Source organism: Homarus americanus, unplaced genomic scaffold (assembly GCF_018991925.1).
Source record: "Homarus americanus isolate GMGI-L3 unplaced genomic scaffold, GMGI_Hamer_2.0 scaffold46197, whole genome shotgun sequence".
Classification (NCBI taxonomy): domain Eukaryota; kingdom Metazoa; phylum Arthropoda; class Malacostraca; order Decapoda; family Nephropidae; genus Homarus; species Homarus americanus.
Window position 1 is genome coordinate 3063283 of NW_024723050.1, and position 126767 is coordinate 3190049.

General features: G+C 37.6%; 1 protein-coding gene across 2 annotated transcripts; it reads left to right on the top strand.

Moving 5' to 3' along the window:
* The first annotated feature begins 3571 nt into the window (after nucleotides 1-3571).
* LOC121863272 (histone deacetylase 6-like) lies at nucleotides 3572-121646 on the top strand. Of its 2 annotated transcripts, none has more exons than XM_042361845.1 (31): nucleotides 3572-3680; nucleotides 20268-20383; nucleotides 24321-24463; nucleotides 24727-24857; nucleotides 26544-26727; nucleotides 32462-32559; nucleotides 32866-33039; nucleotides 34205-34397; nucleotides 44260-44319; nucleotides 49885-49974; nucleotides 50753-50862; nucleotides 62526-62773; nucleotides 66383-66464; nucleotides 67542-67629; nucleotides 67973-68155; nucleotides 68510-68667; nucleotides 69171-69366; nucleotides 76208-76337; nucleotides 76742-77001; nucleotides 80834-82487; nucleotides 84356-84525; nucleotides 85271-85453; nucleotides 90717-90874; nucleotides 91100-91295; nucleotides 92873-93002; nucleotides 101390-101649; nucleotides 101785-101908; nucleotides 102289-102497; nucleotides 108077-108217; nucleotides 115448-115576; nucleotides 117682-121646. In XM_042361845.1, exons 2-31 carry the CDS (start codon nucleotides 20272-20274, stop codon nucleotides 117748-117750), a joined length of 6063 nt encoding a protein of 2020 aa, XP_042217779.1. In that variant the 5' UTR covers nucleotides 3572-3680; nucleotides 20268-20271; the 3' UTR covers nucleotides 117751-121646. The 2 variants fall into 2 exon arrangements, with proteins under 2 accessions (XP_042217779.1, XP_042217780.1); XM_042361846.1 differs by having other exon boundaries at nucleotides 3579-3799.
* Nucleotides 121647-126767: the final 5121 nt, after the last annotated feature.

The window sequence follows — 126767 nt, forward strand, 5'->3', positions numbered from 1 at the left end:
GTCTGCATCCCTGGAGCGTGAAATTGTTACTCCAAAGGGGGGGTTTCGCCAGTAGAGAGAGGTCGGGGTAAGTGGGAGTCAAAAAACAAGCAGGTCCTGGGAAGTAAAATTGGTTACTCAGGACAAGGGGTAAAACAGGACCAGGGAAGGGTAGGTTTAAATGTATACTATACAAACAGTAGGAGCGTTTGAAATAAAATAGACTTGCTGAGAGCGGTTCTATGTACCGAGAATGTAGACGTCATAGCAATCACCGAAACTTGGATGAATCTGGCGAGCAAAAATTTTTTATCACAGTACCACATAGAAGGGTACAACCTTTTTCACAAGGACAGGGAAGGTAGGAAGGGGTGAGGGGTCGCACTCTTCGTCAAGGATACATTAAAATGTTCTATTAATAATTCAATAAAGGGTGAAATAGGAACCGAGTCTGTATGGGTAGAAATCACGGAAGGAAGAGAAAAACTAATTATAGGAGTGATTTACAGGCCCCCAAGTCTTGGGAAGGAAGCAGCTCAGCCCATACGGCAGGAAATGAGTAGGGCAGCAAAATATAACAACCTGTGCATTATGGGGGATTTCAATTTCAGAAATATTCACTGGGACAACATTGTAGGTGACTATGAATCAGAAGACTTCCTAGATGCAGTACAGGACAATTTTTTGAAACAACTAATTACAGAACCTACTAGAGGTGACAATATATTAGACCTAGTATTAGCAAATAAAGAAAATATTATCAGAGATATCACAGTAGGGGAAGAACTAGGTAACAGTGATCACAGAGAAATCAGGTTCACCCTAAATTGGGAAACGAAAAACAATGACAATATGGTCAGAGTCCCAAACTTTCGGTTGGCGGATTATCAGGGGTTAAGAAGGTACCTAGGTGAACCAGTTTCTTCGTATCTCCCTCCTAAACCTAAACTTATGCAACTTGAATCCTTTGCTCCGAGTCCTATCCTGCTCGGATCTTATAAGAACTTTATCTATATCCCCTTTATTGATTCCTTTCACCCACTTAAATACTTCTATCATATCTCCCCGCACTCTTCGTCTTTCTAGGGAATGCAAGTTAAGTTTCCTTAACCTATCCTGATATGGAAGGTTTCTAAGTCCCGGAATCATTTTGTCATTCTTCGCTGCACCGACTCTAGTGAATTTATATCCATTCTATAATAGGGGCACCAGAACTGAACCGCATAATCGAGGTGCGGCCTGACTAGCGCAAGATATAGTTGCAATAAGACCTCTGCACTCTTGTTACTTACACTTCTAGATATAAAACCCAATACTCTGTTTGCCTTATTTCGAACATTAACGCACTGTTTTCTAGGCCGTAGGTCCGGGCTTACAAGTACCCCAAGGTCTCTTTCACAAGTCGACTTCTCTAGGTTGATGTTGTTAAGGCTGTATACATTATAAGTATTTGTTCTTCCAATATTAAGTTCGCTGCACTTGCCTGTGTTGAATTTCATTTGCCATTTTTCAGACCACCCCTGCAGTTTATTTAGATCCTCTTGTAATGCATTTGCATCCTGCCCTGAATTAATTTGCCGCCCTATTTTGGTGTCATCCGCAAACTTGCTTATGTCACTGCTGATCCCAGTATCTAGATCGTTTATGTAGATTATGAACAAGAGTGGGCCTAGTACTGACCCCTGGGGAACCCCACTGGTTACACGGCCCCACTCAGATTTAACATCATCTACGCTGACCCTCTGCGTTCCATCGGTGAGCCATGATTTTATCCAATTTAAAACTTTCCCCTCGATACCATGAGCCTTAATTTTTCTCAGAAGCCTCTGATGCTGTACTCTGTCAAATGCTTTGCTAAAGTCTAAGTAAATAACACCGTAATTTTCGTCATTATCTACTACCTCGAAGACTTTCCTAAAAAACGTTAGCAGATTTGTTAGACAAGATTTTCCCTTTGTAAACCCATGTTGAGAGTAGTAGATTAATTTGCTTTTCTGTAGATGCGATCGGATGCTATCTGCTATGCTCGGATGCTATCTGCTATGCTCGGATGCTATCTGCTAACTCTCGACAGGAGCTGCCATGCACAGGCCAACCGGCCTACTGCAGACTCCTTATTTTCTTATGTTCTTATGTTCTTATGACAGTGGTAGAAAATATAACAAACCAGGGGACGATGACGAACTAGATGTTTTTGCTTAAGCCAACTAGTATTATCAAGTTCTCCACCATTATCATGCTCCACCACCATTTCAGATTAAGGTAAATCTTCACTGTAGATTATAGATATTATGTTAATGTAATTATTGGTCTCTCAATTCTAAGTGAAAATTTGGTTTCATTACGACATTTTAAGTGGATATTGTAGGGGATACTTTTATTTTGTGTGGAATGCAAAAATAGCCTTGTGCTTCCCATCCAAAAAGTTTTGGCCGTAAGATGGGGTGATATTGGCCGTGAGATGGGGTGAAATTGGCCGTGAGATGGGGTGATATTGGCCGTGAAGCTTGTCGTACATCTGGCAACCCTGGTGTAAGCGTATAATGATGACTCGGTGTTAGACTCAGAGTTGCCAACTTAGCGACTTTGTAGCTAGATCTAGAGCTTTTTGTTTTTTTCTAGCGACATTTTAGAGCGATTTGCGACTTGTCGCAAATCTAGAGATATCCACAGAAACCTAGCGACTTTCTGGATACTTTTGGACTGTCCATGAAAACTCGGTTTTCCTAATTTCGAGCCATAATATATAGCAACGAGGTTACAGGGACAATGCATTTGAACGGGTTGAACTCATAAAACAACTTGGTCAACGCTTACCTGACAACATTCGTGTGCTGCAGTCTATTTCTTTTCTGAGTGCCGATGAATGCTTGAAGCCTATTAAATCAGATATACTTGGTTTGGCACACTTATTTACAGAAGATTCCAGCACCCTTACCAAGATTGATTTCCAGTGGAAAAAACTGCATCACACAATCTGGACAGAAACATCTAACACCCTAAAATTGTGGTCAGAAGTGGCAAATTACAGAGATGCGACAGGTGAAAACCCATACCATGATCTGGCTGAAATTGCACTCGCTGCCTTATCTCTTCCGCACTCAAACGCAGATGTAGAGCGCACATTTAGTAATATGAACTTTGTGAAATCAAAATTGCGCAACAAAATGAAACTATCGACATTAAAAGCAATTCTTACAATAAAGTATGGGTTAAAAAGACAGAACACCTGTTGTGCAAGTTACAAGAGAACCTGAACCAAGCACTTCACATGCTTCCAGCTCTACAGTTGTTCACACTGCCGACGACTACGAAGAGGACTGGGATGCAATTACTATTGAATAATAGGTAAGTGTGCACATTAAACTTTAAAAAAAATAATATTTTTATTTTTTCATAATGCATTTTATTTATACTCCGTCCATTATAGTCGGCATTATGAAAATATAATTTGCATCAAATTACTGAAGGGGGGGAATAATAGCTAGCGACTTTCCATGGAAGATTTAGCGACATTTAGCTACTTTTAGGTACCAGCCTAGCGACATTTGAAAATCCGAGTTGGCAACCCTGGTTAGACTCAGTTTAGGCCGCGGGTCTCTGAGTCAAAACAAACCCTGGTGTGTTGGGGGCCACGACCAGCAGCTGTGGTGTTATTACCTCTGTGTCGGCTATGTTCACCTGACTACCACACCCTGAAGGTACGGTCTTCATAATTAAGCTGAGAGAACACGTGTTAGTGAGAATAACTGCCCTGGCTCAAGCTGTGTGGCGTGTAGTGAGGCTTAAATGTAGCCCTCACACCAGGGGCCAATAGTCGGTAAGGTTAACGGCTTTTCGATTTGTTGAAAGTGAATGAAACTAGAGTTTTTCTGTATAGCTGTTGACTGGTTGTTGTTTGTAAATAATGTAATATAATAATTACATTACCACACCCTTTATATGGTCTGGATATAGTGTAAGTAATAAGAGTGTAGCGGTCTGACTAATTACCCAAATGTAGCTGCAATGAAGTCAAATAATGGTCCTACATGAATAAATCGAACTGCCAATCACTTCTCGACTGGTATTTGGTGTCACGAAGTCACAAAAAATTGGTAAACTTAATTTAATCTGAGAATAGATCAAGTGCATGTACCTAACCTAACCTAACACAACACAACTCATTAAATTAAGTTTACTAATTTTTTGTGACTTTATGACACCAAATAATAATCGAGAAGTGATTCATAGCCCGATTTACGCTTGTACGACCATCATTCGACTTCATTGCGGCTACATTTGGGTAATTAGTTGGACCATCCTACAAGCGTAAATCGGGCTGTGAATCACTTCTCGATTATTATTTGGTGTCATAAAGTCACAAAAAATTGGTAAACTAATTTAATCCGAGTTGTGTTAGGTTAGGTTAGGTACATGCACTCGATCTATTAACTCAGATTAAATTAAGTTTACCAATTTTTTGTGACTTCGTGACACCAAATACTAGTCGAGGTTAGGTTAGGTTAGGTACATGCACTCGATCTATTAACTCAGATTAAATTAAGTTTACCAATTTTTTGTGACTTCATGACACCAAATACCAGTCGAGAAGTGATTGGCAGTTCGATTTATTCATGTAGGACCATCATTTGACTTCATTGTGGCTACATTTGGGTAATTACTCGCTCCCTCGGTACATGCACGCGATCTATTAACTCAGATTAAATTACGTTTTCCAATATTTTTCTTACTTTGTGACACCAAATACTAGTCGAGAAGTGATTGGCAGTTCGATTTATTCATGTAGGACCATTATTTGACTTCATTGTGGCTACATTTGGGTAATTAGTGGCTACATTTGGGTAATTAGTCGGACCCGAGTGCAGAGGTCTTATTGCAACTATATCTTGCACTAGTCAGACCGCACCTCGATTATGCTGTTCAGTTCTGGTGCCCTTATTATAGAATGGATATCAATTCACTGGAGTCGGTGAAGCGAAGAATGACGAAAATGATTCCGGGATTTAGAAACCTTTCATATCAAGATAGGTTAAAGAAACTAAACTTGCATTCCCTAGAAAGACGAAGAGTGCGGGGAGATATGATAGAAGTATTTAAGTGGGTGAAAGGAATCAATAAAGGAGATATAGATAAAGTTCCTATATCGGTACAATGAATTACCCAAAAGTACCCAAATGTACCCAAAAGTACTCAAAAGTATATTAAATCAGGGTAAAATCTTGACGAATACATGTTTTACATCAATAAAACCTGATTATTAATGTTTTCATTGAAATGTAGTCAAAATAATTAAATAATAAACAGCAAAAACGCTAAATTCCAAAGAATCACCTATCTGAAATGGAGATATAATTACCTATGTTTCTGTTACTTTGGGGTATTTAACATAGCCGTAGGATTTACTTTTCGTTAGGTTAGGTTAGCGAAGTGCATCACGATGGATCTGAGTTATCTCTCTTGTTAACGAACTCTTTGGAAGTTAGCGTTCGCCAATACTGAAAGTTTTTCGCTGTTTATTATTTCATCTTACAAATTATTTTTACAAAATTACACTAAAAATATTATTAAACATGTTTTGTGTACGTATAACAGATATTCGTTAAGATTTTAGCCTTATTTGCTATACTTTTGGGTAATTTGGGGTAATCCGTGGCTCCCTTCTTATATTATCCGAGCAGGATAGGACTCGTAACAACGGATTTTTATTGGATAAGTTTAGGTTTAGGAGGGAGATAGGAAGGAACTGGTTCACAAATAGGGTATTGGACGAGTGGAACAAGCTTAGCAACTTTGTAGTAAGTGCTGGAACGCTGGAAAGTTTTAAAAGGAGGCTAGATAGATTCATGGATGATAGAGTGGTAGTAACTCTTGACAGGAGCTGCCATGCACAGGCCAACCGGCCTATTGCAGACTCCTTATTTTCTTTTGTTCGTATAAAAAGGTTAAACATCCCTTTTGAGTTTATGGGTCAACCTCCTCCTCTGAACACGGAAAGCAAGAAGAGGTAATCATAGTAGCCTTCACAGTACCGTAGGCACTTGTGGACTGAGGCTTCTCGGAGCAGCGGGTGTCTGAGGCGGGAAAGGGTGGTGTCTGTTTGCCGCACCGCAGAGGGGAATATCGAAAATGGCGCAAAAATTAAATTTTTGCTTTTAAAGGAAATATATATATACACACACACACACACACACACTGGTGCTCCCCGACTTACGACAGGGTTAGGGACCCAAATCCAGGTCGTAAGTCCGACATGGTCGTAAATCTGACATAGATAAAAAAAAAATTCAAAACTTAAAAAAATAAATAAAAAATTCAAAATCAACAATGAAATACGGTAAAGTAAACGTATAAATAATGAGGAATAGATACAGTACAGTAAAAGTAATAAGTAATGAGGAATGGATACAGTGTGACTGAGCACTTACCTTAAATGTAGTCAGCTGAATGCACACAGGGCCCCCATAATTTTCTATTTACAGGATACATGGAGACTATATTAATTGGAAGAAGCGGAAGAGGAGACAGGGTTGGGTGGGTCGTCAATGTCGCTTTCTACAGACAGGTTTATGTGCTCTGGAAACTTGCTGGTTGAAGGTATTGGATCATCTTGAGGGAGTGAAGAGGCAGCACTGGTGGGGCGTGAGGAGACAGCACTGGGGGACTTCTTGAAATAGATGTCCAATTTAGACTGCACAGTTTGCTTTTCTTTTCATTATAAATTTCTGTAGCAAGCAAGTGCATCTTGGATCATTCTGTCAACTTTGGCATAACGCTCATAATTTTGATCCATGCCATCAAACATTTTTATTGCTTTATTAATTGTAGCAAATGCCTCTGCCATATGTTTCACTGAAAACTTTTTGGGGGGTGCAGGTTCTTCTACATTTTGTCTCTCTTCTTCCTCTGCAATTTTCTGTGCATCTAGTTCAATAAGATCCTCGTTACTGAGCTCTTCTGCTACACTTTCAACCAACTGTCCAACATCTTCATTATCAATTTCTAACTCCAGCTGTTTACCTAACTCCACTATCTTGTTACTAATATCTGAAATAACTTCTTTTTCATTAAATCCTTTGAAACTGTTCACATATCTTTTCAGGATTTTCTTCCATATTCCATTCATGCAATGTTTTGTAACCTGATCCCATGCTGCACTAATGTTCTTTATACATGACAAAATGTTGTACTCCTTCCAAAACTCTCTGAGCATTTTCTCACCTTCAGTAGCAGCAATAGCCTGAGCGAAGGTCGTGCGTAAATAATACGCTTTAAAGGCAGCAATAGCACCTTGATCCATGGGTTGGATGATAGAGGTAGTGTTAGGTGGAATGTACACTACCTTAACATCAGGGTGCATGTCGTCCAGGTGTGGTGGGTGACCAAGAGCATTATCCAAAATCAGTAAAATCTTGAATGGAATCTGTTGTTGCAGACAATACTCTTTGGCTCGTGGAATGTAACAAGTCATGACCCAATCCTCAAACAGTACTAGGGTCATCCAGGCTCTCTTATTACTGCGATAAATCACTGGCAGTGTGTGCTTGCTGACATGTTTAAAAGCCCTGGGGTTCTCTGAATGATAGATCATGAAGGGCTTTATTTCAACATTCCCCCCCAACAGAAGTGTAATTCTGTCCTTGAATCCTGGCATTGTTTTCGCCTCTTTGTGGATATATGTCCGCTCAGACATGCGCTTCCACAATAATCCAGTCTCATCCACATTGAATATTTGCTCAGGCAAATAATTCCCTTCCACAATCACATCATCTAACTCCTCCTTAAAAGCTTCGGCAGCACCAACATCGGCACTAGCTGCCTCTCCACTCACCTTAACATTGTGTAGACTGTAGCATTTTTTAAATCTATCAAACCACCCATGACTTCCTGTAAAGGTTTGATCACATTCATCTCCTGCCTGCTCCTTCAGGCTTTGGAACAGACTTCTTGCTTTAGCCTGTGTGGTTAGAAGGCTTAAGGGTACACGCTTCTGTATCTGGTCTTCTCATATACCAATAATTTTTCCATATCGTGAATAGGACCTTGTCTTCTCTTTGATATTATAGTTCCCTTTATAGGTGTTGTTCCTTTCACTACTTCACGAATACATTCCTTGTCCTTCAGAATAGTGGATATAGTCGAGTGTGAGAAACCTAGGTCGAGTGAGATTGTTGGTACTGTTTTTCCATTCTCATGCTGTGTTATTATCTTCATTTTCATCTCAAAAGTAATTGCCTGTCTCCTTTTCTTTGGAACACCACCAGCACTCTCACTTTTACGCTTTCCAGTCATTATAAAGTCAATTAAATACAATAATAACGAAAGTTCACAGCGGGATCAGTATAGGATACGATAGCCAAACACCAACTAAACGCTCCACTGAGTGAGTGTACCCACGAGGCAACCCGAGACGCGCCACCCTCTCTCCCGGGACGGAAACGTTTCGGTATAGAAAATGCGCGCGTCATTTGAAAATATTTTGAATTCACGATAGTTCACGACTGCGCGGTCGTATGTCCGGTCTGGTCACATTCAGGTGTGTGTGTACCCCTTACGCGGAGAGCGGCTGGCGAGCAGCGCCATTTTTGATCCAACCTCCGCCATCCGCCATGTTGTGTAAGTGGTGAGAGGAGGTGCCTCCGGTCACCCAGTCTAAACATTACTGAGTTCTTCACCGCCACCCACACAGCGGCCCAAGTCAGTGATAGTGATAATTATAGTGAGGATATGGACTTTGAGGTTTGACGAGGCCCTGCAAGCCTCTGTGGTGGATAGTGATACAATTGATACAAGTGATACAGGTGAGCCAATAATCTGCCTTCTGCCTCAGAACCAACCCCCATCCGTGTGCCCATCTTTTCTACTAATGTAAGTGTTAAAAAACTAATATTATTGATATTTCTCTTAATTATTAATTGTGTGTGCATACCATCATAAAGTTAAGATAATATTTTTACTACAACATAGTTGGTGTCTTAAGTCAAAGTGGAGTTTTGGGGGTCTGCCGGTCTCTATTTCAATTAATCCCATATGTTATGTTCTTCACTTTCGCGGTACCCTGTGGGTTGAATTACTGCGTAAAGTGAGGTTGACTTCTATATATATATATATATATATATATATATATACATACATTATACATACATACATACATACATACATATATATACAGTGACCCTCCGTTAACGAACTCAATCCGTTCCAGAAGATTCGTTAGTTGCTTGAAACCATTGTTTCAATGGGTTTTTGGATTAGTGGTTCCAGCTCACGAAATTTCTAAATTCAACAAAAATGGTAGAAAAGTTCACTTACTTTGGGGTGTGTATGTAGAAGGCTCCTGGATGATGATGATGATGGGGTTAGAATGGGGTGGAGAGAAGGAAGAAGAAGAAGGCATTGGGGTGGAAGAGAAGTCACCCATGGCGCCATTTCACCCATAAAATTTTAGCTCTGGTGTAATTCAATATTATTTTCTTAAATCAACACTGCACTGCATTATATATTGTCAATATGTAAAATATATTTCAAAATGACCAATAATTTGCTTGGAAACACAGAAAAAAAGGTTAAGTTGAAGAGTCTCAAGCAAGATGTTACCTCCAGTGAAACAGAGACTGGCCTGTTTGCTGTGCTAAGAGGTTGGATGTCGCGCATTAAACTAGTCACTTTACCTTCAATTATGTTCAATAATTGTTAAAATGACTAAAAAATTGAATTTTAAACTTTTGAAAATTATTGAATAGTATAAACTTCTTGATATTTACTAAAATAGTAAGAATTTAAGCCCTAGAACCTATTAATGTATTGGCGGACTGATACTAAAGCTGGTTGCCCGGTCAGTGCAAGCGAAAATATGTTGAGGTCGGTTCGTAAGAACCGTTAACCAATTGAAGATCCTTATGGAAGCAGTTCGTTTCGAAATTACGTTAACGAGGTGTTAGTTTATATATACACACAGCTAGACCCCGACTTCTGACGCCATGATTTTTATTTTTTTATTTATTTATTTATTTATTTTTTTTTTTTATTTTTTTCAAATGCTTATTTTGAAACGTTTCCAGTTAATGTAGTCTCCATGTATAATTAGAAAATTATGGGGCCCCATGCATTCAGCTGACTACATTAAAGTTAAGTGCTCAGTCACACTGTATCCATTCCTCGTTATTTATTACTTTCACTGTACTGTATCCATTCCTCATTATTCATTACTTTTACTGTACTGTATTTCATTGTAGTTATTAAATTTTTTTTTTTATCTATATCGGACTTACAACCATGTCGGACTTCGACCTGGATTTGGGTCCCTAACCCCGCGTCGTAAGTCGGGTCTACTTCTTATATTATACATATATATATATATATATATATATATATATATATATATATATATATATATATATATATATATATATATATATATATATAGATAGATAGTATAGTCTGGGTTTATGTGGATATTTTATACGCATTTGGCCATTTACGCGGTACCTGTCCAGACGCGCCAATTATTAGTTATGCAGTACATTCCTTAATTTACGCGGCGGGCAAGTTGCTGGTCGCTGACTCGTGCCGATGACGTCGCTGACTGTGATTGGGCCATGTATCCATACCACCCACGCTCCCCCTCTGCTGCGAGCTGTGATTGGTCTATTTAACTTTGCTTGCCCTTCCACCAGGGGCGATGAGTCGATGACCTTGACTGCTTCAGTCCCATTGTCTCCCGTCTTCGCGTATACAGTAAAACCTCGATTAACCGACCCTCGATTAACCAACTTTCGGATTAACCATCAATCCCAAACTCCTAAAAAAAAATTTCGGGGATTAGCCCACCCGGGCACAGGTCACTGACCCACATCGGGGCCTGGGGGGCGATAATGTAATAATATTAATAATGATAATGATAATAATAATAAAGAACCATAAAGAAATGCAAAAATGAAAAAAAAAATCAAGAGTGAGAAGCAATATATGAATGTTGTGTTGTCAATAATAAGGTAGTAGGCAGCTACCAAACAGGGAGGTACTACCGCCTGGGAAGATATTGGAAGCATAATGTATTGTCTAATGGTAGACCCTACTGCCATATGGCATCACGAAAATTGTGACTAAGTTCCAGGTTGCTGATCTGTCTTTCTGCCTCATTTACACTCAATTGTCTCTTACTATTGACAACACCACAAATATAACCGTACTCATTCTTGATCCGTTTTATTCATTCTATTTTATTCTCCTATGTCAGTTGATATTAACACTGCAGCGGGGCTTTCTCGGATGTGTCCCACTGGTCGGGAAGGTTGTGGACCCTGGGCCGACCTGATCATCATCAAGCTACTGGGGCCTCAACTGACGCCACCGCGGTTGCTGGAGGATCGGCTTTTTTCACACTTCATTTTTCCAACATTTGCGGACTGAGATCCAATTTTTCTTCTGTGGAGCACCATCTATCAACCTCTTTCCCCGACCTCTTACTACTATCTGAACTTCAACTGACCAAAGCAGCTTCACCCAAACCTTTTCAAGTCTCTAACTACAACCTTTATACCTACTTCCGTTCTAAGGGAGGTGTATGCGCCTACTGCAATACACGTACACCTATAGCTAGACTCACGGATCTTGAATCTCCCCTTTATGATGTCATCTGGCTCAAAATATCTCTACCTACTGTGACTATATTTCTTTGTTTCCTATACTGTTCTCCCAACTCTACCAACTGTTTCGAACTCTTTGACTATCTCACTTCTTGCCATGAGTCGTTGCTATCCACACACCCCAACACCAAGATCCTCTACCTAGGGGATTTTAATGTACATCACAGAGAGTGGCTTGGCTTTGCAAGGCATGACCCAGGTGGAGCTGAGGCACTCTCTTTTTCCTTACTTAATGATTTGGAACAAATAAACAAACACCCTACACGCGTTCCTCATCGACACGATCAACTTGCTACCATTCTTGATCTTTGTTTTACCTCTAACCCCTCACACTATTCATACTCAATTTTTGCCCCCTTAGGGTCTTTTGATCACAACCTTATTTCTATTAAATCAAACTGGGCACAACCACCTCCCCACCCCCCTCTAAACGTCAACTATGGCACTATCGGAGGGCAAGCTGGCAATCCTTGCGAGAATTCTTCACCGACTTTCCTTGGGATGAATGTTGCTTTTCCACTCGGGATGCCTCAGTATGTGCTGACAGCATTGCTTGGGTTATACAGAGTGGTATGAGTGCATTTATCCTATCTTCTACCAAAACTTTCACATTGCAATCATGGTTTGATCGCTCCTGCTCTCTTGCTTGCAGGGTGAGAGATAGGGCATATCGAGCTATGAAACTATCTCCTTCTCCTATTACCCACACCTCTCATTACTTCTAGGAATCGTTGTAAGGCTATTCTTTGTAGGGCCAAGTGGAATTTTATTAAAAGAAGGACCGCTGTCCTGACTAATTCTTCCTCTAGTAAATCCTTCTGGTCCTTAACTGAAAACATCTGTAACAACTTCTGCACGCCTTCTTTTCCTCCCCTCTTCCGTCCCAATAACTCTATAGCCAACTCTCCCCCTGACAAAGCCAACCTCTTTGGCACCTTATTCTCCTCTAATTCCACCTTAGACGATTCCCACTCTATCCCTCCTGCCCCTGCACCTCCTACTGAACCTATGCACTTTCCTATAATCTCCACTCGCAGGGTTGCTGGTGTGTTATCCAGGTTGGATGTAAGTAAGGCGCATGGACCGGACGGAATACCCCCTCGTGTTCTGAGGGAGTGTGCTGAAGCCCTGGCCCCTGTGCTTGCTCGCCTCTTTCGCCTTTGCCTCAAAACCAAAACTTTTCCGTCTTCTTGGAAGCATGCCTTGGTTCAGCCCATCCTGAAGAAGGGTGACCATTCTAACCCCTCTAACTATCGCCCCATTGCCCTAACTTCATCCCTCTCTAAGATTTTTGAAACTATCTTGAACTCCCATTTTCTCCGTCGCCTTGAACGCTTTTCTCTTTTGTCGGATCACCAGTATGGCTTTCGCCTTGCGAGATCTACTGGTGATCTGCTCTCCTATTGCACCCATCTTTGGTCATCCTCTCTTAGGGACTATGGGGAAACTTTTGTCGTGGCCCTCGACATCTCCAAAGCATTTGACAGAGTATGGCACAAGTCTTTGCTATCTAAACTTCCCTCTTTTGGTTTCTCTCCCCCACTTTGTTCTCTCATCTCTAGCTTCCTTGAGAACCGATCCATGGCAGTTGTTGTCGATGGATCGATTTCTCGCTCTTTCTCTACCAATAGTGGCGTCCCACAGGGTTCTCTTCTTTCACCAACTCTCTTCCTTCTTTTAATCAATGATTTACTTCACACTACAACTAATTCTATCCATTCTTACGCCGATGATTCCACTCTTCCTCACATTTTCTCCTTCCTCCTAACTCTCAAACTAGATCTGTTTCTAGAACTGATATCATTACTTCTATCAATGCAGATCTGTGCAGCATCTCTGAATGGGGAGATACAAACTTGGTCAAGTTCAATAGTAACAAAACTCAATATTTACCAATTACACTTTGTAAATTAGACGATCTCCCACCAATTACATTTCAGGACGCTATCATCCTCCCAAAGTCTGAAATAAATATATTAGGCCTCACCATTTCCTCCAATATGTCCTGGAAATCACACATCCTTAGTATAACTAAAGCTGCCTCCCGAAAGTTGGGAATGCCGTACAGATGCCGCAGCTACTTCACTCCTGAGCAGTTGCTCCAAGTATATTAGGGATTCATTCGTCCTAACTTGGAGTACTGCTCTCATATCTGGGGTGGTTCTTCTTCTTTCTGTCCAACTATTAGATAGGGTGGAATCAAAGGCATTTCGTCTTATTAACTCTCCTCCTTTAGTCGATAATCTCTCTTCCCTTTCTCTTCGCCGCAATGTTGCTTCACTCTCTCTCTTTTACAGGTACTTTAACGGGCAATGTTCAGTGGATTTGGCATCCTGTGTACCACCGGCAAGGCCGCGAGTTCGTAACACACGTCTTGCCCGCGGTGCCCACCGTTTCTCCGTGGATGTCGGTCACACGAGAATAACCCGTTATAGTACCCCCTTCTTTCCTCACACAGCCAAACTGTGGAATGCTCTGCCTTCTTCTGTGTTTCCATGCTCTTACAATCTGTCTCACTTTAAAAAGCTGGTTTTCCGGCATCTTCGTGGTGTAGATTAATACAGTATAACCTTTTTTTCTATATTTACAATTTCTTTTCGTTCTTTTTTTTTCTCGCCCCCCAGGCTCCGTTGTGGGTCATTTGACCTGTGCCCGGGTGGGCTAATTCCCGTAAAAAAAAAAGAGAAGCAATTGAGACCCTGCAATTGTGTGTAAATGAGGTAGAAAGTCAGATCAGCAACCTGGGACTTGGTCACAATTTTTGTGGTGACATTTTCTTTGACTTTTCCATTTTTTATTCACGGTTTCTGTGCTGGTTCATATTTATTTACTAAAGTGGTTAATGTTTTAAAGCAAATTCTATGGAAATATGAATGGCAAATGAACAAAAATGAATAGAGGGAATTAAATGAGGCAGGTTAGGGAAAGGTTCTTTGAAAATGTATGGCGCCGTGAACCTCATTGGGAACTGCCCGTGCCTCGTATGAGGTCGTTGATTATATGTTCAAAGTCCGCGTGTTATATGGACTAAAAATGAAGTATATATATGGTACCTCATGTTACATACCAGCTGGATTCGGTAAAATGCTACTGACACCACATACGAGGCACAGGCAGTTCCCACTGAGGTTCACGGCGCCATCAGCTTGATGAACAGGCTTTGTGTGAAATATAACAGAGTCTAGGACTGCTTTTAGTGTCCTTGTGGGTTGGTCGGTAGCGTTCCCTAGTCCCACCCAGTAGGTCGAGGGTTCGAATCCTGGCTGGTGAGGTCACTGATTATATATATATATATATATATATATATATATATATATATATATATATATATATATATAAAGTTCCTTGCAAGGAATGTAATATGTTTCACTTAGGCCAGACAGGTAAAGATCTTGTAACTAGACTTAAACAACATAAATATAGTGTTAGGACAGGCCAGGAATCCAATGCTCTGTTTGTTCATTTGAAGGATAACAAGCATTGCATTGACTGGGATAATGCCTCCTCAATATTACCTTGTAATTCAATTGACAGTAGGAACATCATAGAATCTAGTCTCATTAAACATACCGAAGCATTCAACATGAATTTGAGTAATGGCATGTATAAACTGGACAGTTTTGTAATTAAGAAGATTTGTAACCAGCTGAGAAGGTTGGGCCACCTTACCCTCTGACCTGACTACCGACCGTTTCGGTGCTATTTAAAGATTAGTAGGGTCATTACCTAATACCTGACCATTGTGAACCTGATCTCATCCTCCTCTGTATGTATACACCTTGTTATGTACTTCTTAGTCTGTACTCACCCCTGAAGATGTGAATTACACGAAAGCGCTTGGGAACTTCGTGTTTTCTTCTTTCCTTGTGGTTATTAGCGGTTTCACTTAGCGCGATTTCGCATATACGAGATCCCTCGCCAGAACTGAACTTTCACTTAACGCGGTTCATCTACTCATATACGCGGGAAGCGGCGCGGGCACGATGCGCACAAGGTCGCCCAGTCATCAAAGCATTACCAGTTCTTCACCCGCCACCCACCACAGCCGGCCCAAGTCAGTGATAGTGATAATTATAGTGAGGATATGGACTTTGAGGGGTTTGACAAAGAGGCCCTTCAAGCCTCTGTGGTGGATAGTGATACAATTGATACAGGTGAGAGCCAATAATCTGCCCTCTGCCTCGGAACCAACCGCCCATCCCAGTGTGCCCAGCCATCTTTTCTACTAATGTAAGTGTTAAAAAACCTAATATTATTGATATTTCTCTGAATTATTAATTGTGTGTGCATACCATCATAAAGTTAAGATAATATTTTTACTACAACATAGTTGTGTGTCGTCAAAAAGTGGAGTTTGGGGGTCGGGCCAGTCTCTATTGGAATTAACCCCATATGATCTGTTGTTCACTTAACGCGGTTTTCACTTAACGCGGTTCCCTGTGGGTTCAATTGACCGCGTTAAGCGGGGTACAACTGTATATATATATGGCATGGGCAATCCCCAATGGGAGGTTCACGGCGCCATCAGCTCGATGAACAGGCTTTGTATGAAATATAACATAGTCTAGGATTGCTTTTAGTGTCCTTGTGGCATGATCGCTAGCGTTCCCTGGTCGCACGCATAAGGTCTAAGGTTCGAGTCCTGGCTGGTGAAGTCATTGATTATATGTTCAAATCCGTGTGTTATATGTACTAAAATTTTTGGCTAAGTTAGGTCAGGTTCTGTGCATTTTCGTATCAATTTTATTACTTACTATAATCCAAACAACATCTCTGGAAATTTTGGTCCAATTCCTTAAGCTTCTCCTGGTGTTGGCTATCTATACTCCACCTTTACTGGTGCTTCTTGTATAATTGTTGGTGATTTAAATAACCTAACCTTCATTTTTGGTAAAAATTAATAGTTATGGAGATATGACCTATCCCCACCACCTACAAGTGTTGTATCCAGAGTCACTAACGGGTTATCAGGCTTACCCATTTATTAAATTAACTTCTTACACTGACCCAAAAACATTAGTTCGTTTACAACATTAACACTCATATATCATCTGTAAGGCTACACCCTGAATATCTGTCATCATCAAGCATCATGTAGGTAGTGGATATTTGTCTGGATCCTTACTTACTTCCACTATTTGTTCAGCTTTAGTTTTGATTGGTGGAGGCTGATAATGGCATCCATCTGGGATATTTTAAGGTCTTAGAATGTAATGCTTAAGTCGTGGTTGAAAAAAAATTATGGTGATTCATTATTAACCAAATACTGTACAGTCCTTTAATACATCAATCTGTACAGTATCATGATTTTTAGTATACAGTCTCTCCTCGACTTAAGACATACAGTGGTCCCTCGGTTAACGAGCACAATCCGTTCCAGCAGGTTGCTCGTTAACCGAAACCATTGTTTCAATGGGTTTTTGGGTAATTGGTTCCAGCTCACCGAAAATTGCCTAAATTCAACAACAATTTTAGAAATTGACATTTATCTTGAGGTGTGTATGTAGAAGGCTCCTGGATGATGATGATGATGTGAATTTGAAGTGGGAGGTGCAGGAGGAGAAGCATTTTACTGCTTCTTGGAAGGTGGGTCACCTTCCATGAAAATGTCAGGAACCTCTGGACTGACATTTTCTCCATGAACATCCTCTCTCCTTCTTGAAGTGGAAGGCTGAGGGATAGCATCTTGTTCCCTCTGCCTTTTACTGAAGAAAGTGTCAATTGTGGTCTGTGGGGCATCTCTCCTCCTCGCCATTAACTTATGTTTAAAGAAGGAGACCATTGAGTCCTCAACATGACACAAAGTTAGTTCAGTTTTTTCCACATCTGGGTGCTTTGAAGCCAGTTCCCTGAACTTCTCCCAGTGGTAAATCACATCTTTCAACTCTTTATTTGACATATGGTCATCACTTTCAATTTCCTCCTCACCACTGTCAGCCTCTAACATCTCATCCAGTTGCTTCAAGTCAACAGGAGTAAGTTCCTCCTCATGAGACATCACAATCTCTTCGACATCATCCTCTTCCACTTCAAGGCCCAATGACTGACCAATGGACACAATCTCCTGGTCCAACGCTGTTTCTTCCTCAAATCCCTCAAAATCATGGACTACTGATGGCCACAATGCTTTCCATGAAGAATTGAGGGATCTAGTGGAGACTTCTTGCCATGATGACACAATCAATTTTACAGCCTCCAGGATGTTGAATTGTGTCTTTTAGAACTGTTTCAGTGTTAGTTCAGGATCATTGGGAGTTGTCTGATGACACCTCCTAAACATTTTCTTCATGTACAACTTCTTGAAGTTGCTGATTACATTCTGGTCCATTGGCTGTATGATTGATGTCGTGTTTGGAGGCAAAAACAACACTTTCACAAAGTCAAATTGATACTCCAAATTTCTGGCAAGGTCAGGGTCATGACCAGGAGCATTATCCATGAGGAGAAGAGCCTTTAAAGGGAGTTTATTGGTGGTTAGGTAGCTCTTGACAGAGGGGCAAAACACATCAACAGCCCATTCATTAAAGAACTGTCTTGTCACCCATGCCTTACGGTTGGACTTCCAATAAACTCCAAGCTTTGTTCTTACCACTTTCTGTTGCTTGAACACCTTGGGGTTTTCAGAGTGGTAGACAAGCATAGGCTTCAGTCGGAAATCCCCTGAAGCATTGGCACCAAGCAATAGAGTGAGACGGTCTTTCATGGGTTTATGCCCAGGTAAAGAGGCTTCATCTCTGGTGATGAATGTTCTTTTGGGCATCTTTTTCCAGAACAGCTCAGTTTCGTTCACATTGAACACTTGCTGTGGAAGATAATTTTTTTCTTCCATCAGTTATGTAAATTCCACTAAAAACTTTGCTGCCCCTTCTTTATCAGCACTAGCAGCTTCACCATGCCTAACAACACTGAAAATGTCACTTCTTTTCTTAAATTTTTTGAACCAGCCTTTGCTGGCCCGAAAATCTTGAAATTCTGTGCCTGAAGAACCAGGTTGATCTGTCTTTAAATGTTCGTAAATCTCCCTGGCTCTTCACAAATGAATTCAGTAGAAACTGAATCACCTTTCATCTGTTTTTCCCTAATCTAGATGAGAAGTAACCTCTCAGTTTCTACGATTAGGAATCTACTTTTATACACTGGTAGATTTGTCTCTCACTTTCACTTCTTTAAATTTGTCTTTCTGTGCAAGAATTGTCGACACAGTTGATGTTGACATGCCATATTCTTTGCATAGCGCATTTATTCATGTTTTTTTTTTTAATTTCCTGCTTGGTTTGGATTGAAATCGCTTTTCTTGATCTCTTAGGCCCCATGCTGGATTCAAACAATGTCAACACGTGATTTTTTAAGTTTAAACTAGCTGTAAATAAAGAATATTTTCTTTAAAATAACACTGCACTGCGCTATATATTGTCAATATGTAAAATAAATTTCAAAATGACCAATAATTTGCTTGGAAACACAGAAAAAAAAGCATTTACTTGAAGAGAGTCTGAAGCAAGATGTTACCTCCACAGAAAACAGAGAGACTAACGCCTGTCTGGTGTGTTAAGAGGCTGGATGGCGTGCATAAAACTGGTGACTTTACCTTCAATTGTGTTCCATAATTATTAAAATGACTAAAGAAATTATTAAACTTTTAAAATTATTAAATAGTATAAACTTATTGATATTTACTAAAATAGTAAGGAATTTAAGCCCTAGAACCGATTACTGTATTGGCGGACTAATACTACAGCTGGTTGACTGCCAAGTGCAAGCGAAAACATGTTGAGGTCAGCTCGTAAGAAACTCGTTAACCGAAGTTAAGAATCTTATGGGAGGTAACTCGTTAATCGAGGGATCACTGTATTCAACTTACGACAACCCGGACATACGACGGCCATGGTCGTATAAAATATTTTTCACGTTACGTATATTTGAGTCTCGATGTTAGCGATCGCGCTGTGTACTGACAAAGTTTTCGTTTGTAATTCCCTTTAAAATATCTGGCAAGCTGAGAAGAGACTGTACTTTTTTTTGCTAACTGGTCCTTATACTTTTTACATTGGTTAATGCTAAAGACGTAATCCCCCTAAAGTTATTTTCATTTTATTTTTTATTTTTTTTTTTTTACAGGATTAGCCTACCAGAGCACAGGTCAATGACCCACATCAGGGCCTGGGGGTGAAAATATAATACCTGTACTGTAATAATAATAATAATAATAATAATAATAATATTAAATAAAAATATAATATTATGATATAATAATAATAAAGGACCATAAGTAAATACAAAAAAATATCAATAGTGAGAAAACGATGTATGTATGTTGTGTTGTCAAAGTAAGAGAAACAATTGAGACCCTGCAATTGTGTGTAAATGAGGCAGAAAGACAGATCAGCAACCTGGGACTTGGTCACAATTTTTGTGATGCCAAGTGGCAGCAGAGTCTACCTCAGTTTGTGCTCTAGTTTTAAAGGTTCTGAAGCCCATATTGAACCCATTATAACTTTGACAGATAGACTGAATGACAATATATGAGGGTCAGTCTCTGCTACCTCCCTACACCAAAGCAACAAAGGGCTGCAGTAGTAAGAATGGGGAGAATTACATAATGCAGTGTTGTATTATTATATATTTTTGGGGTACTTTCAGAATTATGGAGGACAAGAAGGTTCTCCCGCCTCCAAGGAAGAACTCAGGGAAGAGCCAGAAGGCACAAGAGCAGGGTGCTGGAGGAGGCGGAGGGAGCAACGGGGAGAATGAAGGAGGTAAGGCAGCAGGACTTGTTAACTGGTGAGGAATGGGATGAAAGCTGTGGAACAAGATAAGAGGATAACTAACATACCCCGGTATTTGCAACTTTCTTGACTCTGGTTTAAATAAAGACCAAAGCATTGTTACACATATGGCGATCTGGCTCTGAAGAAGCTGATGACTTTGTGGAAATTAGTTTCTGCTTGAAAATTAAGATAATTTAATACTGTATACAATATCATTACTGTACATGGTAATATCAGTACACACAGTTTTACTGACTTTTTCAGTTTCAGTGTACAGTATAGATAAAACAATTGTGATAAGTGTCTGTTATTAGTATTTCTCCCTCTTGTGTGAGGTGGATCAAGTGTACATCAACTTAACAGAGGAGGAGGAGTAAAAGGGAGGAAGTGTGTAAAGCAACAGAAAAGGATTAATATATCACCATCATGAGACAACCAGGAGAAATATCTTCAATACTTCTACTGTATCCTCAACTATCATACGTACGGCACAAAGTCAATCTTGGCTACTAAATTAGTTCACCGTGGTGGGTTAATATTGGGTTCCATGGGAAGTTTGCTGATGCAACTACTGTACTAGATTCCATTTACTTTTAAGTGTTCCTTTTGTGTAAGGCAAGTGTCCAGGCTGGCAAAATGGCATTACAGTACAGTACACTATTTTGTATTTATTTGATATAATTCTACAAGTACAGTACCTGTACTGTATTTAAAGGCCACACTACAGTATTGTATATTACAATTTAACTCTTTAAACTGCTAGGGGAACATATGGGCACGGGGGTGGAGGAGACTGCCGTGGGAGCGGGTAAACAAAGTGAAAGATTACAGGGAAATAGTGTTAGGAATGATGACAAAACTAAATTAGACAGAGAGTTTAAATCTAAACGCGGTAAGGGGAGGACTCAGAACACGACTAACTTAAATGTCTACTACGCGAATAGTAGAAGTATGAAAAACAAAATGGATGATATTAGGGCCTTGGTATGTACCGAAAAAATCGACATAATAGCATTCGCTGAAACATGGGTCAACCTAGACTCACGTGAGTTACCGGTCGAATACCAAATTGCGGGTTACAAATTGTTCCATACTGATAGGCAGACCAGGAAAGGAGGCGGAGTAGCAATCTATGTCAGGGATAATCTGAAGTGTGAAATAAATAAGGAAATAAAAACTGAGCGGAATACACAAACAGTTTGGATAGAATTAATCGATGATAGGGAAAAATTAATCACAGGAGTAATATATAGACCTCCCAATCTTGATAGAGTTAATGAGCGACTTATCTGGGATGAAATGCGCAGGGCTTCCATACACAACAAAGTCTGTATAGTAGGCGACTTTAACCTTGGCCAAATAGATTGGACTGACCTTACGGGTAACTCAGAATCAGAGGATTTTCTCGAAACGATCCAGGACTGTTTCCTAAGTCAACATATAACCGAACCCACACGGGGTAATAATATACTCGATTTAGTTCTGTCTTCGAACAGAGAAAACCTCATTAGCAATGTCGAGGTAGGGAACGAACTTGCAAACAGCGATCACAAAGAAATTAGATTCCAGTTAGATTTTCAGGGCAGACATACGGAAAATTCCACTAAAGTACCAGATTTCAGAAGGGCAAACTTTGACAGTTTAAAGAGGCAGCTGAGAGAAGGGATGTCGCGCTTGGGCGTGAACCTGACAGATGACACCGACCTGATAACAAGATCTGAGATTGCCGAGTTCCACGACAATTTAAATAATGAGTTACTTAATGCACAAAGGCAGAACATACCATATAAAAAAATCAGATCAGACAACGATTTTGGTTAAATAATTATTTGAAGAACATCATTGGCCAATGGAAGGCTATTGGTAGAAGGATAAATTGTGGCGAAATTTACCTCCAGAATTATTATAAGGTATTGGCGAGTAGGGTTAAAACGGAGATAGGGAAAGCCAAGAGGAATAATGAGGTAAGGATAGCAAGGGAGGCGAAGACAAACCCCAAAGGATTCTACCAAATGTATCAAACTAAAACACGAGAAAAGATTGGACCAATGCGGTCAGATACCGGCGAGCTCACTGACAACGACGGAGAAATGAGCAATAATTTGAATAAATATTTTTCAACAGTTTTCACCACCAAAAATTTAAACATGATACCCGAGGCACCGACTCTATTCAGAGATAGTGAAGAAAACAAATTAAGCGAGATAGTAGTGACTAGTAACGATGTTAGTAAGCAAATAGACAAACTAAAGCCTAATAAGTCACTTGGTCCCGATGAGATATTTGCCAGAGTATTAAATGAATGTAAGGAAGAGCTTAGTATGCCCTTAGCAAAGTTGTTTAACATGTCCTTAAAAACAGGTGTAGTACCAGAATCCTGGAGGATAGCGAATGTAATACCGATTTTCAAGAAGGGGTATAGATCACTATCCTCTAACTACCGCCCAATCAGTCTAACATCAATAGTAGTCAAATTAGTAGAATCAATCATTTCAAACTCTATTCGAAACCACCTGGAGAAGCACAAGTTGATCAATGATTCCCAACATGGCTTCACAACCGGGCGTTCATGTCTAACTAATCTATTAACATTCTTTTCATCAGTTTTCGAATCGGTGGACGAGGGGAACAGTTATGATGTGGTATATCTCGACTTTAGCAAAGCCTTCGACAGAGTCCCCTCACGAAAGACTAATTAGAAAGGTAGAAGCACATGGCATCAAAGGTAATATCCTTAAATGGATTAGGGCATGGTTACAGGACAGGAAACAGCGAGTGAGCATTAACGGCACTAAGTCCCATTGGAGCATCGTCACTAGTGGAGTTCCCCAAGGCTCAGTACTTGGACCATTATTATTTATTATATACATAAACAACATAGATATCGGCATAGACAGCAACATAAGTAAATTTGCTGATGACACTAAAATAGGACGTGTTATTAAATCTGACCAGGACTCCGCAAAACTACAGAAAGATCTAAACAAATTTTTCGAATGGTCTGACAAATGGCAGATGAAATTCAACGTGGACAAATGTAAAGTACTCAGTATAGGAGATGTAAACAGGGAAACCAGATACCAGATGAACAACGATGCCATAGAGAAATCCGACTGCAAGAGAGATTTAGGAGTAATGATAAGTAGGAACCTTAAGCCAAGTAAACAATGTGTTTTTGCTCGTAACAAGGCTAATAAAGTACTTGGGTTCATACAAAGGAGTGTTAGTTACAAGACTAGCGAGGTCATCCTAAAACTGTATCTTGCGCTTGTGAGACCACACCTGGATTACGCAGTTCAGTTCTGATCACTGTATTACAGAATGGATATAGAATCCTTGGAAAGAATTCAGAGGAGAATGACAAGACTAATCCTGGGCATTAGGAACCTTGAGTATAGAAACAGGTTAAAGCATCTTAACTTGCACTCCCTTGAGAGACGTAGAGCGAGGGGCGACCTGATAGAGGTGTATAAGTGGAAGGCAGGGCTAAACAAAAGGGACATTACAAAGGTACTCAAACTATCCAACCAGGAGCGAACTCGTAACAATGGTTTTAAATTAGATAAATTTAGGTTTAGGCTCGAAATAGGTAAACACTGGTTTGGAAACAGAGTAGTGGATGAATGGAACAAGTTACCAAATATCATCATTAACTCGAATACGCTGAATAGCTTCAAACATAGGTTGGATGCTTATATGAGCAATAGGGGTTGGGTGTAAACGGGACTGCCCAGTACGAGCCAATAGGCCCGCTGCAGTTTCCTCCATTCTCATGTTCTTATGTTCTTATTTATTTTGTTTCAGTGCAGTGTTTAACTTTGTATTGAAAGACCTGTTTAATGTTACAGAGTATAATAGATATCTTTTATTTATTGACATATGATGAATTATGTATCCTTCCTAGTAGAAAATGACCCTATTTTAGGTGAGGCTGCGCCAACTTCCAAGAGTCGTAAATTAGCAGGTATTCGACCCCGTATTTCCATCGAAGAACTCAGGAATGTCTTCAAACGACAAGCTTCTGTTGCTCAGGAGGAAGGAGATCCAATTTTTGATCCCATGGCCAAGGTTTATATCACTTTTTTTCCAATATGAGGAGTAGATGTTTTTTAAATCCTTAAACATTTTTCCAGCAGGTATGTTCTATACACTGTACTGCTTCATAGCATTCATTATATTTGTATCAACATATTTGAAGCTTAACGTCGCCTGATGAAAACATATTCATTTATGTGGCTATGTCAGTTATTGCCTCTCATATAAATTATGTGGAAATATAGGGGATAAGGATAAAGGAAGAGAAATTAATGTTACATTTTTTATTATTCCAGGCTCAAGGTAGTATGAAGATTGTGCGTGGCAAGACAGGTGTAGTATATGATGAACGCATGGCTCAGCATCGCTGCCTCTGGGACCAGAACTACCCCGAGTGTCCCGAGAGGTTATTACACACTTTGGAGAGGTACATTGTGGAGCTTATGTTTTGTGAGGCAGGTTGAAAAGTGAGGAAATATTATCTTCCAGATAAATCTTGAGCCTGTGAAAGCTACTTTAGTGGTCTGGTAAGGTAAAGTAATATATGTAAACTAATTTCCCACAGAAAGTAGGAACTGGCCTTGAAGTTTGACATGATAGATTCTTGATATTTCATTTCAATATCCATTGCCTGTGTTTACGCCCTTAAAGGGATGCGATGGTCGAGTAGTTATAGTGATACTTCAGGTCTTTGGGTCCCCTCTAATCAACCCACCTCTGAATGGGTAAATCACTTTAAAGTTGAGGATATTAACCCTTAAGCCCCAGGTTAGGGTGCCACTGGCAGTACCCCCCACCCAGGGGTAAATCGAGAAAAATCTAAACTTTTCCAAAAATAATTTTTAACCTTTTTAAATAATAAAACAATAAAAAATAAGAACGAAAAACTATATATTGACCCTCTAGAAACTTCCCTGGCAGCACTGAGGGAGGGAGATGAGGGGACATGTTTTGACAGCTGACGCTCGTGGTCACCTACGCACTTACCAGCTATTTTTAGCTTGCCTTTGTGTCTGAGATGGCCAGTAATGCATATATTTACTGATCATAATACTTATTTGCTATAAATAATTCATTTAGAATATTTTATTTGCATAATTTTTCATAAAAAGTGCTCGGTAACACACGCAGTCGGTCGCCAGGCTGTCTTTGTGTTTGGTAGAGCAAGTAATGAATAAAATAATAATAATTCCACAAATAAATACATTTATAACATAATCATAGCATATTTTCCAGTAATACTACAATTCAACTACTGTACACTACTTTTAGCAATATTACTATGATACAACTTGATAAATTGGACAACCAATGGAAATGAAACAAACAAAAGTAAGTAATTATGTTCAGGAAGCTTCCCTGTGGCAGAGCGTGTGGCGTGACAGGCAAATAGTCACACTGGAACCTGATAACTCGCGCTGGGTATTTAAACACTGGCGGGAAAAGGCGTGCGTCTTAGTACGTCACCCGGGGCGTAAGGGTTAATGTCATTGAGTGTAGTGCCTGCCACTGCCCTCTTGTGTACTGAAGGAGTAGTATCCATTGTGATACATTTGCACAGGTCGTAATAGGCTGTCAACCCTATGAAAACCACTTTATATACACTGAGTACTTAAGATTTTTTCCTTTTTCTTTCAGACAACATTGGTTTTTCAAACTAATTCTATTTATTAACTTCAGGGCCTGAAAAGAAGGCTTGTAGATAATTATCTACTTCCCTCTACAGGTACTTAAAGGGATTCTGATCTCTGCTTTTATACCAATTCCAAGGGTTTAGAGAAGTCTTGAGTCCTTTCCAGAATAATTTACTGCCTCCATGCTGATGAAGCTCATCCCCTCTCAAGATTTGTCTTACTGATCATCTGTCCACATCAGAATGATAGTCTTCATGCTCGAAATAGTTAAGGGGACTATACAGTTGCAGTATAATGTGTAGAGGAGAGTGTCCCTGCAGAAGCACACAGTCAACCCCAGAACCAAGCTGGCTCTGTCAGGGATGATCTGTATGAAGGGATCTGACTTCTCTCAGTAATAAAATAGGATGTCCTCTGTGTCTTAGCTCCCACTCTTTTAGCTAAAACTTACAAATCTTATTTGTTTCTTGAATACATAGGTGTAAAGACCTGGGCTTGTTGAATCGCTGTGAGACCCTAGTGTCACGTGCGGCCACAGAAGAAGAATTACTGAAGGTTCATTCCATTGCACATCTGGGCCTCCTGTGGAGCACTATGGGGGAGACTGACACTGAGAAACTTGAGCAACTTTCTTCACACTTTGATTCCATCTATCTTCATCCAGTAAGTCTTGTACAGTGTTTCATTTTATCTCTTACCAAAAAAATGGAAATGACTTAATGAGAATTCAATATTTGGGAAACAAACTGTTTATAAAATACAGTATATCTTTGTATCAGGAGGGTTGGCTGCTTTCTTTCCACTGAATTTTTACTTCAGATGGCATTGAAAATTTAACAGAATATCAGAATACCATACAACATACACCAGGTAGATGACTGATGGAAGTGAGAATTTGATTTAGAAGAGAAAATAAATTTTAATATTTGTGATATTGAAGGAGTTGCGAGAATAAGCAGAGATGAACAGAAATTGTAGTACAGTATATGGATATATGGACTCCCTGTGCTTGAAACAAAGAAAATTGATTATTGATATTGGTTGGTAAGAAAACTAACCTGCAAGGAAAATTATCACTACAATATATTTGAGAAGGTACAGTCCCAGCATAAAGTTTTTGACACAGTCAAGGTGGAGGACGTAAAGTCCGCCCCACCCTTACTGGATGGCGGGTCATTGTCCATCCATTGCCCTCAACATACAAACAGCTCTGATACTTCCATTTCTCAATGAGGATTGGGAAAGGATGTTATTGTTTTGTTTAATACATTCATGAGACAATTTACCCAATCAAGTTTTACATTAGTTGACATAATAGTTTACAGTAGATCATTATTAGAGAATCATGACATATTCTTTACAATGCAGAAGACGCAGAGAGAGTGTGTGTCTTGGTGGCTGGGGTTCACAACGATAATATCAGAATCCTCCAAGCTGTATTGTCCCTCAGAATGGTGTAGTAGTCAGTATACTAGGCATGAATATGAGGGATAATATGGTTCATAAGAGTATGCTGTTTCTCCCTCTGTGATAATGGCCTTACCATAACCTAACCTAACCTTGGCTTGATCCCTACAATGGATAACATGATGGGAGTATAGCTGACATATGAGCGACCCGATTAATATAAAAGTTTCACAACAGGAAGTAGATCACAACACCATTGATTAGGGTTGGAGAGGAAAATGAGGTTAAAGCAGCATGACCATATTTTATTATTGGTTATACTTGTACAGGTGATCATAAATGTTGCCTAGCTTATGTTATACTCTAAGTATCATTTTAAATATTTACAGCTAAAAAAAAGATAAAACAATGATTCAAACAATCTGTTCTTTAGATTGTAAAAATTATGCATATCACTTATTGTCACAAAAATTATTCATTTGGTAGCCAGTCCAACTTGGCCCTGCTTCAATGTCAGCCTGTAGCCTGTCCAGCGTGGGTGTCACAAGGTCTTGCACCAGCTCCGCTCTACCCCTGTAATATTCCACTCTGTTAATGTGCACCATTATGTTAAATAATGTAAAAATTGATTGGATAAATTGTTTTGTGAGTTTATTAAAACAAACAATGTCATCATTTCCCGGTCCCTACTAAAAAATGGAAGTACAGGTTGTACCTCTCTATTCCGGCAACCTCGGGACCTGACCGGTGCCGAGCCATGTAAATTTCCGGACCATGGAAATTCACCCTTTTCCTGGATAGATAGTGACTTGTGCTTATGCTTGGAAGCACTAGCACCACTTTCTCTGCTTCATGGTCTCTTTGAAGACATATTGAAGGGTTAAATAAGAACATAGAACATAAGAAAATAAGGAGTCTGCAATGGGCTGGTTGGCCTGTGCTTCTCAAATTTCGCGAGTTTTTAATTCAACGTTTTTTATTTGGACACCAAAAAAAACACTACACAATTTAAAATTTTGATGGCGGAAACTTGAATTTCGACGGGTTTGAACAGCCCGCCAACGTTCAGACGTGCACAATCGTGTAAACAGCGTCATTTCTCTTACATACACAATCATGTAAACAGCGTCATTTCTCTTATGTACAAAAGATTCATTATTGTTTATTACTGAATGTCTTTTTGATTGAATTAATGTTTATGTGTGCAAAATGAGCAATACAATTCATTGATAATACGTAGAATATTAAAACACCCAAGGAAATGAGACAGCATTGTTTTCGTTGATTACAAAACCAGTGACTGACTGGTTCTACATATAAAACTGAAGAAAATAAGACCCTGGTTGTAGCTGTAGTAAAATTAATGTAAAAAATTAATATGGTTGTTTTAAGTAATGTTATTTATTGTTAATAAATGGAACAATAAAAGTAGCAAACCATTACCTAATGGTAAAGAAAAAAAGTGAGACTGCGCGTATATAAGTGAGCTCTTATGAAAACATATCGTCATTACTCTACATAAGAATATGAAAGCAACACTTGTTTACTGCTCATATATATTTTAATTCATGTTTCTGAATTTAAAACATAAATTCTACCCATCAGTTGAAAACATAAGGACAGCCAATGTTGTTGTGTGTGTTTTTACTCGAATGACGAAGTTGTCAAGTCATCAGGTTCAACTTTAGCTGAAGCTGTAGAACATAAGAACTTTTTCTGTGTTGTTTTTAGTTTTTATTTAACTTTATCTGTGTTATTTTTGTTGGTTTATTAGATGTTGCTTTATTAGATGTAGTAATTCGCCAAAAAAGTAGGGTAAATAGGCAAAATTTAGCCAAACATCGAAAGTACCAGACTCAAATTAATTTTCTCCATGGGCAAACTAAAATCGTTCCGGACCACGGGAGTTTCCAGACCACAGAATGCCGGACTAGAGAGGTATACCTGTATTAGAGCTCGATTGTTGAACTGCTTTGGTGCTTGTTTGTGTTCGGGTGTTGACCTGGTAGCGACTAAAGGGGTCATTGCTTGAAATTTCTTGCTACATCTTGATAATTAGTATACCCGAACAGAAGAAAAAAATTATAACAAAAATTTAAACCCTCCTGTAAAGGCCTGGGACTTAGGGATAGAAATCCCTTACCAGACTAATCAGGTTCTTGATAAAGGAAAGTCAAGGACCATGGTTTTCTGAGGAATAACAAACAACCGTTTGAGAGTGACATCTCTTTACTATAAAAAATGTAACACAAAACTCTGACACCACTCAACACACTTCAAATAATTGTGGGAGTCAAACAATTAATGCAGTCAATAGTTAATGGAGTTAAACAATTAAGGGAAGCAAACAATTAAAGGAATCAAACAATTAATGGGAGTCAGCAATTAATGGAATCAAACAATTAATGGGAGTCAACATTTGATAGAATCGAACAAAAAGGGGAGTCAGCAATTAATGGAATCAAACAACCATAGAATCAAACAATGAACAGATATTTCCTACAGCAGTGGCCCTGGGGGAAGGTTCTGGAACACTGTGATCCACACTCAGGGTAGGGAAGCGTCTATTCAACTCCACACTCGAGTGACAGATGTCTTGAAATGGCAGGAGAACACCGGGGCACAGACGGAAGAGATGAACTGACGGTCGTGGTAAATGACCAGAGAATTGACAGTTGATAGGTGAAGGCCTGGGAACACAGCCTACGAGTCCAGGACCTATGATGAGATCACAGCCAGAATTTGACGGACAGCGGGGTAGCTAGATAGTGACTGTATGGCGGCTGGGGTGAATCTGCCGGTGACACAGGTAGTAACGAACCTCCTCACCTCCGTCCAACCCCCCTTCCAAGTGGGGGTCGCGCCACCAAACGAGAGAGTTAGCAGCGGTAACGAGCAGGAAGATCGTTTCCACCCTTACACCTCCCATACATTGAAAAAATTTAAAAAATATATATTAATTTTCTATTTTTATATTTAAGAATCATAGTTAACTTAGATATGATGATGTTCTTTTGGCACTTTGCTAAGTAATTTGGCACCCCTGGGCCTATGATTTGCCAATTTTGAAAGGAATGTGGGATAATTTTTGTATTGCTGCAGTGTAGAAGCAACAATTAAAATTAATTACATACTTATTTCGCTACACTAAACTATTACTACAGTACCTCAGGTTTAGATAGTAAGTAAAATGTCTGCTCGATATACTCAGATAGAACTTTAATTTAGTCTCATCTCAAACCGTCGAATGAGTAGATTTTGTTTTCTTTTGTAATGCAGAATACTGTCTATTTTCACTTGATTATACAGTATATTATTTTCATGTATATTTTGTACATTTTGTAGAATTGCAATTGGGATGTACTGCCAGCAGCACCCTGACCCGGGGCTTAAAGGTTAACCACCACCAGTTAAAAACTTTATAATTTAAAATATAGATTTTTTTATTTTGTGTAACAAGTATCCCTCATCTAACACTGGGGTAGCATTCCCAAAAAGCTTAACGTTTGGCAAAATTATCGCTAAATGAGGGATAACAACAAAGCTCGGAGGGCAAGCAACAGGTTCAAACAGCAGAGCTGTAAACACCGAGTATTGTACTGTACTCCCTAATAATAATAATAAATGAGTTTCTTATAAACAATTTTAGAGTTGCACTTTTTTTTTTTTTTCGGGGATTAGCCCACCCGGGCACAGGTCGAACAACCCACAATGGGGCCTAGGGGGCGAAAAACTAAGAACAGAAAAAAATTAAAAAGAGAAGAAAAAGGTTATACTGTGTTAATCTACACCACGAAGATGCCGGAAAACCAGCCTTTTAAAGTGAGACACAGAAGAAGGCAGAGCATTCCACAGTTTGGCTGTGTGAGGAAAGGAGGAGGTACTATAATGGGTTATTCTAGTGTGACCGACATCAACAGAGAAACGGTGGGCACCTCGGGCAAGACGTGTGTTACGAGCCCTCGGCCTTGCCGGCAGTACACAGGATGCCAAATCCACCGAACATTGCCCGTTAAAGTACCTGTAAAAGAGAGAGAGTGAAGCAACATTGTGGTGAAGAGAAAAGGAAGAGAGATTGTCGACTAAAGGAGGAGAGTAATAAGACGAAACGCCTTTGATTCCACCCTATCTAACAGTTGGACAGAAGAAGAGCCACCCCAGATATGAGAGCAGTACTGTACTCCAAGTTAGGACGAATGAATCCCTTATATACTTGAAGCAACTGCTCAGGAGTGAAGTAGCTACGGCATCTGTACAGCATTCCCAACTTTCGGGAGGCAGCTTTAGCTATGTTAAGGATGTGTGATTTCCAGGACATTTTGGAGGAAATGGTGAGGCCTAGCATATTTATTTCAGAATTTAGCAGAATGATAGCATCCTGAAATGTAATTGGTGGGAGATAATCTAATTTAGGAAGTGTAATTGGTAAATACTGAGTTTTATTACTATTGAATTTAACCAAGTTTGATTTATTAACACCATTTTTTTTTTTATAAATAATGTGGTTCAAAGTTAAAAGATTTAGTGAGCAATAGGTGAGCCTAATTAAAAAAAAATTTAAATTGCATACCAAAAAGTAAAACAAACTGCTATGGTAAACAAAACAAAAACTTATATGTAGTATATAATAAAATATAATGGCACATACAGGGGTATTTTATGTGCTAAAAATGACTCCTGCACTCAAATCATACCTCTACCGACACAGTTAAGCTGGGTCACCCAGCTCTCTCTGAGACGTGTGTGTGTGTGTGTACTGTAACATCACATGTTACCAATTTAACATTCAGGGTTGGGATCAGCCACCCTGCTCACAATTATCACTGTTTATACTGTACAGCACTTTTATTGATATAGTGTATTCTAAATAAGATAGAAACACTAATTTTTTATATCTTTGATAAATCTACTTGTTACTATGTTTGTAGTTCTTGTCACTTTTTATGTTTTGCTCGTGGTCAACATTACAGTCAATATTGCTCTTTTACAGTCTACATATGAAAACTCGCTTCTGGCAGCTGGCAGCACTTTGGACCTGGTAGATGCTGTAGCATCAGGAAGACTGCAGAATGGCTTTGCTCTTGTCAGGTACTGTCAACATTTTGCCATCACATGGTATCCATCTGCCGGTGCTTTGCTTACTGAGTATTAAAAATGTGAATGCTTTCCAAACCCTTTTTAGGCTTATGGATCTATGATTTTTTTCCAAAATTCATTCCCTCCCTTCATTCCTTTCTGTGTCACCAACATCATTCTTTTTACATTATCATGTCTAGTTATATGAGGAAACATACTTAATATGCCTTCCTTTAATACTTGCCTTGCTTAGCTGTGATAAGTTTACAGTTGTCATTTCCCCTTGAACAAATAGCTATGTAACTTCCTTTCCTCTAGACCTCCTGGCCACCATGCTATGGAATCAGAGTTATGCGGATACTGTTATCTCAACAACGTGGCCCTGGCAGTTCGTCACGCCTTAGAAAAACACAGCTTGTCCCGCATCCTCATAGTAGACTGGGATGTTCACCACGGGCAGGCCTCCCAATATGCATTTTATTCAGACCCCAGGTTGGTGTTCATGTGTGTTTTATGTTAAGTTTTACAAGTTCATAACCACTTCCATCACTTTCCATGGGTTGTTATGCAAAGGCAGAGTGAAACATTAAAGTGTTGGCACTTTCATTTTTTATGTGGTAACATCTGTGGATGTGTGACAACTGAGTTAACACAGTGCTTGTTGCCTGTCCAAATGACCAAGGCACCCCAAGTCTACCCAGCTGTAAATGAGTACCCTACTTTACATTGGGAAGCAGTGAAGGTGGTTGAATGCAGTGCTGGTCTTGCTGCTTTCTTGCTTACTGAAGACTTCACACACATTGTCCCTAAGGGCAGTCATGCCTATAAGGACCCACTTTCACATTCACCATTAATATGTTTCAGTATAAAGCCAAGTTTTGCAAGGCATTACCAACCGTGAGTGTTGTGCATATGAAGATTTCAGTATATGTTAAGAAGTTTATCATGACTTTTTGTGCATTTTTTTTTTTTTTTATGGGATTTACAAGATAAGTACTGTATGCCATGTCATTGATGAGAATGTAATATGTTCGATATTTTCAGCTTAGGGCGAGATAGTTGGAGGCTTCAACATTGTGGTATATACTCGGGGTACTGTAATGTATAGTCATTTATCTTCGTTTTCCAAGAATATTACTATATGTATGGAAGACAGTCACAAGTGTTGCTACATCACTGTCGTTCAATCTCTAACTGCCAACCAAATGTGTTTTGCAGTGGTGTTTCTTATCCACAACAAGGCCCTAAGATATCAATGAGATTATCCCTATCACTCCACACAATCCATCATAACCCTTGATCAGATATTGTTACCCTTTTACTCTAACACCAAGGGAGATTCATCAGTATTTAGTCATCACTTGGAACCCTTATGAGACATTCTGAGTCTCAAGTACTGATACTGTACTTCATATTCTCTCTCTATAATTCTGACATCTAGACAATATATCTAGCATTTAAGAATGTTTATTTTCTTTGTTCTTTCCTCGCTTATTTCGAATGGATCAAGAAATAGAGAAATATAAGACAAAAGGGGAAATAGTGGGTATAATTGGTGCAAAACAAGTGTAGAAATTTAGCATAAAAAGTATACTGTAGTAATGTATTAAACAGAGACTTTGAAAAATGGATTATTTAATGGTTTCACACTCTATAGGGTGTTGTACTTCTCCATACACCGCTACCAACAAGGGAGTTTCTGGCCACACTTAAGAGAGAGTAATTACAACTATGTTGGAGAAGGAACTGGCCAGGGATTTAACTTCAATGTTCCTCTTAACAAGATTGGTATGAGGAATGAAGACTACCTGGCCATATTTCATCAAGTTCTCCTTCCAGTGGCTTATGAGGTGAGGAGGAAAAATATGTTATACCTGTATTTTAAGTGTGTAGTCAGCCAGTCATGAACAGACCGTTTCATGTACAGTAGACCCTTAATAGTTGCAGGATTAGGTTCTCAAAAAACTCCACAAATTCAGGAACTGACAATGTGGAAACCTTAATTCAGTGGAAAAAAGGGGGTTAGGTTCCTGGTACCACTGAACATGGGGGAAAATGGTTAAGTACAAAGACTACGGCAAACACTTTGCCTGTAAATGATAATGCCGTATATTTTGGCCTATAGATCGACTTTTGAAGCCCTAATATTTGTGTTCAAAAAATGGGGTCGTTTTGTACAGCAGGTATAAAATGTCAACCTCTAAGTACACTCCACCACTAGCTTCAGCTTTTCACTTTACCTTACTGGTAGGACTCAGTCACTTAATTTCCAGCACTCACAAAACAAAGTTTTACCTAACCAGCATTTTTCCAGAAGGGTAACTGTTACTGAACTCGGCCTAAGGTGTGTTTACACTCGTCATCCCGACAGCTTTCAAAACATTAAAATATATTTCGGTGTTACATATGGTTTCTTACAAATAAACGTTACTCGGGCAGTTACCTGTAATGTTTGTTGTTAAATTGTTTAAAAATGCAGTTACATTATATTCATACTATAATGCACCTGGATGTGGTAAATGTTTACATGAATATGGTTTAAAGTTGTAAACAATGCAGGTGCCTGGGAACATCTGGTTGGCCTACAGCAGCTCGGCTAGTGATGCCATCGCCGCCAGTGATTCGAAGGCAGAGTCGGCAGACCCATATGATGGATGATCTTTTTGTCTGATAATGATGAACCAGCCTTTGAAGGAATTTTAAACTTGGAAGGTTTACATTGGTATTAAATATGAACTTAACTTTTAAGAAACTTTTATTTTGTATTGTTTTCGTTATAAATAAAATAATATTTTAATCATTTACCAGTTCCAGAGACTGTAGACTTCGTTCGCATGTTGCCACATACTGCCAACACAGTGTACAACCATTAATAACATACAGTACTGTTAATTGAATGTTTTATTTTGTATTGTTTTAGGTGAAATAATAATAAAAAAATTTAATCATGTACCAAGAATCTGTGTGCTCGCTGCCATATACTGCTCATACAGTGTACTACTATATAGTCTGTCCTCGACTTACGACGGGGTTCCGGACCAACGACCAGGTCGTAAGTCGAAAAGGCAAAAATAATACATAGAAATTTTAAAATGGGTGTTTCTTTTTCTTCTCAGCACTAAGAGAACTCTCACTTTTATGCTTTTCAGCCATTTTAAAGGGAATTACAAATGGAAAAAAAAATTCAGTACACAGCGCGATCACTAACGTCAGGACTCGAAAATACGTAATTTGAAAAATATTTTATGCGACCACGGTGGCCGTATGTCGGGTTGTCGTAAGTCGAGAGTACCTCTGTCAGTATGATGTACCACATGCTCTTCTTATCATGTACTGTACCATAATTATTAAGTTTTAAAAAATTATACTTGTCAATATACAGAGTATTTAATAAATTATCAGTACGAGTAAATTGCCATTGCTCACCAAGTGTTGTGATTTGTTTACACCTCATTTATGTACCCTAGTAACGTTTGTTTGTAAGAAAGCTGGAGTTAACACCAAAATGTATTTTAACATTTTGAAAATGCTACAATTAGGTAAAACTTGTTTGTGAGTATAGTACTGTTAAAAAGTAAATGTTGGTAAGTTTAGCTGACTCCGAGGACTTGGCTTTCAAATTGCAGTGTATAAACATCTCAAAGGGCACTACTTGGTCAAGTGTCCATATCTGGAGCTGCCGGACACCCACCCACAAGGGGTCACAGCTCAAGGTTGAAGACGCTGCAAGTCCAGAAAACTGGAAGGGCAAACTTTTTTGGAGTGAGAATCATGAACTCTTGGAACAACCTGCCTGAATGTGTTGTGATGTCACCGAATGTGAGCTGTTTCAAGACCAGATTTGACGTACACTGGAGCAGGTTCAGATACATTCAGGAGCCAATGCATGCCCAGTACTTAACAAGAGTACATAACAGAGATGTGACCGACCGCCATCAGTGGCGAAGAGGTTAAAAGTAAAAGACTTAACTACCAGGTATAGGTGTAGATCAACAATTTCAGTTGAGATAATTAAGGTAGCGTTATATGCCAGGTCAACTTATACTGTAGGCTGCAACATATGGTTTAAAGAAAGTAATTTTTTTTTTTTTACTTTACTTCATGATGCTGGTAATGATGATTTGAGGCATTGTGTGACAGTGATGAGTGTGCAAAATTAGCATTTAAAAAAAGTGTGCATCAAAGTTTTCCAAATGTAAATTGTCATCCATTACAATACTGTATGTAAAGCATTATGATTTTCACCTTTTCCCATGTTTTCACACGTGTCTGTCTCTTACAAGATTAGCCTGACACATAATGTACAGCAGTGCTTCTCAAACCACCTGATGTGGCGGACCGGCAGGTTTTTTTTTTCCCAATGTGCCAGGGACCGGTACCATGCTTGTGACATATTATTTGTTTACGATCCGAGAAAATATTATTTGAACATTCGTAGTAATATTAATTTATACCAGAAAAATGTAATGAATGTAATAAAAGTTGACGCTTTTTTTTTTTTTTTAAACTAGCAATACAATACACCTACACCCCGACTTTCGACGGGGTTAGGGACCCAAATCCAGGTCGTAAGTCGGACATAGATAAAAAATTAAATAAAAATAAAAAATTTTTATTAAAAAATCTACAATGAAATACAGTACAGTAAAAGTAATGAATAATGATGAATGGATACAGTACAGTGAAAGTAATAAATAATAAGGAATGGTTACAGTGTGACAGCACTTACCTTTAATGTAGTCAGCTGAATGCACATGGGGCCCCCATGGAACATTAACGGAAACGTTTCGGTATAGAAAATGCGTGTCATTTAAAAAAAAAATTTTTTCGCGGCGGTCGTAAGTCCCGACGGTCGTAAGTCCACGTAGTCGTAAGTCGGGGTCTAGGTGTATAACAATGTAAATAATAAATATTAAAATATAAAACTAGCAAAGCCTTCTAACAAAGATATTATAAACATATGTATATAGAAGTAATAAAATTAAAAATTATAATGAATAAAGTAGGTTAAACAAAATTTTCTATTTTAGTTACAGTATAGTCTCGATTTAAGCGGATTTCGATTACGCTTTTTGTCATTTACGCGGCACCTTGCCAGACCAAAAATTTTTATTTACGCGGGAAGCGGCGCTGGCAGGGTGCGCACTAGGTCGCCCATTCAACAAAACATTACCGAGTTTTTCACCCGCCACCCACCACAGCCAGCCCAAGTCATTGATAGTGATAGTGAGGATATGGACTTTGAGGGGTTTGACAAAGAGGCCCTGCTAGCCTCTGTGGTGGATAGTGATACAGGTGATACAAGTGATACAGGTGAGGGCCAATAATCTGCCTTCTGCCTCAGAACCAACCCCCCATCCCCGTGTGCCCAGCCATCTCTTCTACTAACATAAGTGTTAAAAACCTAATATTATTGATATATCTCTTAAATATTAATTGTGTGTGCATACCATCATAAAATTAAGATGTTATTTTTACTACAAGGTACGTATTGTGTCGGGAAAAGGGTAGTCTGGTGGTCGGCCCAGTCTCTATTTCAATTAATCCCATATGTTCTGTTATTTCGTTTACACGTTTCTCGTTTTACGCGGACCTCCACGGGTTTAATTGACCGCGTAAACCGAGACTATACTGTATTTTAAACCCCAATGCTTAAAGACGTTAAACAAATATTGAAAGGAATAGGCAACATTAAATTGAAGACATAACAAATTTTAAAATATGTTGTAATACAAAAATATGAAATTGATGATTATTTTATTAACACAATAATAGGCATGTTAAAACCTTAACCTTTACTAATGTTAAAGGTGATCCTGCTTCTTCTTTGTCATCTTATCCAATCGTGGTTCAATTGAGGACAGTGCCACGCGCAATGGAGAATGAATGTCCATACTATTCCTTTACTTTGTCTTTATGACACTCATGGTTGAGAAGCCAGTCTTGCAGGGGTATGTTGAGGGAAATGGGAGAAGAGTTTTCAGAGCAATTTCAGTAAGCTCAGGATATTCTGCTTTCACTTTTATCCAAAAGGAACCAAGTGATGTTGTGTTTCGAAACTCATCTTCAATCCTTCGTCAGCAGCCAGCTCCAACAATTTATCCTCCATAGTGACACTTAAGTCATCTCTCAATGGCATAAACGGATTTCGGATCCATCCTTTCCCTGTCTGTGGATCTTCTTCTGCTGGAAAGTAATGCCGAAAACGTTCTGCCAAATTCGTCAAGTGTTCTCTGATGACAATTCGTAGAGATGTAACATTAAGGTCTTCGCCTGCATCGGCGATGACTGCCGCTAATTGGTGAAAGGTGTCATAACAATCTCTTGACACTCGACTCTTCCATGCTTCTAGCTTTCGTTTTTGTCCGTCGATCTTGTCTGCCATTGTAAAACATGAAGCCATCCTTCCCTGCATGGAGGTGTTGAGATCATTAAAGATGGCAAAGATATCAGCCAAATAAGCCAGATTGGCTAGCCAATCCACATCTGAACAATTGTGACCAATTTGGTTTTTTGTCCTGAAGAAACTCGGCAAGCTCGTTTCGCAGATCAAATACTCTTGGGACTTTTCCCCTCGATGACCAATGTACATCGGCAGGCAATAGTAGCTGTTTATGATCAGCTCCCATATCATCACATAATGCAGTGAATCATCTTAAATTTAAAGCATTTGCCTTTACATGGTTCACAATTTTTACATCCTCGCTGAGCACACTGTTTAGTTCTGTTGAAATTTTTGTTGTTGCAAGACTTTCTCGGTGAAGGAAGCAGTGCGTCGACTTGCATTCTGGGGCAAGCGCCTTGATCTGGGTAACTACTCCCGAATGCCGTCCTATCATTGCGACAGCGCCATCAGAACATACGCCTACACAAAACTTGAAATCCAACCCACATTTGTTAACGATGTAGTCACAGTCTTGAACACTTCAGAACTAGTTGTTTTTGTTGGTAGTGAAGCAGAGAAAAAACTCTTCCTTCAAATCACCCTTATGTTCAAAGTGCACATACACCAACAGAATTGCCATATTAGCAATGTCTGTACATTCATCAAGCTGCAAAGAAAAGTACTTTGTTAATTTAATCTGTCCTATGAGCTGATCTTCCATATCGTGAGCCAGATCGTGAATTCGTCAAGTTATAGTGTCATTTGAAAGTGGCACCTGAGCCACTTTCCTTGGCGCCGGCTCGAGCCCAGCATTTCCTTGCAGACATCTTTAATACAGCCTATCACTAGCGTCTCACCGATTGTGTATGGCTTTTTAGCCTTAGCAACTCGAAGTACTACTTTATAAGAAGCCTGCAAAGCACAAGTATTTATGTGTGACATTTCAAAGATCTGTTTCTGACGGCCTTTTAAATCAACATGCTTTCTTTCAAAGAACTCTTTCGACTTTGAACTCATTTCTTTGTTTTATATTTAAATGCCTCTTGAGGTTTGACGGCTCTCCCCCTGGATGCGTTACTGTTAAATTATACTATTGTTTCTTTCTTTTCTGGAAACTCCGCGGACCGGCAGCCGATACCTCACGTACCGGTACCGGTCCAGGTACCACCACTTTGAGTAGCACTGCTGTACAGTACTAGGCTGTAAATCACTACCAGAAAAACTCCTTATGAATGCAGAAAATGCAAAATTATGACCATAAAATTGTGGGATCATCACCACTTTAACGTGCATAACACAGACTGTATGGGAGAGCAACCCAGATCAAATCAACTTTATATTCCTTTTTCTTGATATACAGTGAACCCTCGCTTTACACGGTTAATTCAACCCACAGCGTACCGCGGAAAGTGAGAAACGCGTAAAGTGAACAACATAACATATGGGATTAAATGAAATAGAGACCGGCTGACCCCCAAACTCCACTTTTTCCGACACAATACCTATGTTCTAGTAAAAATAACATCTTAATTTTATGATGGTACATGCACACAATTAATACTTAAGAGAAATACAGTTGCCAAGTTAATGTCCATTCAAATAATGGACTCACTCCCTCCCCCTCTTCTCACACTACACTGGCTCTTCCCTCTCTGAGAAATTTTGGGGGGAAAACCACTAGATTTTAAGGTATACAGTTAGAATTTCACTTAACGTCAATTGAACCCAGAGGGTCCCGCTGCTATGAACTGCTAAGTGAACAACAGAACATATGGGATTAATTCCAATAGAAACCGGCCCGACCCCCAAACTCCACTTTTTGAAGGCACATACCTATGTTGTAGTAAAAATAACATCTTAATTTTATGATGGTACATGCACACAATTAATACTTAAGAGAAATACAGTCGCCAAGTTAATGTCCATTCAAATAATGGACTCAACTCCCTCCCTCTCTCACACTACACTCGCTGGCTCTTCCCTCAGAGAAATTTTTGGGGGAAAACCACTAAATTTTAATAAATAATACCTCAAACTAAAGTTAGGATAATACAATTGACATTGCTGGATTCCTTGTAAGACCAGGAATATTTTGAATATAAATGTCATATATTTTGCACAAAAGATAACATAGTTAATTTGAGAAAAATTTTTATCTAAAATTTGTATGTCTAATGCAAAAATATGATGTTTATATTCAAAATGATCATCAAATTATAAGAATTCCAGCAATGTAAATTATATTCAGACCGGATAATTTGTATGAATTTTATGAGCTAAAACAAATATCTTCAGTTAATAAAAAAAAAAATAATTCTTCACAGGGTAACAGATGGTCGGTCGGTCCCTCCCTCCCCCCCACCCCCCACCAACCGTCCCAAGGAGATGTGTGGGATAACCACTAAATTTTAATAAATAATACCTCAAACTAAAGTTAGGATAATATAATTGACATTGCTGGATTCCTTGTAAGACTAGGAATATTTTGAATATAAATGTCATATATTTTGCACAAAAGATAACATAGTTAATTTGAGAAAAATTTTTATCTAAAATTTGTATGTCTAATGCAAAAATATGATGTTTATATTCAAAATGATCACCAAATTATAAGAATTCCAGCAATGTAAATTATATTCTGGCCGGGTAATTTGTATGAATTTTATGAGCTAAAACAGGCAGTCAGGCAGGGTGGGGCAAATCTAAAAATAGCGTCTCGAGCCGGACACTCACCGCGTATATGTGGAAAAAATCCATGTTAAGTGAAAGTTCAGCTCTGGCGAGGCACCGCGTATATGATAAAACGCGTTAAGTGAAACCGCGTTAGGCGGGGTAATACTGTAGTTATAAATAATACCTCAAACTAAAGTTAGGATAATATAATTGACATTGCTGGATTCATTGTAAGACCAGGAATATTTTGAATATAAATGTCATATGTTTTGCACAAAAGATAACATATTTACTCAGAGTAAAGAAAATACTTACATTAAATCTAAAATTTGTATGTCTAATGCAAAATCTATGATGTTTATATTCAAAATGATCATCAAATTGTAAGAATTCCAGCAATGTAAATTATATTCTGGCCGGGTAATTTGTATGAATTTTATGAGCTAAAACAAATATCTTCAATAAATAAACAAAATATACTTACCGAAATACTATCTGTCAATCAAAATACCCCACCTCCGCCCCTCTTCCCACCTGCTCCCTGGGTCCCTCCCTCCCTCCCTACCCCTCACCCCCACCTTCCCTCCCTACCAGAGAAATGATTGGGTTATAACAGTATACAGTATTTACATTTTTAGTAATAAATAATACCTCAGACTAAAGTTAGGATAATATAATTGACATTGCTGGATTCCTTGCAAGACCAGGAATATTTTGAATATACACTTCATATATTTTGCACAAAAGATAACATATTTGCTCTGAGTAAACAAAATACTTGCATTAGATCTAAAATTTGTATGTCTAATGCAAAATCTATGATGCTTATATTCAAAATGATCATCAAATTGTAAGAATTCCAGCAATGTAAATTATATTCTGGCCGGATAATTTGTATGAATTTTATGAGCTAAATAAAAAAATTATACGTCACCCGCGTAAAGGGGTACACGCACCGCGGAATGTGAGCATTCCGGTTTCGGCAGGGTACCGCGTAAACGCGGAATGTGGGACCACGTAAAGCGAGGGTTGACTGTAATTGCCATTAAATTATTAATTTAGTTTATTTATTTAATTTTTTCATTATTACCTACGATTTCATACAAGGTGACTTTTGATTCTCTATACATAATGGAGTTAAGCAAGCCAGCATTTGTTTGGTCATTGCTTATGGTGACAATACCCCAAGCCTTGTATATTATTTATTGTGAAGATATCTTTATCTAGTAATTTAATGAAAGTACAGATCTTTAAGTGTTGGCTCTTTATTGTTATTGATTTTAAGGTAAAAATGTGGAATTAAGCTTATTAAACAGCACAGATGTTAGGTAAGTTGAAAGTGAAAAAGTAACATTTTTTACAGATTTTGGTTTTAAGTAAATTTGAAATTAGTTTATCGGAAGTGAATGCGGTATTGCCCTCAAGATACTGCTACAATAAATTATATTTTTTAGATTATGATGTTCCCACTCCCCAGATGCTTGGATTTTAACCTCTTGAAAAGTCATCAATACTAGAGGTTGAGGTCACAATTGGTGAATAAGTATACATCTACTAAATAGAGAATGGGCAAACTTTTTGATTCCAGATAATGCAAATATTGAGGGTTTACTGTACTAACAAGGCTCAATTTTGGAGATTTTTTCGATGTGCTTTTGGTCAACAGACTAATACACACACTTTCAGCTGCCAGATTTTATTCTGAGTGAAAAGTTATTTATATAATACAGTACAGCACTTTTCACTCTTGCATTGTATCCACAAAGTAGCTTCTTTATTATGTGAATCATATTAAAAAAAGAACTTCTTTTCTTTACCTATTCAGGTGGCTTAATAAACATGACTTGTCTACAGCATTATTTTGTGACCGGACAAAGGTCAGTTTTGGGGCTTGAGAACAGATGGACAGGAGCTGCAGAGAAACTGTCAAGTCTGTGTGAATCCTGTTTTGAGTTAAATGCATTCATAATTGATAGGTGACTACATAACCTGTCATTCAAGGTGTTAAATTCTTAATGTACAGGATATGGTAAAGTTTTAAGATTTTTTCCTGCAATTTATCATTCCACTGTCATCTACACTTAAAAATCTTGTGCTTCTGTATACTGTATGATATTTACTTCATCAATTAGTTTTTATTTAAAAACAGCTTGCAAAAAATATCTACTAACTTAAAGATACTGTTTACAGTACAGGGTATTTATAAGGCTTAGTGTTATATGTGGTGTTTACAAGTGTCAATAAAGTACACTATACTGTACTGTATATTTATAAGTTGCTAAGTACAAAAGAAGAGCAGTAAGAGACCCCAAGCTCTGTCATTGTACAGTATTATGATGACAGTACAGTGTTTGTATGAGTGAATCTGACTTCAATCCTCAATGAATGTGTTTTAAATTCAGAGATAATTTATATGTACAGTACAGTATTTTAAATCCACAAGTAGTTCCTGTAAGTGATTGTGCTTACCGATACTATATACTGGTGAAAATGGTACACTTATGAACAATTTGTATCCTTCTCATAACTTTCATATTAAAGATAACTGGAGTGATCTATGATGTGTTGAATATAATACTGTATAACCATTCTTTGATCTCTTCTTTTCATTAACCAAGGGTATACATATCCAACACTTGTCGTTCTAATTACAGTTCAACCCAGAGCTCATCATTGTATCAGCGGGGTATGATGCTGCTGTTGGGTGTCCTGAGGTGAGAGCTGTTACACATTTAAACAGTCAGGCTGAGCTATTGCTCACCTCAATCACCTCAGCACATGAAAGCAACTTAAACATCTGTCATCATTGTGCTGCTGAATGTGTTAACACTCTTGTGCAGCCCTATATTTATAACATCATTCCCTCCTACACATGGGGCTAGTTGTGACTTTGTGTATAGAAGAGCGGCGCTGTATCCTTTCTTCTTTGGGTCGATTTTTTGGCAACTGGTTGATTTTTTCGTATAAAACCAACTACAGTACATTCTATGTGAAAGAGAAAAAGAAGAAATTATTTTGATGTGAAATCATGCGTTAGTTTTCAATACTACAATCAACTTGTATTTTATCTAACAAACAACCAAGTAACAAAAACACACTTTATGCTTTATATTGGTGAAATAAACAAAATTATATGAGTAAATAATAATAAGGCTGGTAAATTGAAGAAAAAATGGATTATCTAGAATTTTTTCCAAAATTAATCACTCATTTTAGTTTATGCCATTATTTTTGTACTTTTCTAAATAAAATATTAAAATTGTTTAGGAATGTTATGGTAGTTTTAGAAATTTGTTAGCCAGTGCAGTTTGGTTGGAATGATTTTAGAAAAAACATTTCCATCCCCAATTTGTGTACTGTACAACATATTGTAGTATAACATAACATAGTACAGTACAGTTGTACCACACTTAACGCGGTCAATTGAACCCAGAGGGTCCCGCGTTAAGTGAACAACAGAACATATGGGATTAATTCCAATAGAAACCGGCCCGACCCCCAAACTCCACTTTTTGAAGGCACATACCTATGTTGTAGTAAAAATAACATCTTAATTTTATGATGGTACATGCACACAATTAATACTTAAGAGAAATAGAGAAATACAGTCGCCAAGTTAATGTCCATTCAAATAATGGACTCAACTCCCTCCCCCTCTCTCACACTACACTGCCTGGCTCTTCCCTCTCAGAGAAATTTTTGGGGGAAAACCACTAAATTTTAATAAATAATACCTCAAACTAAAGTTAGGATAATACAATTGACATTGCTGGATTCCTTGTAAGACCAGGAATATTTTGAATATAAATGTCATATATTTTGCACAAAAGATAACATAGTTACCTAGAGAAAAATTTTTATCTAAAATTTGTATGTTTAATGCAAAATATATGATGTTTATATTCAAAATGATCACCAAATTATAAGAATTCCAGCAATGTAAATTATATTCTGACCGGGTAATTTGTATGAATTTTATGAGCTAAAACAAATATCTTCAGTTAATAAAAAAAAAAATAATCTTCACGACACTATCTGTCAATCAAAGTACCCCACCTTGCCTCCCCCCCTCTTCCAACCGCGCGGTCAGTCCCAACCCTCCCCCCCACCCCCCACCAATCCTCCCTTCCAGGGTTTTTAACATTTAGTATTAAATAATACCTCAGATTAAAGTTAGGATAATATAATTGACATTGCTGGATTCCTTGTAAGACCAGGAATATTTTGAATATAAATGTCATATATTTTGCACAAAAGATAACATAGTTAATTTGAGAAAATTTTTTATCTAAAATTTGTATGTCTAATGCAAAATATATGATGTTTATATTCAAAATGATCATCAAATTATAAGAATTCCAGCAATGTAAATTATATTCAGACCGGGTAATTTGTATGAATTTTATGAGCTAAAACAAATATCTTCAGTTAATAAAAAAAAAAAAAAAATTCTTCACGGGGTAACAGATGGTCGGTCGGTCCCTCCCTCCCCCCACCCCCCACCAACCGTCCCAAGGAGATGTGTGGGATAACCACTAAATTTTAATAAATAATACCTCAAACTAAAGTTAGGATAATATAATTGACATTGCTGGATTCCTTGTAAGACCAGGAATATTTTGAATATAAATGTCATATATTTTGCACAAAAGATAACATAGTTACTCTGAGAAAAATTTTTATCTAAAATTTGTATGTCTAATGCAAAATATATGATGTTTATATTCAAAATGATCACCAAATTATAAGAATTCCAGCAATGTAAATTATATTCTGGCCGGGTAATTTGTATGAATTTTATGAGCTAAAACAGGCAGTCAGGCAGGGTGGCGGGTGGGGCAAATCTAAAAATAGCGTCTCGAGCCGGACACTCACCGCGTATATGTGGAAAAAATCCGTGTTAAGTGAAAGTTCAGCTCTGGCGAGGCACCGCGTATATGATAAAACGCGTTAAGTGAAACCGCGTTAGGCGGGGTAATACTGTATACAATAATACATCTTTATAATATTATATCAATATAAAAAACTATTTTAAAATAATCTTACTCTTCTGAGTGATGGTGGATGCTTGAGGGAGTTGCAGTTGGGGAGAAGGTATGATATACAGTGAAGCAGTGTCTGCATTTGAAATATCATGAAATAAACTTATAAACACTTTTATCACTTTTACAAATAGCCGAGACGTTTATCATATCCACAGCGGAGACTTTATTGTGCAGTTTACAGACGGGACAGATACAAGTTTAAACAAGTGGTATATCGTTAAAAATAAATGATTTACAGGCGAATATTAACGCACAATGGAGGGCACGATTGTATGAGATGGATAGTGAAATAAAATTTTTAAATGCTTAGTACAGTACAAAAGACCTAGCTTGCCTGCTGAGACATATAGTAATTGATGTCTTCATGTCATCACTCTATGGACAGTTGTCATGCAGCTAATTGTAGATGGATTACCACGAGAAAACGGCTACAGGAATGACACACCAAAATCTCGTGCATTAATTGAAATTATTCTTTTATAGTGATTTTTTCTTTTTCTTGAGTGACACAAATACACATCAGTGCCAATTGAATGAGCTTATGATTGACTTGTTGTTGTATTGTGGTGCACAAGAGTGTTAACATCAGGCTTGTTCTGTGGCTCTATAGTGCCTTGAAATGAATTTGAAACTTGGAGATTAATATTTTGCAAAGTAAAACAAGGGATACTCCTCAGTCAGTAGATTTGACGACTATTGTGTGATCTCTGCTTGTTTTTATTCTCAAAACATGTTTACCCAATACAGTTTCACTTACCTCCTGGTGAGTTTTTCAACTGTACAATGATAAGAAAGTTAAAAAATACATAAGTATACAGTGTTTGTGTTGCTCTTTGGAGGATGCATCAATTTTTTTTTACACACCCAAAATGTATTTGTTAAGCTACAGCAGAATTACAGTCCTATACAGTATATGTCAAAATCCCCCACATTTGGTGTTTTTGTTATACAGTATTTGACTCCTGTTTAATGACCAAAAATGCACAAAAATTGCATTTCTAAAAATCATTGTATGGGGCATAATTCCAGGTTTGTGTGTGTCAATGCTTCTCTTACTTGGTTTAACTATGACTGAGCAAAAGCATAATATTTATGTATATTGGGCTTAGATTTCTTGTTTACCTCATAAAATCTTTAAAACAACAAAAATAAAAAAGTCTGTAGAAGTTTCAGATTAATTGACCTATAATTTAAAGGGAAAAATATCTAAAGGTTTTTTGAGCGCATTAATCCTTAAAAAAAATTAAATACAAGATGGTGTGGTGCGTATTAGACCCAAGAACAGTCCTGCCAAGTTTCAAATAAGACACTATGCCCAGAATTGAAAAAAAAGACAAGTTTATGTTAAAGATTTTCAGGAATAAAATACAGAACATTAAGTCTTGCTACATGTACTGAGGTCATATTGATTTGACTTTTTGGTTTTAATGAATTTCATGATATTTCCTTACTTCTAGTTCAGTCCATCGCTGGTTATAATATCTTCTGGTTTTGATTCTGCACTGGGTGACCTTAAGGTGAGTTTATTGACACTCTTGATTCCTATAGTTAAAGTTAAGAGAACCAGTATACTTTGTCATTTTCTTGAAGCCAGTTAACAGAATCTTGTAGACCATACTCCCAGACTTAACACTTTTTAAGGTAAAGTATTTAGGTCGTACTATAAGTCTTTAGTCTTTATTTATTTTCTACAACTAATTAATTTATGTTCCTTGGGTTTCTGTCCACATAGATCATGCATATTGCTTCATAAATCTTTCATAAGTATTAATACACTATCATACTTCATTGCTTCATAAATCTTAAGTAAGTAATTAATACACTATCATACTTCATTGCTTCATATATCTTGCATATTGTAACTGATAATTGATACACCTCTTCCTTTGTTCCATCTCTCCTTTCTTGTGACCGTGTATTCAGTCAGTGGTATAGTGAGCACTAAGGTGAGGCAGCAAAAAATACATATGGAACTTTGTAAAGATGTGAAAATTTTTCCACTTATTGTTTTATGTTAGTTTCTTAGAATTATTAATAGTGGAGTTGATAAGTGTTAATGATTACAAGAGCAATAATGTATAGAAAAGGCTCAGTGAGAGATTGGAAGGATCATTGTACGAGTTGCTCAATTGTTTGTTTCAGCAAAGGTATTCTTATAGCCTCAGTGAGAGCTTCTGTAAATAGATTCCCACTTATACTGTAATGGGAGGTAGCCAGAATAGTGCATATTTAAGTGCACCTTTACCCTTTATTTATTGTTATGCTGTACCTTCATTATTACTGCTGTATGGGACTAGGTGTATCCTGCTATGGTACTCTAATTTCACAACAAGTTCTCATGTCTCTCTCACTTTTTTATATATTATTGTAGATTGTCTACATAGATATTCAAACATTTATGTCCTATATTCTCAATGTTCTATGATCTTGATGCAGTCTTTAGAAAAATATAATTACACAGAACATAATCTCTGTTTTAAGGGAAAATTCCCTAACAGCCTTCTTCCTGCTCATCCCAGTGTCTGATGAGTATGACAGTGTAAAGTAAGATGACTATGACAGTGTAAATTAAGATGAGTATGACTGTAAATTAAGATGAGTATGACAGTGTAAATTAAGATGAGTATGACAGTGTGAAATAAGATGAGTATGGCTGTAAAGTAAGATGACTATGACAGTGTAAATTAAGATGAGTATGACAGTGTAAAGTAAGATGACTATGACAGTGTAAATTAAGATGAGTATGACAGTGTAAATTAAGATGAGTATGACAGTGTGAAATAAGATGAGTATGACAGTGTGAAATAAGATGAGTATGGCTGTAAAGTAAGATGACTATGACAGTGTAAAGTAAGCTTCAAGTATCGTGTAACACTAAATCACAGATATTTGAAGTGGATTGACTTAAAGAATTTGGTTCATTGCTGTGTTGAAACACAGGATCTTGGTGCAGCACAAAGTTAATAAGATACTGTTCTTAGGTACCATATCTGATTCTTCAGGCTGTACAGGACAGTACTAATAAAAGTTTCCTCTTATTTTTATGATGCTTCATGATTACTGATTCATCTGCTTGTTTACCTAAATCTCACTTCATCTGGTTGTTTGTCAAGTTACTGGCTGTAAAGCTTATTGGATACATGGATGCTCCCTCCCTCACTTAGTTATTTTGGTCACTCATCTTCTTCAAACCTTGACCATGTCATACACTAATCTTCTCTTGTGTTGTGCCAGGGAGAAATGGATGTGTCATCAGGCTTCTACTCCCACCTTACTTCCAGTTTGATGACGTTGGCCCAAGGGAGAGTGGCTGTAGTTTTTGAGGTAAGGTTTTCAAGACATAAGTTTGTATCAAATCATTCTTTTAATCTCCTCGCGCGCACAATAGGTTTTTAAGTTTCCGCGACCACGACGAAAGTCTTATCGAACCACTCGTGAGCTCTGGTCATCTTTGTTCTGTGGCCAATTTTTCCTGCGAGAATTTTATTTTTTGCATAATTTATACATTACAGGCTTCATTATTGTTGAAAAGGATTGTCCTGTGTCAACCCAGTTCAAACAAAAATAAATAAATGAGCACTTGACGGGGAGGAGTGGCGGTAAAATTAACTAATTCCAATAAAAGTAATTTATGATATTGGAATTAGTTAGTTTTACTGCCACTCCTCCCTGTCAAGCTCTGTAATGCAGTCTCCTTCAGAGTTTTAATCACCCTCTTCGACGGAAGAGGGTGATTAAAACTCTGGGTGTAAGAAATGGAAGATTGAAAGTTAATTTAAAATGACTCATAGGCCTAAGTTTCAGGATATGGGAACATATTGTGGCCAGACTGGCAACAACAAACATTCCTTGCAAATTAAAATTAAATCAATGATTTCTGTATTTCCTCAATTCTTGTAACACACCCCCTCCCCCCCATCTATTCCTGTCACACAAACACTGGCATTCATTTATTCATTCGTACAGCTGTAATAGATGTTACTTTAGTGGCTATGGCCACAACAAGGACCCAAACTATTCATCTGGTTTACACCACTTGTTAAGTATTTATAAAATTTCCATGAACCTCAATTCACTCTTATGATGTTTGCTTGATGTACAGGGTGGATATTGCTTGGACTCCTTAGCAGAAGGTGCAGCAATGACTCTGAGCACACTGCTTGGAGACTCATGCCCCATACTGCTGGACCCCATCAAGGAGCCATCATCGAGGTACTGTATTGCCACCACTTACACCAGCTATGAAGCTTTCAGGTTTTAATTAATGCTCCTGCCTGGATTAAAGTGGGTAATGATCTTGACAAATAGTTTTGTCCCTGTGGACATAAGTTTTGTTTAGGGAAACCCTAATGATATTGTAACTGATCTACTGCCTTGTCTAAGTTATGGCCTTCAGATGCCAGGTTATTAAAAAGTTCTGGTTAATTTGCCCATTTTGACACCGTTTATATTATAAACCATTTCTATAACACAAAAGTTAAAAAATGTTAATTAATTTTGATATACAAAGAAATTTAGATTAGGTGTATAGTAAGTCCTCGGTTAACGGTTAACGTCGTTGTTACATTCTTGTAAACTACAGTAGTATAGTCTCGATTTATGCAGATTTCCTTTACGCGATTGGTCATTTAGGCGGCAGCTGGCCAGACGCGACAATTATTAGTTACGCGGTACATTCCTGAATTTACGCGGGAAGCGGCGCGGGCAAGCTGCTCACTAGGTCGCTCTTACGTCACCGCTGATGTCATATGACGTATCTGGACGTGATTGGGCCTCGCATCCTTACCACCCACGCATTCCCTCTGCCGCTAGCTGTGATTGGTCTAATGTAACATGAAGTGCCCTGCCACTAAAGGGAATAAGTCGCTGACCTTAGGTGTGCCAGTCTCATTGTCCTCAGTCACCGTGTATACAGTTCTCTCTCGTGCCCGCTAATCTGTTCAACAATGGCATCTGCTGGACCCCCACCACCACAGAAAAACCTTGAATTACCTGGACCAAGCCGCCCCAAGCCGCAACGCGCCTTAAGCTACAAAGTGAAATATAAAATCGTTCAGGAGTTAGAAAAAGGAACGAGGCAGGTCGATCTGGCGAGACAGCAATGCGTTAACGAATCTACGATCCGCACCATCAAGAAAGATGCCGCCAAGATAAAAGAACACATGAGCATCACAAAGTCTGCAAGTGCCTTGTTGGTCAAGTATTGTCAGAATAAGGTGCTGCTCAAGACGGAGAATTTATTGGTAAGCTACTTGATTCATCAGGCGAGAAGGAACGTGGCGGTCGACACTCGGACATTGCAGGACTATGCGAGAGAACTGTACTAGGGATTCTGGGACAAACCAGGATATTTCCCAGGATCCCGGGATTTCCCGCATCAGGTGATATTTGTACTAACTAATGCTATATGCTAACCCTATACTGTACTTCATTAGTGTAGTATCTGTAGATTATTTGATAGGCAATTGATTTGATAAATTATATTACACTGAAGCAAAGTTATCTTTATTAACTTGCATACTGGTGTAAAAATAGGTACATAATATGATTAAACAAGCAAAATTTTAATTAATCTCATTCCGTTAGCCATAAAAGAAACTCAGACATTTGGAATGGCATTCAAAGTTTGTTATTATAAAAAATAAGAATTCTATATTTAATGCCATTTGGAAGCCACATTCTACAAAAACCTAAAGCGAACACTTGAATGACCTGTGAAAAAAATAATAGCATACAATCATTTGTGCACACAAGCCACACAGTCACGCACACATCAAAAGTTGTTCATGAAATAACTCTTCAAGAAGCACAAACAGTCAATCTCATTATGTTAGCCACAAAAGAAACTCAATGATATTTGGAATGACATTCAAAGTTAGTCATTATATAAAAAGAATTATTCTATGCCAATTGGAAGCCCTACTCTACAAAAAACTTAAAGAGAACACTTGAATGACCTGCGAAAAAAAAGGAATAGAATCATTTGCACACACACAAAGCCATGCACACACTAATAGTTGTTCATGAAATAACTCCTCAAGAAGCACAAACAGTCAATACTGCGGTCAGTGAGCCTTGTTCTTAGTTTTTTATTAAATAGGCCAGCAGCTGAAAATGCCCTTTCGGTTTCAACTGAAGTTGGTGGTACTGAGATGAGGGCCTGGAATAGTTTCTCTAAATTATGTGTTCTCTCTCCTGTTGCCTCAAACACATTGAACTCTTTCCTAATATGTTTGCATTCATACACCTTTCTACTTTTACTCTGAACCTGTTCTATTGCTGCCTTGAGTTTATCTGTGAATGTCATTTGTTCTTCTACAGATATTTCCATATTATCCTTAGTTGGTGGCTGCCAATTTGGTAATTCCTCCTCATTACTTACTTCAAACATTCATGCGTTTTTGTATTTTACACAGTGCAAATAAGAGATAAGGAATAACAATAAGAATCCCGGGATTTGAACCAAATTCCCGGGAAAAAAAAACATAACCACTTGATCCCGAGATCCCGGGAAGGAAACCCTAAACTGTACGTGTCAGTGGCGCGAAAGATGGGAATTGCAGAGCCCAAACCCTTCAATGCTTCCGCTGGGTGGCTGCAAGGGTTTAAACGTCGTAACAAGATCACGAACATTAACATTGTTGGTGAAGGAGCGTTTGCTGATCGTGTTGCCGCCATAGATTTTCCTCCATTCTTACGAGAAATTATGGAAGAAGGACAGTACACCGACGACCAGGTGTTCAACATGGATGAATCCGGGCTGTTTTGGAAGAAATTACCTTCCAAGACATTCATAGTCAAGTCTGCCAGCAAGTGTAGGGGCCGGAAGTTGCAGAAGGAGCGCATCACCGTCCTGTTCACCACCAATGCCTCCGGCACCTGTGAGCTCAAGTTGTCTGTGATCCACACAGCCCGCAAGCTGCATGCCTACAAAAACATGGACATGACCAAGCTAAATGTCCACTGGCTAACCTCAAGGAAGGCGTGGATGTTCACTGGTCTGTCCCTCCTGGTTTGACGACTGTTTTGTTCCTGATGTAAAGAAATTCTGCGCGCAAAATATTGTGCCGTTCAACATTTTGTTGCTCCTTGACAACGCACCAGGACACTCGCCCCTACTGTTGGATCGTCACCTCAGTGTAAAAGTGGTCTTCCTTCCTCCCAACACTACGTCGTTAATCCAGCCCATGGATCAGGAGTTGATATGTAATGTCAAGGCTGCTTTCTCCGCAAAGAAATTTCGGCTCCTGGACGACTTCACCAACACCAAGGATGACTTGCAGAACATTCTGAGTGGCACCGATAACGAGAGCGAGGACGAGGATCCAGAAGAAGAGTTGGCGGAGCATGAAGTGCGAGTTAAACAGTTTTGGAAGATGTTTAATGTCAAGAAAGCTGTTGATTTCTTGGTGGAGGCATGGGGGCAGCTGTCTGTGGCAACAATTCGTCACGCGTGGCGGCATACTGCGACATACTGCGCACTAGGGGGCAGGGAAAAAACACTTTTATTTGAGTTGCAGGCTGCACTTTTCAGGCATCGTTTGTATGGCTGTAACAAACACCTGTGCAAAATTTCATGCCATTTCATGCATACTTACCCTGCCGCATCGCGGACGACTTTTTGTCAACTTTTAGTGTATACCAAAAATTAGGTGTCATTTAATGTTTTCCAGGATAATTATAAATTTTACATGGGTGACATCGATTTAATTCACATGTTATTTTACAGGTACACCGTATAGAAAATCATTACAAGTTCATATTGAAATTCTTTTTTGTGCGGAACCTTGGCATCATTTTCCTAGACAATAATCTTTGCCTTATATATCCATCTCTCGATTCGTATCCCGTCACTTCAGTGCAAGCTTCAGTCATCACTTTTATGCCTCTCGACCGCCTGAGTGCTGTTTGGCCACTTGGGCACCACTAATGGTGTCTCAAGAATGTCATTAACCTGTAGATTTGACAGAGAAGCAATGTAAGGAGGCTCAGTCTTGAGTTCATTCCTCCAGTTAATCATGGAATGATAGTTTTTTGCTTGCCACTTTAGTTTCGGAGTCACCACCTTTCTCATGTTGACTACAGGAGCCACATCCTCATTCCCATCTCCATCTTTACCCTCCTCATCAGTATAGTTTAACAAATTCTCGTCAACAGCAGCATCAGAATCTTCCTCCTCCTCTTCAGATCTGCCAGTGCATTCTTCCTTTTGCTGATTCTCCTCTCTAATTTTTCTTATCATTGAGACAGCTTTTTCTCTAACAGTCATGTCCTCATCTGCACACATACCAAGAAGAAGTTGATCTGTGTGGGCGAAGTATGCATTTCTCTGGACAGCCTTCTTCACTATCGTCTCCTCCTCACTATTCAGGTGTTTCATATATAGCAGGGACTGGAATACGTTCCTTGAGCCGTGTGTTACGTAAGGGTGTATCTTGATGTAAAACCACATTGGAGCACTGAACTTTATTATTGTAATGACAATTCTTTTCAACTCATGGCTGGGTCTTGATGTTGCTACATACAGCCTGAGGATTCTACTCCATAAGGTGTTCCACCTTGACACACAGGGAGGACCTGGCTCAATAGCAGCCAAGTCATCTTCAACAACACCTGTGATAACTCCTTTACAAATCCTATACAGGTATTTCTGATCCCAGGACAGATCTTTCTCCACTTCATCATTAAACACAGGGAAATCAGGGAAACTGACTGGCTGGAAGGCGACAACTGGAAGCTCAGACAAAGACTCCTTGATCTGCTTTCCAATGGGACCACGCCAATGCTCAGGACCACTTGGTTTACCATCATAGTGATAAAAACTGCGCGGAAAGGCAGCTCATTTCCGTGAAGCTGACATATGAAATAATGGAGCGGGTGACCAAGTAACATTTCAAGATGATGAATGACTCCATTTTCTGATCCTACATTTACATTGGTTCCATCACAACCAACACACACAATGGGCTGCTGGGTTAGATTTTTCTCCACCAGAAACTCGTGAATAGTTTTGGCAATCTGCTTTCGTGTCCAGTCTTGGGAGTCACATGTGTGAGATATTCATTGCCAGGCTCAACCATGATGACATAATGATCTTTCACCATCATCCTCGAACTCCATTTCTCGGTCTTCTCATTCTTTATCATCACACGAGTGGCGGTCTTCTTACCATCAAAATAGAGTGACATCAAATTATCTAAACTAGCCATCTCAATTTCTTGCCTCTTAAATCGGTATTTTTGTCTCGCATCCCGCAGCTTATGTGGTCCAATAACCTGACTCTTGTCATCCTTTGTGATAATGCCATAGTCAGTTAAGGTGGCAGTAGCAATGGCAGCTCCAGCATAATCACTAATCAAGTATCGGTCACAAGCGGCAGCCAGTGTAGGGAGTCTTGTCCGGTTCTGTGAACTGGTGTCTGTCAGAGCCCTTGGATCAGGGACAAAATCAGCATCAGTATTGACGAGAGGAATATCTCTTGAATCATCTGAATTATCCTCAACATAAGGAATATCTCCAGCTACCAGATATCTATGTTTTTGCTCAAGCTGTCTCCTAACTCTGTCCGCATCATGCTTCTCTCTTGCCGTCACTCTGTCCCACATCTTCGTCACTTTCATGTCAACCCCTGCAATCTTCATCTTCCTATCACCTCGCTGGTCAAGGAGAAACTGCACCTCACGTTTGGGAACTTTTATAACACAATTACATGCCAGGTGATATCCGTCACACTCCTTAACTATGCACCTCACATCCTGACAGGAGGCAAGGGGACAATAACAGCTACAGATATCAAACAACTCTTTCATTTCTACCTGAAATGCAGCTTTTTTGCCTACATTCTTGTTCTTATTTAGTTCAATTCCTCTACTGTACAATTTTCTCAACCTTTCCTCAATATTTTTTTGGCTAAGAAGAGGAACATTCTGCCTATCTCCAATTGCTTTTTCCCATATTTCTGAACAGTCCTGGGCGGCCATCTTTATAATCATTGAGACATCTGCAAACTTTCCGTCATCACATTTATATCGCCAGCAGTTCTTTAACATCTCGCCTTTCGAGGGAAGTTTGTCCACTGGAAGAACACTTGCAGAGCCAAACAATGCATGATCTGTGGCTGCCCTCGTTAATACAGTAGCCATCTTGATAGCAAATTGATCAGATCACCTGAAAAGAAAAAGAAAAAGTTAGTTATTAGAGCAATTTCTGAAAACACATCATCAATAGGCTTCTTGTGCATTAGTAAATAACGCCAAAATTAGTTAATCAGAAATATAATGTAGCCTAATTCAAATAAATGAAAATGGAAAGTATGTAACTAGTACTGTGCTGCCAACTTGCCCCATTTTTGTTGAGCCAACTTGTCCCAGCCGTACCAGTGATCATAAATAAATTATTTTGGTATATATCAAGAAGCCTAACATGAACTGTTTCATGGATAAACAATCCTTAAGCGCTAAGTTGAATTATGGCTAAATTGGATACTACAGTACTTGTCTATAACCTCACACATGTTACAGCAAACCTTATAAGAGAATAAAATTTACTTACCAGCATCAAAATCAATTTTCCCCCACTCTAATCAAGACGTGCGGCGTCTCAGAATGACTGCTTATGGGTGACTGAGGAAGCACGTGGTGATCCTGCGGTGTGAACTGCTTAACGGTAACTATTTGAATAATTTCAAGTGCGCCAACTTACCCAGGTCTCCCCTACATTACAGTACAGTAACACAACATTGAGAAATGAAATGAGAAAAGGCTGATAATCAATATAGACATAGCACCATACTCATCTGCAACAAGACAACTTAAATGAAATAAGAGATATGAAAAAAAAGTTGATAAACACTGAACAGAACATTGCACCGCCACAGCGGCTGTTTGGCTAGTACTGTAGGTAAATTTAAAAATTTCAGTAGAAAATGCGGCAGACTAAACCTCGACATATCAGCTTCAAATTTGGCATGGAGTCTTAGATATGTATAAGGAACAATGCCTGAAGAGTGCAGCTTTGAGCAAAATTCCTGCCTGCGCACCCTCGGCGCCCGCTTCAGCGTATGGTCAGAATGTACAGCGTAACTAATAATTGGGCGTCTGGACCTCTGTGAATGATGGAATTAAATAAAATTGTTGGTCTGGTAAGGTCGGCGTAAATGATCAAGCGTATATACGCGTTAAGCAGATTAAATTTTAAGAAACTTAACATGGGGTTTTCATAGAATTGCATATCATCTAAATTATCACTTTAGGGCGGGGATAGCCAACCTCTGGTGCGTGCAAGCGTGGGCGCATTGGATGATTAGAAGTGACGCATTGCATCCTGTGATAATAATAAAAGTAAGGCAGTAAGCCTACTCGTTATTTTAATTGATTTTATTATTTCGTGCACATCCTTTTAGCGAATGTTATCTTCTTTCACATTAATCTGTTTTCAGTTAAAATATGTAATGAATCAAACTAGGAAGATGGACTTTTGTTCTTGTGTCGTACATGTTCATCTGCGTTTAATACTTGTTTTGACCGTGAGGGTCAGGCGTCTCCAGCAGTGAGTCACAGGTTCTTGCCAGTTTACAACTGGCGCTCTCTCATGATGTATCTCAGCAACTGAAAGACCTTGTCCATTCTTGTACAGTACTCCCTCTTTATCGGCGGGGTTCGTTCTGTGTGACGTCGATAAAACCCGTCGACTCTACGTGATGGTTCACGTAATTTTCTAACTATTATTAGCATATGTTGAATAAATGTACCTTTAGCATTAATCGCGTTTCCTTTACGCGTGTCACGTTTCCTTACGTATAACCTTAAATAATAGTGTATAAATAATAATATAATAAGTGGACAAAATACTAGCAAACTTACGATTTCATTTATTGAAGTGAACATCGGTCCTTACAGTAAACAAAACAGTGTACAGTACAGTAAGTCAAAAATCCGGTGCCCAAGGCAAATTGTTTACCATTTATTATTACAACACTTTACACTGAAAGCGCGGGTAGTTTCAACAAAATATTGTATATTTCCATTCAAGTATTTATTCAAGTCAATTAGGAGGAATATTATTGTAATACAACAGTTTTTAACTAAACCATTGAAAAGTGATTACGGTAACATCTTTTGAGCGAAAGAAAGTGAGTCATTGTTTTAATCCGCGATTTGATCCCACTTTCCACTTTAATCGTCGTCATTTCAACAAATATTACATTTCCGTGAATGTATTATATCAAGCACAGTATGAATAGAATATCATTGTAATATAACAGAATTTTAACGAAAACTATTAAAAAAGCAAGTAACATCTCAAGAACATCGGAAGCTTAGGTAAAGTCTTTTGTTTCGTCATGTATTTTATCCTATTTACATTGAAATACATCACGTTTCAGCAAAACTACTATTTATTTCGAGAATATATTCATTCAGGCACAGTTTAGGTAAAATATCGTGTGATGTAATAATTTTTTAACTGAAAACGATTGAAAAACACGTACCCTCTAGCCCTGTTCAAGGAGAGGACTGGGAGGAGCTGTTTGGTGCTGCAGGCGATGACAAGGAAAATGATTTTGATGGATTTTAATGAAAATATTCAGAAATATGGTATCGTAATATTTATTCAAGTCAATTAGGATATTATTGTAATACAATACAACAGTTTTTAACTAAACCATTCGAAAAGTGATTACGGTAACATCTTTTGAACGAAAGAAAAGCGCAAGTCATTGTTTTAAATCCCGATTTGATCACTTTCCACTATATCGTCGTCATTTTAGCAAAAATATTACATTTCCGTGAATGTATTATATCAAGCACAGTATGAATAGAATATCATTGTAATATAACAGAACCAAAAATAAAACATCTCAAGAATATTTAGGTAAAATATACGTGTGATGTAATAATTTTTTAACTGAAAACGATTCGAAAAACACGTACCCTCTAGCCCTGTTCAAGGAGAGACTGGGAGAAGCTGTTTGGTGCCAAAATAAAAATCCGGCCAAATAATCCGTCGATAATCGAAATCGATAAAAAATCCGTCGATAAAGAGTATACTGCATTTCTTTTCTTTAGCTTTGGACGAATCAACTGACATATGTGATGTAGCCCAGTTAAGCATTTTTATAAGAGGAATTACTGATCATTTTAGTGTCTTTGAAGAACTTGTCAGTCTTGAGTCGCTTCATGGAAAAACATGAGGATCAGACATATTTGACAAAGTAAAATCATGCCTAGATAATCTACAATTAGATTCTAGTAAACTCATCACTGTGTGTACTGACGGAGCGCCGTCAATGATAGGTAAAGTCGCCGGGACTACAACTTTGCTTGAAAACTTTTTAAATCATCTTCTACTAAAATATCACTGCATTATACACCAAGAGTCACTGTGTGGAAAAACTTTAAATTTGCAGCATGTTATGTTACTGGTTGTGAAATGTGTGAATAAAATTAGAGCAAGAGCATTAAACAGACGAGAATTCAGAGAATATTGTGAAATGTTAGATTTGAAATATGGCGACCTTGTCCTTCATTGTGAGGTGCGCTGGCTTTCTAGAGGACAGGTTCTGAGTAGGTTTTGGAAACTGAAAAATACTGTTCATAATTTTCTAGAAGAGATAAATGAGCTACCTGGAGAAAGAGCCCTTTTATGTGATAAAAACTGGCTATTTGATTTGGCATTTTTAGTTGATGTTACCAGACATCTCAATGATCTGAATTTGAAACTGCAGGGCAAGAACAAATTGTTTCCTATCTTAGTAAATGACATCAATGCATTCAAGATGAAGTTAAAACTGTTTATCTCTCAGTTAGAAAATGAGGATTTGAGCCAGTTTCCGCACTTAAAAGAGCAGAGTGAATGTGCTGCTGATAATGGCAATTTGACAAAATATACTGAAAAAATAAAGTTATTGCAAGTCATTTGAAAGTCGTTTTCATGATTTTGCTAAAGAAGAAGACTGCATACTCTCATTTATAAACCCATTTTCACTTAGTGAACAAAAAATAATGAAGATGCCTAGTGACATACAAAGGGAACTTATTGACTTGAAAACAAATTCATTTTTGAAAATGAAATTTGATGAGCTTTCCTCAGTCTCAAATGCTTCTGACATGATTAATTTCTGGCGATCATTACCCTGTGAAAATTTCCCAGAACTAAGAAAATTTGCCCATAGTTATATATGTCGTTTCGGAACGACATATAGATGTGAACAAGCATTTTCATCCGTGAAATTGATTAAAAGCAAAACGAGGTCGCGACTGACTGATTCAAATTTGAAGAATTCTCTGCTGCTCTCAGTAACAAATTTAACTACAAACATTGAAAGACTGACGAAATCAAAACCGACTCAAAAGTCTCATTAAAGGTAAGTAATGTTTATCTGCTTTATCAGATATTGTTTTTATATTTAATAATTTTATCATGTAAAAATGCTAATTATGTCTATAAACATATTTTTACAAGAAGTAGACGGGGGTACAAGAGTTGTATGGCGCATCTGATCTAGTGTGTGAACAAATTGACGCATGGTATGTAAAAGGTTGGCCACCCCTGCTTTAGGGTTTTCATACTCAGATTTGCATATGAAGTAAAAAATTCAAATAAAATAATTTTTTGTTTGTGTATGACTGTTAGGCACACAGTACACACATTTGGGAAACAGTCTCCCTTTTGTGTTTAAAGGTCCCGGAATATAACCATGACCCACATTTCCCATGCATTTTCTTGTGGCTTGTGCATCACAGTGATTTTATATATTCATAACAGTGTTGTGAGAATTTTGAACCATGCTTCAGGCCGCTGGTAAGGGTGGAGGGGTGGGAAAACACAAGGAGGTTGTACCATGTAGTGATAGTGTTTTATGGCATTTTTTCTAACTCTTTGTTTATGTAAAGATACCTTTATGTGGCTTTTTTGTAACAATGGTTCATAAATTTACCTAACTCACTTTATATGCTAAAACATTGGAATAACGTGTAGTACAGTGGCCAGTGAATGTTTAATGATTAAATTTACTTTTCCAGTCAACTAATAACCACACTCTGTGATCCATAAATTTTCTAGGTATTTTTGTACAGTGCTAGTTGACAATGTCTCCATATACAGTCAACCCTCACTTTACGCGGTCCCACTTTACGCGTTTCCACGTTTACGCGGTACCCTGCCGAAACCGGAATGCTCACTTTCCACGGTGTGTGTGTACCCTTTTACGCGGAGAGCGGCGCTAGCAGGGTGCGCACAAGGTCGCCCAGTCATCTAAACATTACCGAGTTCTTCACCCGCCACCCACCACAGCCGGCCCAAGTCAGTGATAATGATAGTGAGGATATGGACTTATATGGACTTTGAGAGGTTTGACAAAGAGGCCCTGCAAGCCTCTGTGGTGGATAGTGATACAAGTGATACAGGTGAGGGCCAATAATTAATCTGCCCTCTGCCTCGGAACCAACCCCCCATCCCCGTGTGCCCAGCCATCTTTTCTACTAATGTAAGTGTTAAAAAACCTAATATTATTGATATTTCTCTTAATTATTAATTGTGTGTGCATACCATCATAAAATTAAGAAGTTATTTTTACTACAACGTAGGTATTGTGTCTGAAAAAGTGGAGTTTGGGGGTCGGCCCGGTCTCTATTTCAATTAATCCCATATGTTATGTTGTTCACTTTACGCGTTTCTCACTTTACGCAGGCCGCCGTGGGTTCAATTGACCGCGTAAAGTGAGGGTTCACTGTAATTAAAATCATTCTATTGGTAATAAAACCAACATTAAGTTTAAAAGCTATTCCTAGAACATTGATGTCATTATTTCTTATGTTCTTTATTGGTGTTGCTCTAATATACTGTACATAACAATTTGTTCTCTCTTTATCACTCAGTTTGCGTGAGACACTTCTGAACCTCATTTATGTCCAGCGGCCATATTGGAAATGCTTCCAGTATCAAGGATCATTTTCAGTGAGAGAAGAGTCCAACGAGGCTGTCAAAGCAAGACATACTCCGTCCCTTACATTTCTGGGACTGAATGCCAGACCTCTCAGATTCCCAACAAGGGAAGTTCATATTGTGCAGTCACCAGAGCTGCTAGAGAGAATAAAATCAAAGCTGCTTCAGTTGAAATTAAAAGGTAAGGTTTTGCAATCTATTGTCTTGACTCTTTTCCTTCTTATTTTTGGGGCAGATCAAGAGACACAGAAGCCATAAAGACTGGGGAACATAATAAAGATAGTGGTGCTTTGTACTTATGGAAGATGGTAGAAAAAATACACAACGCTGAAATATTCTCAATTACATGCTTGTATCCTCAACGTAAACTCACAGTACATGATGTGAATTACACCAACTAAATGAATTCACAATGAGAGGCAATCTGAGGGTTTAAATCCTTTCATCTTCATTGTTTTATTTTTACATTAATCCTTGAATGGTTACTTGCAGTGTTGTACACGTCAACGAAAAAAAGTGGCGCCGCCAGCGTCAGTGCAAGCAGTCGACAAAATTGGATGCCGTCAGCGTCTGCTTAAACGATTTCATAAATTGACGCCGTTAGCATCAGCGTCAACGAGTTTTCAGTAATGTTCAAATGCAGCCCCGAAGCGCGTATTTTCCTGTGCATGGGAGTAACATATGCAATATCAAAAAATATTCATTCATATTTAATCATTTATTATGATTTATATTATATAATTTTAATTATTCATTTGTTCCCCCGCAAGAATACTAGCATCTCAAAATGCTTGTCGCTCATTCTGCTGCGCTTGGGCCTCAAGACGTCCTTGCCCATGGAGAACATGCGCTCCACGGCAGCTCTAGAGGGGATGGGGGTGTTGTATTTGATGAACAACTCCCTCATGGCCTTGTCGGTCATCTTTATAACAAGATAATTGAAAATCGAACTTGGAAAATTTAAAAATTTTAGAAGTTGACGAACAAATTGACGCTTGACACTCCTCTCGGGTGAAAAGTTGACTGCGTCACCTGTAGCGTCACCTGCCCAAAAAATTTATGGCGTCAGCGTTAACAAAAAGTTGCCGCCGTCCATTGACGACGTTAAATTAACGGCGTCAACGTACAACACTGGTTACTTGTTTCTTTAAATTCATTTGTTTTATATACTGTATAGTGGTACAATACTGTATACAGGAAAATCCTCAGTATGCAATCCTGCTTATACACATTTGGCCCCCTGAACCTCCCTTATGCTTGGGTCTCACTCTTGCACAAGCATCTCTCACAAGCTCAGCATGTTCATCAGTTGTCTGTTCTCATCTTAGAAATACTGTAAATAAAATCATTACAGTACTCTTAATGTAGCTTGTAAATAAAATATAATATAAAACTATTAATAAGAATAAATAAAGAACATGGGTGTGCATGTGTAAGGCTGTAACACTCCCACATCCTATGTGATGCCCAGCAGCCACATACATCTTTTGAGTCTTCTGGGTTACTGCCCAACTGAACTGTGTTGCGTGTATACTGTACAGGTATCCCATGTTTAACGATGGGGCTGTGTTCCTGAAAACCCTTGAGCCCCAAGTTCGGTTGCTACTGACAGTAACACCTCGCGTGGGAATAAATAGAGAAAAAAAAATAAACTTTTCCAAAAATAATAATTAAAAACAAAATGGTGGGAAAATAGGTGGACGTTCTAGAACGTCACCCGGGGCCTAAGGGTTAAGCAAAATTGTCGCTAAACCAGGGATAACAAGGAATAATATCCATGGAGATGGCATGTTGCTACTGTTACATGTAATGAAACTATAAAAGTTGTGGAATAATCATTACAAAACTCTAATGTGGCTTAGAAATTAAGAAAATCTAATATTTAACTAAAATAAGAAAAATTAAGAGCATGAGTGTGCATGTGTGGTGAATGAATGTATGTATTGAGGTGATGCATAGGGAATGTGCTCTGTAGTGAACTAACAACTTGATTTAGTGCAAAATGGTGCCTTACGGGATGCCCCGCCCAGCCACCTTATGCCTACTCTGCTGGTCTTTTCCTCACTAATTGACATCTGTAACTGGTACTCATCTGCAGCCCAAAAATGGACTTGGGGAAAGTATCCGCAAAGTCGGAAATCCGTAACCCGTAGCTATTACTGTAATAGTGTTTTTGTTATTACTGGTGGTGGTGACCAAGGAGGAGTTAGAAGGATGGGGTAAAAAATTTACAATAAGTGAGGAGAATGGATATATTGTACTGTACAAGAAGTAAAGATTTGTATGAATGATTGGAGCATGGAGTCAAGTGAGTTTGGGAATAGATGTGCTTCTGATGGGCAATGAAAGTCTGCGTGAAACAACAGGGAAACAAGAAAGATATTTGGAGCTATGACACTGTGTTGTGGAAGGGAAATAACATACCAAATTATTCTTATTACAGGCATAAGAATAAAGACCCTCTATTTAGCAAATACCTGCTGCTAGTGGATAGGCTTCAATCTCCTACTGTTATTTGCTAATGGAGAGGTATCAAGCAGTAATTCCACCAGTAAGATGTCATAAAAAAAATGGTCAACACATTTAGCACTTACCTGAGCTTCTGAGCAAACAATGCATGCTGACCCTGTGTAATCTGTTACACAGCACTTGCACTAATACATGTACTGTATTACAAAATAAGTAAATGTGGTCAAATAAAGTAGGCAATGTGTTATGGAGTACTATGATAATGTACTGCCAAAAGCACGCATAAAGCAGTAGTACTATATGACAAAAAGAAAACTTAGCACAAATAAACTTAAAAGGGCTAAAATTCCAATACAGTGGTCCCTTGATTAACGAGCACAATTCGTTCTAGAAGGTTGCTCGTTAACCGAAACCATTGTTTCAATGGGTTTTTGGGTAATTGGTTCCAGCTCACCGAAAATTGCCTAAAGTCAACAAAAAAGGTAGTAAAGTACATTTACTTTGAGGTGTGTATGAGAAGGCTCCTGGATGATGATGATGGGAATTTGAAGTGTGGGTGGAGGAGAAGGGAGAAGAGAAGGCATTGGTGTGGAAGAGAAGTCGCCCCATGCCGCCATTTCACCCATAAAATTTTAGTTCACTTGATGTAATTCAAGATTATTTTCTTTAAATCAAGACTGCACTGCATTATATATTGTCAATATGTAAAATAAACTTCAGAAAGACCAATAATTTGACTGGAAACAGAAAAAAAGCATTTATGTTGAAGAGAGTCTGAAGCAAGATGTTACCTCCACTGAAAAGACACAGAGACTGACGCCTGTATGGTGTGTTGACAGGCTGTTTGGCGAGCTAAAAACTAGTTTCCCTGTACTTAAAGTATGTTAAATAATTTTTAAAATTACTAAAAAATTTAATATAATACTTAAAATTATTGAATAGTACAAACTTCTTGATATTTACTAAAATAGTAAGGAATTTAAGCCCTAGAACCGATTGTTGTATTGGCGGACTAATACGACAGCTCGTGTGCAAGCGAAAACATGTTGAGGGGCGCTCGTAAGGAATTCACTAATCAAGGGAATGCTAGTTAACCAAAGTTAAGAATGTTATGGAAGGTAATTCGTTAACCGAAATTTCGTTAACCGAGGCGCTCGTTAACCGAGGGATCACTGTATAGATTCATTTTTTGGGGGGGGGGGGGGTGTTGGGACAAGTACAGCTTTTAGAACACTTGTACAGAAAAGTACAGTTATACTAATTTAATGTATCTCATTTAGTGTTTTAAACTCAACTGATATTATTTTTATAATATTCCCAGAAAGGACCAGGGCTCTGCCAGGAGGTAAACTCTGCTTGGTTTATGATGAAGAAATGAGTCGTCACAGAAGTTTGTCAGGAGCGTAAGTAAAGGCAATTTTCTTCATTGTGCTACACAAAAGAGCAACCATATGTCTGCTTTTTTTCATAGCATATTATCTGGGGAACAGTCAGGTTGTAATTTCTAGCACTAATTGTGGATGACAGTGTCTTTCAGTGTTAATAAAAGATGCTTTCATTGTGTTTCTGCACTGATTTTTAATACAGCACCTTAATTCACTCTTTTACTTATCTTTTTAAGGATATGTTAGTGAAGATGTTATTCCAAATCTTGCCATTCTCCTTATTAGAGTTTTAACATGAGCACACGCCCACCACACAGGGTTTCTCTCTATTTTTCCCTTTCCTTGATGACAATTCCCTTAAGTGAATGTTGTGTATTAGCTTGGGGTACTACTGAAGGAGCCTGATTCCTTTTTTTTAAATAATTGGTTGTGGAATGAAATTTGAGAAAATGTACTGTGAGTCAGCCCAAGTTTCCCATTTCTCTGAAGTGATTTCTCTCCAGTTCTTGCCGCATGAATATCCAGTCAGATACAAAAACATTACAGTATTATTCACATTATTATTTCTTTATTACAACAGTCACACCCACACACCACCATAATTACCTCCACATTATCTCAATACTCATCCTTCTCACCATCACAACCACCACCATAGTTCTCTACCACACCACCTCAATCCTTACCCCAACACACATGAAAAAAGTACATCAGTGGTAATATGACTAGTGGGATAAAAGAGCATTCCACCAATGACACAGCAATATTTCACAAGGATATGCCAGGTATGTCCTCTGGTGCACTGCTTGGTGTTCTCGGACATAAAAGGTACTTCCTCTGACTAAGGGCTAACAGTGCATTTCACCATCCACATAGCCAATACCCGGTACTGTATTATGATTTTGCCACAAGCAACACTTTTTCATCCCCCAAAACTCATTCTACATAAGTAGTCTATAGCTGTGTGTTTGCACATTGTGTCTTAGAGTACATGATGTGTGAAACCTTAATGTGATGAGTACAGTACGGTATATGTAATACCTTGCATGATGAACATATAGAGATAACATTGCCATCATAGTTTTGTTCTTACAGGGAGCATCCAGAGAGACCTGAAAGAACAGAACAAATTTGGGAGTACCTGAAACAGTATGGTATAATAGAAAGAGCGACTGTTCTTAAGGTATGTGGTGCCTGGTACTTGCCATGCCTTCACCTGCTAACTAACTGTGGATTATATTGTGTTTTTCATTTGTACAGTATTATGAAATATTGCTGTACATGTAAGTTTCACTAGTAGACTTAGTGCAGAATTTTTTACATATTGATTGCCTAGAAAGTGTGTAATACTGTATACAAAGTTGTTATTTAAGTTCAGTGTCTTGTAATCTGAAGCAATACAGATTTACTGACTATATCATCATCATTTTGTTGCCCTCATTATTCTTAAATTTATGTATTGAATTAGTTTATTTTTGAATGGTTAGCAGCTCTCCCTTAAGTTTATAACCATTATTATTTTTCAGTCAAGACGAGCAACTCGAGAAGAAGTAGAACTTGTGCACACCAAAGACCACGTAGACTTTATGTTTAACATTGGGTCTTTAAGCCAGAAAGAACTCGAGTCCCTGCAGGATAAATACAAGTCTATTTACTTCCATTCCATGAGTAATGATGCTGCTCTGCTGGCATCTGGTAGTCTCCTGCAGGTTAGACCACTAAAACTAATAGGTCACCATCTGTGCCTCTGTTCTTAGGTTGCTATAACCAAAGATATGTGTATTGTTTGATTGGCTCTCTCTCTTTTCGTTATTTGATGATGTGAATTAGTCGAAGTATGTTTTGGGGCACGAAATAATGTTAAGATTTTAAATTAAATAACGATAATTTATACACAATTTAGATTAAAAGGTGGACAGCTCACTGGTGATGCCCCCATGCACAAAATTTTTATTCCCATGGCTCATTTTGCTCATCTTTTGTCACACACAACTACCATACATTTCTTTCTTCTCATTTTCTCTATTTCTCTAGTGGCTAATTGTAACTCTCTCTAATGCCAGGTTGTGGATAGTGTTTGTAACAACAAAATCTCAAGTGGCATTGGTGTGGTGCGTCCCCCCGGCCACCATGCTGAAAGGGATCATCCACACGGATTTTGTTTCTATAACAATGTTGCAGTTGCTGCTAGATATGCTCTCAAGCAATATGGATACCAACGGTTAGTGTTTTATTGCCCAGGTTTGATAGGCTGAATAATGTGTCTCTTATCACATATATGTAAGATTGTATGTAACTGTGTTTTATCACTTCCTCTACCAGTCTGGAATTGAATCATTAATCCCAGCAATATTGTACCTAAAGGATAGAAGAGCATAGGGCTGAAAGTTTCATGAGAATGTTACAACAGTATAAGGGAATGATTGACATCAAATAGTGTGTCTGGGTTTGATCATATAGAGAGAACGATGGAGGATAACATTGTAAAGAGTGAGGTAGAGTGGGTCAGATTTGTGAAATGGAAATTACCTTCCTGGAAAAGAAAATGGTAGAGTAACAAAGGGAAAGGACACATGTTAGGGGGATTTTCTAGTGGTACCAAGGCATCAGAGGTACAGATTTTGATTGGTCAAACATTCAAAGAAGTCTCTGATACACAGTGTTCACATGTAATACTGTATTGTGCCAGTATTTTTGTATAATAGATAGTTTTATATTTTTTAGAGTGATGATCTTGGACTGGGACGTTCACCATGGTAATGGTATCCAGCACACCTTTGAATCTGACCCACACGTCCTCTATATCTCCATCCACCGATATGATCAAGGCCTCTTCTTTCCCTCCTCCGAAGATGCAAATTATGACCGAGTTGGAACAGGAGCTGGGGAAGGGTACAATGTTAACATCCCCTGGAACAAGGTACAGTATCTCACACTTCCACAAATATTGGTATTGAGTGGTTGATGATAAATAGTTAGTAATAATTTAAGTTTATTTATGCATAGTATTTATTTTTCTGTTTGTAAAGACAGTGTTTGTTATATATCATTCGGTATAGCACCCAGATATACCTAACTGGTTGTACAGATGAGAATTAGTCTGAATGGTGTGTGGTGAAAGAATACTGAAGCTGATTAAGAGAAGAACATTGGGTTTTATTAGTAGCCTAACACTCGTGCACCATGATGTGAATACGAGCCAATCATAATCTCGTCCAATTGGAACTGACTTGTATTTTGCATCAGTTAAGAGAAAAAAATCACCAAAAATCGAGTAATTCCAATTGATGCTCAAGATTTTGGTGTCATTCATGTAGCCGTTTTCTCGTGGTAATCCATCTATAATTAGCTGCATGACAACTGTCCATAGAGCGACGACATGAAGACATCAATTACTATATATCTTAGCAGGCAAGCTAGGTCTTCTGTGCTGTACTAGACATTTAAAAAAATTTTCTCACTATCCATCTCACACACTCGTGCCCTCCATTGTAAGGTATTATTCGCCTGTTACGTGTTTATTTTTAACAATATATCACCTGTTTAATTAAACTTGTAACTGTCCCATCTGTAAACTGCACAATAAGGTCTCCACTGTGGATATGATAAACGTCTCAGCTATTTGTAAGAGTGATGAAAGTATTTATAAGTTTATATGTTTATTATATGATATTTCAATTGTTCAAATGTATGGAGACTGCTTCATTGTATATCATACCTTCTCCCTCAAGCATCCGCCGTCACCCCAAAAGGTAAAATTATTTTTAAATACGTATAGTTTTTTTATGCATATTAACTATGGTTTGTCTATATGAGGAAAAGTGTTTCTCATTATATTAATGGTCTTTACTTGATACAGATATTCCCTGCTTAAAAGTCAATCCAGTTAGTGTTGTTTTGCTATAACATCACAGACAATGTATTACCCAGATTCATTTTGTGTCACACCTTGATTCACAGTAACATTATATGGGTGCTGGGTGTGGGACACACTGAGTACTTAGTGACACCTGTTCCCAGCCAGTGGTCCCACCATATATATATTTTTTTTTTTTTTGCTTTTGTTTTTACTTATTATCTATTTTAGTGTGCTTTTTTTATTTATTTATTTATTTTATTATTATTATTATGGGGAATAGCCCACCCGGGCATAGGTTATCGACCCACATTGGGGGGGGGTTATAAGAATAAAAATAAATTAAAAATAGAAAAAGAAAAGGTTATATTAATCTTCACCACGAAGATGCCAGAAAACCAACTTTTTAAAGTGAGACAGATTGTATGAGTATGGAAACACAGAAGAAGGCATAGCATTCCACAGATTGGCTGTGTGAGGAAAGAAGGATGTACTATAATGGGTTATTCTAGTGTGACCGGCATACTGTAATGTCTCCCAAACGTGCGGCAAGTAACAGTGAAGTACTGTACTGTACTTGGTCTAGAAAACATGAAAAACACATTAGTTTGGGTGTTAAATTAGATGTCTTATATCAGTCTGGTGCTGATGAAAGAGTGGTAGGTATGAGTGTTGCTCTTAGGCTGAGGACCATTCATGGTACAGTGGTCCCTCGATTAACGAACGCTCCAATTAACAAAATTTTGGTTAACGAATTAGCTCCCATAAGGATTTTCAGTTCGATTAACGAACAAAACTTTGATTAATGAAAGCCTTACGAGAAACACGTTTTGTTGTGCGCATCAGCTGATCGGCTAGTCCACCAATACAGTAATTGGTTCTATGTTTACATTCGTTTCCAGTGGAATAAGTATCAAGAAAGTCGGTATCTTGAATATTGGTCATTCTGAAATTTAGTTAACATTTTGATGATATATACAGTACAGGGAACAGTTTTTGTGTCCCAATCAGCTGATCGAATCGCCCACCAACGCTTCTCAGTATAACTTTGTTTACAGTGGAGTGAACATCCAGTTTGTTGGTCTCTTGAATATTTTTGCATTTTTACATTAAAATTACTGTTCATTCTGAAATTTAGTTAACATATTGATAATATACAGTGCAGAAATTGTTATGAAACACGAAGAAGGCATTAGAACCAATGCACTCTGTAAAGAATATGGCATGTCATCATCGACTGCCTCTACAATCAGCTGTTTGATATGTAAACAAAGCTGCTGGGAATAAGATATACACACCTCAAAGTAAGTTAAAATACAGTATTCAATAATTTTTTTATTTATTATTGTATAGTACTGTATTTAGTTGGTATTTAATGTTTTGTTAATTCCATTACCTGTACTGGTATACAGTACTTTGTATGTATACTTTTTCTGTGAGTTGGAACCAATTACCCAATACCCCGCTGAAATAGTAGATTCAGTTAACAACCGACTCTGTGGAACCAATTGTGTTTGTTAATCGAGGGACCACTGTATTTGCTAGTATTTGTGGTGTTTCACAAATTGTCATTTTAATTGATGAGTAAGATATAATACAGTGATATCTCCATTAGCCAGAACAATTGGTACAGAGCACTTCCGGGAATGAGAGATTTCTGGGTAACGAGACAACTCTCTCAAAGCCAGAAAAAAAAACCCGTCCCCGGAATTTTCCGGGTATCAGGAAAATTTTATCTGAATGTTCCGGAAAATGTGCCCCTCAGAAAATCATTCCCAGAGCCGGAATTTTCCAGAAAATTACGGCTTTGGGAAAATTTTTCCGAGAAAATTTTTATTCCTGCTTTCGGAGAGTTCCAGGTTTGAGGGATTCTGGTTAACAGAGATATTACTGTGTCTGGAGGTTTAAAGAAGATATAATATATGAAGTACTGGACCTCGAATAAACATATCCTTTATAACTCACCAGGAATGAGCAGTGACTCAAACCAGCAGTTACAGTCCCCGAGTTACGAACGGGTTAGATTCCTGAACCCTGTTCATAAGTCGGAAGTGTTAGGTTAGGTTAAAATACAACCCTAACCATACAGAACAATAATAATATCCAATACATAACAAGTACGTAACTTAATTTCTTTAAATAAAGTGATGTCAAACAGTATTATGTAGAGTACAAAATAGGATTCTTGAGATGAATATTTTGGGATCTCATTCATAAGTCTGGCGTTCATAACTTGGGGACTGCCTGCACAGTACTTTCACACGTCAAGCTACATTTAATATCAGTGTTGGTGTTTGTGACTATTAATATTTGCTGCCATTTCATGTGTAGAGTTCATGAGCATTGTATTATCTTGTATCTGGAGCACTGAAATGCCTAGTTGATATTGATTATCAGCAAAAATTTATGAATTTCATGTCAATAGACTCAAAATTTTCATTAACCCTTAAGCCCCGGGTTAGGGTGCTGCCGATGCAGGGTTAAATCGAGAAAAAAAAATCAACATTTCCAAAATTAGTTTAAAAAAAAAAGGCGGGAAAATAGGCGGATGTTCTGGAACGTCACCCGGGGCCTAAGGGTTAATGTGATAGACTGTAGGTCACTGTAGCACTGTGTCGACGAAACCAGCTGTAACAAAATGTGTTTTCTTTCAACACTTTACCAGAGTTCTAGTGTACAGTGCATTATGTCCAGATTATATTGTGCTATATTCTGAGTATACTGTGAATTAAACAGCACCTTGTACTGCACATTTACTAAAATATATGTTTTCATTGCCAAAGTTACCAAAACAGGAGAGACCAGTGGTAAGTAGTGCCAGTGGACCACACTTGGAAGCTAAAACTGAAGGAGTGGCAATGCAGTACTGTAGTTCTATCATGGGAGCCCTAACCTTGGGGCATACCCATGTTTTGGGGCTCCATCAAGGGACCTGTAACCACTGAAGCTGATTTGTAGAGTAACAACACAGTAAACTGTTACTTTAACTCAGGACTTGTAGTGAAAATATTAAAATGTGTGTGTATCTGGTCTAGTATCTGCCCAGCAACCCTTCATTAACCAGGAAAGGGCTTATATATATATATATATATATATATATATATATATATATATATATATATATATATATATATATATATATATATATATATATATATATATATATATATATATATATATATATATATAAACAAACAGGTGTGTGTGTGTGTTTGTTTGCACACAGGCAAATGTCTTATAACAGACAAAATATGTTCCTGAGGAGTGTCCATTAGTTCCCTATACAGTAATTGCTACAGGAAGGCATCCTTGGGTAACAGTAATGGCTTTGTAGATGTAATTATGGCTTTTTATCGATAAAACACTTTTTACAATAGTAGAGAAAGCTAAGCTAAGCGACTGACACACGTTTGCCTCAACCCTCCATATCACTTGCATTTTCACATCCAAACAAATGATTTTCCTGGTCACCTTGGCTGCTTTACCAACACTCTCACTTGCAGACTGTTTTTTAGACATGATGGGCCTAAAACATTCACTTAACACGTGCAGGACGATATGAAAAAAGAGAGCATACAGAGACAGAACCAGTGTGAGTTTTGGCGAGCTATACACGTTGATTAGATAACCACTGATTGGCTGAGATGATGTAAACAAAGATGGCTGCTGACATGTTCGGTGGTTTGTTTACGTTTTATTGGTTCTATGGTACTATATTATATTAAAAAAAAAATTTCACATGCATAAATGAAAGTGTTAGGCAAGGCTCTGCTATAAGAGGTCTGCTTGTACGTATTAAAATTTTGTCATGTAATGTAATCACTCTGTGCTATCGTACAGGATAGTCAGAGTCATGAAAACACCCTTGACAAACACATACACTTCATTTTTAGTTATTTGTTGTCTTAATGCAATACAGTAATCACTGTCTGTAATACAGTACTCGCATTTAATGTATTTTGATGTAATGCAGAAAATAAATGGTAATACATCCCCAAGGTAACATGATAAGTTGCTTGTAAATGCATTATGACCAATTCTCTCGAAGGCCCCTGAACGAACAAATACAGTAACCATGACAGGAAACCAATAGGCATGGAGGAAAAGTTGAGTAAATTCTCATGTGTAGGCAGTATTATTTTCTGCATCTTGTGTATTTATCTGTATTTTGTTTATTTATTTATTTTTTTAAGCTGGCAGTACTAGGCTAAGAATCCCTGCTCCCCTTGTACATCATTGGCTCATACATAATCGATTGATATTGATACAGTATATTGCAAATACATCCATATATAACTGTTAAGGATACCCATTTCTGGCTCACTTTAATGCCAATAAGTTACAAAGGGAGTGGCTTCTTAGCCTAGTACCATCAGCTTAAAAATTTTAAATAAAAAAATTACATAGTAAGTGTTAATAAAAGAACACAGTGCACTGTCTTTGTTTGGGAATGTTTACATACTCATTATTATTATCACTGTTTTCAAGCCATTTTTTACTGCTGTACATTAAGGGGCAATACTTGTAAACTGAATATTTATGTTGGAACAACCAGTACAGGTATCCCTCACTTAACAAATGGTTAGGTTCTTTGAAAACCATTCATTTGGTGAATTTTCATATTGCGAATAATAGAACATATGGGAAAAAAGGGGTTTGGTTCCCCAATGACAAGAAAACCCCAACAATATACTGTGCTCCATAAACGTGAAATTGGTTCACGAACAACAAAAACTGACCTAACTAATGAAAAATAGTTCCCAACTACTGTAATTTATTAACCTAACACATTAAAAAAAAGTTAATAAAATATAGTAAAACTTTGATACATACCTTTAGGGGGGCAATCAGGGCTCACCAGAAGGGGTGAGGTGGGGTGGGCTGTCCACCTCATCACTGGTGGAGGGAGTGGGACTGGAAGTTGAAGATGCAGTTGTTGTCTGTGGTTTGGAGACAGACCAAGATCTTTCCTGATCTGAGTAGGGCCCTCGCCACATTCATGACATTTTATTACCTCCAGCTTTGTCTTAAGCGTCACCGCCTTACGCATTTTCTTCAGTGTAGTACGAGTAGCTGAAGAGTCAGCACAATGCTTGGATGCCATGTTGAACAAAATAATGAAAGGATAGCACAAATACAGATAGATTAAAAAATGAGCACATCCCATATGACGAATGGTGGATTGAAAGACGTGGGCCTGGGGATGAGGGGGGTGTTTATGATCAGTCAGCAAGAATACGTCTCTGTGCATCTCTTCAAGATGGCTGCTCAAGCTGACTCGTGGTGGGCAAGCCCTTTGGATTTTTGCTGGGACTTGTTAAGGGATTACTGTGTTACAAAGATGACTTGTTAAGGGATTACTGTGTTACAAAGATAACCTGTTAAGGGATGACTGGGTTTTTCGTCTTTTTTTCACATATGTATGGTAAGAGAAATTAAAGGCTATTTATATCTGTGCACTGTTGACTGTTCTAGTGATTGTACCAAGTTTTACATAAGCTAGTAATGTTTCACCAGCTTGCTCTCTGTATATCTTCATGTTTACTGTACTGTATTTGTACTATAAAGAATTATATACCTACAGTTTTAACTGATAATTAACTTTAGGAATACGAACACTTACCACTTATCAGTATTAATACCATCATTATTATAATTGTTAGTACCAAAATGTCTAATGGGTCACCTGCAATAACTCATACAGTCACCTTAAGTTGAATGTTCTTGTTACATATAGATAATTTTGTCAGCTGCAGTTGTGATATATTTGGTAAATGTCATAAATATTTATAAAGTAACTTTTGAAAGGATTTAAATTTCCAAAGCTTATATTTAGTATACCACTTCATTACTATAACACATAAAGAAGCTTTTAAGTTTTAAATACATCATCAATAAATTTCAGAGTGGTTTGGGAGATGCAGAATACATATCAGCCATGCTACAGGTGGTGCTGCCCATAGCCTACCAGTATGACCCCCAGTTGGTCCTGGTTTCAGCTGGCTTTGATGCTGCCCGGGGAGACCCACTTGGAGGTACGATGTAACCATACTTTTGTGGAGTGTTCAACCCATCTTGTTATCTGCATCACTCACTGCTCACTGAACTTAGACTGAGGGAACTGTTTGATCCGCCTCAACTAGCATGGTTTATGGTTAATTCATTGTTACTCTCATTATATCAATACTGTATTTAGTATCAATGGTTGCATAACAAACCATCATACAGTAAATTTAACCATTTGTATTGTTATTCACATCATTTTTTATGGCTAGTAAGAGTACTGATAACTTCATGGGTTATGTTCTTTTCTCATCTAAGCCACAAAACAGAATTTCACAAAGATTAGGTTACTAGGCCAGTCTTCTCAAAATGAGACAATAAATCATAATTTATACTATGTCAAGAAATTTATTAATAATCTGTATATAACATACAGGCTGTCGTGTCACCCCGGAGTGTTATGGCCACATGACACGCCTACTGTCAAGTCTAGCTGGTGGCCGCATTGTGCTGGCACTGGAAGGTGGCTATAACCTCAACACCATCAGCTACTGCATGACCATGTGTGCCAAGGCACTTCTAGGTGACCCCCTGCCAATGCTGGATGCATCACTGGTTCCAAACAAGGGTGCTGTGCAAACCATCAATGATGTTATCAGGACTCAGTCACAATATTGGTCTGCCCTGTGTTTCCAGGTGAGTTCTTGGCTGTTTTTATTTATTTACTTTAGCATTCATTTGGGTCAGTAAGTGGAAGAATGAGCAATGAGTTGAACCACACAGCAGCAGAAGGAAAGAGTAACACAGATAATACTTGATGAATTGTGATTTATTGTATCTTGTTCGGTGGCATTATGGCTGTTCTTTGGTGGACATTTATTTTTGTTATCATGCCGTAACTACTGCATAGTGAGTAGCAGAGTGCCAAGTGACAGCAAAAGTTTTATTCAACCATCAGCTACCACTAAGGTTGCCAGTGTGTTTACATCTTATATCACATCTTGAGCAGCAGCCACTAGCTCAGTGCATTTTGTTTTGTTTGGTTGTTGACATGTCATACTTAAAGATCCATCATAGCTGTGAGTGGTTTGTTCCTGCTAGTTGTGCCATGTTTAGCACCAATGAAAAACAGAAGAAAACTATGATCAGTTATGTATCCACCTATGCTGCTGGTGTTGAGATGTGAACTACTCAATAAGAGGAAACTGTGGCAATACATTAAAATAATATGTTTAGTTAGTGAAAAGAAAGGTAACCACCTTTTAAGAATATTGTTGAGACATATTACAAGAAAATAAAAAAACCTAGAAAGCCATTAACAAGGCATTATCACTTTTTCATAAGATGCTCTACAAACAGCCTGACTTTTGGAGAAATTAGATAATATACAGTAATTCGTTTTTATATACTGAATTGTTCTCCAGAAATTAGTTGTGGTATAAAAGAATACTAAACAAATGCCAGAAATTTTTTAGAACTGTATTTAAATATTTACAAGCATCAGTAATTGAGCATTTTAGTGACACATGGTAATCTGTTGAGTTGAGGGCTCAGTGCAGCAACACGAGGCACTGTAGGTAGTAGGTACGGTATGTCATTTTGGAGCCATAGATGATCTTCAGTAGGTGAACCACTAACACACTTCAAGACAAAGCATTTCCTAAACTCAAACAGATAAATTGCCTCCTAGTGTTTATATGTCATATTGTCAGCTGTTCCATGTTTAAAGCATTGTGTCACACTTATCATCATATCAAATTACAAGCTTTTCTTGTTACCAGTACAGTAGTCGACCACTTAGATAAATAATTGTGATGTTAAAAATATACAGTATTTGTATGTCCACTATAAGATCTGTCAGGCTGTTACTTGGTTTTCTGTGACTTCGAAATTGTTTCCTACTAGCAGAGTGTGGTGAAATTTTAGAATGTCAGTTATCTTGAAACTGTGAAAGAGTGCAAAGTAACTTGGAAATTACACACATTGGATGATTGTTCTCAATATTTGACCAGTTATAAAATTGCAAAAAACACTTGTATTGTCTCAAGTTTATTAGATGAAAATACTGTACTTTTGTGTGTGTGTGTGTGTGTGTAAGAAAGAAAGAATATGTACTTTATGCAGGGAATGAAAGAAGTAATTGTTTGACTGAGTATTTTTGTGGTAATCATCATAAGATTGCCACCACACTCAGCTGCTATGCATTGTTAGTACAGTACTGTGCATACAAAATTTCCATATACTGTACAGGTATAGACCATTTTTCAGGGGTAAATTGCAAATATGATGGGTAGACTTGTTTATGATAATATGATAAGTTGAAAGAATATGGATCTTACTGAGGAACAACAAATTGCCTTGCCAGAATAATATAAGACTTCTACTGCATACGGACACCATTAACTCAGCTTTTGGCATCATATATATATAGAATCTCTTCTCTGGGTGGGTAATAGCTTACTTTAGCAGTGTGCTCCTATTTCTTATTCTTCATGTTATCTCTTAGAGGAAAACTGTTATCCCCATTTTAGTATCTCAGTGTACAGTATACTCTACTGTTAATGAAGAAAGGCAAGTTTTTATCTCTTGTTGGACACAGACTTAATATATTTCCATCTTTTAAAACAGGCTAAATAAACCATCCAAGCCTAACTTAACCTACTTTTATTTTTATAACACTTCAGTTAGGTATATTTCAGTTGATTAGGTTGGGTCTCCTTGATTTTGTTTTGCCAAATTTAAAAAGGTGCATAATACCACAGCCACCATGATGGAAAAGGCCTGGAGTACTCGTGTTGTACCAGCTGAGATATTGAAACAGGGTAACAAATTTGAAGGAGCCTCAGCAATTGGAGCAAGATAGAGGGAAAGATGAGAAAGACCTCACAACTAAAGTAAACTATTACCCCTCCCATGAAAAGTGAAAGTGGGTCCCATGGGCATGACAGTCCATTAAGGACAGTGTGGATACAGCACACTATACTAAGCCTTCAGTACACAGGAGGCAGCATGGCCAGCACTGTGCTCAGCAGCCTTCACATACCCATTTAATCCTGGGTGACCTGGGAACACCTCAGTATTGAACCACCAACCCTTACGACAGGAGGCGAGTGTTGTATCTATTTGACCACTTCACTCCATACCTTCCCAAAGAAAATGTGGAGTTTCAGTTGAAAGTATACAGTAAGTCTATTGAGGGTCCATCTTGGGCCCTTTTCTATTGATCATGTGAGAGACACTAATGCAAGATTTTAGGACTGGTCTTCCCTGGGAGTTGTATTCTGATGACATAATGTTAATAGCAGAGAGTATTGGAGAGGTAGTGAAGAAAGGAAGAACGGAATAGAGTCACGGATATAAGAATGAACGTGATGAAAACAGAAGTACTGTAACTGTTGGTAGCATGGGTGAAAGACCTGTGATGGAAAATGGCCATTTGCTGTCTATCAGAAAGGTGTTGGCAGTAACTCAGTAAAGTGCAGTCAGTGTAAAAAGTGGTTACACAAAAGGTGCAGTGGTGTAAATGTCAGACTGCAGGATATTTCTGACAAAATGGGGATGTACAGGAGAATTGTTGATCTAACATTATTATATAGGGGTAAATTTTGAATAATCGACTTTGCTGCCTGAACTCAGGGGTGGCACCCTGAGAAGCTGCTCTCTCATCTAGTGCACAAAATACTGCAGTCAGCTTTGATGTCATGTTGCACATGGAAAAGTGTCCCTGAAGCTGGTGGGTCACTGTGAGGTTAATGTACTGCTTTTGCTATGGTATCTGGGTTGTCAGTGGGTTTGTAGTGGGGGGACATTTTGCTCTGATTGATACCCAACACCAAACATTACCTTGACAATGGATGTGTAACTTAACATTGAGAAAGAGGAAACCCTGTTCATAGCTGAGATGGCAGCTGGATATGAGAGTATTGGTGAGGTTTTGTGCAGAAGTAAGCTAAGATGGTTCAGGCATATGGAGAAAACCAGTTGGGTTAAGAGATACTTGACTTAGAATGTGAAGGAGGGGATAGCTAGGGGTAAGCCAAGAATTCCATAGGGAGAGGTGAGAAATTACCTCAAAAAACACAATGAGAGATTTCAACCGACCGTGTTGCTTGGAGAGCTGCGATCAGGTAATCACCGCTAACCTACACTGTCATGGGAAAAGGTTATAAAACAGTGATGATGATGGAGGAGGAAGATATAAATTAGAATACAGAAATAAGGAGATGTTGAAATTAAAGGAATGTTAGGAAGAAAGCAGATCAGGATGTGTGTTTAGGTGGTATGGGCATATTGAGAGAATGAAAAGTGAAATATTGGTAGAATGAGAATAATTTAGAGTTAGTTACTAAGATGGAGGGGAGAAGAATGGGGTGAAGGAGGGGGATAGGGATCCAGAAAACAGTACAGTTTTGTGAATACAGTAGATGAGTGGAGAGCATGGTATACTGTATAAAAAAAATTCTGATGAATGTATAAAGTTTTACTAACTTTTGGCTTATACATAAACTACTTTTGTCCTTCTCTCCAGGTTGATCTTCCAGTAGAAGATGTACTTTGTCAAGGGTTTGGGGGAGGACCTCAAGCTGTAGAGTCTGGAGCATCAGGCTCAGAAGCATCTTCCTGCACTTCTTCTCCTGTTTCAACTCCATCCACAAATTCCCCTCCATATATCTCTGCTCCTTCCTCCCCAGGAAAGTCAAATGCGTTTAGACTTACTGGACCTGGAAGAGCTGCTCCAATGGCGTGTGGTGAAAGTGAGACTAGAATTTGTACAAGTGAAATGCAAGTTGATTCTTGCACACAATTTTCTGTGACAGCACAACCACAGGATGAAGCAAACCCCTCAGGAAAAAAAAAGAAGATTGGCACAAAGAATAAAACAGGTTCTTCTCCAGCAGGCAAAGCTCTTGAGGCACCACCACAAATAAAAGAACAGTGTAAAAAGGTGAGAAGAAGATCTGAGAGACAAGAGGTGCCACCCAATCCTGAACGGAGCAATTTTCCATTGACTCCTACGCGTCCTGGCAGACCTCGAAGTGATGGAGCGCTCCGTGCTGCTGCTGCCAGTGTTGATATGTTGAAAGGTCCAACTGCAGTCATATCTAACGAGGATTATTGTAATGTTTGTTGTGTGGAGTATATGCAAGGTCCTGGAATCATAAAAGCCATCATTGAGCGCTGTAAAGAACTGAAATTGTTGGAGAAGTGTACTAGACTTAAGCCAAGACCAGCCACTGAGGCAGAGATATTGGCAGTCCATGGTGAAGAAAGGCTAAAGGCTATTCCAAGAGGAACAAGAAAGTGTATTTACCATCCAGTAGATGGTGATGATATCCTGACAGCTGCAGGAAGTACTGTTGAGTTGGTGCAGGAAATAGTATCAGGCAAAGCTCAGAATGGTATTGCTATTATAATACCTTCAGGTCACTTGGTGTCAGGCAGTAGTACACCTCCCAGTGGCTATTTGAATAACACAGCCATAGCAGCCCGGTATGCGTTAGATAACTTGGGCCTTAGTCGGGTGTTAATAGTTGACTGGGATGGTCAACATGGGATTGGCACTCAACACATCTTCTACAGTGATCCAAGAGTCTTGGTATTTTCTGTACTCCTGCACAGTAGCCAGGACCCAGAGGAAGGTGATAAAAATAAAACAGGAATCCTTGAAGGCCATGGCTATAATTTTAATGTTAAACTTAACTGCCATGTCTTTCAGAATGAAGATTACTATTCAGTCTTCCACCAAGTGTTGTTACCAGTAGCCTATGAATTTTCTCCAGAACTGGTCATTGTCTCTGCTGGTTTTGAATTAGCATTGCATTCTGAAAACATTCACCCAGGAATCTACTCACATCTGACGGCTATGCTCATGCCCATAGCACAGGGTCGTCTGGCAGTGGTGCTGGAGGCTGGGAAATGCAAAGAAGCCATGGCAGAAGGAGTGGCAGCTACTTTACGCACACTCCTGGATAAACCGTCTGAACCTATGCCAATGCCATTGAATGATCCTTCACCAGAAGTAAAGAAAGCTATAACTGAGGTCATGACAGCACAGAAAACTAACTGGGACAGTATAAGATATCATGCTCAAACTTCACTCATCTCTTATAAACCAAAAGTGGATTCTTCTCCTGTCATTAAGCCACTTAAGCACCCTTACTCCCACCACCTTCAAAAACTTGGTAAAGTATAGTTATTTCTGTTTCTATAAGTTAATTTAGTAAGTTTCTTCTTTACTCTAAACAGTATACTGTACAGTCAGTCCTCGACTTACGACGGGGTTAGGGACCGACGACTAGGTCGTAAGTCGAAAATGTGAAAATAGTACGTAGAAAATCTAAAATGGGTGTCTCTTTTTCTTCTCAGCACCACGAGAACTCTCACTTTTACGCTTGCCAGCCATTTTAAAGGGAATTGCAAACTAAAATTTTGTGAGTAAACCTCGCGATCACTAACGTTGGGACTCGAAAATACGTAATTTGGAAAATATTTTATACGACTGCGGCGGTCGTATGTCCGGGTGGTCGTAAGTCGAGGAGTACCTGTATATCATTCAAGGGTATTTTGTTTTATGTATTAAACTATATATTAGATATACAGTATATAGGCCAGAATAGTGTGGTGAACAATAAAGGAGTATGAATGTAAATGATATTGAGAGAATTAAAGTTTTTAATATGAGGTTATGAAAGTAAAAATGGTTGCTTGTAATGGCAGATGAATGAGAAGCTGGAATATTTCTGGGCACCAAAATTTTCAAGATTGACACAGTAGTTCAAAGTCAGAAAACAATCCCCCATCCCCGGAGTTTTCTGAGTGCCGGGAAATTTGTATCAAATTTGTCCAGGAAATGCGCCCCTCGGAAAATCATTCCAAAACCCAGAATTTTATGGAAAATTATGAGCGACTTTCAATTTCGGCTATCAGAGAGTTCCGTTTAAGAGGGATTCTGGCTAACAGAGATGTTACTTATAATTGAAAATTTGTTTGTCGGGACAAATTTGACCATAATTTTGTCAAAAAGCAGTTTGTGAACTGTCTCATTCAGGATTTGTATCAAGAAGAATAAACTATCAAATGATCGAGTGAATGATGTTAAATATATAATAGATATGAAATGAAATAAATTATATCGTAATAAATATCACCCTGATTTTGTAGGGAGAAAAAATGAGGTTATGTACAGTACTGTATATGTGACCGCCTTGGTTAAGGACGGTCAAGTTGAAGGGAATGATTGAAACCCGCCTTTTGACGCACTCCTGCAGAGGAGAAGGCGTTCATTAGTATTACATGATCATCCATCTGATACATAATTTCTTAGTCTCACACAATTTTATCTTAACTACATAAGATCATTAAACATAGTGTCATAATACAAAGTACATAACTCTATTTTTCTTAGTTTTTTTCATTTCACATTGTCTTATTGCTTCAGATAAGGCAGAAATAAGTAGGCATAATTAGTCCACAATATATGAGTACTGAAGGGTACGTCATCACATGGGCTGTACTTACAAGTGCGGGTCGATGTAAATCAGTATGGTGTTCCAAGAGACAACAGTACTGTGTAAATTGTCTCGGCACAAAACTCAGGGACAGGATTGTGAGTTGGTGTGTTCACTACTGCCAGCAGAGGGTGGAGATGCTCACAGTATGGCTGTAAAGGGTGGTCTGGGCATTAGGGAAGGCTAGACAGTCACCACCACCTGCAGAACTGTCTACTCAGCAGAAACCAGGACTGCTCGGCTGTAAAACATCCTCTCGGCTCTTTCCTCTCCCCTCTCTTACAACTTCAATACTCTCATAACTAAACTATTTCAAGGGAGGTTACGGCATACGTTGTCGTAGGCCGAGAGATTTATATTTGTTTGGTAAGGTGACACTCGTAGACAGCACATCGGTTGAAGGGCTGGGAGGCACTCAGTGCTGAGTGGAGGTGCTGAAGGCAGCTGCACTCAGTGCTGAGTGAAGGTGCTGAAGGCAGCAAATGCCAGAACCATGTAGCTGAAGCCAGCAGAAATAACAGTACTGTATATTTACTTCCCAGGTGAGAGTATCCCAAGCCCCAAATACACTGTGTGTCTTGTGTATGATGACTCCATGATGGAACACTTCAACTACAAAGATGAAACTCATCCTGAGAGGCCAGAGAGAATAAGCTGCATCTATCAGCGTCTGCAGGAGTTTGGTGTGGTTGGCCGCTGTCATAGAATCAAGGTACAGTAATAGCCTCAGTTTATACAGTTGATGTATAAAAAACATTTTGTCGGAAGGTCCGCTTCTCTTGACAGCAGTATTAATAAACTGTGAGCCACTATTGTGCCGAGATCTTACCAATAGTTATACTTGTATTCCATTTCTTGATTCAAAGGGCTATGTCAGAAAATCCTCCCCCTTCCGGTAAATTTATTTTCCACAGCAACACTACTCAAACACTTGGTTTATGATTCACAAGTGCAGGTATTGTAATGAAATCTTGTTTTATGCAGTGTTAAAATCACATACGTAAAGTACATATATTATTGATATGAATACAGGATACTTGTTAAGGGTAGCCATTTTCTCACACAGGCCCCTAGTCTTACATGCTACAGTACTTACAGGAGGATACTGTAGTTAGCAATAATAAGGATTACTGTACAGTGCGGGAAGTTATTTATAATATTTAGTGGTTTTATTCTTCAACATCAATAGAGAGTCACAGTACATTAATGCCCTATACATTACTGGGATAGTTGTATAGGAAAGCACTCCATTATTGTAAGCTTCTTATGCTTACATATATTTAACATTTAGTTACTCACAGATTGTTTACTTGGGTGCTAGATCTGGTAGTCTTGGGGGTTACCTCAGAGGTTTTGGTTGAAAATATCACACACACACACACACACACGATGAGGTTTTATGCACAGATTTGAGAATTTTATCCTAATTCATTCATTTTTCTTCACCTTCATTGTAGGCAAGGAAAGCAACAGTGAGTGATCTGGAGAGTGTACACAGCTCCAAGCACATCAAGTTCATGTCATCCCTCATGACTAAGAAACCTCAAGAGCTTCTCAGCGCTGAAAACAAACTTGAATCCATCTACCTCCACCGTCGCACCAATAATGCAGCTCTTATGGCTGCCGGCTCCCTAGTAGCGGTAACTGATGCTCTTTAATTTTTGAGGTTTTCTCACCTGCTTTTATTTATCTAATGAATATCCTACTTTATTATCTACATGACAGGTTTATAGTTCATGAATTAATGTTTCTGTACTCATGGATATAATGTTCAGGGAGGGCCAAGAATATGTGTATCTTTTCGGGGGAATCTAGCCCCTAAAACTGACCGACTTCCAGACAGGGCCAGATAAAATAAAATTAGTGGGTGTTGAGCCTCCAATTTTCCTCTATTAACCCTTTAGCTGCGGGAGGTCACCCTAAGATGAATAAAATCATCTGGCAGTAGCCAGAATAAAATGGCAAGTGCGGGAATTGCAGCAAAAGGGTTCAATTTTATGCATTTTTACACTGTTTGTTTTTCTATCAAATACACATTTCCTTTGTGCCTGGGAAATACATTACAATAAATGGATGCTGGTACATTGCAATTCTGTATTTCAAGTGCCATACAGCTAGTTTCAACTGCAAGCCATAATGATGCAGTGCCAGTCCAGTGAGAAGCAGGCTCCTGAGTCTCTTTCAGTGTAAGGTGACTAGACATCTTTGCATATATATAAATATACATAATATATAAAGTGCATATGGGTCCTGCAGATAAAGCATGTCAGCATCCAACATCCTGTATTTGGGAAGTATCTCTTTATATGTTTTGTAGAACTGCTTGAATTAAGCTTTTCAGTCCGGAAGCTTTTTTCATCATCCCAGGAATGGCTGCCCATCCCTGAACCATGTTCTGTTGGCCATCATTAAAGTGGATCTGAAGCTCCTGACTCAAGTGGTCCAAGAATGGAATGGTTACATTTACTTTGTAATAGTTCTCTGGTGCATTAGCTCTATTCTTTTGGTGACTGTAGGTCCTGGTACAGTCTACTGGTATATTAAGAAGGGTAGCATGATCAACTGCCTTGTTATAAACCTCATTATGGGTTTCCTCTTTATTTTCCCGCATTTCCTTTACTGCATCACCTACAATCTGTATACTGTATCTTAGTAGGCTTTCAAAACATCTGGATCTTTGTTGTTAGCTGAAAATCTTGCTTATTCTCCCAAAGTGTCCATTGTGTTTTTAATAACCTGCTGACTGGAGGTATTCACCACATAGGTTTAACTCGTGAGCTGTACAATGGAAATACTGTACAGTATACGGTATTACCCCGCTTTACACGGTTTCACTTTCCGCGGTTTCTCATTTACTTGGTACCTCGCCAGAACCGGACTTTCACTTTTTTCCACGGTGCATCTACTCATATACGCGGTGAAGTATAATTTTTTTTTATTTTTTTTTTTATTTAGCTCATAAAATTCATACAAATTACCCTGCCAGAATATAATTTACATTGCTGGAATTCTTACAGTATGATGATCATTTTGAATATAAACATCATGGATTTTGCATTAGACTTAAAAATTTTAGATCTAATGTAATAATTTGGTTTACACAAAGCAAATATTTTATCGTTTGTGCAAAATATATGAAGTTTACATTCAAAATATTCCCTGACCTGCAAGGAATCCAGAAATGTCAATTATATTATCCTAACTTTAGTCTGGGTTATTATTTATTACTAAAAATGTAAATATACTATTTTCTCCTTATCGCTTCTCTGGTAGGGAGGGAAGGTGGGGGGTAGGAAGGGAGGGAGGGCGGAGGTGGGGTATTTTGATTGACAGATAGTGTCCTTGAAGAATATTTGTTTTAGCTCATAAAATTCATACAAATTACCCGGCCAGAATATAATTTACATTGCTTGAATTCTTACAATATGATGATCATTTTGAATATAAACATCATGGATTTTGCATTAGACATACAAATTTTAGATCTAATGTAATAATTAGGTTTACACAAAGCAAATATTTTATCTTTTGTGCAAAATATATGAAGTTTACATTCAAAATATTCCCTGACCTGCAAGGAATCCAGAAATGTCAATTATATTATCCTAACTTTAGTCTGAGGTATTATTTATTACTAAAAGTTAAAATCTAGTTTTTTCACCCAAACATTTCTCTGGTAGGGAGGGAAGGTGGGGGTGGGAGGGTTGGGACCGACCCCAGCTGGCGTGAGTGTGAGGAGGGGGGGAGGCAAGGTGGGGTACTTTGATTGACAGATAGTGTCGTGAAGAATATTTTTTTTTTTTATTACCTGAAGATATTTGTTTTAGCTCATAAAATTCATACAAATTACTCGGCCAGAATATAATTTACATTGCTGGAATTCTTACAATATGATGATCATTTTGAATATAAACATCATGGATTTTGCATTAGACATACAAATTTTAGATCTAATGTAATAATTTGGTTTACACAAAGCAAATATTTTATCTTTGTGCAAAATATATGAAGTTTACATTCAAAATATTCCCTGACCTGCAAGGAATCCAGAAATGTCAATTATATTATCCTAACTTTAGTCTGAGGTATTATTTATTACTAAACGTTAAAATCTAGTGGTTTCACCCAAACATTTCTCAGAGAGGTAGGAGCTAGTGAGCTGGAAAGAGGGGGGTGGGGGGATTTGAGTCCATTATTTGAATGGACATTAACCTGGCGACTGTATTTCTCTTAAATATTAATTGTGTGAGCATACTATCATAAAATTTAGATGTTATTTTTACTACAACATGGGTATTGTGTCGGAAAAAGTGGAGTTTGGGGGTCGGGCCAGTCTCTCTTGGAATTAATCCCATATGTTCTGTTGTTCACTTTACGCGGTAAATCGGGTACTACTGTAGTCTGGATTTACGTGGAGTTTGTTTACACGTTTGGTCATTTACGCGGTGCCTTGCCAGAATGAAATGTTTTAATTACGCTGTAAATTTCATTATTTACGCTGGAAGCGGCGCGGGCAGGGTGCACACAAGGTCGCCCAGTCGTCAAAACATTACCGAGTTCTTCACCCACCACAGCCGGCCCAAGTCAGTGATAGTGATATGGACTTTGAGGGGTTTGACAAAGAGGTCCTGCAAGCCTCTGTGGTGGATAGTGATACAAGTGATACAGGTGAGGGCCAATAATCTGCCCTCTGCCTCGGAACCAACCCCCTATCCCCGTGTGCCCAGCCATCTTTTCTACTAACGTAAGTGTTAAAAACCCTAATATTATTGATATTTCTCTTAAATATTAATTGTGTGTGCATACCATCATAAAATTAAGATGTTATTTTTACTACAACGTAGGTATTGTGTCGGAAAATGTGTAGTTTGAGGGTCGGCCCAGTCTCTATTTCAATTAATCCCATATGTTCTGTTCTTTCGTTTACGCATTTCTCATTTTACGCGGACCTCCACGGGTTCAATTGACCGCGTAAATGCAGACTATACTGTACTTTGCAAGTGGATGATCTGCCATAATCCTTGCAGTAGCACCTTTGCAAGGTCCTGCCATATTCCCTGCCCCATCATATCCTTGGCCGACACACGTTTAAGTCAAGCCCAAGGTCAGATATTGCTGTTTTTATTATACATGTACTTGCAATGGCCTCTCCTGAAACTGACTTGCATTCATAATACAGTACCCCACAAACTCCTCCCTGATCTGTCTGCCACCATCAGCATGTCTGATAACCAATGGCAGCTGCACATTATTACTTTCATCAGCAGCCTCGTCTGCTATCACAGGGAATATGCTACCACTTTCCTGAACCTCCTCTGTGATTTCTTTCTGAATTATTGACCAAATATATTTATAAGTTCATTTTGGATGATCTTGGAGTGGTAGGTATCATTGTAGGAGCACCTCTTGAAGTACATACTCACTCAGCACTTTATCTCCTGCTTCTACTTGGAAATTAAGGAGAGCTTGGAAGTTCCTCTTGTTTCCTGATTCTTCAGTGTCATCATCTCTGTCCTCTCAGTGCCAATCCCTGCTTTCCACATTAGATGATTGTCTTGGTGATGGACTGGATCACTTCTCTGTTATTTTCCATCCTTTCTTGGTTGATAGACATGAGCTGTTTAACTTAGTTGCCTTATTATAGATATGGTAAGGAGAAGACTAGTGATTTACTTATACAGGTTGTACCTCTCTCTAGTCCGGCATTCTGTGGTCCGGAAACTCCCGTGGTCCGGAACGATTTTAGTTTGTCCAATAGGTAGATAGGCAGCTTCACTACTAATATTGTTCCATTTATTAACACTAAATAACATTACAGGTACTTCAAACAACCATATTAATTTTTTTACATTAATTTTACTACAGCTACAATCAGGGTCTTATTTTCTTCAGTTTTATATGCAGAACCAATCAGTCACTGGTTTTGTAAGCTTTAACAAAAACAATGCCAGCAGCCGTCTCGTCTCCTCGTGTGTTTTAATATTCCACGTATTATTAATAAATTGTATTCTTAATTTTGCACACACAAACATTAATTCAATATAAACAAATTCAGAAGCATTAATTAAAATATATATGAACAGTAAATAAGTGTTGCTTTCATATTCTTATGTAAAGTAATGACGATATGTTTTCACGTATGTTTTCACGTGTGCACACTTACATACGTGATCTCTCTTTTTTCTTTACCATTATCGTTAGCTACTTCTATTGTTCCATTTATTAACATTAAAAAACATTACTTCAAACAACCATATTAATTTTACTACAGCTACAACCAAGGTCTTATTTTCTTCAGTTTTATATGTAGAAACATTCAGTCACTGGTTTTGTAATCAACGAAAACAATGCTGTGTCATTTCCTCGTGTTTTAATATTCTACGTATTATTAATGAATTGTATTGCTCATTTTGCACACATAAACATTAATTCAATCAAAAAGACATTCAGTAATAAACAATAATGAATCTTTTGTACATAAGAGAAATGACGCTGTTTACACGATTATGCACGTCGTCTGCACGTTGGCGGGCCGTTCAAACCCGTCGAAATTCAAGTTTCCGCCGTCAAAATTTTTATTTATTTATTTTTATTTTTTTTTTTTTTTTCCAATAAAATTTGTTGAATTAAAAACTCGTGAATTTTGAGAAGCTACTATATGACATTTAACCCTTCAATATGTCTTCAAAGAGACCATGATGCAGAGAAAGTGGTGCTAGTGCTTCCAAGCGTAAGCACAAGTCACTATCTATCCAGGAAAAGGGTGAATTTCCATGGTCCGGAAATTTCCATGATCCGGCACCGGTCAGGTCCCGAGGTTGCCGGACTAGAGAGGTACAACCTGTACTTAAATATATTTTGGGCTTAGGTGTAACCTTAGTGAAGTGAAATTTCCATCATTAGGTTGTGGACAGTGTTATGTCCGGTGAGAGTCAACGTGGCATGGCAGTAGTGCGTCCCCCTGGCCACCATGCAGAGAGGGACAATGCTTGTGGTTTCTGCTTTTACAACAATGTAGCCATTGCTGCCAAACATGCCATTAACACCCATGGTCTACAAAGGTTAGTTAATATTAATTACCTTGATGCTTCATCAGTACAACTTGACATGTCATGTTGAAGTAGAAGATCAAGCTTTCAGACTATACAACAAGAACTTGTAATTTGAAATGATAAAGTACAGTAGATGTAAACATCCAACTCTAAAATTATGTTTCTACATAAATGTTAATACGAATATGTACTGCCTTCACTTGAGGTAATAATTTTGCTTTTTGTATCTTCCAGAGTCTTGATCTTGGACTGGGATGTCCATCATGGTAATGGAATCCAGCAAATGTTTGAGTCCGACCCACAAGTCTTGTATATATCTGTCCACCGCTATGACAATGGAAAGTTCTTCCCGGCCAGCTCTGAGGGCAACTATAACAGAGTAGGCACCAAGGAAGGGAAGGGATATAATGTGAACATCCCCTGGAACAAGGTATGGTATAGTAATAAATTTATTTTATAACTTCTTTTAATCCTGTTCTGTTTACCAGTGGCACCTCTCTTGGACAAGATGTGCATTTGTTCCATATTCTAGATGAATCTCAACTATTAGTGGGATGATTTAAAAGAAAACCAGTGCTCTTATGTAAGATTGGCAGGACAGTATTGTATGTGTAAACTATGAGTGAAAGACAGATATGAGGTCTGTGGTGGGGTAGTAGTGTTGCTTAGAGTGTATAAGTTATTCTGTAAGAGTTTATAAGTTACTGTACTGATACTGGTGGTGTAGTGATGTATGTTGGGGTGAGACTGAACTGTGAAGTGGTGAAGTTGTGTTCTTAAAATGGCACTTAAAAATAGTAAAGAATTATGTATGACAGTTTCTATGGAAAATTTATTTGTAATCACCCTGCTTAGCCTACTGTAAATTTTAAGAAGTTGTTTTAGTTGGAAGACAAAGTCTCATGTACTCTGTATTGTCTAATAGTCTTGATGGGAACAGGTCACTAGTCATGCACAAGTTACTCATAATTAGTTTAGATATTATGTATTTATTTTGTGTTCACTTAATCACTAAAGTATCTTCATTATATACTACTACTGTATATGAGTCGTGCAGCGCCAGAATGGGATAAGTGCCATCATCAATCAAACACGTTTTCTTTGTGAAATGCATAGTTCATTCTTCCCCTATCAGGTACAAGTGGTGGATATCTCTTTAGGACATTGCAAACATGGTTGGTAATCCATTGAAAAAATTATTAAGATGCAACCTTACTGACCCAAACTTGTCTTGGTGCTCAAGGTGGAAAATGTGTTGCACCAAAAGAAGATAAGTCTCACAGGAATGTTTCTCACACACACACCTTGAAAACAACAACAGATCAGTAATATTATCAATGGTATTGTTATAGGGTGGTGCTGATGACCCTGAACTCAGTATAGCAGCGGCATGCTCACCAGTGCAGGTTTTCCGTAGGACAGTAGTTCTCACTGAAAGATTATAACTGACAAACATTATCACTATTAAAAGCTTATTATTTAATGTTTAACCCATCAAACACTTATTGTTGGTATAATTTTCTGGGTGTATTTCTGTTTTTGGTGCAGTACTACTGTATTAGTGATACAGTTCAGTACTGTATTTTTTGTTGATTGAATGGTGCATTTATTATATTCTGCCTAGAAAGTGTACACAATTTCCCCTAAAATAATGCAGAAAACAGTTTTGAAATGTTAATTTGTCATTACATATCAATTTTACTGTGGCGCAGCTTTGGGTGTGAATTTTTTTTTTTTTTTTTTTTTTTTTTTTACACTTATTCCATTCTGGTGCTGGGCTGCTCATATAATGTTACAAGTTGAATAAATGGTGAAAGTCTTGTTTACAATTAACTATCCAAAACAAAACTCACCTCTTTCGTGTGCAGTATCAGTTTGGTAAAATCTCTGTGACATTAAAAATTCCCTGAGAGCCACCGCTACTAGAGGTGGTAGGATTTACTGGATACAGCAAGTTGAATTAATTCTTATTTATAATATGGTTATTTCAAATGCACAAATCTGTAGAGAGGCATGGGTGACGGTGACTATGTGGCGACCATGGTGGAGGTGGTGCTGCCCATTGCATATGAATTCAAACCCCAACTTGTGCTCGTCGCAGCTGGCTTTGATGCATCTGTTGGAGATCCTCTTGGTGGTGAGTAGACGGTATTGTTAAACTTTAGTATGATAACCAATACTGTACAAACACTTATTCAAACTGGTGAATGCAAGCAGAAAGTGTGAGGAGCGTGATTTATCCACTAAAGAATCATCATATTCGTGACTTTTTTTTTTTTTTTTTTTGTATACAACTAGATTTAAAAAAGGGTATTATTTCAGTGGGATGTTGGGTAATTGGTTCCAACTCACAGAAAAAGTATACAGTCGACCCTCGTTAATTCAGACTAATAGGGGGGGAAGGGTGTCCGTTTTAGCCGATTGTCCGAATTAACCGATTTAGGGGTTAATATTGCATTATATTTCAAGGAAAATGCAGTGAGTTTGTCCTTAGCCTTGCATATGTCCGAAACTGTTTGCTTTTTAACACCATACTCGTCACAAACTCTAGCCACCGAAGCACCAGCCTCTAACTTCCTTATAAGTTCCAGTTTCTGGTTCACAGAAAGGGTCACATACTTTACATGATGTAAAATACAAGGCTGAAAGATGCCTAATCACTGAAAATCAACGAAAATTGCAGGGCAACACAACACTGATACTTGAATATGGCGTTAAGTCAACATTGACTGGCGGTCTGGCGCGCACGCGCCATCTATCGGACAATCCCAGAACCAGAAATTTGATACGGACAGTCCCTCGCTTAGTTCAGATTTCGCCCGAATTATCCGAAATCCGGATTAAAGGGGGTGCGAATTAACGAGGGTCGACTGTACATACAAAGTACTGTATACCAGTAGTAGAATTAACAAAACATTTAATATAAACTAAATACAGTACTCTATTGTACAGTATACTGTACAGTAATAACTAAAAAAATAATAGAATACTGTATTTTAACTTACTTTGAGGTGTGTATGTCGTATTCCCAGCAGCCTTGTTTACATATCAAACAGCTGATTGTAGAGGCAGTCGATGATGAAATGCCATATTCTTTACAGAGTGCATTGGTTCTAATGCCTTCTTCATTTTTCATAATAATATCTGTACTGTATATTATCAATATGTTACCTTAATCTCAGAATGAACATTAATTTTAATGTAAAAATGCAAAAATATTCAAGAGACCAACAAACTGGATGTTCACTCCACTGTAAACAAAGTTAAATTGAGAAGCGTTAGTGGGTGATTTGATCAGCTGATGGGCACACAAAAACTGTTCCCTGTGTTGTATTATAAAGGGGTTGGAAAAAAATCATGATTTTTTTTTTATTAATAAAAAAAATCGATTTACAAGTATTTGATTTAAATCGGATTTTTTATTTAAATCAATTTTTTTTATTGTTTTACTAATTGCATTAAAATAGTATTTTTAAACCATAAAAACAGTATTTTTCAACCAAAGCTTATTCAGGATAATAAACAGAAAATTGGCATTAAGATATTTATGCAGTAGATGTACCAATGGAAGCTAACACAATAATATTATTTTTGTAAAATAAAAGAAAACTGGTAACATATCTTACATTTGAGTGCACAAATCCAAACATAATAATGAAATTTAACATAAATGCTCTTATAGGATTACAGTGTTTCAAAAATTAATAACTTAACTTCTTCAAGTCAACAGAATAATATTCTCATTTTGTAAAAAAAAATAATACTGGAAACAAGTTTATTTTCTTACATTTGTAGGATTATAGTGTATTAAGAATTACCGGTAATAACTTCAAGTCAACACAATATTCTCATTCTGTAAACAACAAAAATAGTTCAAAACATTTAAATTAGCTTAGTTGAACATTGAAATGCTTATGTACTGTGACAAGCTTAGATGCCTTTTCCTGTCCCAGGCGATTTCTTACCCTTGAGTGTACAAATCCATATGTGGAAAAAATTCTCTCAACCCCTGCTGATGATGCGACAGCTGTAAATAATTGCCTAGGAACATCCATTACATTTTCTGTCATATCATTGGCAAAATACTGCCACCAAGCAAGGAGTGAGAGAGATTTTACAACATCTTTACCAAAATAGACCTCTTTAAATGGTGTACTTCTTCCATGGAAGGACATTAATGTTGAAAGGAAATGTGGAAGAGACTCGCACACATACTGTTCTGCAATGTCTCGCTGCTCAGGAGTCAGATGTCTGCCCTGATACCTTGGATCTATCACATTAGCTAGAAAATGGGCAGGTGTCAATGCTACTTTGATTCTTTTTTTCAAAATTATCCATATCCTTCTTCTCTGTTAAATACTCCTTAATATCAGTTTTCAGTTTTACCCAGATTTCTACAGCATCACTTAATAGGGTATGTTCTCTCTGGACACAGTACAATGCCACAGCAATAGGCTTAAGTCTCTCTAAATAGTCTTCTGCAGTTCTTTTTAATGCATTATCATTAACTTTCCTTTCAATTTTCTTATCAATGTCTTCACTATTTTCTTTGCACACTTTGACAAGAGTCTCCCAGTTCTTTAAATAAGATTCAATAGAATCTGTCACTGTGTTCCATCGTGTGTGTGATGGCATTACTAGCATTGTTCCTCCTGCTCTTCTATACAAAGATCCTGGGATGTGATGATTTCTGAAGTACTTAATGATTTCAGTAATGTGCTCCTTAATGTTCTTGATTTGCAGGTCTTGTGAAAGCAAATTTAACAGGTGTGCAGAGCAACCATATGTTATAATGGATTTATCTTGTCCAAATTCACTTCTCATTTTTGCCATATTAGCAGCATTATCTGTTACACAGCTTCTTACTGTGCATCCAAATTTGTGTTCACACTTTTTTGTAGCACATTCAGCTAATTTCAACAGATATTCAGCTGTGTCTTGATTCTGTGTCTATAGAGTCAACAAGATAAATACGGTTGTCCGCTGTTAAAAAAAACATACTAAGTAATAAAAATAGAATATCTGAATATGTATAGCCTAGTGCCTACAGCCTGTTCACTCTAGCTTTGCAAAAATTTACAGCCCCTTGCTCCTTATTGACTGATATATAATGCCGGGAGAAGAGAATACTACAGTTCTTCTGAATTTCAGTTGTATTTATTATCTTAGTTAACAATATATGTCATGTAAATATATACATTAATAATGAGACCTTATGATATGATCAAAGTTTTGCAAAACTGGAGAGAACAGACTATAGTACAGTACAGTACAGAATTATGTAAATCCAAATAATGTTATTAGCCTGCTGCATTGCATATACTTTTCAATCATGTAGAATAAAAAGAGAAAACAGTTATTAGTAAAAACATCATTTTGATTTAAATCATGATTTTTTTACTCTTATTTAAATTGATTTAAATCATGTGATTTAAATCATTTGATTTAAATCATAACAACCCTGGCTGTATATATTATCAATATGTTAACTAAATTAGAATGACCAATAATTTCAATATAAAAAATGTTCAAGAACACAACTTTCTTGATATTTACTCCACTGGAAACAAATGTAAACATAGAACCAATTACTGTATTGGCGGACTAGCCGATCAGCTGATGCGCACAACAAAGCGTGTTTCTCGTAAGGCTGTCGTTAATCAAAGTTTTGTTCGTTAATGGAACTGAAAATCCTTATGGGAGCTAATTCGTTAACCAAAATTTTGTTAATTGGACCGTTCGTTCATCGAGGGACCACTGTGTTTTTAGCCTGACAGCTCATCTAATTACAGTCAACAACTGCTTATTGTTCATCCACAAATACGCGTACACCGTACAGTAATACTATACCTCGATACACTGGACCAATTGGGCCACACTCCAGTCTGAAAAAAGTGAAATTTTGACATAACCAATCTGGACTGTTTCAAGAAAATCAGACATAAGTTTGGTTGTTGACAACTGTTTTCACTGCTCTGCGGCTGATAATATGAGAATATAATACTGTACAGTTGTACCCCACTTAACGCGGTCAATTGAACCCAGAGGGTCCCGCGTTAAGTGAAATCCGCGTTAAGTGAACAACAGAACATATGGGATTAATTCCAATAGAAACCGGCCCGACCCCCAAACTCCACTTTTTGAAGGCACATACCTATGTTGTAGTAAAAATAACATCTTAATTTTATGATGGTACATGCACACAATTAATACTTAAGAGAAATAGAGAAATACAGTCGCCAAGTTAATGTCCATTCAAATAATGGACTCAACTCCCTCCCCCTCTCACACTACACAGCCGGCTAACAGATGGTCGGTCGGTCCCTCCCTCCCCCCCCCACCCCCCACCAACCGTCCCAAGGAGATGTGTGGGATAACCTCAAACTAAAGTTAGGAAAATATAATTGACATTGCTGGATTCCTTGTAAGACCAGGAATATTTTGAATATAAATGTCATATATTTTGCACAAAAGATAACATAGTTACCTAGAGAAAAATTTTTATCTAAAAATTGTAAGTTTAAAGCAAAATATATGATGTTTATATTCAAAATGATCACCAAATTATAAGAATTCCAGCAATGTAAATTATATTCTGACCGGGTAATTTGTATGAATTTTATGAGCTAAAACAAATATCTTCAGTTAATAAAAAAAAAATAATCTTCACGACACTATCTGTCAATCAAAGTACCCCACCTTGCCTCCCCCCCTCTTCCAACCGCGCGGTCAGTCCCAACCCTCCCCCCACCCCCCACCAATCCTCCCTTCCAGAGTTTTTAACATTTAGTATTAAATAATACCTCAGATTAAAGTTAGGATAATATAATTGACATTGCTGGATTCCTTGTAAGACCAGGAATATTTTGAATATAAATGTCATATATTTTGCACAAAAGATACCATAGTTACCTAGAGAAAAATTTTTATCTAAAAATTGTAAGTTTAAAGCAAAATATATGATGTTTATATTCAAAATGATCACCAAATTATAAGAATTCCAGCAATGTAAATTATATTCTGACCGGGTAATTTGTATGAATTTTATGAGCTAAAACAAATATCTTCAGTTAATAAAAAAAAATTATAATTCTTCACAGGGTAACAGATGGTCGGTTGGTCCCTCCCTCCCCCCCACCCCCCACCAACCGTCCCAAGGAGATGTGTGGGATAACCACTAAATTTTAATAAATAATACCTCAAACTAAAGTTAGGATAATATAATTGACATTGCTGGATTCCTTGTAAGACCAGGAATATTTTGAATATAAATGTCATATATTTTGCACAAAAGATACCATAGTTACCTAGAGAAAAAATTTTATCTAAAAATTGTAAGTTTAAAGCAAAATATATGATGTTTATATTCAAAATGATCACCAAATTATAAGAATTCCAGCAATGTAAATTATATTCTGGCCTGGTAATTTGTATGAATTTTATGAGCTAAAACAGGCAGTCAGGCAGGGTGGCGGGTGGGGCAAATCTAAAAATAGCGTCTCGGACACTCACCGCGTATATGTGGAAAAAATCCGCGTTAAGTGAAAGTTCAGCTTTGGCAAGGCACCGCGTATATGCGAAAACGCGTTAAGTGAAACCGCGTTAGGCGGGGTAAAACTGTACTGCATTGTATTGAATCAATAACTAAACCTAGTGAATGCAGTAATGCCCTGTCTCCCTCCAGCTCCCAGCATTTTTACATTTCTTAAAATAGGTATTTACATAATTTCTCTACATATATTCTCCATAAAAGCTCACGTAAATGAGTGTACGTAGCAAGGTGAGGCGCCTTGATATAATATGTATGAAGGTAGGACTCAAACTAAGGCACAGTATATTAATCTAAACTGAAAACTACAGTAAGTCCACAGGTCTAGTCAGTAATGTGTACAATCGGCCACAGGAATAAGTTTTCACACTGTAGCTGTAAGGTCCAAAAATGGTCAGGTAACGTTGAAACTGCGCATCCAGACGCATGATGAAACTCAGCTCCCCCCACCTGTTATCTCTAACTATTTTCTGTTTCTCTTCTTTATTCTTCTATTTACTCTTCTTCCTTCCTTTACTAATCCAAACATCAGTAAAAAAAAAGTAGGGTAAGAGAAAAAGTCGGGCAGGAGGATGGAGCTGTACAATAATGACAATCCCATTCGGCAACAAGTTTACTACCATTGGATACAATATATTACTTGTAATATAAACACAAGACATTAGTAAAACATTCACAACAAATGTATTTATAAAATATATGTAGGAATAAAGCATAAATTACAGATCATTTTGTAATTTTGTCTGTTCTGTTCAGGACAGTGTTTCCAGATATTTTGTCTCAAACACGAACCATAGGTGTATACTTATTCTTGTGGCCGACTGTACATGCATAGTGTAAGAGGACACAGGGAACTACACATCAACACTGAACCATCTGTTGGCTCATGTAACACGCTATTAAGATTTACGTCCACGTACATTCACAATGATGTTTCACAAAACGTGCATAATTGTTTTCCTTTTTCTTTATTTATTTCTTTACATCAGTGACCAGTGTTTTTCATGATGCTTGACTCACAAGCTGCAGTGGACCCTTGTATATTTTTCCCAGTTCATAGTCATTATTTAAGTAGTAGATCATTAAGAGAATCATTCAATACAAAGACTCTGGTTTTACTGAATGGAATCTTTCTGATATCAATCCCTGAGAATTTCAAAAGCAGCTTACAAGGAGCACTGTATTGTTATCACCTGCGCTGTGTCAGGGCATCTACAGGTGGGTATATAACCAAACCCAAAACTTAATGACATAATTACTGTAGTCTTATAAATTTGGATGAATCGTTTTGAAACTTGGTGTGTGTCATCATTACCATTGACAGATGTTTGTTCGTCTTTTGGAGTCGGGAGCAAGGTCAGAATCTTGGCTAGACTGCACAAAGGGTCCACTGTACTGTACTCTACTTCAGATTTCCCCGAGTAGTTTATTCGTCTGTTAATCTATGCATCTGCCACCATTCATTCTTACTGTAACTACCGTAGTTTAGCTGTACAGTAAGAGGTACAGTTTTTTACACTAGTACCTCAACATTCTCAAGGAATAGGTTTCTGGGACACCCGTGCATGTAGAATTTCGCGAATAACTTTCTCTAATGGGTACCCTATTTTTAATATTATAGTGTACCATAAATTAGTGACAAAAAATAAATAAAGTTAGAAAAAAAAAAAGTTATTTAAGCCCTTTAAATACTATACAGGTATGTACAGTTACTTTATATAGTTGTATTATGTGTTAATCAAAAATAAATTAAATGAGAAACAAGTAAATGTGGTGTGACGTTACGGAAGTCAACTGGATTGCAGTAGCGCGACGCGTCGTCTGCTGCCTGCCTCACACGGCCCATACTTGTACCACCACCACCACCACTGCGTCATCGACACACACACAAACGCACGCCCAACATGCATTGCTGTGTATAAAACATGCATACATACTGAATATTAAGTTTTCCTGTAACAAGCTTTTGACTGGCAAGAATATATAATTTATCCCAGTCATAACCATAATATCGACACAGGGAGCAAAATAATTAGCAGTTTTACTTATGTATATATAACGTGTACTTTACTTACATCATAATGAGCTGCTGTAGAGGCCTCAGTAATTATACTGAAGATATTACTGCTCCTCCTTTAAGACTTCTGGACTGGAATCATCCAGAATGTCCATGAAGGACTGGCAGGTGAGGAAGCCGTATTGGTGGAGTGAAGGGAAGAGGCAGGCTGTGAGTGGGAGGGGTGATGCAGACGACTCCAGGCTGGGTGGTGAGGAGAGAGACTAGAGTGAGGGGGGGATGGATCTCGTCATTACAAACATTGTTATTGGCAGTTGTTTGGCTTTCTTTTTTAGTTCTTTATAAATTTCTTGATAAGGTTGTAAAACATTCTCAATATTCCGCTTCATTTTGATGCTTAATTCCATTGATGGGTCATAGTCGTACATCATATATGTTAAATTTTTTGGCACAGCTGACTCATGTCCTCAATCCATCCACTTAACACCTCCATCTTCTCACATACCTTTATCATATATCTGATGTGTAACTTAGGCAACACTATTCTAATTTCCTTGCCTTTCATCTTTATGGAACAAACAGTTGACACATTCACTTCAAATGCACTGACGCACTCATGTCACGATCAGGTTTATCTAACACTTCAATTTTCTGTGTCAGAGTCGTGACTTTCTTCACTCTCTTAACACCAGATGCACTACCACCAGTTAGTGCCGCCATGATGTCACATCATGGAGGATGCCCACAGTTTTTAAAATAAGCATCTTACCTTTTTATGTTATTTTAATAGATAAAAACCTTTGAGGTTGTTTCGCGGATAATTGAATTTGCAAGAATTGAACTCGGAGGTACTGTAATACAAAGTGTTGTATAGTTGTAGCACCTGTCAACCTCCATCCATTTGTCTCCATCATTGTCATCAAGTAGTGTTGTACAGTATCTTCTCTCTGTCTTACAGGCTGCAGTGTGACTCCCGAGTGTTATGGACACATGACCAAGTTACTGATGTGCGTAGCCGAGGGTCGTGTCATCTTGGCCCTGGAAGGCGGTTACAACCTGGCCTCTATCAGCTATTGCATGACCATGTGTGCCAAGGCCCTGCTGGGTGACCCCCTAGTTCCTCTGGCCCAGAATTTGACGCCTTGTATAAGTGCCATAGAGACTCTGACCAATGTTGTTTCTGTACATAAAAAATTCTGGTCTGCACTAAACTTGAAGGTGAGCATCAAATGTTTAATAATAATAATTATATATATTTGACTATTTAATGTCATTGCCTGTGTAAATTTGCCTTAAGTGTCATCCCAAAACTTTTAAAGCAATGTACAGTATGCATTTTTCATTATGTTGCAGAATGAAGCCTTATCACCTCTAGGTCACATTTCATCATCCAGAAGAGATACGGGAGGAGCATCACCCAAACTTAAATGTAAAACTGACAATTCAGTTTCACAATCTCCCAACAAGAAATTTGATGGTAAGTGTACAAATGTGTACTGTACAGTAGTGTCAACAATGGCACTGCTCTTGCTGTCATGTGCACCTCCCCATGCTACTTTTAAGTGATAATTTTCACACTAAAATTGGAGATTCAGTCAACTGCCAAATGCATCAAGATGTACTGTATAGTCTTAGCTTGTACAGCATATGGCAAACACATAAAAGAATTCTTGGGTAAACATGTGAAGTAGTCTTTTTGTGTATTATGGGAGAGGTTCTTGGATATGCTAACAAAGTTGATTCTGGTAAGTGACATACTTGAAAGTTATTGTTTAGATGTCATTTTTTAACATGCAGCAACTTATTATCATTAACACCGGTGATTATTTGTCATTGTAACATGTATCCATCCACCAGATTTGGACGAGCTGACAGAGACCTTAGATCGAGTGAAGCTGGTTGATACAGACAAAGGTGTAGGGGCTTCCTCGGATAAGGTACAAGGAGAGGAATCACACAATGAGGAAATGGAAGAGGATGTTGTTGCTGAGGGTGGAGCATGTGGAGGCTCAGCAGGTGATAATGTAAACACCTTCCTGCTATCTGAATTGGCTGCTGCCGAAGAGGTATGCAATGTCAGTGTCTGACATTCTTTCACTAGATAGCATGTTTATTGATTGACTGAAACAAGAGAGCAGATGAAGATATGAGATCTTTAGGCTTTGATTTCATTAGACAAAGATAAATAACAGGTTAGAAAAAAAAAAGGTTTTCATTTGTGGTACAGTGGTCCCTCGGTTAACGAGCACCTCGGTTAACGAGATTTCGGTTAACGAGTTACCTTCCATAAGATTCTTAACTTCGGTTAACGAGCAATCCCTCGATTAACGAGTTTCTTACGAGCCGACCTCCACATGTTTTAGCTTGCATTTGGCGGTCCACCAGCTGTAGTATTAGTTCGCCAATACAGTAATCGGTTCTAGGGCTTAAATTCCTTACCCTTTTAGTAAATATCAAGAAGTTTATACTATTCAATAATTTTAAAAGTTTAATATTAAATTTTTTAGTTATTTTAACAATTATTGAACATAATTGAAGGTAGGGTCACTAGTTTGTGGCACGCCATCCAGCCTGCCAACACACCATACAGGCGTCAGTCTTTGTGTCTTTTCAGTGGAGGTAACATCTTGCTTGAGACTCTTCAACTAAATGCTTTTTTCTGTGTTTACAAGCAAATTATTGGTCATTTTGAAATTTATTTTACATATTGACAATATATAATGCAGTTCAGTGTTGATTTAAAGAAAATCATCTTGAATTACACCAAGAGAACTAAAATTTTATGGGTGAAATGGTGCCATGGGGTGACTTCTCTTCCACCCCAATGCCTTCTCTTCTCCCTTCTCCTCCACCCCCATTCTAATTCCCATCATCATCATCCAGGAGCCTTCTACATACACACCTTAAAGCAAGTGTACTTTTCTACCTTTTTTGTTGAATTTAGGTAATTTTCGGTGAGCTGGAACCAATTACCCAAAAACCCATTGAAACAATGGTTTCGGTTAACGAGCAACCTTCTAGAACGGATTGTGCTCGTTAACCGAAGGACCACTGTATTTCTTTTTCACATCTTTATTTGAAGAGTCTCTGCCCCTTGATGCCTTCCAGACAAATGTGAATAAGAAGTAAAGATAGTGAATGGGTAGAAAGATTCATAGTACTGTATATAATAATAATCCACCCTGTGGTCAGGAACGTGGAAGCCAAAAATATTTATCATAGAATAAAAGTACATCCTCATTATCAAAGAATCTGAAAATTGAAGAACAAAATCCAAAGAAAATAATACATTACAGAAGAACGTCAATTTAAAGCGATTCAATTTAAGGTTATTGATTTAAAGCGAGACCCACATTTAAGGACAATGTTTTAATTAAAAGCGTTTTTTTTTTTTCCTATTTTGCGCGAGTCAATCTGGCGCATCATATTATAAAATTCGCACCTAATGTTCCTCTGGTCACGCTACACTGTCCTAAGGGCAAAGCTGTACTGTACATGTACTCAAAATAATGCACTGCAGTGATCCCTCGGTTAACGAATTACCTTCCATAAGATTCTTAACTTCGGTTAACAAGCATTCCCTCGATTAACGAATTCCTTACGAGCGCCCCCTCAACAGGTTTTCGCTTGCACACTAGCTGTCATATTAATCCACCAATATAGTAATCGGTTCTAGGGCTTAAATTCCTTACTATTTTAGTAAATATCAAGAAGTTTGTACTATTCAAAAATTTTCAAAGTCTTGTATTAAATTTTTTAGTAATTATAACAATTATTTAACATAATTTAAGTACCTACAGGAAAACTAGTTTTTAGCGTGCCAAACAGCCTGTCAACACACCATACAGGTGTCAGTCTCTGTCTTTTCAGTGGAGGTAACATCTTGCTTCAGACTCTCTTCAACATAAACGCTGTTTTTCTGTGTTTCTAGTCAAATTATTGGTCATTTTGAAATTTATTTTTCATATTGACAATATATAATGCAGTGCAGTGTTGATTTAAAGAAAATAATCTTGAATTACACCAAGTGAACTAAAATTTTATTGGTGAAATGGCACCATGGGATGACTTCTCTTCCACCCAAATACCTTCTCTTCTCCCTTCTCCTCCACCCCCATTCTAATTCCCATCATCATCATCATCATCCAGGAGCCTTCTACATACACACCTCAAAGTAAGTGTACTTTACTACCTTTTTTGTTGACTTTAGGCAATTTTCGGTGGGCTGGAACAAATTACCCAAAAACCCATTGAAACAATGGTTTTGGTTAACAAATTTTTTGGTTAACGAGCAACCTTCTAGAACGAATTGTGCTCGTTAACCGAGGGACCACTGTACAGTAATCAGGTTTCCTAACATAGGAAAAAACCTTATCAATGTGTACCAAAGACTGTCTCTGGAAGGTAATCCTGGAATGCATAAATTACCTTGTAAGCAATGTATGTAACTAAGTTTATATTGGTCAAACTGGCCACAATTTAAATACCTGAATAATTAAACACAAACGTGCTCACGTAAGATATGGACAGGAGAATTATGCTATCTCCAACCATGTACAAAATGAAGCTCATGCAATAGATGGAATAATTCTTCTGTGATTTATAAGTCCAATTGTGGCATCAGTAGAATTTTTTTTTAATCTTCATTTATTAATTCTAGACCAAACTTTAACCTGGCATATGGTCAGTGGACCCCAGACCTGATCCTGAATACTGTCATCAAGAAGATTACTCCTCGTCCCCAGCCTTCCTCAACTCGGGAGACAGGTCATCTGGCCTGATTCTCATGTCTGTGTTTTTTCTCCCTTGCTTTATTCTGTTAGTTGGCTGAAGAGGGTCCTAGTATTTGAACCAAAAAATACCAGCTTCAATATTTTGTCTTTTATTTCTCTAATGTGGGTTTTTATTTTTACTTTATTTACCAATGTGACCATTACACTTCAGGAATATATATACAATCTCTCCTCGACATACGACGGGGTTCCGTCCCGACCACCAGCTCGTAAGTCGAAAAAGAGAAAATAATAGATATAAATTCTAAAATGGGTGTCGCTTTTTCTTCTCAGCACCACGAGAACTCTCACTTTTACGCTTACCAGCCATTTTAAAGGGAATTACAAAGGAAAATTTTGTCAGTACGTACACAGCGCAATCACTAACGTCGGGACTCGAAAATGCATAATGTGAAAAATATTTTATACGGCCATATACAGGTGCTCCCCGACTTACGATGGGGTTAGGGACCCAAATCCAGGTCGTAAGTCCGACATAGAAAAAGAAAATAAATAAAAAAAATCAATTTTTTTTTTTTTTTTTTTTTTTTTAATAAAATGTACAATGAAATACAGTACACTAAACGTAATAAATAATGAGGAATGGATACAGTGTGACTGAGCACATACCTTAAATGTAGTCAGCTGAATGCACACAGGGCCCCCATAATTTTCTATTTACAGGATACATGGAGACTATATTAATTGGAAGAAGCAGAAGAGGAGACAGGGCTGGGTGGGTCATCAATGTCGCTTTCTACAGACAGGTTTATGTACTGTGAAAACTTGTTGGTTGAAGGTATTGGATCATCTTGAGGGAGTGAAGAGGCAGCACTGCTGGGGCGTGAGGAGGCAGCACTGGTGGGGCGTGAGGAGACAGCACTGGGGGACTTCTTAAAATAGATGTCTAATTTAGAGTGCTCAGTTTTTTTTCTTTTCATTATAAATTTCTCTGTAGCAAGCAAGTGCATCTTGGATCATTCTGTCAACTTTGGCATAACGCTCATAATTTTGATCCATGCAAATGCCTCTGCCATATGATTCACTGAAAACTTTTTGGGGGGTGCAGGTTCTTCTTCTACATTTTGTCTCTCTTCTTCCTCTGCAATTTTCTGTGCATCTAGTTCAATAAGATCCTCGCTACTGAGCTCTTCTGCTACACTTTCAACCAACTGTCCAACATCTTCATTATCAATTTCTAACTCCAGCTGTTTACCTAACTCCACTATCTTGTTACTTATATCCGAAATAACTTCATTTTCATTAAATCCTTTGAAACTGTTCACATATCTTTTCAGGATTTTCTTCCATATTCCATTCATGCAATGTTTTGTAACCTGATCCCATGCTGCACTAATGTTCTTTATACATGACAAAATGTTGTACTCCTTCCAAAACTCTCTGAGCATTTTCTCACCTTCAGTAGCAGCAACAGCCTGAGCGAAGGTCGTGCGTAAATAATACGCTTTAAAGGCAGCAATAGCACCTTGATCCATGGGTTGGATGATAGAGGTAGTGTTAGGTGGAATGTACACTACCTTAACATCAGGGTGCATGTCGTCCAGGTGTGGTGGGTGTCCCGGAGCATTATCCAAAATCAGTAAAATCTTGAATGGAATCTGTTGTTGCAGACAATACTCTTTGGCTCGTGGAATGAAACAAGTCATGAACCAATCCTCAAACAGTACTAGGGTCATCCAGGCTCTCTTATTACTGCGATAAAACACTGGCAGTGTGTGCTTGCTGTTATGTTTAAAAGCCCTGGGGTTCTCTGAATGATAGATCATGAAGGGCTTTAGCTTGAAACCAGCAACATTCCCCCCCAACAGAAGTGTAATTCTGTCCTTGAATGCCTTGAATCCGGGCATAATCCAGTCTCATCCACATTGAATATTTGCTCAGGCAAATAATTCCCTTCCACAATAACATCATCTAACTCCTCCTTAAAAGATTCGGCAGCACCAACATCGGCACTAGCTGCCTCTCCACTCACCTTAACATGATGTAGACTGTAGCGTTTTTTTAAATCTATCAAACCACCCATGACTTCCTGTAAAGGTTTGATCACATTCATCTTCTGCCTGCTCCTTCAGGCTTTGGAACAGGCTTCTTGCTTTAGCCTGTGTGGTTAGAAGGCTTAAGGGTACATGCTTCTGTATCTGGTCTTCTATCCATATCACCAATAATTTTTCCATATCGTGAATAGGACCTTGTCTTCTCTTTGATATTATAGTTCCCTTTATAGGTGTTGTTCCTTTCACTACTTCACGAATACGTTCCTTGTCCTTCAGAATACAGTGGTCCCTCGATTAACGAGCACAATCCGTTCCAGCAGGTTGCTCGTTAACCGAAACCATTGTTTCAATGGGTTTTTGGGTAATGGTTTCCAGCTCACCGAACATTGCCTAAATTCAACAAAAAATTTTGAAATTGACACTTACCTTGAGGTGTGTATGTAGAAAGCTCCTGGATGATGATGATGATGATGTGAATTTGAAGTGGGAGGTGGAGGAGGAGAAGAGAGAAGAGAAGGAAGTGGAGGTGGAGGAGAAGCATTTTACTGCTTCTTGGAAGGTGAGTCACCTTCCATTGAAAATGTCAGGAACCTCTGGACTGACATTTTCTCCACCATGAGCATCCTCTCTCCTTCTTGAAGTGGAAGCCAGAGGCCTAGCATCATCCTCTCTCCTTCTTGAAGTGGAAGGCTGAGGGATAGCATCTTGTTCCCTCTGCCTTTTACTAAAGAAAGTGTCAATTGTGGTCTGTGGGGCATCCGGATTAAAGGGGTCCGAATTAACGAGGGTCGACTGTATATATAAAGAGACGTGTAAATACTCAGTACTCGTATGTGACAACAATTTCCTTCATTTCAGATGTTTGCGGTAATTCCAGCAACTTGGTGTCCCCACCTGGAAGAAGTGAAACCTGTACCTCGTAATGGACTAAAGACTTCCAGCCCCTGTGAAGAGTGTCAGGACCCTACTGAGAATTGGATCTGTCTTACCTGCTACAAGGTATGCAACTCTGCTTATCTCGCCTCCCATATGGTATAGAAATTTTTTTACAGTGTAGGAACAACAATGGGTCATTGGGAGCTGGGCAGTAACTACAGGCACATATGAAGGTAAAATTTATTCCAATTCATTCAAGCATGGAAAATGGTGTTGATGATGTCTGCTTGGTTAAACAGTAAATGCTGTCTTAGCTTTATTTCTTTTTGGTGGTGCATAGAGCTTTGAGGCATACAGTATGTATGAATATTCTGTATGCTATGTATATTATGTATGTGCTCCATTTATGTACTATTTATTCAGCCTAGCTAGTAGCGTGTGGCAATGTATTTATCAATGTCCCACATGCCTAATTAATGTGCCTGGCGACATATGGAAGCTGTTAATGTATCACTTCCCATAGGTCGCCTAGAGAGTAGTTGACCAGCGGACAGAGTAAGGAGCGCTACCCACCCTTGTGTACATATCTTTTATCCAGTAAATAGAACCTACGAAACTATCCAGGTGTTTGTGTTCACTGCTGTAGATAGAACTTATTACCCAGAACACGAGCACAGTAGATGCACGCTTCAACACTTACCATTCATTCTTACACTTCACCAGTTTATGTAGTTAAGTACAGTCGACCCTCGCTAATTCGGACCCCTTTAATCCGGATTTCAGATAATTCGGACAAAATCTGAACTTTTTTTTTTTAGATTTGTAGGAATATTACCTACGCGGACCTTAAGCTAAAATGCTGGTCCACCCACTGCTGGGATAAAACACCAGCGTCTTTTTGGTTAAATGTAACATCTCCACCACTAGTGTGGGGGGGGGGATGCAACTTTTAGCTTCAGACATGAAAAATATTTACCATTTACTGCCAGTAAACAATGGAAACGTAAAATATGTAACAATTAGTAATGAAAAGTTGTGCAGTGCCTTCAGCAAATGAAGCTCACCAACTTACAATAGGTTAAATTACCTTACAACGTGTTTTCAGTACAGTATTACCCCGCTTAACGCGCTTTCACTTAACGCGTTTTCGCATATACGCGGTGCCTTGCCAAAGCTGAACTTTCACTTAACGCGGCATTTTTCATCATATACGCAGTGAGTGTCCGGCTCGAGAGCTATTTTTAGATTCGCACCACCCCACCACGCCACCCTGCCTGACTGCCTGTTTTAGCTCATAAAATTCATACAAATTACCCAGCCAGAATATAATTTACATTGCTGGAATTCTTATAATTTGGTGATCATTTTGAATATAAACAACATATATTTTGCATTAAACATACAATTTTTAGATAAAAATTGTTCTCTAGGTAATTATGTTATCTTTTGTCCAAAATATATGACATTTATATTCAAAATATTCCTGGTCTTACAAGGAATCCAGCAATGTCAATTATATTATCCTAACTTTAGTTTGAGGTATTATTTATTAAAATTTAGTGGTTATCCCACACATCTCCTTGGGACGGTTGGTGGGGGGTGGGGGGGAGGGAGGGACCGACCGACCGACCGACCATCTGTTACCCCGTGAAGAATTATTTTTTTTTTTGTTAACTGAAGATATTTGTTTTAGCTCATAAAATTCATACAAATTACCCGGTCAGAATATAATTTACATTGCTGGAATTCTTATAATTTGGTGATCATTTTGAATATAAACAACATATATTTTGCATTAAACATACAATTTTTAGATAAAAATTGTTCTCTAGGTAATTATGTTATCTTTTGTCCAAAATATATGACATTTATATTCAAAATATTCCTGGTCTTACAAGGAATCCAGCAATGTCAATTATATTATCCTAACTTTAATCTGAGGTATTATTTAATACTAAATGTTAAAAACTCTTGAATGGAGGATTGGTGGGGGTGGGGGGAGGGTTGGGACTGACCACGCGGTTGGAAGAGGGGGGGAAGGCAAGGTGGGGTACTTTGATTGACAGATAGTGTCGAAGAATATTTTTTTTTTTTTATTAACTGAAGATATTTGTTTTAGCTCATAAAATTCATACAAATTATCCGGCCAGAATATAATTTACATTGCTGGAATTCTTACAATTTGCTGATCATTTTGAATATAAACATCATAGATTTTGCATTAGACATACAAATTTTAGATGTAAAGTTTATTCTGAGTAAATATGTTATCTTTTGTGAAAAATATATGACATTTATATTCAAAATATTCCTGGTCTTACAAGGAATCCAGCAATGTCAATTATATTATCCTAACTTTAGTTTGAGGAATTATTTATTACTATACCTGGTTTTCCCCCAAAAATTTCTCAGAGGGAAGAGCCAGTGAGTGTAGTGTGAGAAGAGGGGGAGGGAGTTGAGTCCATTATTTGAATGGACATTAACTTGGCGACTGTATTTCTCTATTTCTCTTAAGTATTAATTGTGTGCATGTACCATCATAAAATTAAGATGTTATTTTTACTACAACATAGTTATTTGTCGTCAAAAAGTGGAGTTTGGGGGTCGGGCTGGGTTCTATTGGAATTAATCCCATATGTTCTGTTATTCACTTAACGCGGTTTTCACTTAACACGGGACCCTCTGGGTTCAATTGACCGCGTTAAGTGGGGTACAACTGTAGTCTATGTTGAAGTTCTTAGCACAGGCTAACTTATCATATCATATACGGTATCACAGTTCTCATTGATCTACAAAAAATACCGGTAATAAAAACTTTTTCGATATTTCACACTTATAATACCCGGTAATCTACTTCAACCTCCTATTGTTTATAATGACGCACCACCAGCTGTGAGTATCAGCTAGACGGCACACGTGTTTTTCGAATCGTTTTCAGTTAAAAAACTGTTACATCACACGTATATTTTACCCAAACTGCGCCTGAATGAATATATTCTCGGAAATAAATAGTTGTTTTGCTGAAACGTGATGTATTTTAATGTAAAATAGGATAAAATACATGACGAAAACAAAAGGTTTTACCTAACCTTCCGATGTTCAAGAGAAGTTACTCATTTTTTTAATAGTTTTTGGTTAAAATACTGTTATATTAGAATGATATTCTATTCATACTGTGCTTGATATAATGCATTCACGGAAATGTAATATTTTTGCTGAAATGACGTATGTATTACAGTGGAAAGTGGGATAAAATCGTGACGAAAACAATGACTTTCGCTTTCTTTCGTTCAAAAGATGTTACCGTAATCGCTTTTCGATTGGTTTTCAGTTAAAAAACTGTTGTATTACAATAATATTCTATCCTAATTGACTTGAATAAATACTACGATACCATATTTCTGAATATTTCATTAAAATCCATCCAAATCATTTTCCTTGTCATCGTTTGCAGCACCAAACAGCTTCTCCCAGTCCTCTCCTTGAACAGTGCTAGAGGGTACGTGTTTTTTTAATCGTTTTCAGTTAAAAAACTGTTACATCACATGTATATTTTACCTAAACTGCGCCTGAATGAATATATTCTTGGAAATAAATAGTAGTTTTGCTGAAACGTGATGTATTTCAATGTAAAATAGGATAAAATACATGACGAAAACAAAAGACTTTACCTAGGCTTCCGATGTTCTTGAGATGTTACTCGTTTTTTTAATAGTTTTCGGTTAAAATACTGTTATATTACAATGATATTCTATTCATACTGTGCTTGATATACAGTGGGGTATGCTATAACGAATCTAATTGGTTCTAGAACCTTGTTCGTTATAGCATTTGTTCGTTATAGGATTAATTCGTTCCAGGCCCCCAAATACAACCACTTAACACTGAAAAATATAATATAAAATTGTAAAAATTTTAAAAAAGTGCATAAATAAGCATCTAAACCCCTGAAATAAAGAACATCATTAATACTTGTAATAAAAAAACAATAAATTAGTAAAAAAAAAAGAAAGAAAAAAAAAGAATTTTAGTTTCTAAATAATGTTCGTTGTAGGAGTTTCGTTCGTTATAGCAATCTCAATTTTATAGGTAAAACCGTTCGTTATAGGAATATTCGCAGTAGGATCCGTTCGTTATAGCATACCCCACTGTACTACATTCACGGAAATGTAATATTTTTGCTGAAATTACTTACGTATTACAGCGGAAAGTGGGATAAAATTGTGATGAAAACAATAACTCTGAAATATAATGCAATATTAACCCCTAAATCGGTTAATTCGGACAATCGGCTAAAACGGACACCCTTCCCCCCCCTATTAGTCCGAATTAACGGGGGTCGACTGTACAGTATATAACTTGATTAAAGGTTTTATCACAGTTTTACACTGTAATAACAAATGGTTAATGGAAATTTCTGCATTAACATTTCAGTTACCTACATGATTTCTTTCCCCCCATACTCATGTAGTTTGAGCTTCAGTTTAATATTTGATAATTTTATAGAGAATACTACGAGGTCACTTGCTCAGACACAAGTGTACTGACAAATTCATAGACAGTATTTCAGTATTACAAAGAACATAGAACTCACATACCGGTACACATATTTGTGTCTTAACCACTGGAGGATCAGAGATGTACGTTTTACCGGTATATGTCATATAGGTACAGAGTATATATATAAGGCATCTAGCGTAGGAATGACGAACTCACCAAATCATAGTTTTGAGTAAACGCACGTCAAAGTTTTAAAATTGTAATATCACACAGCGCCATGGAATATTGATAGAATTGCCTCAGTTATGTTCTATATTGATAATTTTTGTGTGTAGAAGGTGTGCATAATACAATGACAAGTCTGTTGTACCAAAAAATATTATAAATAGCCAGTAAAATAAATATTGTTCTTCCCAATGTACACGTAAAAAAAAAGTTTCACAAGACAAACAATCATTTTTATAAAATCAGGTGATTATTACATAATGGGAAAACATTAAAATAAGAGCACTATCGATGAGAAACACATGCACGACACCGTGTGTACTAACACTGGGGTGGGTAATCGACACTCACAGGCTGAGCGGGTGGGTATAGCTGCCTCCCTGTGTTCCCATTGGTTGTGCGGCCCCAGCCAGGCTGCCGAGTTCGTCACTCCTACACTCACGCTTGGCGCGTTTTCGGGCCTGACCGCGTGGTTCATTTCACCCCTAAATCTATACGAAAACAACAGGGAGTAGAGACTAACTCGCCACTTCCTGACATCACAATTGGAAAGATAAAGCCTGGAAAATTCCGAAACCATAGAAAACAGATTTTTGGGGGGACTGGCGAGTTCGTCCCTCCTACGCTAGGCGCCTCATATACAGTACAGTATGTCGCTAACGAATACACCCACCTCTCATTTTTCGCGGGAGTTACGTTCTAGAAAACCACCGCTAGATTAAAAAATGCATAAATTAAACATAATTTTCCCATAAAATTACATGTAAATGGTACAGGTTAGGGGAACCATCATATACCGCACAGGGTACCAACCTCTGACCCATGCTCCCCTATCTGAAGGCGGGTGATCACATTTAATTTCTCGCCATTGCGATTGTTTTTCGTGCCTTTTTAGCTTTAGGCGTCCCAGAGGAGGCAGATGAGTGTTTTCCAGACATGCTCAATGTGGAAAACAGCGTTTAACACTAAAAAGGGACGTGATAAACACACAATGCAAATGAGAGCACAGAGAAAAAGTAGTGCTGGTGTGAACTGAGTAAGTGATACACAGGAAGCTTTCTGGACGTCGTCACAGTTGTTAGTACAGAATACTTCATTGTCATCATTATCTTCATCATTAGTAGTAAAAATCTTTATTATTACATTATTATAATTATTATTATTAATAATAATAATATTAAAATTGTTGATGTTGATATGACTGCAACTTTATAGTAATAACTTACAAGCACCTCACCAGGCATCACACGCAACATCCACTACCAGGCAAATATGCGCGGCAAATTTAAACTGTCTTGACCGCGTTATTTCAAAAATAGGTGCGCGTAAGTTAGCTTTTGGTATTAATTGAACAATCGCATTGTTCCAAAAATGCTTAACTCAAACGCACGTAAAACGCGAGTTACCTGTATGGCGAGAAATATTCATTGTACCTGTATGTCAATTGTTTCACAAATACGTTGTCTACATCATCCACCGTTTTATACTGTGTCTGTGTGTACCTGAATATGATGCATGAATAGTGTTGAAAGCATCTTATATAATAAGTAAGAAAAGTGCCCTACAAATATTAAGTTTCTACCACGCCAAAATACATCGGTCACCTCTCACATGACTAGCACTTATTCCATTATTATGTGTAAGTAGCCACAGAACTTGCAGAAAAGTCATTTCAATGTGCTAGTGTGCCTTATGGATAAAGAAAATACGTACTGTATACTGTACAGTAATATAGAGAAATAAAATTTAAAAAATAAAGAGTGTATGGGCATGTTATGTGTGGAAGATATCACCAGAACAGACAAGTGCTTGTTTCCTGTATGAAGGCTGTGCACATGCCAGTGTTACATAAGACCCTTTTAACATGACAGTATAAATATCACCATAATTCCCATATTATTTAGGTTAAGTTCTCTCTTCATTTAACCACACTGCTAATTTCCTTCCTCTTCTTATCATTTAATTACCAATATCCTCTTCATCTTTACAAGTACATAGTACTCTTGTGTCTTCATATGAAAAAACAGAAATTATGAAAACATTGGAGAGCATTAGTGAAGATGCCAGTTATGAGGACAAAACAACTGGTGAAGCTACTGTACATTTTTGCTAAAGTGAAGTGATTTTGTGTTCTGGTTGACCTTGACAATTATGACATCTCCTTTCAACTTACCGTCGAGCGAAGGTGAACCTCGAGGCACAGTGGGCATCTCAACTGGTGCACGAGCAATAGCCTGATTCGAAGTTCCAATACTGTATCATATTATATATTCTATCATGTTCGTAAGTAAAACAAATGCATTATAGAAACACGATAAGAAAAATTTTAATCCATGCTAACATGTTCGAGGGTAAGCATTAATTTTTACATCTTGGCTGACCAGTGATTAATTGCCTGGTTTGTGTGTTTCTGGAGGTAGGGTGGGGAAGGGATGCACCCAGCGAAGTTGCCGGTTAGGAATTGCGAAGCTACCAGTCTGTGTGGCTTATAATTTTATAAGTGACATGGATTGTACATAGTTTTATTTGTGTGTACTTTTAATATAGTGAGCCCTTCATCCCAGCATTTTCATGAGGTTGTATTATATGAGTACTACTGTATTTACCAGTAATTACTCATTAAAACAGGTACTGTGTGGACGGTTTGTGAATGAGCATATGATGATGCATGGGCTGATGGAGGAACACAAGATGGTGCTAAGTTTCTCTGACCTGTCTGTGTGGTGCTACGCCTGTGATGTTTACGTCCACCACCAAGTAAGACATTTTAAAATTTTAGTGAACTGCTAAACTTCATTACTGCTCCATTATCCTATTTTCAGTAACCAATTTTCTTCCTTGAATGTTTTTTACTTCAGTACTCTAAAGTAATGGTTAGCAGTACTATAAAGTAATGGTTAGCACTGGAGTTGGTGTTACAGTAACATGTTCAAATATATTACCAGAATGGAGAAATTTATTTAATTTCATGTATCAGTAATATGAAGTGGATCAGGTTTCTTTAAATTATATTATTTGTCTTTATTCTATTTTGGAAACTGTACAAGAAGGTAGAGTTAGCAACCTCACAATGCATCTGACAAGACAGTTTGAAAGAGATAATGACAGTCATTTGAGGAAATCTCTTACTCGTGACTTCAGGTGTCTTGTGCTGGAGTTGGAAAGGCCTGGCAAATATGGAAGAAGAAATTAAACTCAGCTTTTTATATAGTACAAACCAGTGTAAAAAGAAAGAAAGGATAATTTGGTGAACATATACTAAAAAAAAGACTGATTCAGTCAATTAGTCTAATAAGAAACCAGGAAGTTGATATGTAGGCTGAGGATTTGGGTACATAAGTGTGTCGGCATTTTGACTTGTTGCCATACCCCTTTCTTGTTTTTCTACACATGCCTTGCACTGCTCTTCTTGATTGTTTTCCCACCTTTCTTTGAAGTTTTAGTGCCCATTTACTTAATTTGATCCTTGTCATGATCCCAATATCCTTTATACCTGGGGAGTGAAACCTACCCCAAGTTATCATCAAATAAAGGAACAAACAGGGAACACGGCAATAATTATCCCCACAAAAACCGACTCAACTGAATGTACTTGAATAAATAAGAATAAGTTGGAGTAAATGAGTCACAAATGGGAAGATAATTAAATAATTCAATTTATGTTCTTAAAGGAGTACTGTCTAGCAACCATGGAATTTAAGGGAATAAGTGATTGTATATTAAAATAAGAGTGATGCCGGAAGGGTGAAAATATACCGTTAAGGAGTTAAATCAAATGAATACTACTTAACATTAACTATATTAAACACAGACATTACAATATATACACAGCAATCACAACCAACTGGTTAATTCCTACCAAATAGGAGATTCCTTAACACCAGGATTCCTTCCTAGGCCTAAGTTAACGTGCCACTAATTACCAGATACCACTAGGGTATTGTAGATGACTGAACAAGGCACGTCTGTACTGGGTTGGTGTGGACACGTCCTACCTATAGCTTATACCAACTGTTACTAGAGAGAGAGTCTCTGCCCACCCAGCATATGAGTGAGGAGAGTCTTAGATCACATGACTCACGACAGTTGCCAAATAGTCTTATAACTAATTAATACTACTCTTGGTTTGACTTAACAGAGTAACACAAATGATGCATATTAATGACATATATAGATATACAATTAACCTAAGTAACTAAGAACAACAATAAGATAATAGTAAAAATAACAAGTTATTAATAGCTTGTGTGGAGTGGAGGCGTAAACAGATGCCACACGACATGCTTGTTGCTATAGGGTTATGGGCACATGACAATCCTCTTTGCCACTGATTAACTCTCTTGCCTTCTTTATTACATACACATGGCAATTATTGGACATGTATAGACTCTACCTGAACATGTGACAGTGTTGGTCAGGTGCTTACACTCCCATGCCACACAAAAATAGGAAAGATGTGATGGCAAATGGATTGATAAAATAATGTAAAAAAAAAAGGTTATGCAATATGAAAGTTAATTTATAAGTCACATGTGTACAGTACAGTATTTAAAAACTTTCTTCATAAATATCTTATCGAGTACAGGGGTAATAGCAACACAACAGGAGCCATGCAACCATCTTCTTTACAAAAACTTTCTTCTTTTTTGTTCTTTTGCAACCTCTTCCTTGTATGGCACATGTTGGCCAAAACCAAGAGGAACACACACACACACACACACACACACACACTCACTCTCTCTCTTTTTTGTGTGTGTGTGAACAAGCTTGGGTGTGTCTGATTCCTGTATCATTATACAGTACCATACATAAGATTTACATTTTACTCTACTGTACTCGACTATTTATTTATTTCCTTGTAGATCTTACACGAAGCCAAGCGAGCAGCTCATCTGGATAAGTTTGGCGAGGATATTCCTGAATTTTCATGATGATGTTCGCTTCACCTCAGTGTCTCTAGAAAAGCTGTGGGATCTCTTCCTGCATCGTCTTATTACAAATAGTGCTTATTTATGTATAAAGATTATACTTGAGTATGAGGATAAATATTATCTAATATTCCTATTTTTGCAAGGATGGCATTAAATATTTTATCCCTTTTTAGTCAGTAAGAACAATGATTCTGCCCAAATATTTAGCAGTGGTTACCTACAATAGATGGAAAGGAGAATTTACTAGTAGTTACTGGCACCCCACATACACTATCTGAGCACAGTATTGTGGGTCAGCTAGAAATCAAGCTCACCTTACATTTAGTCCCTCCATAACAGGGGTGTTTGTGCATAATGATTTCACTAAAGGAGCATCAAGGTCAATGGGCCTTACTCATTACATGTTGCCCACTCAATGGGAGTTTGGTCACATGCTACTGCCTTAAGTGACATTAGTAATGCACACTTTTGTATTAATTTGTATACTTGAGACAAAGTTACACTCCAGAAATGTTTCTTCCTTTATTAGTCCTAATAGAAGATGTACCAGGATGTTGTAAAAATCCATTTCACTTCATTCTTACAGTCATAGAAAAATAAATAGTAAGCCACCTTGTGCTAATACTTTTTATCTGAATGGAACTCCATCTCATTTTGAAATGTTACATGAAGCATTTGAAGTACTGTATATGTTATTTTATGATCATTTCAAGATATTAATTACATTTGGTATATTTGAAGTATATTTTTTTGTCTCAGTAACCATAAGTGTTATAGTGAATTATCTTACCATTACAAGCCTCCTGACTATATATTGTAGTTAATTATAATCCATGTAGGTAAGCCAGGGGAGTTTAAACACTGTCCATATTACCATGTGTCTTGGTAAATGCTGTACATTATATGTTCACTGGATGTAGAGGTTTTTTTTCTCATATTTATGAGTGCTTCAAAGGAAAAACATTGAAACTCTTTAGACAAATAAGATTTTTTTTTTTTTTTTTTTTTTTTAAGAAAAATAATGAGTTATTGATGACAGTGTAAATAAACCTTAATATTTAGACACAAGTATACAGCTTCCAACCAGTGACTAGACCCCCAGGGATATGATGGATGGAGTTTAAACACCTCTGGCTTATCTGTGGGGACTGTAGTAAATACTGCTTTAGCCTAATATGAAATACTGTATGCTTAGATATTATACTTCACAAATAGCTTTAAGTAACAAAATCCAAGGTAATACCTGAATTTTTCTTATTTGGGAGACAAATACTATATATATGTTAATTATGTAGATAAGCTGGTATAATTTTAGTGTTCACAACTCATCATACAGCATCTTCCAGTGATAACCATGAATCCCATTGTGTCATCTACTCTGAAGTCAATTTTAAATTTCTCCTTTATTTGACTTAATTAAAAGTCAAGGTTGACTTTGTTAAGGCTACCCAATGATGATATTAAGAATATTGTTCTACAACATCTAAAGAATGAAAACTTTGATGCCTCTGTACTTCCAGCAGTTTATTAGTGGTCTTGTCAAGGATAATTTTAACTTCAAATTTACCTCATCATTGAAGATGACAACGATGAGGTCAGAGAAGAGATTTGTAAGTATGATAAATTATTGTTATTATCCTGCCACCAAACATTTAACATCTCAGGGAAATTAATTAAGCAAGACCACAAGAACCTGTAGTCATGGCAGCATGTAACTGAAATGGAGGATGTTACAATACCAGGTGGTGGCAAGTAATGGTATTTTGTTGGTGGGAGGTGAAGATGCTGGTTATGAAATCAGTTGTATACTGTATCATGTTTAAGCAGCATTAATGTTTGGCCATTTTGTTATTACAGACTTTTTCTTGCTAACTTTATAGTGATGAATGGATATTGCCATCACTTAGAATTACTGTCTGTGTATTTACTTGTACAGTACATATTATTTAGTCTCAGTAGTGAGCAGTACTATACAGATAGGAATGAAACACAGAGCTTTCATATGGAAGATAAGCATTTTAATGCTAGTACTGTATATTTAAATCCACATTCTTCATCCTTTTCTAATTTAGTCAGTAAATATATTTCTGCAATATAGCTTTAAGAATAAATTTCTTTACGAATTCTTGTACCTAGTGAACTTGCCATTAGTCGTGCTCATTTCTAGTACAGTATAGGTTTACATCTATCTGTGCCTGGACACTCAAGGACACACAGTAATATCACATCATAATTGGGTCCTCTCATCCTCTCCTGTAGGTTAGTATGGTGGGTGTAGAGTGAACATATACATAATCTTATATTTTTATCACTTGTTTATAGCTAACAATCTTCTTTTTTTCCCTCTTTGTTATACAGAGAAAACTAGACTAAATGCTAAAAATTCCATCATGGCACATTGTGTCTTGCAAGCACAACAAAACTACTCTAAATACTTCTATTAAGCCAACATTAGATTTGCATCACAATCATTCTAGCAGCACAACTGGTAAGACTATCAGAATTCTGTTTCTCTCCATGTAATTGGGAATGGAGTCTGAGTTGTGAGAAGGGTATGTAGGTAGCTGAAAATCTTTACCCGTCATATTTATATTAACTTTACTAAGGAAAGTTTAATGCTTTATATCTTTCAAAGCTGAAAATCTTCAATTTGACATTTTTAATTTTTCCTGAATAGGGAACTCATACAGTATGCTATACTGTATTTCTGAGAGGCTAGACCAAGGGTGTCAAAGTCATGGCCCGCAGGCCAAATGTGGCCCATGGTCAGGTGTGGCCCGCGGGATGATGGTAAAATTTATCATCCCGTGAAATTACGATAGAAATAGATATAATCATGTTTATTAAGTAAAATGAATTTCTCACACTTAAGATCAGACAAACACAAATGAGGTTTTCCCGGTAAGCCAGGTATGGCAATGTGTGAAGCTGTAATCTTCAATCCTGCAAATATGTGATATAGCACTTGTGTTGGCCCTGAAGAGGGTAACTAAAATAAGAATTGGCCTTCGAAAGGTTTTGAGTTTGACACCACTGGGCTAGACAGTTATATGTGAACAATATATCCTGAAATCCAATTGTGATAGAGCCTGTAGCTAACCAACCCGAGGATTGTACAGTATAGTGCTCACCAAAACTGGCAGGTTGTAATCCCAAAGATCCCCCAACTTTCAGGCCCTGGTGACCTCCACTGATCAGATTTACCCTTGGAACTCTCATGATTAATTCTTCCTCCTGTAATAGTCGAAAGGCGGGTGCATACAACACCAGTGAGAGAGAACTGGGCAGTTTTCTACTGATAGTGGTCTTGGCTCCCCACCCTATTTTTATGGGACATGATGGTGACAAAAAGAAGTAACTATGAGATTCTTCCACGATCATATATCTAATCCACAGTTGTTACCTAGCCACTAATTCTCAGAATTTCCTATGTCCAAGACCTGCCAAGTTTAGTGATTACATTACTCCAGTAGCCTAGCAGAAAGCATCAAGTCTTTAAGATTGTACTTCAACTTTTTTGTTTTCCTTTAATAATCAGATTAGAAAAAATGTACTTATATTCTGCAAAATCATTTAACATGAGCATAAGATGTATGCATTTCTTAAGTAAGGTCTGTAGGGAATTATTTCAATTAATATCCATTGTTGTGTTCATTTCCTATACAATGATAAGACTTGTAAGTACAAAACCATTTTTTTTTTTTTTTGCATTAAGACTAAAAGAATTTTGGAAAGAGTAGTATCTTAATATTAATTGAACATTTTTCTGATGGTAAAGAGAATTTCATGCAATGTACATGTAATAAAAGTTAAAAAAAATAACTACCTTCTGCCATCGAGAGAGAAATAAAAGATCTCTGTATGCCAAGTAGTTAAATCAAACATTTGTATTTTAATATGATGTTTTTATTGCAGTTATTGTAATCCATACATTAATTTCTTTCTACTCATGTGGGAAGTACAGTATATTACTGCAGTGACAGAAAAGAAATACGACAGCACTTACAGGAACATGATACACCGCCAACCCTGGAACCATAGAAGCAAAAATGATGAGAAGTGAACTTGTACTGTAAGGTTCCTTTACATAACATCCTCCAAAAAATTTAACGGAAAAATGAAAATGTGCAGGAACCAAACTTAAACGAAAATGGATTTAGCCTTTCCACAACAAAACTATATAGTGAGCATCTACAAGAGGAATTACCCAGTTTTATTTCTGTACTTTCTTCGTGGGTGAAAGATTTGGTAAGTAGTATGAAGTCAATGCTGCAATTAATGTTTTAAGCCTTTATTTTTTATTTGTTGCAAAAATGTTGACACTTATTGTCTTCAAATTTATTCATATCATCAAGCTTGTCACATTATAAGAGGCTTATTTTATCTTAAATAGATTTGCCAAAACAGCTTCCTGAAAACTCACCATTTATTATCTCGGGTTTCATTTTTAATATTGTTTATTCATCGGCAACACCAAACTTTTTGTATTTTCTATAAGTAGACAAATATGATTGTTAGTTATGTTACAAACAGCCTTAAGGAATTTAGGTTTAAAGTATAAACTGTGCCTGATGTAGATCCTTGTTTCATATAGTGAAAAAGCTTGATTCATGAAAGCTTCATTACTGTTTAATAACTTTACACTTCAGGCACTAAATGTACACTAGATGGTGTATACTGGTGCACAAAGCATTCTATTCTGTAAATCCAACCATTTTTATGTAATGGGCATTGATAATTTCTGCTTAAAAGTTCAAAACTCAAGGTTGTTATAACAATGGTTACTATACACCTAAAACTTGGACTGTTGGTGTAATTTAGTGGGGTTTTTTTATTTTTTTTAGTTTTCGAAATTATTAGTTACTTTCTTTGTACATCCACTTTTAAATGTCATTAAATATATTACAGGTAGTCCTTATTTATCGAAGTTTGCATATTTCAGTTTAGATTTATCCCATTTATAATTTTTTATGACCAAAATATTTGATTTATCACATTTTGCTTCTTGCAATGCTATTGTAAGGTAAAAATTCAAACCAAGCTCAAATCACTGAGAACCTACAACACAAAGATGTGTGTAATGCAAGTTGTTTATGTATGTACAACATGCAGTTATTTACTGTATTTAGAATTGCCCAAAATCGTGTGCGAGTGCAAAATGTCATTTTAAATGTAATATTTGACATTATTAAATAAGAACGTGGTAAAGGAACAATTCATGAATGTTCACATGTATGAAATATCAGCCTAAGTACTCCCCAAAGTCCCATCAAGACTACATCCCTTCCTTTAGCACATTGTTTCGAGTGGAAAAATTAGTTTGCACACCACAAGGGTTTACATAAATTGGACCTTTGTGTTAAATGAGGACTGCCTGTAATGAATGCAGCATGTGAATATATAGTTTACTCTGATTCTTTTTAACTTGAACTTGTTATTGTAAGTGAGAAGTTTGTGCAATTTTCAAATGTTTTAAATGACTGTGATGTAAAAAAAAAAAAAAAAAAATTAAATGGCCTAATTAATGCATGATTAAATGCAGACATCTACCTGCATTTGGTGTTGGTCATATAGTTTTAAATGAGGCATATGTAAACAATGTTAGAATCTTAAGGCAAGTGACCTTGACAGAGTCCTCACAGTGAAAGGATTTAGTGATTTATTATTACCAATAATATAACAACTGTGATAAAATCATATTAGTGACTTTTTTTTTAGATAAATTCTTTATTAGTTATTCGGATCATATCTAACAACTTTATAAATCAGAACACTGGATGCTCTTATTTTTCTTCAAAATAGCTCTTATTTTTCTTCAAAATAAATGTCTTCTAAATGTTTCATGAATGGTATGACAGTACTGATGATTAGGATAAACAATGTCAGAAATATGTAAAAGTATTATTTGTATTCACTGCAGATATTTAGTTTTTAAAGTTTTGCAGGTTGTACACAATTATTTTGTAGGAGCCCTAAACATGTAGGTTCTTGCACACTACAGAGGCAAGATTTAAATAATTATTACCTTGGGTAGACAACTCATTACCTATACCTTCTAAGCTAACTCAACTTATTCTGCTGACAGATAGCACTAGTGTTGCTCAACTCATCTCTTAACCAAATGACTAAACCAAAGGGGAAAAAACAGGCAAAGTAATTCTCTCAGTAGTCTTATCATTAATAGTATACAATCCTACTACAGTATATAATTTATAGTTTAAGAGTTTGAAAGTATTTTGTGTAACAAATAATAGGATTAATACTTTCTTTTTATTTAATGTGCTACATTTGTCTTCCGTGAGCTTTTCATGTAGAATTTTGTAATGTAACAGTTTGACATTATTACATTATTAAAAAGAAGTCTAAGATGGTTGCCATGAGCCTAGAAAGGTGAAGACCTGCTTATCCATATTTTATGACTAATCTTAACTATGACCTATTTGTACTAATACATTTTCAGTTGAATTCCTTTATGGATATACAGTACAGGGTATTAGTGATGTATAAGATGTCAGATTTCAGACAACCGCGAATGTGGATGGTCGTGCATAAATTTATAACCTTATCTGATAATTTAAATTCATGTATAATTCAGTGAATTGACATTTGATTATAAATATTAGGCAGAGTATTCATCTGAAGTGACCCATTGTCCCACAAATTAATTAGTATTATATTGTAATAATTACTTGCATGCAAATTTTCACCTAATAACTGTTACAAGGACCGAACTCGTCTTGTATCCCACCAACCACTTTCCCCAACCTCCACCCTTTGGAAGGTATTGAGCCTCTGACATTGCCAGTTACATTAACTTCAAGTGAAAACTGCACAAGTTTCGTATTAATATGCATTTTTGCCCGATCTCCTTTCAGCAGATTTCAGCTCTAATCATAGTAAGAAATGGAAAAACCCTCAACACAGCAGCAGCAAGTATGATCACGGTTTCTTTTTCATTTCTATTCACAAGACAGCTTTGCTTCAAATTTCAAGGATATATCAAAGTGTAGAGTTATAATTCATGTGTTTCCCCGTTATAATACATTAATTAAAGGACATTCGCATTCACTGGGTGTGGATGTTGAAATTTATGGAGATGGGACATACGGTACATCAATCACTAAAACTATATACAGTATATACAAGTAATATCTCCGATAGCTGTAATTGAAATTTGCCTGGAGAACTTCGGGGATGGGGATATTGTTTTCAGGTGTGAGAACTGAAAATTGGGCGCATTTTCCGGAAATTAAGAGAAAAATTTTCTGGGCCAAGAAACATTCCGTGGATAGTTGATTTTTTTACGGTTTTCAGAGATGATTTAGTGCTCAATTTCCAGAAATTCCAAGAAAATTTTCCCCAGAAATTTCCGGGGATGGGGGATTTTTTCCGGTTTCGAGTTTTCTCAATACCCAGAAATATCTTTCCCGGAAGTGCTCTGCATCAAATGTTCTGACTAACAGATATATCACTGTGTATAATAAAGTCATTTGTGAATTTTCACAATTATTGCAATTATTTCAATGTACTGTACAGTACTAAATAGGTCAAACTGGATAAGTAGTTCATATATGGCGATTGTTAACCATAAATAAATTGACCCTAAAATATCCAAAGTAAATGTTTTTCACATTTCTAATGATACAATGAAAACTACTACCAGAAATTTCTTTTGTTTTAAAATTACAGTTTAGGTCAGGAAACATTATTTGTCTAGAAAAGTTGGGAAATCTACACCTTCAAGACATCAAATGTGACAGGTGATCATATCCCAAGTTTAACCATAATAGTACATGGACAGTGAAGGGGGTTATCTGAATTTTTGTACCTCAACTATCCAACCAACTAACCAAATTTCTTCACTCCTCATTGTCCGGTGTACTATTTAAACAAGATTTTTACTAACGTCTTCTAGAAGGTGGATTTCGTAATTCATAATTGAAGTGTAGAAACCAACAGGCCACACTTCGGTGCTAAATGGATTTTATTACATTAAAAGAGGTACAATATTAACTGGTTTACAGAAGATAATTCAATTTAACTAAAATAAATGTTAGTATCTTAGATGACTGGGGGTACATTAACAGAGTTATAAACAGGAATCTCAAAGTTAACTGTAAGAGTTAAATGTAAAATCTTTGTTCAGGTTTAAATTTAACATCTCGGTAAATGGTGCACCATAGATCTTCAATATTTTTTGATTTGTTGACCGAAAGGCAAATCATGTTTATATTTCAAATGCATTCAACATGAAAGAAATTGTTGACCATTATTTGAATAATATAAATAGCAAAGGTCTTCAAATATTGAAATAAATGTTAACCAAAATGCAAGAGAGGTATTATAGCGCTTATTAATATATTTACCATGGGGTGATGGTGTCAGTATAAATTTTATTTTATCAACCATTCACAATTGCAGGCTAGCCATTAAACCCGACACCAGATATTTCAGTAGGCTAATGTATTCATTTCAATGAAATCTTGGCAAATACTTTACTAAAGAAGAAAATAGAAGTTTGCTGCTATTAAAAAAAATATATATATGTATATGTATATATATATATGTATGTATATATATATACAGTGAGTTCTGCTATAACGCCTGTTTTGATAACGCGAATTTGCTCTAACGCGATTTATGAATTAGGAAAGATAATTGTATAACGCGATTTTTGCTTACTATTTCTCCAATTTTGTGGTAAACAGTATTAACTGTGAATATAGTAAAGAAGAATGTCAACAAGAAGCGTTCTGGTGATAGAATTCCCGGTGATGATCGTAAAAGAAAGGATATAACACTTGAAGAGAAGCTCGATTTTATCAACCTCAAAATCACCCTTCTCCCCCATCAAGTAAAGTGTTACATTTACTGTATGATTTCATTATTAGATATGAATGTAACATTTATTTAGACTGTGCTATCCTTTGTGTTAGGCTAACTACTAAATTTTTTCGATTTCGAGTAATCTGCACCTAACCCTATTTTCTCCATAAGCCCTGTTATTTCTATTACGC

What these genes read in the sequence shown, in the direction of transcription:
- LOC121863272 (XM_042361845.1), top strand. Translation starts at nt 20,272, where the DNA reads ATGGAGGACAAGAAGGTTCTCCCGCCTCCAAGGAAGAACTCAGGGAAG. An exon ending in TTATTACACACTTTGGAGAG is followed by an intron (nt 24,858 to 26,543) that starts GTACATTGTGGA and finishes TTGAATACATAG; the next exon opens with GTGTAAAGACCTGGGCTTGT. An exon ending in GCTTCAGTTGAAATTAAAAG is followed by an intron (nt 62,774 to 66,382) that starts GTAAGGTTTTGC and finishes TAATATTCCCAG; the next exon opens with AAAGGACCAGGGCTCTGCCA.